This window comes from Ranitomeya imitator, chromosome 3 (assembly GCF_032444005.1).
Source record: "Ranitomeya imitator isolate aRanImi1 chromosome 3, aRanImi1.pri, whole genome shotgun sequence".
Lineage (NCBI taxonomy): Eukaryota > Metazoa > Chordata > Amphibia > Anura > Dendrobatidae > Ranitomeya > Ranitomeya imitator.
The window spans coordinates 835,426,164-835,570,342 of record NC_091284.1 but is presented as its reverse complement, the minus strand read 5'-3'; the positions used below and the strand labels follow the sequence as shown (position 1 = coordinate 835,570,342).

Here is a 144,179-nt window from a genome sequence, read left to right as displayed (position 1 = left end):
TTCCAGGTACTGCGTGCTAATTCCTTGTTCGTGAAGGGATCAAAGTGTCTCTTCGGTGTGCAGAAAGTTTCATTTTTGGGGTTCATCTTTTCCCCTTCTACTATCGAGATGGATCCGGTTAAGGTTCAGGCCATCCAGGATTGGACTCAGCCGACATCTCTAAAAAGTCTGCAGAAATTCCTGGGCTTTGCTAATTTTTATCGTCGCTTCATCTGTAATTTTTCTAGCATTGCCAGACCATTGACCGATTTGACCAAGAAGGGTGCTGATTTGGTTAATTGGTCTTCTGCTGCCGTGGAAGCTTTTCAGGAGGTGAAGCGTCGTTTTTGCTGTGCCCCTGTGTTGTGTCAACCTGATGTTTCTCTTCCGTTCCAGGTCGAGGTTGATGCTTCTGAGATTGGTGCAGGGGCGGTTTTGTCACAGAGAGGTTCTGGTTGCTCAGTGTTCAAACCATGTGCTTTCTTTTCCAGAAAATTTTCTGCTGCTGAGCGTAATTATGATGTGGGCAACCGAGAGTTGCTGGCCATGAAGTGGGCATTCGAGGAGTGGCGTCATTGGCTTGAGGGTGCTAAGCATCGCGTGGTGGTTTTGACTGATCATAAGAACCTTACTTATCTTGAGTCTGCCAAGCGCTTGAATCCTAGACAGGCCCGTTGGTCGTTATTTTTTGCTCGTTTTGATTTTGTGATTTCATACCTTCCGGGCTCTAAAAATGTGAAGGCGGATGCTCTGTCTAGGAGTTTTGTGCCCGACTCTCCGGGGTTATCTGAGCCGGCGAGTATCCTCAAGGAAGGAGTCATTGTGTCTGCCATCTCCCCTGATTTGCGGAGAGTGTTGCAGAAATTTCAGGCTAATAAACCTGATCGTTGTCCGGCCGAGAAACTGTTCGTCCCTGATAGGTGGACTAGTAAAGTTATCTCTGAACTTCATTGTTCGGTGCTGGCCGGTCATCCAGGAATCTTTGGTACCAGGGAGTTGGTTGCTAGATCCTTCTGGTGGCCATCTCTGTCGCGGGATGTGCGTGCTTTTGTGCAGTCCTGTGGAATTTGTGCTAGGGCTAAGCCCTGCTGTTCACGTGCCAGTGGGTTGCTTTTGCCCTTGCCGGTCCCGAAGAGGCCTTGGACACATATTTCGATGGATTTCATTTCTGACCTTCCCGTTTCTCAAAAAATGTCGGTCATTTGGGTGGTCTGTGATCGCTTTTCTAAAATGGTCCATCTGGTGCCCTTGGTTAAATTGCCTTCCTCCTCTGATTTGGTGCCTTTGTTCTTCCAGCATGTGGTTCGTTTACATGGCATTCCTGAGAATAATGTTTCTGACAGAGGTTCCCAGTTTGTCTCGAGGTTCTGGCGAGCCTTTTGTGGTAGGATGGGCATTGACCTATCTTTCTCCTCGGCCTTCCATCCTCAGACTAATGGCCAGACCGAACGAACCAATCAGACCTTGGAAACATATCTGAGATGTTTTGTTTCCGCTGACCAGGATGATTGGGTGTCATTTTTGCCGTTGGCTGAGTTCGCCCTTAATAATCGGGCCAGCTCGGCTACCTTGGTCTCTCCATTTTTCTGCAATTCTGGGTTCCATCCTCGTTTCTCTTCAGGACAGGTTGAGTCTTCGGACTGTCCTGGTGTGGATTCTGTGGTGGACAGGTTGCAGCAGATCTGGACTCAGGTAGTGGACAATTTGACCTTGTCCCAGGAGAAGGATCAGCTTTTCGCTAATCGCAGACGCCGTGTGGGACCCCGACTTCGTGTTGGGGATCTGGTTTGGTTATCTTCTCGTCATATTCCTATGAAGGTTTCCTCTCCTAAATTTAAACCTCGTTTTATTGGTCCGTATAGGATTTCTGAGATTCTCAATCCGGTGTCTTTTCGTCTGATCCTCCCAGACTCCTTTTCCATACATAATGTATTCCATAGGTCGTTGTTGAGGAGATACGTGGCACCTATGGTTCCATCTGTGGAGCCTCCTGCCCCTGTTTTGGTGGAGGGGGAATTGGAGTATATTGTGGAGAAGATTTTGGATTCTCGTGTCTCTAGACGGAAACTCCAGTATCTGGTCAAATGGAAGGGTTATGCTCAGGAAGATAATTCCTGGGTTTTTGCCTCTGATGTTCATGCCCCAGATCTTGTTCGTGCCTTTCATGTGGCTCATCCTGGTCGGCCTGGGGGTTCTGGTGAGGGTTCGGTGACCCCTCCTCAAGGGGGGGTACTGTTGTGAATTCTGTGGCTGAATTCACTTCTGTGGTCACAAGTGGTATTGCAGTCTCTGGGCTTCCTCCCTCAGGTGTTTTGGTGAGCTCGTTGGCTGCCTTGCTATTTAGCTCCACCTGAGTCTGTCTTCCTTGCTCCTTGTCAATGTTCCAGTGTTGGATCTGAGCTACTGCATCTTTCCTTGGGCCTGCTGCTCTGCTAGATAAGTGCTTCTAGTTTGTTTTCTGTTTTTTCTGTCCAGCTTGCTATTAACTTTTGCTGGAAGCTCTGAGAAGCAAAGGGGTGCACCGCTGTGCTGTTAGTTCGGCACGGTGGGTCTTTTTGCCCCTTTGCGTGGTTTTCGTTTTAGGGTTTTTTGTAGACTGCATAGTTCTCTTTGCTATCCTCGCTCTGTCTAGAATATCGGGCCTCACTTTGCTGAATCTATTTCATTCCTACGTTTGTCTTTTCATCTTGCTAACAGTCATTATATGTGGGGGGCTGCCTATTCCTTTGGGGTATTTCTCTGAGGTAAGTCAGGCTTGTATTTCTATCTTCAGGCTAGTCAGCTCCTCAGGCAGTGTCGAGTTGCATAGGTAGTGATAGGCGCAATCCACTGCTGCTTATAGTTGTGTGAGGATAGATCAGGTACTGCAGTCTACAGAGATTCCACGTCTCAGAGCTCGTCCTATTGTTTTTGGTTATTGCCAGATCTCTGTATGTGCGCTGATTACTGCACGCTGTGTTGCCTGATTGCCAGCCATAACAGGACTGACTAAGATATCCTGCCCAGGCAAGTTGGTGATCCCTGTGAGGCAGTTTTCCCGGAGGAGTGAACTGACAAGGAGTCAGCAGGTGGAGCAGGAGCTCCCATCAGGTACCTATACAGACTGTTGGTGCTTGTAATGTTCTATGAACTGTGTGGTCTCCCACGGTGACTGAACGGAGTGAGGTTCGGCGTATTTAGAGACCGTGACCCAGTGTCATATGCAAGAAGAAAAAAAGAAAACAAACCGAACTCAAGCCCAAATCAAGTTAATAGATGTTTATTAAAGGGTAGAGTACACCATATAGTAGGGGGGGGAAAGAGACCAAAAGAAAAGCACTAAAACCAGGAGACGAAAAAATGTATTCAAATGGCAGCACAAAATGAGCATGGCCAAAAAATAAAGAAAAAATAAAGAAAAAAAGAAAAAATAGTGGAATATTGCTACATGTGTGTAAAAATAAATAAATAACTATACATACAACGAATGTGTACACGCAGTATGAAAATTATATGTATATAAATCATATATGTACAAGTTGTCTCATGAATAAAAGTGCATGTGCATGAGTAATGTATACTATATTGAGAGATATTTAGGAGACCACTTTATACAATAAAGTGCATATAGTGCATGCGTGTTTTAAACATGTGCATATGCGTGGTACAAAAGAGAGATGGGCGGCCACTAGAGCAAAAAGTAACCAGATCCAGGTGAATGCGCTAAGGTATCGGTAAGTATAGGAAGAAAATACATTCAAAAATATTCCAGTAATATGGATACTAATACAATGACCAGAGCTGCAAATACCTGAATGAGTGAGAAATCGTCTCCTGGATGTGCCTATCCCCGACGCGCGTTTCGGCATCAGCCTTCGTCAGGGGGTCCCAGTGTCATATGCGCTGTATGTGACTTGGGACATTGGTGAAGTGTACGGCGTACAGACACCCATGGTAACTGGGCGAAGTGAGAGGTCCAGCATGTTTAGTGTCCGTGAAACAAAGCCGTAAATTAAGTGTTTAAGACAAAGCTGCAAGTCAAAATCACCAGTTGGTGCCTATTGTGTTTGATGAAATGTATAATGTGAACTGTGCACAACCCGGTTTAGGACACTTTAATAAACCGTATAGACTGTGTTTAAGCGAAAAATCGTGCCTGACTATGTTAATCCCGTGCCAAGCGAGTGTCCCCCAATACACTTAGTGAGAGCAATCTTACAATATATATGTCTGCGTAGGTCCCAGTGTACTGCGCAGGCATCGGACACAATTTCTTGGTTATATAGAGCTTATTCACACATATTCTTGGCAATGATGTGTCAGATTCCGGCGTTCCCACACAGCGATCAGTCTGCCGCCATATAATGTCCATACAGAGAAATAGGAGCGCAGGTAATAGAGAGCCCCCGATCTGTGCACAGATACATAGGGGGCTGTCAGTCCGCCGAGGGCACACGGCCATCTTATACAGATAGGTAAATTAGACAAATGTGTACAGAGAGAAAGATAGCAGTCTGCACAGTGTGAACAAGGAATCAATCCGAGTGACGTCCATCACTGAACAGTGCCCACCATCCTGTATACCAGAGGCCCCCTCACAATAGTGGCAACCAAAGCCCCCAGTACAGGCATAATGGTAACCAAAGTTTTCCACAAAAATCACCCCAAAGCAGTATACAAAGATCCAGGAGTTCCCACCATGCCCCCATTCAGTATTCTCCTATAAAGCACCCCCAAGACACTGTCACATCCAGCTTCAAACACCTTCTCTGACAGGCATTGTCATCTTGTCTCCCCATTGTCAACATGTCTTTCCAATTTTGATGCTGGATTTTTAAATTTGTTGTTATCAATGAAACATTGGACTTTTTACTGAAATAGAGTTTCAAGCTAGAGATTTCTTTTCCTGCATCTTGTCTCCAGCGTACCATACTTAAATCATCTCAAAACCCCAAAGACCAGTATATGTGCATCCAGATCTGCTCTTCTGTGCAGGGCTGCTCACAAAGTTCACCATTTTCAGATGTGCTCTTCATACCTGTTTGCTAGAACTGGAGCTAATACACCAAGCTGGAAGATAGCCGCGAGCCACAATTCATGGGGCCACGAGCCACATGTGGCTCCCGAGCAACAGGTTGGGGACCCTTGCTCTATACAGTATACTGCTCATATACACGTGTCCATCCCTGATGAGTGAGGACACAGGTCTGTATGTGGGAATATCTCGTACCACCGATGGGTATGTATCAGCCATTTACGCATGGACACACGTGGGCAGCTCTGTCCCGCAGGTTATAGAGCTGTGGCTATGGGCAAATCAGTGACCAGCCTCTATACAGGAGGACACTGTGACGACTGGGTCAAGCTGATCCAAAATGGCCACTGCAGAGGTAAGCCTGGCCTGCTGGGTGTCCTAAGATTAACGCTGCAGAGGTAATCCTTGCCTACTGGGTGTCCCAAGGTGGTCACTGCAGAGGTAAACCTGGCCCGCTGGGTGTCCCAAGATGGCCGCTGTAGAGGTAAGCCTGGCCCGCTGGGTGTTGAAGAGTGAAAAAGTTAAGTTTCAGCTCACCCCCATCAGCAAATCCATGAGAGTCCACAGGAACATCCGAGCAAGGAAAACGCCACCGCCCAACGTCCTCTGCTGAGTAAGTAAGAAAAAAAATCCAGCTCCGGAGTAAAAGTCATCAATTTTATTTCCACATGTTTAAAATTCGGAAAAAGCTGCTTGTAAGTAACTGCACAACTATTCCAGAAAAGAAGCCATAAGTTAGCTGAACGCGTTTCGAGCACGCATGGTGCTCTTTGTCCACCCGCTGGGTGTTGCAAGATGACAGCTGCAAATGCAATCCTGGCCTACTGGGTGTCCCAAGATTGCTGCTGCAGAGGTAAACCTGGCCTGCTGGGTGTCCCAAGATGGCTGCTGTAAAGGTAAACCTGGCCTACTGAGTGTCCCAAGATGACCGCTTCAGAGGTAAGATGGCCGCTGCAGAGGCAAGCCTGGCCTGCTGAGTGCATATCGAATACCGAGCATATAATGCCATGTGTCAGATACCAGCAGGTATATAGAGCAGGTAATAGGAACCGAGGGAAGACCCTGACAACAAAAAAGCAACGCCAGTGTGTCAACCAAACAGCATGACCAATATACTGTATATACCACTACCAGGAGACGTCCGATGATGACACCAGCGTAATACAGCACGGTGTCATCCAATATGAGGGAATGTCCAATATGAGGAGACGTTTAATATGAGGGGTCGTCCAATATCAGGGGTGGTCCAATTTGAAGGGTTGTCCAATAATAGGAGTCGTCCAATATGAAGGGTCGTCAAATATGAGGAGTCTTCCAATATCAGTGGTCGTCCAATATGAAGGGTCGTCCACCATCAGGGGTCGTCCAGTATGAAGGGTCGTCCAATATGAAGGGTCGTCCAATATCAGGTGTCATTCAATATCAGGAGTCATCAAATATGAGGGGTCATCCAATATGAGAAGTCGTCCAATATGAGGGGTCGTCCGATATGAGGGGTCATCCAATATGAGGAGTCATCCAATATCAGGAGATGTCCAATATCAGGGGTTGTTTAATATCAGGAGTCGTCCAATATCAGGGGTCGTCCAATATGAGGAGTCGTCCAATATCAGGGGTGGTCCAATTTGAAGGGTTGTCCAATATGAAGGGTCGTCAAATATGAGGAGTCTTCCAATATCAGTGGTCGTCCAATATGAAGGGTCGTCCAATATCAGGTGTCGTTCAATATCAGGAGTCGCCCAATATGAGGGGTCGTCCAATAGGAGGGGTCGTCCACCATCAGGGGTCGTCCAATATGAAGGGTTGTCCAATATCAGTGGTCGTCCAATATCAGTGGTCGTCCAATATGAAGGGTCGTCCAATATGAAGGGTCATCCAATATGAAGGGTCGTCTAATATCAGGTGTCATTCAATATCAGGAGTCATCCAATATGAAGGGTCGTCCAATATGAAGCATTGTCCAATATGAAGAGTTGTCCAATATCAGGGGTCGTCCACTATCAGGGTCGTCCAATATGAGGAGTCGTCCACTATGTGGAGTCATCCAGTATGAGGGGTCGTCCAATATGAGAAATCGTCCAATATGAGGGGTCGTCCAATATGAGGAGTCATCCAGTATGAGGGGTCGTCCAATATGAGAAATCGTCCAATATGAGGGGTCGTCCAATATGAGGAGTCGTCCAATATGAGGGGTCGTCCAATATGTGGAATCATCCAGTATGAGGGGTCGTCCAATATGAGAAATCGTCCAATATGAGGGGTCGTCCAATATGAGGGGTCGTCCAATATGAGGAGTCGTCCAATATGAGGGGTCGTCCAATATCAGGAGTCGTCCAATATCGGGTCGTCCAATATGAGGAGTTGTCAATTATCAGGAGTTGTCCAATATCAGGGGTTGTTCAATATCAGGAGTCGTCCAATATCAGGGGTCGCCCAATATCAGAGGTCATCCAATATGAAGGGTTGTCCAATATGAAGAGTCGTCCAATATGAAAGGTCGTCCAATATGAAGGACTGCATGTGTTGCATATCCTGAGTGTTCGTATCTGCCTGCAACCCTGTGCACATTGCAGTCTGAGTGACAGATGAAGGTCATTGTAGGACTGAAACGTTTCTTTATTTTTGTAATGCCTGCACAAAATAAAATTATCTGCTTACAACATTTACCTGAGTGCCAAGTTTTCTATAAGATTTGCATGGGACAGGATCCTACTTGGGCACCATTCACAGCATTGCCGTAATTACCATTTTTTATACTATCAGGGGTCGTCCAATATGAGGGGTTGTCCAATATGAGGGGTCGTCCAATATGAGGGGTCGTCCAATATGAGGGGTCGTCCAATATGAAGGGTTGTCCAATATGAGGGGTCGTCCAATATGAGGGGTCGTCTAATATGAGGGGTCGTCCAATATGAAGGGTTGTCCAATATGAGGGGTCGTCCAATATGAAGGGTTGTCCAATATGAGGGGTCGTCCAATATGAAGGGTTGTCCAATATGAGGGGTCGTCCAATATGAGGGGTCGTCCAATATGAGGGGTCGTCCAATATGAGGGGTCATCCAAAATGAGGGGTTGTCCAATATGAGGGGTCGTCTGTTATGAAAGGCAATTCAGTACCACAATGGAAATAGCGGTCAGAGCACATACAGTGATCTGACAATAACCCAAAATCATAGAACGAGCTCTGAGACGTGGGAACTCTGCAGACCGCAATCCCTAATCCTCTCCAAACAACACTAGAGGCAGCCGTGGATTGCGCCTAACTCTGCCTATGCAACTCGGCACAGCCTGAGAAACTAACTAGCCTGAAGATAGAAAATAAGCCTACCTTGCCTCAGAGAAATACCCCAAAGGAAAAGGCAGCCCCCCACATATAATGACTGTGAGTTAAGATGAAACGACAAACGTAGGGATGAAACAGATTCAGCAAAGTGAGGCCCGACTTTCTTAACAGAGCGAGGATAGGAAAGATAACTTTGCGGTCTACACAAAACCCTAAAGAAAACCACGCAAAGGGGGCAAAAAGACCCTCCGTACCGAACTAACGGCACGGAGGTACACCCTTTGCGTCCCAGAGCTTCCAGCAAAACAATTAGACAAGCTGGACAGAAAAAATAGCAAACAAATAGCAAAGAAGAACTTAGCTATGCAGAGCAGCAGGCCACAGGAATGATCCAGGGAAAAACAAGTCCAACACTGGAACATTGACAGGAAGCCAGGATCAAAGCATTAGGTGGAGTTAAGTAGAGAAGCACCTAACGACCTCACCAGATCACCTGAGGGAGGAAACTCAGAAGCCGCAGTACCACTTTCCTCCACAAACGGAAGCTCCCAGAGAGAATCAGCCGAAGTACCACTTGTGACCACAGGAGGGAGCTCTGCCACAGAATTCACAACAGTCGTCCAATATGAAGGGTTGTCCAATATGGGGGGTCGTCCAATATGAGGGGTCGTCCAATATGAAGGGACGTCCAATATGAAGGGTCGTCCAATATGAAGGGTCGTCCAATATGAAGGGTTGTCCAATATGGGGGGTCGTCCAATATGAGGGGTCGTCCAATATGAAGGGTCGTCCAATATGAAGGGTCGTCTAATATGGGGGTACTGTCATGATCCCAATGGCAGGGGATCACAAAAGGACAAGCACAAAAACAAAACAAGCTCTAGGGTGATGGAACCTGAGCTGACCGCGATCCTGAACCTAAACACACAACTAGCAGTAGCCGGGGAACGTGCCTACGATGATTCCTAGACGTCTCGCGCCAGCCGAATGATTAACTTCCCCTATCAGAAGAAACACAGACCTCACTTGCCTCCAGAGAAACACCCCACAGAAATAGCAGCCCCCCACATGTAATAACGGTGAAATGAGAGGAAAGCACATACGTAGTTATGAAAACAGAATCAGCAAAAATGAGGCCCGCTAAAGCTAGATAGCAGAGGATACAAAAGTGAACTGCGCGGTCAGCTAAAAAACCCTTCAAAAAACCATCCTGAAATTACTTGAACTCATGTGCCAACTCATGGAACATGAGGAGTAATTTCAGCCCACTAGAGCAACCAGCAGCAAGGAATCACATATCTGCAAGCTGGACTAAGACAAAAATTAAGCAAAACGTGGAACAGGAAAATCAAAACTTAGCTTGTCCTGAAGATTGCAGACGCAGGTAGCAGAGGTAAAAAGAAACACTGATTACATTGATAGCCGGCGAGGAAATGACAAGAAAGCCGGGTTAAATAGGAAACTCCCATAACCTGATGGAACAGGTGGACACCAGAGACCGCAGAGAACAAAAGTCACCCAGTACCATCAGTAACCACCAGAGGGAGCCCCAAAAACAGAACTCACAACAGTACCCCCCCCTTGAGGAGGGGTCACCGAACCCTCACGAGAACCACCAGGGCGACCAGGATGAGCCCTATGAAATGCACGGACCAAATCGGCAGCATGAACATCAGAGGCAACCACCCAAGAATTATCCTCCTGACCATAACCTTTCCACTTGACCAAATACTGAAGTTTCCGTCTGGAAACACGAGAATCCAAGATCTTCTCCACAACATACTCCAATTCACCCTCCACCAGCACCGGAGCAGGAGGATCAAGCGAAGGAACAACAGGTACCTCATACTTCCGCAACAACGACCGATGGAACACATTATGAATAGCAAACGATGCCGGGAGATCCAAACGAAACGACACAGGGTTAAGAATTTCCAAGATCCTATAGGGACCGATGAACCGAGGCTTGAACTTAGGAGAAGAGACCTTCATAGGAACAAAACGAGAAGACAACCACACCAAGTCCCCAACAAGAAGTCGAGGACCCACGCGGCGACGGCGATTAGCAAACTGCTGAGCCCTCTCCTGGGACAACTTCAAATTGTCCACCACATGACTCCAAATCTGATGCAACCTATCCACCACCATGTCCACTCCAGGACAATCAGAAGGCTCCACCTGACCAGAGGAAAAACGAGGATGAAACCCCGAATTACAAAAGAAAGGAGAAACCAAGGTAGCAGAGCTAGCCCGATTATTAAGGGCAAACTCGGCAAGCGGCAAAAAGGTAACCCAGTCATCTTGATCAGCAGAAAAAAAACACCTTAAATAAGTTTCTAAAGTCTGATTAGTTCGTTCCGTCTGGCCATTCGTCTGGGGATGGAATGCAGACGAAAAGGACAAATCAATGCCCATCTTAGCACAGAACGTCCGCCAAAATCTAGACACAAACTGGGATCCCCTGTCAGAAACGATGTTCTCCGGAATGCCATGCAAACGGACCACGTTTTGAAAAAACAGAGGAACCAACTCAGAGGAGGAAGGTAACTTAGGCAAGGGTACCAGATGAACCATCTTAGAAAAGCGGTCACACACAACCCAGATGACGGACATTTTTTGAGAGACAGGGAGATCCGAAATAAAGCCCATGGAAATGTGCGTCCAAGGCCTCTTCGGGATAGGCAAAGGTGACAACAATCCACTGGCCCGAGAACAGCAAGGCTTAGCCCGAGCGCAAACTCCACAAGACTGCACGAAAGAACGCACATCCCTCGACAAGGAAGGCCACCAAAAAGACCTGGCCACCAAGTCTCTAGTACCAAATATTCCAGGATGACCTGCCAACACAGAAGAATGGAGCTCAGAGATGACTCTACTGGTCCAATTATCCGGAACAAACAGTCTTTCCGGCGGACAACGATCAGGTTTATCCGCCTGAAACTCCTGCAAAGCACGTCGCAAGTCTGGGGAGACAGCCGACAAAATCACCCCATCCCTAAGGATACCAGTGGGCTCAGAATTTCCAGGGGAGTCAGGCACAAAACTCCCAGAAAGAGCATCCGCCTTCACATTCTTTGAACCTGGCAGGTATGAAACCACAAAATTGAAACGGGAGAAAAACAGTGACCAACGAGCCTGTCTAGGATTCAGACGCTTGGCAGACTCAAGGTACATCAGATTTTTGTGATCAGTCAAGACCACCACACGATCTCTAGCACCCTCAAGCCAATGACGCCACTCCTCAAATGCCCACTTCATGGCCAAAAGCTCCCGATTACCAACATCATAATTCCGTTCAGCGGGCAAAAATTTTCTAGAAAAGAACGCACATGGCTTCATCACTGAGCCATCGGAGCTTCTCTGTGACAAAACCGCCCCCGCTCCGATCTCGGAAGCATCAACCTCAACCTGAAAAGGAAGCGACGTATCTGGCTGACGCAACACAGGAGCAGAAGAAAACCGGCGCTTAAGTTTCTGAAAGGCCTCCACAGCCGCAGGAGACCAATCAGCAACATCAGCACCCTTCTTAGTCAAATCCGTCAAAGGCTTAACAACACTAGAAAAATTAGTTATGAAGCGACGATAAAAATTAGCAAAGCCCAAGAACTTCTGTAGACTCTTAAGAGATGTAGGCTGCGTCCAGTCACAAATAGCCTGAACCTTGACGGGATCCATCTCAATAGTAGAAGAGGAAAAAATATACCCCAAAAAAGAAATCTTCTGGACTCCAAAGAGACATTTAGAACCTTTTACAAACAAAGAATTGGCCCGCAGGACCTGAAACACCTTCCTGACCTGCTGAACATGAGACTCCCAGTCATCAGAAAAAAACAAAACATCATCCAAATACACGATAATAAATTTATCCAGATATTCACGGAAAATATCGTGCATAAAAGACTGGAAGACAGAAGGAGCATTAGAAAGTCCAAAAGGCATCACCAAATACTCGAAATGGCCCTCAGGCGTATTAAATGCGGTTTTCCACTCATCACCCTGCCTTATCCGCACAAGATTATACGCACCCCGAAGATCAATCTTAGTGAACCATTTAGCCCTCTTAATGCGAGCGAACAAATCAGTCAACAATGGCAAAGGATACTGATATTTGACTGTAATCTTATTCAAAAGACGATAATCTATGCAAGGCCTCAAGGAACCATCTTTTTTGGCCACGAAAAAAAAACCTGCTCCCAAAGGGGACGAAGATGGACGGATATGTCCCTTTTCCAAGGACTCCTTAACATAATTCCGCATAGCAGTATGCTCTGGCACTGACAGATTGAACAAACGACCTTTAGGGAATTTACTGCCAGGAATCAAATCTATAGCACAATCGCAATCCCTGTGAGGAGGAAGCGAACTGAGCTTAGGCTCCTCAAAAACCTCCCGATAATCAGACAAAAATACCGGAACCTCAGAAGGAGTAGATGAAGCGATAGAAATCGGAGATGCATCATCATGAACCCCCTGACATCCCCAGCTTAACACAGACATTGTTTTCCAGTCCAGGACTGGGTTATGAGTTTGTAACCATGGCAGACCAAGCACTAAGACATCATGTAAATTATACAGTACCAGGAAGCGAATCACCTCCTGATGAACGGGAGTCATACGCATGGTCACTTGTGTCCAGTGCTGAGGTTTATTCATAGCCAAAGGTGTAGAGTCAATTCCTTTCAAAGGAATAGGAACTTCCAGAGGTTCCAGACTAAACCCACAGCGATTGGCAAATGACCAATCCATAAGACTCAGGGCAGCGCCTGAATCCACATAGGCATCGACGGAAATAGATGATAATGAACAAATCAGAGTCACAGACAGAATGAACTTAGACTGTAACGTACTAATGGCAACAGACTTATCAACCTTTTTTGTGCGTTTAGAGCATGCTGATATAACATGAGCTGAATCACCACAATAAAAACACAATCCATTTTTCCGCCTATAATTTTGCCGTTCACTTCTGGACTGAATTCTATCACATTGCATTATCTCAGGTGCCTGTTCAGAAGACACCGCCAAATGGTGCACAGGTTTGCGCTCCCGTAAACGCCGATCAATCTGAATAGCCATAGTCATGGACTCATTCAGACCTGTAGGCGCCGGGAACCCCACCATAACATCTTTAATGGCCTCAGAAAGGCCATCTCTGAATTTTGCAGCCAGAGCGCACTCATTCCACTGAGTAAGCACCGACCATTTCCGGAATTTCTGACAATATATTTCTGCTTCATCTTGCCCCTGAGAGAGAGCCAATAAAGCTTTTTCAGCCTGAATCTCTAGGTTAGGTTCCTCATAGAGCAAACCCAATGCCAGAAAAAACGCATCCACATTGAGCAACGCAGGATCCCCTGGTGCCAATGCAAATGCCCAATTCTGAGGGTCACCCCGCAGGAAAAATATAACAATCTTGACCTGCTGAGCAGGGTCTCCAGAGGAGCGAGATTTCAAGGAAAGAAACAACTTGCAATTGTTCCTAAAATTCAGAAAACTAGATCTATCTCCAGAAAAAAACTCTGGGATAGGAATTCTAGGTTCAGACATAGGAGTATGTACAACAAAATCTAGTATATTTTGAACCTTAGCAGCAAGATTATTCAGGCTGGAAGCCAAACTCTGGACGTCCATGATAAACAGCTGAGGTCAGAGCCATTCAAGGATTAAGAGGAGGAAAGAAGCAGCTAGGCTGCAATTAAGGCTAGGCAGCAAACACTGAGGAGGGGAAAAAAAAAAAAAAAAAAAAACTTCCTCAGACTACTTTTCCTCCTACTTCAGCCAAAACGATGACCAATTTTTTCAGGCCGGCTATACTGTCATGATCCCAATGGCAGGGGATCACAAAAGGACAAGCACAAAAACAAAACAAGCTCTAGGGTGATGGAACCTGAGCTGACCGCGATCCTGAACCTAAACACACAACTAGCAGTAGCCGGGGAACGTGCCTACGATGATTCCTAGACGTCTCGCGCCAGCCGAAGGATTAACTTCCCCTATCAGAAGAAACACAGACCTCACTTGCCTCCAGAGAAACACCCCACAGAAATAGCAGCCCCCCACATGTAATAACGGTGAAATGAGAGGAAAGCACATACGTAGTTATGAAAACAGAATCAGCAAAAATGAGGCCCGCTAAAGCTAGATAGCAGAGGATACAAAAGTGAACTGCGCGGTCAGCTAAAAAACCCTTCAAAAAACCATCCTGAAATTACTTGAACTCATGTGCCAACTCATGGAACATGAGGAGTAATTTCAGCCCACTAGAGCAACCAGCAGCAAGGAATCACATATCTGCAAGCTGGACTAAGACAAAAATTAAGCAAAACGTGGAACAGGAAAATCAAAACTTAGCTTGTCCTGAAGATTGCAGACGCAGGTAGCAGAGGTAAAAAGAAACACTGATTACATTGATAGCCGGCGAGGAAATGACAAGAAAGCCGGGTTAAATAGGAAACTCCCATAACGTGATGGAACAGGTGGACACCAGAGACCGCAGAGAACAAAAGTCACCCAATACCATCAGTAACCACCAGAGGGAGCCCCAAAAACAGAACTCACAACAGGGTTGTCCAATATGAAGGGTCATCCAATATGAGGGGTCATCCAATATGAGGGGTCATCCAATATGAGGGGTCGTCCAATATGAGGGGTCATCCAATATGAGGGGTCATCCACTATCAGAGGTCGTCCAATATGAGGGGTCATCCAATATGAGGGGTCATCCAATATGAGGGGTCATCCAATATGAGGGGTCGTCCACTATCAGGGGTCGTCTAATATGTGGGGTCGTTCAATATGAGGGGGTCATCTAATATGAGGGGTCATCCACTATCAGAGGTCGTCCAATATGAGGGGTCGTTGATTATGAGGGTCTGCTGTTGGAATAACAGGTTGTAGGATGCCACAGAAATCTAAACAAGGTGAATAAAGGCCAGAGACAGACGGATATACAGTGTTATTAGTGACACTAATACAGAGAACATAGGGAGAAATCAATAAAAAAAATTAAAGAAAGAAACCGGCGGTGCAATCACAGATTTATATGTAAAGATGGAGCCCGAGGCCGGCGATGTCAGCATGCATAGTTTCCTTACCGTCCTCAGGCTGCTCACAGGGTTAATGGCACTTCGTCTGTCCGGATAGACCAGATATATTTAATAAGCAAATTATTCATCCTACTCTCTACAAATATACTACCAAAGCGAGGGGAGACGGGATTGTTTTCTCCTATAATCCCAGATAGTTGAAAACTCGAGTACGGACTCCATGCCACTACACAAGACTGTCCTCCATATAGAGGGTCACTGGTGTCACCTGGATCATTTAAGGTCATCGAAGATGGCTGCTGATGAGGTAAACCCACCCTGCTGGCTGTCCCAAGATGGCCGCTGATGAGGTAAACCCATCCTGCTGCGTGTCCCAAGAAGCCCGCTGATGAGGTAAACCTGTCCTGCTGGGTGTCCCAAGATGGCCGCTGAGGAGGTAAACCTGTCCTGCAGGGTGTCCCACAATGGCCACTGATGAGGTAAACCCATCCTGCTGGGTGTCCCAAGATGGCCGCTGATTAGGTAAATGCATCCTGCTGGCTGTCCCAAGATGGCCACTGGTGAGGTAAACCCATCCTGCTGGGTGTCCCAAGAAGGCCGCTGATGAGGTAAACCCATCCTGCTGGATATCCCAAGATGGCCGCTGATGAGAGAAACCTGTCCTGCTGGCTGTCCCAAGATGGCCGCTGATGAGGTAAACCCACCCTGCTGGGTGTCCCAAGATGGCCGCTGATGAGGTAAACCCATCCTGCTGGGTGTCCCAAGAAGCCCGCTGATGAGGTAAACCTGTTCTGCTGGGTGTCCCAAGATGGCCGCTGATGAGAGAAACCTGTCCTGCTGGCTGTCCCAAGATGGCCGCTGATGAGGTAAACCCATCCTGCTGGGTGTCCCAAGAAGGCCGCTGATGAGGTAAACCCATCCTGCTGGGTGTCCCAAGAAGGCCGCTGATGAGGTAAACCCATCCTGCTGGGTATCCCAAGATGGCCGCTGATGAGAGAAACCTGTCCTGCTGGCTGTCCCAAGATGGCCGCTGATGAGGTAAACCCATCCTGCTGGGTGTCCCAAGATGGCCGCTGATGAGGTAAACCCATCCTGCTGGGTGTCCCAAGAAGCCCGCTGATGAGGTAAACCTGTCCTGCTGGGTGTCCCAAGATGGCCGCTGATGAGAGAAACCTGTCCTGCTGGCTGTCCCAAGATGGCCGCTGATGAGGTAAACCCATCCTGCTGGGTATCCCAAGATGGCCGCTGATGAGAGAAACCTGTCCTGCTGGCTGTCCCAAGATGGCCGCTGATGAGGGAAACCTGTCCTGCTGGGTGTTCCAAGATGGCGGCTGAGGTAACAGGTAACAGCCACAACAATAGAGAAGCAGGGCCTCATAAACGTAAGAACCAAAAAGACCCCTAAAAATTAACTTATTAATATAGTAAAAGCATGTAGGACTCATCATAGAATACATAGGGACATGTGGTCAGAGTTGGTCTCGTACTGCCAGTGATAGAGGTGGACCTGACACGTCCATAGTCGTCCCTTTTGCTCACCCTTCCTGGCAGTGGAGGTTTGCACCATATTATATTGTGGCATGGCGGCCCGCTCACTCCCTCTAGGTCCAATCCTAAGGGGACAAAACCTTCAGTCCTCAGCAGTTCTATATACAGCTTTATGCTGGCACTTTTCCTCTGTATATCAGAATCAGGGCTACAAGCCGCCCCCGCTGATCCTCCACCAATATGGCATCAATAGAAGATCATCACTTATCATTAGTCATCCTCAGGGATGTGACAGGTCCAGACGTATCTGGAAGAACGAGACTAACCCTGACCAGATGTCCCTAAACACCCTGCAAGTCTTTGTTCTTTAAATACCTATATGTATTCAATGATGAGTCCTACCTGATTTTAATATATTAATAAAAGTTGATTTTTAGAGGTCTATTGTCTTTTTGGTTCTTAAGGACGCTGATGAGGTATGCCTGGCCTGTTGGGTGTCCCAAGATGGCTGCTGCAGAGGTAATCCAGGCTTGCTGGGTGTCCAAAGATGGCTGCTGATTAGGTAAACCCAGCATGACGAATGTCCCAAGATCCAAGATGGCCGCTTCAGAGGTAAGCCCGCCTGCTGGGTGTCCCAATATGGCTGCTGCAGAGGTAAGCCCAGCCTGCTGGGTGTCCCAATATGGCTGCTGCAGAGGTAAGCCCAGCCTGCTGGATGACCCAATATGGCTGCTGCAGAGGTAAGCCCGGACTACTGGGTGTCCCAATATGGCTGCTGCAGAGGTAAGCCCAGCCTGCTGGGTGACCCAATATGGCTGCTGCAGAGGTAAGCCCAGCCTGCTGGGTGACCCAATATGGCTGCTGCAGAGGTAAGCCCAGCCTGCTGGGTGACCCAATATGGTTGCTGCAGAGGTAAGCCCGGCATGCTGGGTGTCCCAATATAGCTGCTGCAGAGGTAAGCCCGGCATGCTGGGTGTCCCAAGATGGCTGCTGCAGAGGTAAGTCTGGCCTGCTGGATGTCTCAAGATGGCCACTGCAGAGGCAAGTCTGGCCTGCTGGATGTCTCAAGATGGCTGCTGCATCGGTAATCCCAGCATGCTGGGTGTTCTAAGATGGCTGCTGATTAGGTAAACCCAGCATGCCGAGTGTCCCTAGATCGAAGATAGCCGCTGCAGAGGTAAGCCCGGAATGCTGGGTGTCCCAAGATGGCTGCTGCAGAGGTAAGCCCGGAATGCTGTGTCCCAAGATGGCTGCTGCAGAGGTAAGCCCAGCCTGCTGGGTATACCAAGATGGCCACCGCAGAGGTAAGTCTGGCCTGCTGGATGTCTCAAGATGGTTGCTGCAGAGGTAAGTCTGGCCTGCTAGATGTCTCAAAATGGTTGCTGCAGAGGTAAGTCTGGCCTACTGGGTGTGCCAAGATGGCTGCTACTGATGTATGCCATGCATGCTTGGTGTCCCAAGATGGCTGTTGCAGAGGTAATCCCAGCAAGCTTGGTGTCACAAGATGGTCACTGCACAGGTAATCCCAGTGTGTTGCGTATCTCAAGATGGCTGATGCAGAGGCAAGCCTGGTGTGTTGTGCGTCTCAAGATGATCGCTGGGCTGGTCATGTGTGACATATCAGATTTCCATGGGGTTTTCAGCATTTTAGCAGCCTAGTTACATCCAGGTCCTCATCTCTGTAAGCAGAGGCAAACATAGAAATCATCGGGCCCCAAAGCCATAGCTCCCAACCGTCCCTCATACTGTGGGACTGTCCCGATTTTGAGGCTGTGCCGTCCCGCATAGCCAGCAGAAGAAGCCGACATGTCCCCTTGATTAGACCACGCCCCCTCCGACTTCTCCGGTGGTTCAGAGAGGAAGAGAGGCTATTCTGAGGTACGTGTGTGCGTGGTAGAGCAATCCCCTGCAGCCCGTTAGTCATAGGCACTGTATGTGTATATATATATATATATATATATATATATATATATATATATATATAATCTCCTTTATATACTGCCGTGGTTATGGAGTGGAGCCAGTAGATAGTGGTGTTGTCTGAGTGCATGCAGAGCTGGGCTACATTGCAATGTGCAGGATCTGTGAGGCAGCAGTGTGGCCATTACACAGTATAGAGCATCATGTGTGGCCATTATACAGTATGGAGCATCATGTGTGGCCATTATACAGTATGGAGCATCATGTGTGGCCAATATACAGTATGGAGCATCATGTGTGGCCATTATACAGTATGGAGCACCATGTGTGGCCATTATACAGTATGGAGCATCATGTGTGGCCATTATACAGTATTGAGCATCATGTGTGGCCATTATACAGTATGGAGCATCATGTGTGGCCATTATACAGTATGGAGCACCATGTGTGGCCATTGTACAGTATGGAGCACCATGTGTGGCCATTGTACAGTATGGAGCACCATGTGTGGCCATTATGCAGTATGGAGCATCATGTGTGGCCATTATGCAGTATGGAGCACCATGTGTGGCCATTATACAGTATGGAGCACCATGTGTGGCCATTATACAGTATGGAGCACCATGTGTGGCCATTATACAGTATGGAGCACCATGTGTGGCCATTATACAGTATGGAGCACCATGTGTGGCCATTATACAGTATGGAGCACCATGTGTGGCCATTATACAGTATGGAGCACCATGTGTGGCCATTATACAGTATGGAGCACCATGTGTGGCCATTATACAGTATGGAGCATCATGTGGGGATTATGCAGTATGGAGCATCATGTGGCCATTATACAGTATGGAGCATCATGTGGCCATTATACAGTATGGAGCATCATGTGGCCATTATACAGTATGGAGCATCATGTGGCCATTATACAGTATGGAGCATCATGTGTGGCCATTATACAGTATGGAGCATCATGTGTGGCAATTATGCAGTATGGAGCATCATGTGTGGGGATTATACAGTATGGAGCATCGTGTGGGGCCACTATACAGTATGGAGCACTGTGTGGCCATATTTTTTGTTTATAATTATTGTTTAAGAAACAGTGTGATCAGCAGTGCTAAATGGCTGTGGTTGGGGCGTGGATATTGGTGTGACTAGTTGTGAAATGGGTGTGGTCAGAGGCGTGGCCTAAAATTTGCTTTGTCCCTCTTTGCCTTCTTCAAAAGTTGGGAGGCATGCCAAAGCAGAAGTTCTAATGGGGCCCCCTCCCAAAAAAATAGAATTAAGAAGAGCAGATCTCACAACTCTGCAGCCTTAACAAAACAATATTCCTGCTATTGAAGCCCATGGATTCCTCTTTAATTTTACCCATAGGGTATGATGCCTACAAAAGTGCCCCACAGGCACAGTATGATACCCCCACGGCATTATGAGGACCCCACCTCTAAAGCCCAGAAAAGAATAGTGACCCCAAAACAGTGTAATCCCCCAACTGTGAACAAAACACAGCCCTCCATGCAGTACTGTATAATGTGACTGCATACAGTATAATGTGCCTGCATAATGGCCCCACACCTCACCACACTGTATAATCTCTCCACACTGTATAATGGCCCCACACCTCACCACACTCTATAATGACCCCAACACTGTATAATGGCCCCACACCTCACCACACTGTATAACCTCTCCACACTGTATAAGGGCCCCCACACTGTATAATGACCCCACACCTCAAAACACTATAATCTCACACTATATAATGGCCCCCACACTGTATAATGACCCCACACCTCACCACACTGTATAATCTCACCACACTGTATAATGGCCCTCACACCTCACCACACTGTATAATCTCACCACACTGTATAATGGCCCTCACACCTCACCACACTGTATAATGGCCCTCACACTGTATAATCTCACCACAGTGTATAATGGTCCCCACACCTCACCACACTGTATAATGGCCCTCACACCTCACCACACTGTATAATCTCACCACACTGTATAATGGTCCCCACACCTCACCACACTGTATAATCTCACCACACTGTATAATGGTCCCCACACCTCACCACACTCTATAATGGCCCCACACCTCACCACACTGTGTAGTGGTGGAGAGAAAGTCCAAACACAATGTATGAAAGTCAGCCAGCCTAAGTAGAGGATGGCAGGTGGACAGGTGAGCGGAGTGGGTGTGTACGGAGGATTCCTGCAGACTGAAGCAAAATGCTTTCTTTTTTTGTCTTCATAGAATCCTAGAATATTAGAGTTGGAAGGGACCTCCAGGATCATCGTGTCCAACCCCCTGCTCAATGCAGGAGTCACTAAACCACCTCTGAACCATACTTCATAAGTGGCGATCTGACATTTCCCAGTAATTTATAGGTTCCAGGTCACTAAAAAGAAAAGAGCGTCTTCCCCACAGCCTGTGTCCTCTTATGTAACATCAGTTCTGACCACTCCGATGACGAAACTCCGGAGATTTATATATTAACAAGGGCAAAGTTCCTAAATTGATTAAAGTCGAGGACATGAGGCCATGACACAGCTTTCCTCCAATATGAGGGCAGATGAGGCCATCAGCCCGACTCCATGTCTAACCTCTCCTACGTGGTCATCAGCCTTTCGCTCAATTGGGGAATAGTCATCATCTGCATTTTCCCCCACTTCCACTAAATCCTCAGATATTAACAAAGATCAAAAATGACCAGGAGGAAGTCATTGCAGTTCTTTACTTCTGGCCGTGCAGGGCTTGGTGCCCTGGAGACTTCTCTGCTGCAAGGACCTTCTGTGTCTCCCCCACCCAACCCAGAGTATCTACATCTCGTGGCATGGAGACTGAGCAGCAAGTTCTTATGGATAAAGGAAGGTCTCTCCGAGGAGGTGATAGAAGTTTTCCTGGCCTCTATGTCTTATACTCTCAACGTCTATTCTCAAGTGTGGCACAGCTTTAACGAGTGGAACTCCTCAATCGAGATTAAGTTGTCACCACAGGTCTACAATTTCTTGAGGAAGTTGTCAAAAAGGTCTTCAGTCCAGTACACTGAAAGTAGACTAGACAGCCATTAATTCAAATGCAGGAGGAAGGTTCTCCATAATTTCTAGTTCCTTCTAGGTTCTTTACAGCTATAAGGAAATTGAGGCCTTCACTATATCATCCTCTGCCGTCCTGGGATCTGTCTCTGTTTGAACCCCTGGAAAATGTCAATCTAAAGCTTCTATCAATATAAAAAAACTATTTCTTATAGCTATGACATCTGTAAAGAGAGTTGGGTAACTACAAGCTCCATTCTACAAAGAACCATATCTGAGACACTTCCCCCAACTACTTGGTTCTACACACAATGCTAGGTTTCTACCTAAAGGTGCTCTCCTGCGCAAATCTGAGTCTAGAGATTTCTCTACCAGTTCTCCCTTCCGATTTAGGTAGCTTACACCTCCAGGATGTGAAGAGATGTCGACTACAATATCTTAATAGAACAAGGACCTTTACAGACTCAGAAGATCTTTTTCTACAATATTAAGGTCCTAATAATGGGGGAAAACACCAGTGAAGGCTCTCTGGCAGGTGGTTGAAGGAACTTTGGGACTGTTACCTTCTAGAAGGTCTGGACCTTGTTAGAATTTCTCTGACTGTGAAGACCTATGTTCCTTCACTTCAGCTACTTGGTCAATGGCGTCCACCTTTGTGAAACTCTACCGGCTTCGATGTCTTGGCCTCTGGGGATTCAGTCTTCGGCAGAGTTAATGGAGGCATCTAAACCAATAGTCGCCCACTTGTTTTCTTTGTGCTGCCTGAGGACGATGAGGAAGTGGAAAATTTACCTGTAATTTTTGTTTCTTGATTCCTCTGCAGCACATCTCGCCCATGATAGTCGCTGCTTCGCTTCAGACGTCACCCCCTCGCTTTTGTGGCATATTTGCAGAGAGTATGATTTTATATTTGGTTAATTCTAATTCAAAGTGTCATTAACCCTTTCGTGTGCTGCCAAAGGATGATCAGCAGGGAAGAGCGGACCCGACCCAAACTTTAGTCCAAACTTGAACCAGAACCCCACTGAAAACAATGGGGACCCAATCTCTGTACATTGCAATGGATTCAGAGAAGTCCGTGTTTAGCATTGGACTCTTTAACTGTCCGGTACAAATACAGAACTCAAGTTCAGGTTCGCTCATCGCGATGAGGAAACCCAAATTTCAGGTAAATTTTCCACATATTGATCATCTTGTCTTTCACTTCCCCTCCCCTGATGAAGCTACTTGACCAGTGAAACATGGTAGGTTTCGCCACTGCTGATCCCCCTGGCTGCTTTTGATCCCATATTGTTGGTTTGATACATTTAATACTATAAAAATCATTAATCGCCCCCTGTATATACATTACACAGCCGGTCACTTTGTCTGTGACCATTATACCAGATTTCTTTATGGGCCTTATACTGTGATTTATGCCTCAGTTTATTTCTGCATTGTTGTTTGTCTGCTCTTATTTATGTTGGTTTTTCACGTCATTAGCTGTAACGTCTGCACTTTAATAAGAGCGTACACCGGCTCCCAGTATCCGGCACATCCCTCATATACTCAGGGGGCTATTCTGGAATATATCGTCCCCCAATATCTGTGGATGGGATCCATTTACTTTCCTTGTGTGTATATGAATCTGTGTTGTGGATTTTCTTTTTATGTTTTTTTTCAATAATTCATATATTCCCTTGTGTGCGTCCACATTGTCCTGATCCTTCTTCGGCAGCGCTGGAGGCGTCAGGAGTTCACCTCGCCGCATCTCTAGATCTCATCCTCGCGGGTTCGGTCACGTGGAGTAAAGCCGCGCAGAAGCCGAGTCACGAGCATATATAACTTTATTTACAAAAATACAAATGACAACAGCGGGAATCTCAGATTACACCAGGACGGACAACAACCCCCCCATCATCCTCAGCACTACCGCCTGTACAGGAGCATGAGAAACTAACATGTAGAAAAATATCAAAGTCCTAAATCTTTCATCAGATTTCACATGGTCTGGAGGCCCCCCCGCTGCACCTTCATTGACGAGGGGTCATCACCATGGGCAAAAGGGGTACAAACTAAAGTGGACCCTGCAGTTCTGCAGGATGGGGGCGGGAGACCAAACGTGGGGCCCCCTTCAGCTCCTCTGTGCTGTCCGATTCAGACCAAGGTCCCAGCGGTCACTGATGTGCGGTGGTCCTTACTCTACCCAGCCAGCCCACATTACAGGATGTGGGGGACTCGTCTTAAAGGAACAGTAAACTTACAATGAATGGTAAAAGCAAATGGAAAATAGTGGTGCATGAACGTGCTCGGATATCGTGTTATCAGAGTATCTCGGGCGGGCTCGTGTATTATGTTCGAGCCCCTGTGGCTGCATGGTTCACCGCGGTAAGGAAATCCCTTATGTGTTGTGGCTGTCTAGGAAACGGGCAATCCTCGCGGGTGTTGTGGCTGTCTAACAAATGGGGAATCCTCGCGTGTTGTGGCTGTCTAGGAAACGGGCAATCCTCGCGGGTGTTGCGGCTGTCTAACAGACAGGCAATCCTCGCGGGTGTTGTGGCTGTCTAACAAACAGGCAATCCTCGCTGGTGTTGCGGCTATCTAACAAACGGGCAATCCTCACGGGTGTTGTGTCTAACAAACGGGCAATCCTCACGGGTGTTGTGGCTAACAAACGGGCAATCCTTGCGGGTGTGGTGTCTAACAAACGGGCAATCCTCGCGGGTGTTGCGGCTGTCTAACAGACGGGCAATCCTCACGGGTGTTGCGGCTGTCTAACAGACGGGCTATCCTCGCGGGTGTTGTGGCTGTCTAACAAACAGGCAATCCTCGCGGGTGTTGCGGCTGTCCAAAAGTTGTGAATCATACAGCCGCAGGGTCTCAAACATGTTACTCGAGCACGCCCAATATACTAGAGTAACACCCGGGCATGCTCAATATCCGAGGACACTCTCATCACTAAAGAAACTTTTCTTGGTCTGCGGCGGTCGGCCCGGCCACTCCTGCTATTATCAGAAATTGGGCAAACCTATGAGACCGGCGTAAACTCAGGACGCTCTGGGTTTTCTCTGCAACTTCCTCGCTGTGTGACTGACTTTTCTCAATCAGCGCCTGCTGCTTACGCCGGTGATGATCCGCTGATAGAGCTGCAGTGGACGAAGGAGGACGGGCGACATGACGACAAGCTCCACTTAGAGGGAGCGACAACACCCGGGCTGCTGCCTTGTAGGGAGGGGTGATCTGCGATGGTCCGGAATACTACCGTAGGGTCCCGGATGTGCAGATATCGTGAGGGGCACAAACATTTTTAATAAATAGAAAAAAAAATTAGCTAAATTACAGAAGCCACAGCAATAAGGCACTAAATGTTTTCTTCGTATCCACCGAGTAAAATAAAACTGCCGCACACCAGAGACGGGAGCACGAAATGCAAGCCTTATAGTCCAGGGATCGAGGCCGCCGGTCCCGCCGATGGAGAGGACTGCAGCGTGAGGGGGTCCGGGGGCACAAAGCAGAGAGCGTGCAGTGATCGGACACTACGAGACGGCCATTCTCCAACCCAGGAAAGAGTCGGTCCAGAGACATGGAGAGCTGCTCCGTCCACAGCCTCACTTGTTCTTTTTCTAGAGGAAAAAAATAATAATGTACCCACATATCAGCAGAGGACGGCGTCCCCCAGGCACAGAAGACGTATCATTACAATCAGGCAACGCTTGCGACTGCGACCTCCGCAACCCCCCCTCCCCCCCATATGATGGCAGCTGCTGCTATCTGGTGAGGACAGCTGTACCAAGGGGCTACAGTAGTGACCCTGAACCGTGCACCCCCATCCAGTGCTGACACCTCTCCCTCCACCGTTACCTGTGCATTAGTATCCGGAGACTCCTGTATGGGAGAAAACTGACATTACACCCTGAGATAGCAGGTAAATAGCAGAGAAAAGTGAGGGGTCCGACCCCACAGTCACAGCTGGACGGGTAGAGGCAGCATCGTATATGTGTGATGAATGCCTGACACCGATCATACATGCTGGGAGCAGTGCACATCTATAGATGCCGGGGTTTCACAATGTCCCCCCGGCTCTCACAAATCCCCCTCCTCCCCAGTATCACAGACACCCCCAAAGTCTCACAATCGCCCCCCTGGCATCAAAAAGCACTGACCTTTGTATTTTTCGGAGACTTCCCAGACCCCCGCGGGGACTTTCTGTTGGGAGACTTGCGGATGCCAAGGAGCGAGGCCTTGCTGCTGCCTCCACGTCCCTGAGGTGTAGACCTGGGGGTGGACATTTTGCTTAGACCCCTCTTCAGTAAGCTGCTCCCCAGTTTCTTGGGGGTATTAAGAATGTTGTAGGCCATGGTCTGACGACGGCTGGTATGTGACTAACGGAGAAGGGAAAGAAAACATCTTGAGAAGACGGCGCACCCAGGGGGAGGTATCGCATAGAGGGAGGCTGCGTGGGGTGGTAGTGTCTGGAGACATAGCGAAGGGTCATCACCGATGCACCAAGCCTTCTGCAGCTGCCCCTGCGTGACTGTAATAACCCTTAAGGGTGGTCCTCGCTGGGTTTGCAACAGATGTGGGGGGTTTCACCATCACATGTACCTAAACCCTCATATCCACCTGATCTATGGATACTATATGTGGCGAACGGGGCTCTGTCCACGGTAAATAGCGCGCAGTGTCCACGTGCACCGTACGTGGTGAATGGTGCACAATGTTCACGTGTGCCGTACGCGGTGAATGGTGCGCAGCGTCCACGTGTGCCGTACGTGGTGAATGGTGCGCAGCGTCCACGTGTGCCTTAAGAGGTGAATGGTGCGTACATGGCAGCTGCGCTCCTGCTGCCCCCACTGTCTGCCGTACACCGGCCGGGTCTCACCTGCTGCTGGCTCACGCCGGCTTTGCTTTCTGCGGCGGACGATCTTCGTGTCTCAGATTTTTCTTTTGGGGTCATTGGCCGTGGGAAGCAGCTGGCAGACTTCTTAGACTGAGGAGGAAATAGAAGTCGGGTCGTGTTGGATATAAATTATAAAAAGGAGGGAAAATAACCAAGGACCCCCAAACTTCCCCGTTACCTCCGGAGTGTCCGGCCCGTAATGAGACTCCTCGGACACGCGCTTCCTTTGCTGCCTCGTGGTGATGCTGCTGCCGGCCCACGAATGCTCAGTCCCGGTGGCTGCCAGGGTCATCCTCCTCGTGCTGCCCACAGACTCCTGGATTTGTGCAGGCAGCAGCGTGGCCCGTCGCAGCGTCTCCTGGGGGTCGCCGGTCTTCACCTCTTCATCAGTGATGGAGGAGGTCAGGAGAGTCGTCTGTGACACAGGCAGCTTTGTATGAGGGGAACGTGAGCACCTGACACCACCATCAACATACTAGAGACCACCACTCAGGAGACACCTACCCTGGACTCCAGGGGGTAGCTGGTCTTCAGGTGCGGGGGGCAGGCCCGGTTTCGCTGCTGCAGTTCGGCTATTCTGCTCCAGTCCTCCTGGGGGTCCGGCTCATCCTGGCACGTGTTCAGGTAGAAGCTGCTCCGACCGGAGGCTACATGACATGGTGAGAAGTGGCAATACTGAGGATTGTGTATGGCTCCAGAGCAGCAGATGGGTGGTCTCAGACCCCCAAATCCTCTGCATCACTAGGGAGGATGCTGAAACACGCGCAGTGCGGAGCTGCTGGCACTCACCTCCTGCCTGGGACAGGCGGGCAGAGCTGCGGGTGGTGGGCCGGTAGCCGGGCAGACTCATCAGCACAGAGTTGTTCAGGCTGTCGTCAGACGACGTGAGCTCGGGCTTCACCAGTGACTCCAGCGAGGGGAGGCTGGTGAGGGCAGGAGCGGATGTGGCAGGCTGCGGCTTCCCTCCGCGGCGGTGGCTGTCCTGCGGCTGGTGCAGGTTCTGGTGCGAGGGCGAGGAGCGCAGGCTGTAGAACGAGGTGTTGGGGCTTTCTGGTTCTCCTTCCTCCTTGGTTTTCTGTGGAGTAAGAGATGTATAATGGCTCCCAGCAGCACTACTACCACCAACAGATCCCTACGCTGGCACCGAGAACACGTGCACGCTCCCGGCTCCATGTGCGGCCTCCGCTCACCTTTGTCATTGTGATGTTGATGACCTGGGTGGTCCGCCTTCGGGCCGAGCGCGTCTTCTTGGAGGAGTCCAGGGACAGGTCGGGGATGGAGCCGATGCTGCTGTCCAGCTTGGAGCGCGTGCGGGTGGGGATGGGGGTGAAGTACAGGCTTTCCAGGGACTCCACTTTCCTAGGGAGCCGGTTGGACGCGGCGGCCGTGGGGCTGCTGGACTTGGCAGTGGATTTGGAAGGGAGCTGATGAGTGCGACCGTTCTTGCTATAAAGAGAACACGCACAAATGAGTCTACAGTCCACCAGCTTTCCACATAGTAACTGTCCCCCAATGTTCCCCGCATTGTACAGAAGGATGAAGTGATCTGCAGCTGTTGTAGAGCCGCTGCCCGGCTGTCACACGTACCTGGTGGAGTTCAGGGGGTCTTCCTCCTCATCGCTCATGTCCAGGCTGTCTACACTAACGTCTGCGTGGCTCCGGGTGACTCGTGGTGGGCGCAGGGTCTCCCGGCTCTTCATGGTCTCAGAGGGAGCTTGAGCCTTACTGAGCTCGCGGAGCTGACGATTGGCGTCCTCCACCTGTGGGAAGAAGACACATTCTCCTGATGGTGCACAATCGGCGAAACCACCCGCCATACAAGAAGCCGACACAGGCTGCAGAGTCAGGCCTCGTTCACATGAGCGTGCTGCACCCTCGTGGGTGCGTCCGATGGCTGCGACTATGACACTAACATGTTCTCGGCCGAAAAAAACAGTCCAGACGAGAGCATCCTGCGATTTGCACATGGACTCAGGAATGGGCGTCTATATGCCGCCTGTTATGTCACTATCCGAGTCCTGGGGGACTACAAGTGGAATAGTGCTGTAATACTCTATACGTCCTGCCCCGGAGCACAGCGGCCTCACCTGGGCCTCCAGGCTCCGCACTTGGTAGCTCAGGGTCTTGCTGGTTTTCTGGGCCTCCTTGTTCTGCAGCAGCGAGCGCTGTAGTTCCTTGCTCGCCCGCTCGGACTCTGCCTTGAGCTCTGCGTTCTCCTTGCGCAGCGCCTCCTGCTCCCGGGTGACGCTCTGCAGCTCCGCGCTCAGCTGCTGGCTCTGCTGCTTCTTCACATCATAGTGAACCTTCGCTTTCTCCATCTGCGGAGGAAGCAACAGACCTGGGTGAGAAGCGATGGAGACAAGACCAAGGAGAAGACGAGACACCGGAGGAGACGAGAAGAGACACCCGGAGAAGACGAGAAGAGACACCGGAGAAGACGAGAAGAGACACCCGGAGGAGACGAGAAGAGACACCCGGAGGAGACGAGAAGAGACACCCGGAGAAGACGAGAAGAGACACCGGAGGAGACGAGAAGAGACACCGGAGGAGACGAGACGAGACACCCGGAGGAGACGAGAAGAGACACCCGGAGGAGACGAGAAGAGACACCCGGAGAAGACGAGAAGAGACACCGGAGGAGACGAGACGAGACACCCGGAGGAGACGAGACGAGACACCCGGAGGAGACGAGAAGAGACACCCGGAGGAGACGAGAAGAGACACCCCGAGGAGACGAGAAGAGACACCCCGAGGAGACGAGAAGAGACACCCGGAGGAGACGAGAAGAGACACCCGGAGGAGACGAGAAGAGACACCCGGAGGAGACGAGAAGAGACACCCGGAGGAGACGAGAAGAGACACCCGGAGGAGACGAGAAGAGACACCGGAGGAGACGAGACGAGACACCCGGAGGAGACGAGACGAGACACCCGGAGGAGACGAGACGAGACACCCGGAGGAGACGAGAAGAGACACCCCGAGGAGACGAGAAGAGACACCCCGAGGAGACGAGAAGAGACACCCCGAGGAGACGAGAAGAGACACCCCGAGGAGACGAGAAGAGACACCCGGAGGAGACGAGACACCCGGAGGAGACGAGACGAGACACCCGGAGGAGACGAGACGAGACACCCGGAGGAGACGAGACGATACACCCGGAGGAGACGAGACGAGACACCCGGAGGAGACGAGAAGAGACACCCGGAGAAGACGAGACGAGACACCCGGAGAAGACGAGAAGAGACACCGGAGAAGACGAGAAGAGACACCGGAGAAGACGAGAAGAGACACCGGAGAAGACGAGAAGAGACACCGGAGAAGACGAGACGATACAACCGGAGGAGACGATACAACCGGAGGAGACGAAACAACCGGAGGAGACGAGACAACCGGAGGAGACGAGACGAGACGAGACCCCGGAGGAGTTTCATCTTCAGTTTACATTTATGGCACACAATTCAGCAGTTACTTCTTGAGATGACGGATCGTGCAGGGGGTGAATCTGCCTGAGACAGGGGTCCGGGGGGGCACACACCCTTCATCTCTCAGACACGTTGTTTATGTCTTAGGGTACGTTCAGACTAGCGTTGTGCTAGTGTGCGTCGGCGCCGCGTGACGCAGCGGCGACGCACGCGTCATGCGCCCCTATGTTTAACATGGGGGACGCATGCGTTTTTGCTTGTTGCGTTTTGCGACAAATGCGTCTTTTTTGCCGCAAGCGTCGGACCAAGAAAACGCAACAAGTTGCATTTTTCTTGCGTACGATTTTCGGCAAAAAACGACGCACGCGTCGCAAAACGCAGTGTTTTTGCGTGCGTTTTGCAGCGTTTTTCGGTGCGTTGTGCGTCGCCGACGCAGCGGCGCACAACGCTAGTCTGAACGTAGCCTTACAGGACTGCACCAGAGTCTGCCGAGAGGCCCCCAATTTGCTGCCGAGGACCCACCTGTGCCTTGTAGTGCTCCGCAGCCTGAGCCCCCTTCTCAATCTGTTTGTTCAGATCCCGGACCTGCAAAACCAAAAGTGGAGAAGACATCAGTGACTGGACCCGAGACATGGAAACGAATCACAACGTGGCGGCAGGTGCACTCGTGTCAGCGGCAGATCCACACTTCTAGGCCAGGAAGACTGACGTCTGCACAGCCACTATCCCAGCGGTGCCACACTGTGCTCCGCAGAACTACTACTGCCAGCATGCACTGGTCTTCACACGCTCCTCGACAGATCCAACATACCTCCCCAGCTGCTATCCTAGTGGTCTTCGGCCTGGTAACCTCCAGCTTTTGCAGAACGATCAACCCCCCCATGCAAAATTACAGTCTCCAACATATGCAGGAACTACACAGCTGGAGACCACCAGGCTGGGGACCACTGCACTGCCCCACCCCGTGTTACCATGCCACGATCCTACGCTGACAGGAGCGCACTGTGTCCGCAGCCATGAGATTAATGCTGCATGTTCCAGCAGCCCTGTGCCCACTCCCAGCATGCACTGCCGTCTCCCCCTCCCCCGCACTAACAGAGGGGCCATGCTGACGTCTTCATTGAAAACTGTTTGCAGGTTCGTGCACGATTCTGCGTCTTATGTAATGATCAAGTCCACACAAGGAGGAGCAGAGGGCAGGGGAGCGAAGGACTGGGGGGAGCAGAGGACTGGGGGGAGCAGAGGATGAGGGAGCGAAGGACTGGGGGGAGCAGAGGACAGGGGGAGCAGAGGACTGGGGAGCGGAGGACGGGGGAGCGGAGGACGGGGGGGGGGAGCAGAGGACTGGGGGGAGCAGAGGATGAGGGAGCGAAGGACTGGGGGGAGCAGAGGACTGGGGGAGCAGAGGACTGGGGAGCGGAGGACGGGGGAGCGGAGGACGGGGGGGGGGAGCGGAGGACTGGGGGGAGCAGAGGACTGGGGGGAGCGGAGGACTGGGGGGAGCGGAGGACTGGGGGGAGCGGAGGACTGGGGGGAGCGGAGGACGGGGGGGAGCGGAGGACTGGGGGAGCGGAGGACTGGGGGAGCGGAGGACTGGGGGGAGCAGAGGACTGGGGGGAGCAGAGGATGAGGGAGCGAAGGACTGGGGGGAGCAGAGGACAGGGGGAGCAGAGGACTGGGGAGCGGAGGACGGGGGAGCGGAGGACGGGGGGGGGGAGCAGAGGACTGGGGGGAGCAGAGGATGAGGGAGCGAAGGACTGGGGGGAGCAGAGGACTGGGGGAGCAGAGGACTGGGGAGCGGAGGACGGGGGAGCGGAGGACGGGGGGGGGGAGCGGAGGACTGGGGGGAGCAGAGGACTGGGGGGAGCAGAGGACTGGGGGGAGCAGAGGACTGGGGGGAGCGGAGGACTGGGGGGAGCGGAGGACGGGGGGGAGCGGAGGACTGGGGGAGCGGAGGACTGGGGGGAGCGGAGGACTGGGGGGAGCAGAGGACTGGGGGGAGCAGAGGACTGGGGGGAGCAGAGGACTGGGGGGAGCAGAGGACGGGGGGGAGCAGAGGACGGGGGGGAGCGGAGGACTGGGGGAGCGGAGGACTGGGGGGAGCGGAGGACTGGGGGGAGCAGAGGACTGGGGGGAGCAGAGGACTGGGGGGAGCAGAGGATGAGGGAGCGAAGGACTGGGGGGAGCAGAGGACAGGGGGAGCAGAGGACGGGGGAGCGGAGGACGGGGGAGCGGAGGACGGGGGGGGAGCAGAGGACTGGGGGGAGCAGAGGATGAGGGAGCGAAGGACTGGGGGGAGCAGAGGACTGGGGGAGCAGAGGACTGGGGGAGCAGAGGACTGGGGGGAGCAGAGGACTGGGGGAGCGGAGGACTGGGGGGAGCGGAGGACTGGGGGGAGCGGAGGACGGGGGAGCGGAGGACGGAGGAAGCAGAGGACTGGGGGGAGCAGAGGACGGGGGGGAGCAGAGGACGGAGGAAGCAGAGGACGGAGGAAGCAGAGGACGGAGGAAGCAGAGGACGGGGGGGAGCAGAGGACTGGGGGGAGCAGAGGACTGGGGGGAGCAGAGGACTGGGGGGAGCAGAGGACTGGGGGGAGCAGAGGACTGGGGGGAGCAGAGGATGAGGGAGCGAAGGACTGGGGGGAGCAGAGGACGGGGGAGCGGAGGACGGGGGGGGGGGGGGGGAGCAGAGGACTGGGGGGAGCAGAGGACTGGGGGGAGCAGAGGACTGGGGGGAGCAGAGGACTGGGGGGAGCAGAGGATGAGGGAGCGAAGGACTGGGGGGAGCGGAGGACGGGGGAGCGGAGGAAGCAGAGGACTGGGGGGAGCAGAGGACGGGGGGGAGCAGAGGACGGAGGAAGCAGAGGACGGAGGAAGCAGAGGACGGGGGAGCGGAGGACGGGGGGGAGCAGAGGACTGGGGGGAGCAGAGGACTGGGGGGAGCAGAGGACTGGGGGGAGCAGAGGACTGGGGGGAGCAGAGGATGAGGGAGCGAAGGACTGGGGGGAGCGGAGGACGGGGGAGCGGAGGACGGGGGAGCGGAGGACGGAGGAAGCAGAGGACTGGGGGGAGCAGAGGACGGGGGGGAGCAGAGGACGGGGGGGAGCAGAGGACGGAGGAAGCAGAGGACGGGGGAGCGGAGGACGGGGGGGAGCAGAGGACTGGGGGAGCAGAGGACTGGAGGGAGCAGAGGACTGGGGGGAGCAGAGGACTGGGGGGAGCAGAGGACTGGGGGGAGCAGAGGATGAGGGAGCGAAGGACTGGGGGGAGCAGAGGACAGGGGGAGCAGAGGACAGGGGGAGCAGAGGACGGGGGAGCGGAGGACGGGGGGGGGGGAGCGGAGGACGGGGGGGGGGGGAGCGGAGGACGGGGGAGCGGAGGACGGGGGAGCGGAGGACGGAGGAAGCAGAGGACTGGGGGGAGCAGAGGACGGGGGGGAGCAGAGGACGGGGGGGAGCAGAGGACGGAGGAAGCAGAGGACGGGGGAGCGGAGGACGGGGGGGAGCAGAGGACTGGAGGGAGCAGAGGACTGGGGGGAGCAGAGGACTGGGGGGAGCAGAGGACTGGGGGGAGCAGAGGATGAGGGAGCGAAGGACTGGGGGGAGCAGAGGACAGGGGGAGCAGAGGACGGGGGAGCAGAGGACGGGGGAGCGGAGGACGGGGGGGGGGGAGCGGAGGACGGGGGAGCGGAGGACGGGGGAGCGGAGGACGGGGGAGCGGAGGACGGGGGAGCGGAGGACGGGGGAGCGGAGGAGTGGAGGAGCAGAGGACTGGGGGGAGCAGAGGACTGGGGGAGCAGAGGACTGGGGGGAGCAGAGGACTGGGGGAGCAGAGGACTGGGGGGAGCAGAGGATGAGGGAGCGAAGGACTGGGGGGGAGCAGAGGACAGGGGGAGCAGAGGACGGGGGAGCGGAGGACGGGGGAGCGGAGGAGCGGAGGACGGGGGAGCGGAGGACGGGTGGGGGAGCGGAGGACGGGTGGGGGAGCAGAGGACGGGGGAGCGGAGGACGGGGGAGCGGAGGACGGGGGAGCGGAGGACGGGGGAGCGGAGGACGGGGGAGCGGAGGACGGAGGAGCAGAGGACGGAGGAAGCAGAGGACTGGGGGAGCAGAGGACGGGGGGGGAGCAGAGGACGGGGAAGCAGAGGACTGGGGGGAGCAGAGGACAGGGGGGGGAGCAGAGGACGGAGGAAGCAGAGGACGGGGGGGAGCAGAGGACGGGGGGGAACAGAGGACGGGGGGGAACAGAGGACGGGGGGGAACAGAGGACGGGGGGAGCAGAGGACGGGGGGGGGAGCAGAGGACGGGGGGGGGGGGAGCAGAGGACGGAAGGGGGGGGAGCAGAGGACGGAGGGGAGGGTTGGCAGAGGACGGGGGGGGTAGCAGGGGAGATGATCATTCCGACGTCACTTGGGGTATGGGGAGGGTCGGGCACAAAGCTTGTGAGCGGCTGCGGGCTCAGAATTACACGGAGGAATCATGGAGCAGGCATTGTATAACATGTACTAGATGCCGGCCAGCCGCACCGGCCAGCCTACAATTACAGGGAATCACAGGGAGGAGATTCACGGCTTGGAAGCAGAAGATGCCGAAGAAATGGAAGTTTTCTAACCTGCGTGAGATTTGGTCATTGGAGTTTTTTTCTCTCCACAGCAGAATTTATTCAACTACAAGAGCGGGAGGAACGGGCGCGGCACATTCAGCTCACGCCGCAACGGGGTCCCGTGTTCTGCTGTGGCCCCGGGGCAAACAGTTCGCAAGGAAAAACCGCTGCGGAGCGAGAGCCCAGAGATGGCGCAGAGCGGGGATGTTAGCGGCATGCACAGTCACCGTTTAAGGAGCTGGAGGCGAGAGGAGGTTACACCCGTTACCTGGTCAGACTGCTCCTTCTTCGCTGCCTCCAACTGCTCCACCTGCGACATGAAGGGAGAGGTGAAGATGAGCTCCGCCATAGTGACCCCACACTCACAGCTAAGGGGACCCCGAATCTACAACGTGGCATTGAAGCCCCCACACTCACAGCTAAGAGGACCCCGAATCTACAACGCGGCACTGAAGCCCCCACACTCACAGCTAAGGGGACCCCGAATCTACAACATGGCATTGAAGCCCCCACATTCACATCTAAGGGGACCCCGAATCTACAACGCGGCATTGATGCCCCCACACGCACAGCTAAGAGGACCCCGAATCTACAACGCGGCACTGAAGCCCCCACATTCACATCTAAAGGGACAGGAGTCCACCTGCCCCGGGACCCCCGAATCTACAACGCGGCATTGAAGCCCCCACATTCACATCTAAGAGGACCCCGAATCTACAACGCAGCATTGAAGCCCCCACACTCACATCTAAAGGGACAGGAGTCCACCTGCCCCGGGACCCCCGAATCTACAACGCGGCATTGAAGCCCCCACATTCACATCTAAGGGGACCCCGAATCTACAACGTGGCATTGAAGCCCCCACACTCACGGCTAAGAGGACCCCGAATCTACAACGCGGCATTGAAGCCCCCACATTCACATCTAAGGGGACCCCGAATCTACAACGTGGCATTGAAGCCCCCACACTCACGGCTAAGAGGACCCCGAATCTACAACGCGGCATTGAAGCCCCCACATTCACATCTAAGGGGACCCCAAATCTACAACGCAGCATTGAAGCCCCCACACTCACATCTAAAGGGACAGGAGTCCACCTGCCCCGGGACCCCCGAATCTACAACGCGGCATTGAAGCCCCCACATTCACATCTAAGGGGACCCCGAATCTACAACGTGGCATTGAAGCCCCCACACTCACAGCTAAGAGGACCCCGAATCTACAACGCGGCATTGAAGCCCCCACATTCACATCTAAGGGGACCCCAAATCTACAACGCAGCATTGAAGCCCCCACACTCACGGCTAAGGGGACCCCGAATCTACAACGTGGCATTGAAGCCCCCACACGCACAGCTAAGAGGACCCCGAATCTACAACGCGGCATTGAAGCCCCCACATTCACATCTAAAAGGGACAGGAGTCCACCTGCACCGGGACCCCCGAATCTACAACACGGCATTGAAGACCCCACGCTCACATCTAAAGCGACCCCTGAATCTACAATGCGACACTGAAGACCCCACATCACATCCAAGGGGACAGGAGTCCAGCTGCCCCAGGACCCCCGAATCTACAACATGGCATTGAAAACCCCACGCTCACGTCTAAGGAGACAGGTGTCCAGTTGCCCCCCCTGGGACCTCTAAATCCACAACATGGCATTGAAGACCCCACTCTCACGTCTAAACTCTAGGGGACGGGATTCCTGCTGCCACCGGGACCCCTGAATCCCCTCGCTCACATCTAAGCACTAGGGGATGAGAGACCTGCTGCCCCCAGGACCCCCGAATCCCCACGCTCACATCTAAGCACTAGGGGACGAGAGACCTGCTGCCCCTGGGACCCCCAAATCCCCACGCTCACATCTAAGCACTAGGGGACGAGAGACCTGCTGCCCCCTGGGACCCCCGAATCCCCACGCTCACATCTAAGCACTAGGGGATGAGAGACCTGCTGCCGTCGGGACCCTCGAATCCCCTCGCTCACATCTAAGCACTAGGGGGACGAGAGACCCCTGCTGCCCCAGGACCCCCGAATCTCCACGCTCACATCTAAGCACTAGGGGACAAGAGACCTGCTGCCCCCGGGACCCCTGAATCCCCACATCTGAGCACTAGAGAATGAGAGCCCTGCTGCCCCAGGAGCCCTGAATCCACAACGGAGCATTGAAGACCCCGCGCTCACATCTAAGGGTCCGGGCGTCCTGCTGCCCCCGAATTTACACTGTACACTGTGCAGAGCCATCACTACCACGGTCCTTCCTTTTGTCAGGAGCAGGGGGCTGTATTCAGAGGTGGGGGGCTGATCCCCTATGATCTGGGGGCCATTCATTATCTTTACATCAGACTATTTTGTTGTAGGTGGACGTCCCCCTTACACCGCTACGTTATGTTAGCCGTCAGTCAGACTGAACGGACGCCCAGAGCATTTTGGCTTTATATAGATCTCAGGGGCCCTGGAGCCGATTCTTAATGGAAAAAAAGATTGCTGCTTTAGTCCATAAACAGCGCCACCCCTGCACCCGTGTACACAGGTGGTATTGCAGCCTGTTCCAATTCGCTTTAATAAAGAAAAGCTTCAATATCAATCTCAGCCTGTGACGGGAATGAGAGGATAAAGAAGCCGCCATGTTTTTTCGAATCCTGGACAACCACTAACACCTGCAGAAGATGGGTGATAATGCTAGCAGTGGGGTTACTAGGAAACTACTGGGCCACGATGTAAAAACTAAAGCACCTCCCCCGCTCCCAAACCATCGCAGAAATAAAGGGGCTTCTCATATGGGCTGAAGGGACCTTATGGCCCCCAGATAACTACGACCCTTGCACCCACTAGTTTAGCCCCTGAAAGGCAGCCACATTGTCTGTCTGTAGCAGTGGTTCGTAGCCTGCGGCCCCCGTGCAGGGCATGCTGAGAGTTATGGTGGCCCTGGTGTGTGCGACACAGGGTGTGAGCGCAAGGACTCACAAGAAGGAGCAGGATACCTGAGTCAGCAGTTTCTGCTTCTCCTCCTGGAGCTTCTGCCGCTCATCCAGGATCTGGGCTTTGGCGTGCTCGTACTTGCGGCTGAGGTCCTGCAGCTGCCCCTCGCCTTCGGAGGCCTTCTTCTCATACTGCAGCCGCAGCGTCTCCAGTTCCTGCGTGTGCTTCTTGGCCATCTCGGACAGTTCTGTCTGCACCTTCTTCACCTCCTGCTCATAGGCCTGGGACAGGGTCTCATTCTCTCCTGTCTGGAGCTTGATCTCCTCCTGCAGCGAAGCGATCTGCTCCCGATGATCCTTCATCTCCTTCTGCAGAGTCTCCAACATCTTCTCCTTCTGCTCCAGGGCTCCTCTCAGGGATAATACGGATGCCGCCTCCACTTTGCTTTTCTCCAGCTCCCGCTGTAAACTCTCCGCCATAGTCTGGTTTTGCAGACGTTCCTCCTGGTGTTGGCTTTCCCGCCGACTCTGCTCGGCCTTCATTTCTTGGTAGAGGCTTTGAATGGACTCCAGTTCCTGGAGCTGGTGCTGGACGCCGGACATCTCTGCCTCCTTCTGGCTGAACTTCTCCTGCCAGGTCTTTATATCCTTCTCCAGATTTGCGGTACTTGTCTGGTAGGACAAGAGGGTCTTCTGAAGCTCCTCGACAGTTGACCTTTGCTTTCCGGCTTCATCTTGGTAGGATGACGCCTCTGCTGTAACACTTTGGATGGCAGCTTGCTTGTCAAGAAGTTCCTTGGAAGACGCTTCCAGCTTTTCCTGGACTGTCCTCAGCTGCTCTGCAAGCTCACTGCTCCGACTAGACTCTCTGACGAGAAGCTCCTTGGCTTCTCCGGAGCTGCGCTCACTGCTGGTCAGCTTGGTAGCCATGTCACTCAGCTCCTTCTGCAGACTTTTGATCTGCTCCATCTTGCTCTCCGCTTCATTCTGATGGTGGGCAGCTTGCTCCTTGGTTTCAGACAGCTCCTTCTCGTATTCCTGAGCTGCAGAGCGGGCACTAGACAGCTCTCGGCTCGATTCACTCGATGTTTTCTGGCTTTGCTCTAATTCTTGAACTTTATGGAACAGCTCTTTCTTCAAAGCTTCCAAAGAAGCTTCGGTCTCCGTTTGCAAAGCTCGAGACTCATCTAGCTGCTTCGAGAGCTCGAGGGTCCTCTGCCGCTCCTGCTGCACCTCCGCGGCCAGCGTCTGCATTCCCTTTTGATGCTGCTCAGATGCCGAAGCCTTTTCGGATGCATTGGTTTTTGCTTCGGCTGCTTCCTTACGAGCGGCATTTACTGCGTCTTCCAGCCCGCTGCATCTGCTCTCCAGCTCTGCAATCCTAGACTGAAGAGCTTGCACTTCGCCAACAGTCGCCTGGTACTGCTGCTGCACAGAAGCCACTTCTCTCACTTTACTCTGAACCTCTTGTTCCAAACGTGTAACCTGTCCGTGTATTCCAGGGAGCGCAGCTTTCATGCTGTTAGTCTCAGTCTCCGCGGCCTTCACCTTTTGGATATAGTGTTTGATCTCCTCGTCCTGAGAGTCGGAGCGTTTTTTTAAGACGTCGACCTCCTTTGTGAGGCCGTCTGCGTGGCGTTTTCCCTGCTGGATTTCTTCCTCCCTGGAGGCCACTTCCTTGGTCAGTCTCTCCAGCTCGCTCTCCTTAAGTGCGATCAGATCGAGAGAGCGCGACAGTTCGTTCTGTAGAGCGGAGAACTCGTTTTTGTGGCTGTCCATGTATTTTTGGAGCTGGGCCTCGGCCTCCTGCTTGGCCTCCTGCTCGGTCTTAAGCTCTCGTAGGACTTTATCACGCTCTCCTGCCAGGCAGCGATGCTCGTCCTCTCTCCGGAGAAGCTCCTGCTGATGCTTCTCGTTGGCCTCTCTGATGCACGCTTTCTTATCCTCCAAGTCTGCGGACAGTTCCCGGAGGGATTGTTCACTCTGCGTCCTTGCTTTTCTCATTGAACTTATTTTGGACTCCAAAGCCGCGATCTTCTCAGATTTCTGTTCTTCCAGACGCTTTAATTCGGCCTGTAAATCTGCCACTTTTTGCTTCTCAGCAGAAAACTCGTTGGAGAGGGCCTGAAGCTCCTGCACTTTGTTGCTGCAGGTCATTTCCAGCTGGGAGACGTGTTCTGCGTCCTCCTGCTGAGCTGAGCGCAGCTTCTCCTCGGTGGAGCGGATGGTATGAAGCAGCTTCTGCTCCTGCGCTTCCTTCTCTTCGAGCTGAGCCTTGGCTGCTGACAGCTCGGACTCCAGGCGACGCACCTGATCCAGCTGCGCGGAGTTGGCGGCTTCTATACTTGATACCTTCAACCTCTCGTTCGCCAGCTGCTGACAGACCTCGTCGTGCTCTTTTTTCAAGCTTTGGGCGCGCGCTTCCACCTGGCGGGAGCTGTCGGCTCGCTCTTTCCACGAGCACATTTCCTTTTTCAGTTTGTCGATTTGGTCCTCTCGCTGTCGGGTGGCAGCAGACGATTCGGACAGCTTCTCCTGCAGGCTCTCAGTTTTTGCTCTCAGTTCTTCTCCTAGTTGTGTGACCCGAGATTCGAGTTTTGCAACGGCAGATTTCTCCTTGTCGAGCGTAGCGATGGCCTGGTCTCGTCGTTCCCGTAAGCTTTTCACTTTTCCTTCCAGCTCAGCGCTTCTCTTCCGCTCGCTCTCTAGCGAAGCAGACGTTTCTCTCTCCTTTTCCAACATTTCCTTCAGGGACAGGAGTTGTTCTTTCATTTCTGCGTTTTCTTTGCCCACCAGCTCCATCCGGGACACTTTCTGCTGGTAGATTTTCATCTGCGCCTCTTTTTCGGAGATCTGCGTTTTCAGCGCCTCCAGAGAAGCCGCGTGAGACTTGTCCTGTGCGTCGTTCTCTGCGTCCAGGTTGTGACATTTGGCGAGCAGGTCCAGAATGGTGGCATCCAGCTCCTGCACTTTCAGGGCCAGCTCGGCTTTCTCCTTCTTCAGCTCTTCCACCGCTACCACACCGGCTTGGTGATCGCCTTGTAAGGCCTGGCACGTCTTCCCCAGGGCGGTCACTTCTTCCTCCTTGGCCTTCTTATACTCGTTGAGCATGGTGATGGTGGAGTCCCTCTCGTCAGCACATTTATCCCGCTCCTGCTGTAGACTGAGCATCTGTTGGGTGTTGAGTCCCAGCTGCTCATTTATCTCCAGCAGTTTTCCTTCCGTCTGCCTTAGCGTGCTGCCGAGATGTTCGACCTGATGGCTGAGTTCTGCGATGCTCTTTTTCGAGGACTCCTCTTGCTTCTGCAGGACGAGCTCCAGTTGTCCTCTCTGCCTCCTCTCCTCTTCCACTTCCGCCTGGAGACCAGAAAGCTCCTGTTCCTTCCGCGTCACGGACACCTTCAGCTTGGAGATTTCCAGCTTCAGGGTGGTGATCTGACAGGTGAGCATCTCCTCCTGGCGCCGGGCGTCCTGGTCCTGCTTCTCCTTCTGGAAGGTGATCTCCGACAAGGACGTCTGCAGGTTGGTGACAATGTCCTGGAGCTGTATCTTCTCAGATTCGAAGCGTGACCTCTGTGCCTCGGCGTCCGCCCTGGCCACCTTCTTCTCCTCTTCCAAGTTGGAGATCTGAGCTTCAAGCTCGGAAGATTTGGTGTTTAGAGAGACAACTTCTTGCTTTAAATTTTCCAGCTAAAAAAAAAAAAAAAAAAAAGAAAAAAAAAAAGAAGGTCAGCGAACAGCAATATCCCAGGATGAGGACATAAGTGTGCACCCAGCTTCACTCGTCCCACCACCCCTTCCATCATGCATGCAATAGGTCATACCTTGAGGACATCCCCCAATCTCTCCCCTTTCTCGATTTCTCCCATCTTCTTCAGTTGATCTTCCAACATTGAGATTTTTTCTTGAAGAATCTGGTTTCGTTCCTCCAGACTTTTCTGTAAAAGGGGGGGAGAAAAAAAAAAGCATAAAAGTACAAGACTGTGGAAATGACAAAAGGAGCCATTGCTTTGTACTGCTCTCTCTGGTCAGAGCGCCTGTATTCAGCCTGCAGCTGCGTAGATTCTTGGTGACGTGCCCAGGAAGCCATGACTGACACAGATGAGCTGTGAAGAAGCAGCTGGTATAGGTCACAGTCCCTCTGTGCCATAATGACATGAGACGTGGTCTCCATACACGAGCACGCAGCATTCGCCAGTACCGGGCTCGGCTCCGATAAGGAGGAGACTGTGGATGGAATCATATGCTGCAGATTTTCAATGTGGATTCACAATGAGAATCCCTGGCACAATTTAGCAATGGGGTTATAAAAACACCACCCACATGTACAAGAAAAGGAAATATTAATGTGACAACTCGGGCGACCACCTGTGAGCAGTATGAGTCACATCACAGTATTTTACCTTCTCGGTTATTGCCAAGTTCAGCTCGGACTCCAGACGATTCTGCTGCTTCTGCCACCCGGCCACCGACGCCTCGTGCTCCTCAGTGGTTTCATTCAGAGCCTCCTGCAGCTCAGCTAAGCGACCAGAAAAGTCCCGCACCTGGAGAGATCGCAAATGTCAGCGCAGTACAAGATGCCCCCCCCGACAGGAGGAGAGCGCGGCCCCCCGGACAGGACCCGCACTGCTCACTGCCTGGATCTAATCTAGGATTAAAGACAAAAGCTAATCATCTAAGGGGGATACTCCTACTACACGGTTACGTCGAGCCCCCCAGACCGTGTCATAACGTCATTGGGGTCTCGGTCCACTGAGGAGATCCGTTCAGCACAGAGCGCCAAGCAGGCGGAAAGCAAAACACTGCGACCCAACGCTCCCACTACAAGACTATCAATAATGTAGCCTGGCTGCTGGATGACTAATGGAGGAGCCCAGACAACGATTTCACAGCCCCCGCACGTAACGGAGGAACCCAGACAACGATCTCACAGCTCCGGCACGTAACGGAGGAGCCCAGACAACGATCTCACAGCTCCCGCACGTAACGGAGGAGCCCAGACAACGATCTCACAGCCCCCGCACGTAACGGAGGAGCCCAGACAACGATCTCACAGCCCCCGCACGTAACGGAGGAGCCCAGACAACGATCTCACAGCTACGGGACGTAACGGAGGAGCCCAGACAGCGATCTCACAGATCCGGCATGTAACGGAGGAGCCCAGACAACGATCTCACAGCCCCCGCACGTAACGGAGGAGCCCAGACAACGATCTCACAGCTCCGGCACGTAACGGAGGAGCCCAGACAACGATCTCACAGCTCCGGCACGTAACGGAGGAGCCCAAACAACGATCTCACAGCCCCCGCACGTAACGGAGGAGCCCAGACAACGATCTCACAGCTCCGGCACGTAACGGAGGAGCCCAGACAACGATCTCACAGCTCCGGCACGTAACGGAGGAGCCCAGACAACGATCTCACAGCTCCGGCACGTAACGGAGGAGCCCAGACAACGATCTCACAGCTCCCGCACGTAACGGAGGAGCCCAGACAACGATCTCACAGCCCCCGCACGTAACGGAGGAGCCCAGACAACGATCTCACAGCCCCCGCACGTAACGGAGGAGCCCAGACAACGATCTCACAGCTCCGGCACGTAACGGAGGAGCCCAAACAACGATCTCACAGCCCCCGCACGTAACGGAGGAGCCCAGACAACGATCTCACAGCTCCGGCACGTAACGGAGGAGCCCAAACAACGATCTCACAGCCCCCGCACGTAACGGAGGAGCCCAGACAACGATCTCACAGCTCCGGCACGTAACGGAGGAGCCCAGACAACGATCTCACAGCTCCGGCACGTAACGGAGGAGCCCACACAACGATCTCACAGCTACGGGACGTAACGGAGGAGCCCAGACAGCGATCTCACAGATCCGGCATGTAACGGAGGAGCCCAGACAACGATCTCACAGCTCCGGCACGTAACGGAGGAGCCCAAACAACGATCTCACAGCCCCCGCACGTAACGGAGGAGCCCAGACAACGATCTCACAGCTCCGGCACGTAACTGAGGAGCCCACACAACGATCTCACAGCTACGGGACGTAACGGAGGAGCCCAGACAGCGATCTCACAGCTCCGGCACGTAACGGAGGAGCCCAGACAACGATCTCACAGCTCCGGCACGTAACTGAGGAGCCCACACAACGATCTCACAGTACGGGACGTAACGGAGGAGCCCAGACAACGATCTCACAGCTCCGGCACGTAACTGAGGAGCCCACACAACGATCTCACAGCTACGGGACGTAACGGAGGAGCCCAGACAGCGATCTCACAGATCCGGCACGTAACGAAGGAGCCCAGACAACGATCTCACAGCTCTGGCACGTAACGGAGGAGCCCAGACAACGATCTCACAGCTCCGGCACGTAACGGAGGAGCCCAGACAACGATCTCACAGCTCTGGCACGTAACGGAGGAGCCAAGACAACGATCTCACAGCTCTGGCACGTAACGGAGGAGCCCAGACAACGATCCCCACAGCTCCAGCACGTAACGGAGGAGCCAAGACAACGATCTCACAGCTCCGTCAAATAACGGAGGAGCCCAGACAACGATCCCACAGCTCCGGCACGTAACGGAGGCGCCCACACAATGATCTCACAGCCCCGGCACGTAACGGAGGAGCCCAGACAACGATCCCACAGCTCCGGCACGTAACGGAGGAGCCCAGACAACGATCCCCACAGCTCTAGCACGTAACGGAGGAGCCAAGACAACGATCTCACAGCTCCGGCAAATAACGGAGGAGCCAAGACAACGATCCCACAGCTCCGGCACGTAACGGAGGAGCCCAGACAACGATCTCACAGCTCCGGCAAATAACGGAGGAGCCCAGACAACGATCCCACAGCTACGGGACGTAACGGAGGAGCCCAGACAGCGATCTCACAGATCCGGCATGTAACGGAGGAGCCCAGACAACGATCTCACAGCTCCGGCACGTAACGAAGGAGCCCAGACAACGATCTCACAGCTCCGGCACGTAACGGAGGAGCCCAGACAACGATCTCACAGCTCCGGCACGTAACGGAGGAGCCCAGACAACGATCCCCACAGCTCCAGCACGTAACGGAGGAGCCAAGACAACGATCTCACAGCTCCGGCAAATAACGGAGGAGCCCAGACAACGATCCTACAGCTCCGGCACGTAACGGAGGAGCCCAGACAACGATCCCCACAGCTCCAGCACGTAATGGAGGAGCCAAGACAACGATCTCACAGCTCCGGCAAATAACGGAGGAGCCCAGACAACGATCTCACAGCTCCGGCAAATAACGGAGGAGCCCAGACAACGATCTCACAGCTCCGGCACGTAACGGAGAAGCCCAGACAACGATCCCCACAGCTCCGGCACGTAACGGAGGAGCCCAGGCAAAGATCCCCACAGCTCCAGCACGTAACGGAGGAGCCAAGACAACGATCTCACAGCTCCGGCACGTAACGGAGGAGCCCACACAATGATCTCACAGCCCCGGCACGTAACGGAGGAGCCCAGACAACGATCCCACAGCTCCGGCACGTAACGGAGGAGCCCAGACAACGATCCCCACAGCTCCAGCAGGTAACGGAGGAGCCCAGACAACGATCCCACAGCTCCGGCAAATAACGGAGGAGCCCAGACAACGATCCCACAGCTCCGGCACGTAACGGAGGAGCCCAGACAACGATCTCACAGCTCCGGCACGTAACGGAGGAGCCCACACAACGATCTCACAGCTACGGGACGTAACGGAGGAGCCCACACAACGATCTCACAGCTACGGGACGTAACGGAGGAGCCCAGACAGCGATCTCACAGATCCGGCATGTAACAGAGGAGCCCAGACAACGATCTCACAGCTCCGGCACGTAACGGAGGAGCCCAGACAACGATCTCACAGCTCCGGCACGTAACGGAGGAGCCCAGACAACGATCCCCACAGCTCCAGCACGTAACGGAGGAGCCAAGACAACGATCTCACAGCTCCGGCAAATAACGGAGGAGCCCAGACAACGATCCCACAGCTCCGGCACGTAACGGAGGAGCCCAGACAACGATCTCACAGCTCCGGCAAATAACGGAGGAGCCCAGACAACGATCCCACAGCTACGGGACGTAACGGAGGAGCCCAGACAGCGATCTCACAGATCCGGCATGTAACGGAGGAGCCCAGACAACGATCTCACAGCTCCGGCACGTAACGAAGGAGCCCAGACAACGATCTCACAGCTCCGGCACGTAACGGAGGAGCCCAGACAACGATCTCACAGCTCCGGCACGTAACGGAGGAGCCCAGACAACGATCCCCACAGCTCCAGCACGTAACGGAGGAGCCAAGACAACGATCTCACAGCTCCGGCAAATAACGGAGGAGCCCAGACAACGATCCTACAGCTCCGGCACGTAACGGAGGAGCCCAGACAACGATCCCCACAGCTCCAGCACGTAATGGAGGAGCCAAGACAACGATCTCACAGCTCCGGCAAATAACGGAGGAGCCCAGACAACGATCTCACAGCTCCGGCAAATAACGGAGGAGCCCAGACAACGATCTCACAGCTCCGGCACGTAACGGAGAAGCCCAGACAACGATCCCCACAGCTCCGGCACGTAACGGAGGAGCCCAGGCAAAGATCCCCACAGCTCCAGCACGTAACGGAGGAGCCAAGACAACGATCTCACAGCTCCGGCACGTAACGGAGGAGCCCACACAATGATCTCACAGCCCCGGCACGTAACGGAGGAGCCCAGACAACGATCCCACAGCTCCGGCACGTAACGGAGGAGCCCAGACAACGATCCCCACAGCTCCAGCAGGTAACGGAGGAGCCCAGACAACGATCCCACAGCTCCGGCAAATAACGGAGGAGCCCAGACAACGATCCCACAGCTCCGGCACGTAACGGAGGAGCCCAGACAACGATCTCACAGCTCCGGCACGTAACGGAGGAGCCCACACAACGATCTCACAGCTACGGGACGTAACGGAGGAGCCCAGACAGCGATCTCACAGATCCGGCATGTAACAGAGGAGCCCAGACAACGATCTCACAGCTCCGGCACGTAACGGAGGAGCCCAGACAACGATCTCACAGCTCCGGCACGTAACGGAGGAGCCCAGACAACGATCCCCACAGCTCCAGCACGTAACGGAGGAGCCAAGACAACGATCTCACAGCTCCGGCAAATAACGGAGGAGCCCAGACAACGATCCCACAGCTCCGGCACGTAACGGAGGAGCCCAGACAACGATCTCACAGCTCCGGCACGTAACGGAGGAGCCCAGACAACGATCCCACAGCTCTGGCAAATAACGGAGGAGCCCAGACAGCGATCTCACAGCTCCAGCACGTAACGGAGGAGCCCAGACAACGATCTCACAGCTCCGGCACGTAACGGAGGAGCCCAGACAACGATCTCACAGCTCCGGCACGTAACGGAGAAGCCCACACAACGATCTCACAGCTCCGGCACGTAACGGAGGAGCTTAGACACCGATCTCACAGCCCCCGCACGTAACTGAGGAGCCCACACAACGATCTCACAGCTCCGGCACGTAACTGAGGAGCCCACACAACGATCTCACAGCTGCGGGACGTAACGGAGGAGCCCAGACAACGATCTCACAGCTCCGGCACGTAACTGAGGAGCCCACACAACGATCTCACAGCTACGGGACATAACGGAGGAGCCCAGACAGCGATCTCACAGATCCGGCACGTAACGGAGGAGCCCAGACAACGATCTCACAGCTCCGGCACGTAACGGAGGAGCCCAGACAACGATCTCACAGCTCCGGCACGTAACGAAGGAGCCCAGACAACGATCTCACAGCTCTGGCACGTAACGGAGGAGCAAAGTGATAGACCCTCATGTTAAAGAATAAGATGGTTGCAGATCAGTAACATTCCTTCTAGTGGGGGACGAGGAGCTCACCTTGTAGGAGAGGTCTCTGTGCTCCTCGGAGAGTTGGTCGTTCTTCCTCTCCAGCTGGATCCGGTCCGTCTTTAAGTCCTGACATTGCTTCAGGGTGTCCCGGAGGCGAATCATGAGGCTGATGGACAGAGACGTACAGTGAACACTATATACCTGGATCCCATGACATTAACCTATTAATGACCAGCGTTGCTTGGTCGTTAAGAACGTACTTTTTATTATTATTATTATTATTTGTTTCTGCATTTACGCAGCTCTGACATTTGTCATGGACCTCGCTCTATGAGGCCTGGTCTTACGAGACACACATATTAATACAAAAGGATGACAGTCGGCACGGTGGAGCTAATGGGTCAGGACCAGAGGCCATCGCCTCACCTCTCATTCTTCTCCCGCAGCTCCTCCATCTCGTGCGGCTCCTGCTGATCCTCTTGCTTCTCGTTCAGGAGCATCAGACGCTCAATTCGCTGCTGCATAAGGTAAATTTGCGCTTCTGGAAATGACAAAGGAACACGGGTGTCGGTATCTCACAGCCGATCATGGTAAGGAGGCAGCAATAAGTGATACAACATGGACACTGTGATCTTAAACTTCTCACATACAGGACATACAATGGCGCCCTCCTGAGGCTCCTCCATGATTTACCTTTTTCTGCCATCCGCTTTTTAGTCTCTGAGAGCTCGAGTTCCAGTTCATCCCGCAAGTCTCGTCCCTCGATGAGCTGCTTCCGGAGCCTCCGAATCTGGAACTGCGGCATGTGCAGCACCTCGCTCATAGGAGAGGACGGAGAGTCCAGGGGAAAACTGCAGAGGACAGGAGAGACGTAATTACAGGACAGGAGAGAACAAGGACCGAGCGAAACGTCATTACAGGACAGGAGAGACCAAGGGCAGATTGAGACCAAGGGCAGAGCAACACGCCATCAGAGGACAGGAGAGACCAAGGGCGGAGCGAGACGTCATTACAGGACAGGAGAGACCAAGGGCAGAGCGAGACGTCATTACAGGACAGGAGAGACCAAGGACCGAGCGAGACATCATCAGAGGACAGGAGAGACCAAGGGCCGAGCGAGACATCATCAGAGGACAGGAGAGACCAAGGGCCGAGCGAGACGTCATCAGAGGACAGGAGAGGCCAAGGGCCGAGCGAGACATCATTACAGGACAGGAGAGACCAAGGCCGAGTGAGACATCATTACAGGACAGGAGACCAAGGGCCGAGCGAGACATCATCAGAGGACAGGAGAGACCAAGGGCCGAGCGAGACATCATCAGAGGACAGGAGAGACCAAGGGCCGAGCGAGACGTCATCAGAGGACAGGAGAGACCAAGGGCCGAGCGAGACATCATTACAGGACAGGAGAGACCAAGGGCCGAGCGAGACGTCATTACAGGACAGGAGATCAAGGGCAGAGTGAGACGTCATCAGAGGACAGGAGAGACCAAGGGCTGAGCGACACGCCATCAGAGGACAGGAGAGACCAAGGGCAGAGCAAGATGTCATTACAGGACAGGAGAGACCAAGGGCAGAGCGAGACATCATCAGAGGACAGGAGAGACCAAGGGCCGAGCGAGACATCATTACAGGACAGGAGAGACCAAGGGCCGAGCGAGACGTCATCAGAGGACAGGAGAGACCAAGGGCCGAGCGAGACGTCATTACAAGACAGGAGAGACCAAGGGCCGAGCGAGACGACATTACAGGACATGAGAGACCAAGGGCCGAGCGAGACGTCATTACAGGACAGAAGAGACCAAGGGCCGAGCGAGACGTCATTACAGGACAGGAGACACCAAGGGCCGAGCGAGACATCATGATAGGGAACCGGTCATCAGATTCTTGCTGCCAGTACCGCAGGTTTCAGGGAATACTCAAGTGATCAAGTGGGTAGAGCAGTCAGGTGCCGGCCTTGGTGCCGGAGGAGACCCATCGTGCTCGGACAGCTTTTTAAGGCATGTTTTCTCTGAAATTCCCGCAAACATCCAGTTGCCATTACTCAGCCACCGCCTGATTTGTGCTGCTTGTAGTTTGACCAGGGCAAATCTGATGACAGGATCCCTTTAACTATACGGGCGAATATTAAACAGGGAATATTACCTTTTCATGGTGGACGATGAGGCAACGCGGTGCAGCTCCAGGAATCGCACCTGTGCCTTCCTAGCGGTCACATTGGGGGACATGGTCTCATCGGAGCTGGAGGCGCTGTCACCGGAGGAAAGGACCCGCTCTGCTCGGGGGAGAGAGGACAACACAAAGTCACAGACACGGAGGAACAGATAACAAGAGCAGCTACAGGGCAAAAAATAAAGAAATACTCTAAGACCCGAAGCATAGTTCTGCCACGTATCCTGGGAGTGCAGCAAGTGTGATAGATCAGGGTTAGCAGGACACCGTATGGGGGACGGGGCCGCGGCTGAAAATCGCAGGGGATAGACGGATATTTGGTAGGTCGGACTGTCAGGGACGCGGGGAGACAACGAATAGGTTTAACCTTTTACATTTCTTTAATGTTTTGTTGGCGAAAGCGGTGGAGTAACTTTTATATCTTCTTGTTTGAAGCTTTTTTACCTTTAGCCTACACTTTATTTTTGGGCCCGCCCAGGGGACATGAACCATCCCTTGTGCCACATACTGCAGTGCTTTATATCATTAAGGACGCCCCACGAGCCACTGGCAGACCCCCGGTAGTAATGGCCACACACACCGGCACCCTACCATCTCATCTCAGGCGGTTCAAAGGCATCTGGAAGATTACACAATGATGCCATTAAATGCCGTGATCAGAGATGGAAAGCTGCATGTACACGGCTAATCAGAAGTACTGACTGCACTACACAGCGTGCATGCTGTCAGGAAGGGGTTAAGCAACATGCAAGGTGCAGATAACCTTCCTCCAGGTATCATCAGCGGACACAGCAGAGGGCAGACCGCTCCGCCAGGACGTTGGCTTCACCACTCATCAATCTGGGGTTTACATGGGGCTGCAGATCACCTGACTGATATAATGGGGCTGCAGATCACCAGACTCCTATAATGGGGCTGCAGATCATATAATGGGGCTGCAGATCATATAATGGGGCTGCAGATCATATAATGGGGCTGCAGATCACCTGACTCACGAGCCCTGCGCTCATCTACCCTGCTCCATACAATGCCATACATGCCACCGCCCCCTCGTACCTTTTCTCTGCAGGAAGGTGATCAGTTTATCATCCAGGGACAGATCGTCTTCATTATCCAGCACAAATCTCAGGATGGAGGCGAGCGCAGTCTGTGGGAGAACACGGGCGTTAGCATCAGCTCGCACTCACCCCTCTGTACAGGGACAGCGACTCACCTGCGTCTTGTGATCGAACGTCTCCCACTCCTGAGCGTCCTTACTCTTCATATTGGAGACGTAGAAAAGAAGAACAATGACCTGCAGAGAAGGCGACAGTCAGTGCTACTCAGTCCGGAGCACAGCGCCACCTGGTGGTCCTGATACTATGTGGATACCTGCACACTATAGAGCACAGCGCCACCTGGTGGTCCTGATACTATGTGGTTATCTGCACACTATAGAGCACAGCGCCACCTGGTGGTCCTGATACTATGTGGATATCTGCACACTATAGAGCACAGCGCCACCTGGTGGTCCTGATACTATGTGGATATCTGCACACTATAGAGCACAGCGCCACCTGGTGGTCCTGATACTATGTGGATATCTGCACACTACAGAGCACAGCGCCACCTGGTGGTCCTGATACTATGTGGTTATCTGCACACTATAGAGCACAGCGCCACCTGGTGGTCCTGATACTATATGGTTATCTGCACACTATAGAGCACAGCGCCACCTGGTGGTCCTGATACTATATGGTTATCTGCACACTACAGAGCACAGCGCCACCTGGTGGTCCTGATACTATGTGGTTATCTGCACACTATAGAGCACAGCGCCACCTGGTGGTCCTGATACTATGTGGATATCTGCACACTATAGAGCACAGCGCCACCTGGTGGTCCTGATACTATGTGGTTATCTGCACACTATAGAGCACAGCGCCACCTGGTGGTCCTGATACTATGTGGATATCTGCACACTATAGAGCACAGCGCCACCTGGTGGTCCTGATACTATGTGGTTATCTGCACACTATAGAGCACAGCGCCTCCTGGTGGTCCTGATACTATGTGGTTATCTGCACACTATAGAGCACAGCGCCACCTGGTGGTCCTGATACTATGTGGTTATCTGCACACTATAGAGCACAGCGCCCCCTGGTGGTCCTGATACTATGTGGATATCTGCACACTATAGAGCACAGCGCCACCTGGTGGTCCTGATACTATGTGGATATCTACACACTATAGAGCACAGCGCCACCTGGTGGTCCTGATACTATGTGGATATCTGCACACTATAGAGCACAGCGCCACCTGGTGGTCCTGATACTATGTGGTTATCTGCTCACTATAGAGCACAGCGCCACCTGGTGGTCCTGATACTATGTGGATATCTGCACACTATAGAGCACAGCGTCACCTGGTGGTCCTGATACTATGTGGATATCTGCACACTATAGAGCACAGCGCCACCTGGTGGTCCTGATACTATGTGGATATCTGCACACTACAGAGCACAGCGCCACCTGGTGGTCCTGATACTATGTGGTTATCTGCACACTACAGAGCACAGCGCCACCTGGTGGTCCTGATACTATGTGGATATCTGCACACTATAGAGCACAGCGCCACCTGGTGGTCCTGATACTATGTGGATATCTGCACACTACAGAGCACAGCGCCACCTGGTGGTCCTGATACTATGTGGATATCTGCACACTACAGAGCACAGCGCCACCTGGTGGTCCTGATACTATGTGGATATCTGCACACTATAGAGCACAGCGCCCCCTGGTGGTCCTGATACTATGTGGATATCTGCACACTACAGAGCACAGCGCCACCTGGTGGTCCTGATACTATGTGGTTATCTGCACACTACAGAGCACAGCGCCACCTGGTGGTCCTGATACTATGTGGATATCTGCACACTATAGAGCACAGCGCCACCTGGTGGTCCTGATACTATGTGGATATCTGCACACTATAGAGCACAGCGTCACCTGGTGGTCCTGATACTATGTGGTTATCTGCACACTATAGAGCACAGCGCCACCTGGTGGTCCTGATACTATGTGGATATCTGCACACTACAGAGCACAGCGCCCCCTGGTGGTCCTGATACTATGTGGTTATCTGCACACTATAGAGCACAGCGCCACCTGGTGGTCCTGATACTATGTGGATATCTGCACACTATAGAGCACAGCGCCACCTGGTGGTCCTGATACTATGTGGTTATCTGCACACTATAGAGCACAGCGCCACCTGGTGGTCCTGATACTATGTGGTTATCTGCACACTATAGAGCACAGCGCCACCTGGTGGTCCTGATACTATGTGGATATCTGCACACTATAGAGCACAGCGCCACCTGGTGGTCCTGATACTATGTGGATATCTGCACACTATAGAGCACAGCGCCACCTGGTGGTCCTGATACTATGTGGATATCTGCACACTATAGAGCACAGCGCCACCTGGTGGTCCTGATACTATGTGGATATCTGCACACTACAGAGCACAGCGCCACCTGGTGGTCCTGATACTATGTGGTTATCTGCACACTATAGAGCACAGCGCCACCTGGTGGTCCTGATACTATATGGTTATCTGCACACTATAGAGCACAGCGCCACCTGGTGGTCCTGATACTATATGGTTATCTGCACACTACAGAGCACAGCGCCACCTGGTGGTCCTGATACTATGTGGATATCTGCACACTATAGAGCACAGCGCCACCTGGTGGTCCTGATACTATGTGGATATCTGCACACTATAGAGCACAGCGCCACCTGGTGGTCCTGATACTATGTGGTTATCTGCACACTATAGAGCACAGCGCCACCTGGTGGTCCTGATACTATGTGGATATCTGCACACTATAGAGCACAGCGCCACCTGGTGGTCCTGATACTATGTGGTTATCTGCACACTATAGAGCACAGCGCCTCCTGGTGGTCCTGATACTATGTGGTTATCTGCACACTATAGAGCACAGCGCCACCTGGTGGTCCTGATACTATGTGGTTATCTGCACACTATAGAGCACAGCGCCACCTGGTGGTCCTGATACTATGTGGTTATCTGCACACTATAGAGCACAGCGCCACCTGGTGGTCCTGATACTATGTGGTTATCTGCACACTATAGAGCACAGCGCCACCTGGTGGTCCTGATACTATGTGGTTATCTGCACACTATAGAGCACAGCGCCACCTGGTGGTCCTGATACTATGTGGTTATCTGCACACGATAGAGCACAGCGCCACCTGGTGGTCCTGATACTATGTGGTTATCTGCACACTATAGAGCACAGCGTCACCTGGTGGTCCTGATACTATGTGGTTATCTGCACACTATAGAGCACAGCGTCACCTGGTGGTCCTGATACTATGTGGATATCTGCACACTATAGAGCACAGCGCCACCTGGTGGTCCTGATACTATGTGGATATCTGCACACTATAGAGCACAGCGCCACCTGGTGGTCCTGATACTATGTGGTTATCTGCACACTAGAGAGCACAGCGCCACCTGGTGGTCCTGATACTATGTGGTTATCTGCACACTATAGAGCACAGCGCCACCTGGTGGTCCTGATACTATGTGGTTATCTGCACACTATAGAGCACAGCGCCACCTGGTGGTCCTGATACTATGTGGTTATCTGCACACTATAGAGCACAGCGCCACCTGGTGGTCCTGATACTATGTGGTTATCTGCACACTATAGAGCACAGCGCCACCTGGTGGTCCTGATACTATGTGGTTATCTGCACACTATAGAGCACAGCGCCACCTGGTGGTCCTGATACTATGTGGTTATCTGCACACTATAGAGCACAGCGCCACCTGGTGGTCCTGATACTATGTGGTTATCTGCACACGATAGAGCACAGCGCCACCTGGTGGTCCTGATACTATGTGGATATCTGCACACTATAGAGCACAGCGCTTCCTGGTGGTCCTGATACTATGTGGATATCTGCACACTATAGAGCACAGCGCCACCTGGTGGTCCTGATACTATGTGGATATCTGCACACTATAGAGCACAGCGCCACCTGGTGGTCCTGATACTATGTGGATATCTGCACACTACAGAGCACAGCGCCACCTGGTGGTCCTGATACTATGTGGATACCTGCACACTACAGAGCACAGCGCCACCTGGTGGTCGATACTATGTGGTTATCTGCACACTATAGAGCACAGCGCCTCCTGGTGGTCCTGATACTATGTGGATATCTGCACACTACAGAGCACAGCGCCCCCTGGTGGTCCTGATACTATGTGGATATCTGCACACTATAGAGCACAGCGCCTCCTGGTGGTCCTGATACTATGTGGATATCTGCACACTACAGAGCACAGCGCCTCCTGGTGGTCCTGATACTATGTGGATATCTGCACACTACAGAGCACAGCGCCCCCTGGTGGTCCTGATACTATGTGGATATCTGCACACTACAGAGCACAGCGCCACCTGGTGGTCCTGATACTATGTGGTTATCTGCACACTATAGAGCACAGCGCCACCTGGTGGTCCTGATACTATGTGGTTATCTGCACACTATAGAGCACAGCGCCACCTGGTGGTCCTGATACTATGTGGTTATCTGCACACTATAGAGCACAGCGCCACCTGGTGGTCCTGATACTATGTGGTTATCTGCACACTATAGAGCACAGCGCCACCTGGTGGTCCTGATACTATGTGGTTATCTGCACACGATAGAGCACAGCGCCACCTGGTGGTCCTGATACTATGTGGTTATCTGCACACTATAGAGCACAGCGCCACCTGGTGGTCCTGATACTATGTGGATATCTGCACACTATAGAGCACAGCGCCACCTGGTGGTCCTGATACTATGTGGTTATCTGCACACTAGAGAGCACAGCGCCACCTGGTGGTCCTGATACTATGTGGTTATCTGCACACTATAGAGCACAGCGCCACCTGGTGGTCCTGATACTATGTGGTTATCTGCACACTATAGAGCACAGCGCCACCTGGTGGTCCTGATACTATGTGGTTATCTGCACACTATAGAGCACAGCGCCACCTGGTGGTCCTGATACTATGTGGTTATCTGCACACTATAGAGCACAGCGCCACCTGGTGGTCCTGATACTATGTGGTTATCTGCACACTATAGAGCACAGCGCCACCTGGTGGTCCTGATACTATGTGGTTATCTGCACACTATAGAGCACAGCGCCACCTGGTGGTCCTGATACTATGTGGTTATCTGCACACGATAGAGCACAGCGCCACCTGGTGGTCCTGATACTATGTGGATATCTGCACACTATAGAGCACAGCGCTTCCTGGTGGTCCTGATACTATGTGGATATCTGCACACTATAGAGCACAGCGCCACCTGGTGGTCCTGATACTATGTGGATATCTGCACACTATAGAGCACAGCGCCACCTGGTGGTCCTGATACTATGTGGATATCTGCACACTACAGAGCACAGCGCCACCTGGTGGTCCTGATACTATGTGGATACCTGCACACTACAGAGCACAGCGCCACCTGGTGGTCGATACTATGTGGTTATCTGCACACTATAGAGCACAGCGCCTCCTGGTGGTCCTGATACTATGTGGATATCTGCACACTACAGAGCACAGCGCCCCCTGGTGGTCCTGATACTATGTGGATATCTGCACACTATAGAGCACAGCGCCTCCTGGTGGTCCTGATACTATGTGGATATCTGCACACTATAGAGCACAGCGCCTCCTGGTGGTCCTGATACTATGTGGATATCTGCACACTACAGAGCACAGCGCCCCCTGGTGGTCCTGATACTATGTGGATATCTGCACACTACAGAGCACAGCGCCACCTGGTGGTCCTGATACTATGTGGTTATCTGCACACTATAGAGCACAGCGCCACCTGGTGGTCCTGATACTATGTGGATATCTGCACACTATAGAGCACAGCGCCACCTGGTGGTCCTGATACTATGTGGTTATCTGCACACTATAGAGCACAGCGCCACCTGGTGGTCCTGATACTATGTGGATATCTGCACACTATAGAGCACAGCGCCACCTGGTGGTCCTGATACTATGTGGATATCTGCACACTAGAGAGCACAGCGCCACCTGGTGGTCCTGATACTATGTGGATATCTGCACACTATAGAGCACAGCGCCACCTGGTGGTCCTGATACTATGTGGATATCTGCACACTATAGAGCACAGCGCCACCTGGTGGTCCTGATACTATGTGGTTATCTGCACACTATAGAGCACAGCGCCACCTGGTGGTCCTGATACTATGTGGATATCTGCACACTATAGAGCACAGCGCCACCTGGTGGTCCTGATACTATGTGGATATCTGCACACTAGAGAGCACAGCGCCACCTGGTGGTCCTGATACTATGTGGATATCTGCACACTATAGAGCACAGCGCCACCTGGTGGTCCTGATACTATGTGGATATCTGCACACTATAGAGCACAGCGCCACCTGGTGGTCCTGATACTATGTGGATATCTGCACACTATAGAGCACAGCGCCACCTGGTGGTCCTGATACTATGTGGTTATCTGCACACTATAGAGCACAGCGCCACCTGGTGGTCCTGATACTATGTGGATATCTGCACACTATAGAGCACAGCGCCACCTGGTGGTCCTGATACTATGTGGATATCTCCAGGTCGCGGCACAGTCACATGATGCTCCCGTGAAGCCAGCGCTTATGTTGCTGCATGTGACCTGACATCAGCCACAAGCGGCGGCACTTTCCAGGCTCACGGTCCTGACCCCGTCCATTATTCTAGAGGCTTTACAGAACATTCCAGATGTGACATTAACCCTGCAGCAGCCGGAATCTCAGCGCTCACCTTACATATCTCCAGGTCACTGCTCTCTGCATGTAAGATCTTCTGCCACTGCACCAAATCCTCAGCTCTAGAGCCGCATCTGCAGTGTCCTGTGCGAGGAGCAAGAGGGAAACACGCTCAGCCCCCTAATATCAGCAGCCACAAAGCACGATGTCAGCAGACCTATAGTGTAACAACTGCAGCTCGGGATATACTCCAGAGCCGCAATCACAATTCTGCAGACAATAGATATGAAATAACCCAGGATTTACAACTCACTCTGCGGCTGCAGAACTTTCTGTGGCGATTTATCCACTGAGAATTGTAGTCTTTACATAACAGGAGACAGTGACTGCGCCAGCAGAATAGTGAGTGCAGCTCTGGGGTATAATACAGGATGTAACTCAGGATCAGTAATGTAATGTATGCACACAGTGACTGCGCCAGCAGAATAGTGAGTGCAGCTCTGGGGTATAATACAGAATGTAACTCAGGATCAGTAATGTAATGTATGTACACAGTGACTGCACCAGCAGAATAGTGAGTGCAGCTCTGGGGTATAATACAGGAGGTAACTCAGGATCAGTAATGTATGTACACAGTGACTGCACCAGCAGAATAGTGAGTGCAGCTCTGGAGTATAATACAGGAGGTAACTCAGGATCAGTAATGTAATGTATGTACACAGTGACTGCACCAGCAGAACAGTGAGTGCAGCTCTGGGGTATAATACAGGATCAGTAATGTAATATATGTACACAGTGACTGCACCAGCAGAATAGTGAGTGCAGCTCCGTGGTATAATACAGGAGGTAACCCAGGATCAGTAATGTAATGTATGTACACAGTGACTGCACCAGCAGAATAGTGAGTGCAGCTCTGGGGTATAATACAGGATCAGTAATGTAATATATGTACACAGTGACTGCACCAGCAGAATAGTGAGTGCAGCTCTGGAGTATAATACAGGATGTAACTCAGGATCAGTAATGTAATGTATGTACACAGTGACTGCACCAGCAGAATAGTGAGTGCAGCTCTGGGGTATAATACAGGAGGTAACTCAGGATCAGTAATGTAATGTATGTACACAGTGACTGCACCAGCAGAACAGTGAGTGCAGCTCTGGGGTATAATACAGGATCAGTAATGTAATATATGTACACAGTGACTGCACCAGCAGAATAGTGAGTGCAGCTCCGTGGTATAATACAGGATGTAACTCAGGATCAGTAATGTAATGTATGTACACAGTGACTGCACCAGCAGAATAGTGAGTGCAGCTCTGGAGTATAATACAGGATGTAACTCAGGATCAGTAATGTAATGTATGTACACAGTGACTGCACCAGCAGAATAGTGACTGCAGCTCTGGAGTATAATACAGGGGGTAACTCAGGATCAGTAATGTATGTACACAGTGACTGCACCAGCAGAATAGTGAGTGCAGCTCTGGGGTATAATACAGGATCAGTAATGTAATATATGTACACAGTGACTGCACCAGCAGAATAGTGAGTGCAGCTCTGGAGTATAATACAGGATGTAACTCAGGATCAGTAATGTAATGTATGTACACAGTGACTGCACCAGCAGAATAGTGAGTGCAGCTCTGGAGGATAATACAGGATGTAACTCAGGATCAGTAATGTAATGTATGTACACAGTGACTGCACCAGCAGAATAGTGAGTGCAGCTCTGGAGTATAATACAGGATGAAACTCAGGATCAGTAATGTAATGTATGTATGCAGTGACTGCACCAGCAGAATAGTGAGTGCAGCTCTGGAGTATAATACAGGATGTAACTCAGGATCAGTAATGTAATGTATGTACACAGTGACTGCACCAGCAGAATAGTGAGTGCAGCTCTGGGGTATAATACAGGATCAGTAATGTAATATATGTACACAGTGACTGCACCAGCAGAATAGTGAGTGCAGCTCCGGGGTATAATACAGGGGGTAACTCAGGATCAGTAATGTAATGTATGTACACAGTGACTGCACCAGCAGAATAGTGAGTGCAGCTCTGGGGTATAATACAGGATCAGTAATGTAATATATGTACACAGTGACTGCACCAGCAGAATAGTGAGTGCAGCCCTCGGGTATAATACAGAATGTAACTCAGGATCAGTAATGTATGTACATAGTGACTGCACCAGCAGAATAGTGAGTGCAGCTCTGGAGTATAATACAGGATGTAACTCAGGATCAGTAATGTAATGTATGTACACAGTGACAGCACCAGCAGAATAGTGAGCGCAGCTCTGGGGTATAATACAGGATGTAACTCAGGATCAGTAATGTATGTACATAGTGACTGCACCAGCAGAATAGTGAGTGCAGCTCTGGAGTATAATACAGGATGTAACTCAGGATCAGTAATGTACTGTATGTACCCAGTGACTGCACCAGCAGAATAGTGAGTGCAGCTCTGGGGTATAATACAGGATGTAACTCAGGATCAGTAATGTAATGTATGTACACAGTGACTGCACCAGCAGAATAGTGAGTGCAGCTCTGGGGTATAATACAGGAGGTAACTCAGGATCAGTAATGTAATGTATGTACACAGTGACTGCACCAGCAGAATAGTGAGTGCAGCTCTGGAGTATAATACAGGATGTAACTCAGGATCAGTAATGTAATGTGTGTACACAGTGACTGCACCAGCAGAATAGTGAGTGCAGCTCTGGGGTACAATACAGGAGGTAACTCAGGATCAGTAATGTAATGTATGTACACAGTGACTACACCAGCAGAATAGTGAGTGCAGCTCTGGGGTATAATACAGGATGTAACTCAGGATCAGTAATGTAATGTATGTACACAGTGACTGCACCAGCAGAACAGTGAGTGCAGCTCTGGGGTATAATACAGGATCAGCAATGTAATATATGTACACAGTGACTGCACCAGCAGAATAGTGAGTGCAGCTCCGTGGTATAATACAGGAGGTAACCCAGGATCAGTAATGTAATGTATGTACACAGTGACTGCACCAGCAGAATAGTGAGTGCAGCTCTGGGGTATAATACAGGATCAGTAATGTAATATATGTACACAGTGACTGCACCAGCAGAATAGTGAGTGCAGCTCTGGAGTATAATACAGGATGTAACTCAGGATCAGTAATGTAATGTATGTACACAGTGACTGCACCAGCAGAATAGTGAGTGCAGCTCTGGGGTATAATACAGGATGTAACTTAGGATCAGTAATGTAATGTATGTACACAGTGACTGCACCAGCAGAATAGTGACTGCAGCTCTGGAGTATAATACAGGGGGTAACTCAGGATCAGTAATGTATGTACACAGTGACTGCACCAGCAGAATAGTGAGTGCAGCTCTGGGGTATAATACAGGATCAGTAATGTAATATATGTACACAGTGACTGCACCAGCAGAATAGTGAGTGCAGCTCTGGAGTATAATACAGGATGTAACTCAGGATCAGTAATGTAATGTATGTACACAGTGACTGCACCAGCAGAATAGTGAGTGCAGCTCTGGAGGATAATACAGGATGAAACTCAGGATCAGTAATGTAATGTATGTATGCAGTGACTGCACCAGCAGAATAGTGAGTGCAGCTCTGGAGTATAATACAGGATGTAACTCAGGATCAGTAATGTAATGTATGTACACAGTGACTGCACCAGCAGAATAGTGAGTGCAGCTCTGGGGTATAATACAGGATCAGTAATGTAATATATGTACACAGTGACTGCACCAGCAGAATAGTGAGTGCAGCCCTCGGGTATAATACAGAATGTAACTCAGGATCAGTAATGTATGGACATAGTGACTGCACCAGCAGAATAGTGAGTGCAGCCCTCGGGTATAATACAGAATGTAACTCAGGATCAGTAATGTATGGACATAGTGACTGCACCAGCAGAATAGTGAGTGCAGCTCTGGAGTATAATACAGGATGTAACTCAGGATCAGTAATGTAATGTATGTACACAGTGACAGCACCAGCAGAATAGTGAGCGCAGCTCTGGGGTATAATACAGGATGTAACTCAGGATCAGTAATGTATGTACATAGTGACTGCACCAGCAGAATAGTGAGTGCAGCTCTGGAGTATAATACAGGATGTAACTCAGGATCAGTAATGTACTGTATGTACCCAGTGACTGCACCAGCAGAATAGTGAGTGCAGCTCTGGGGTATAATACAGGATGTAACTCAGGATCAGTAATGTAATGTATGTACACAGTGACTGCACCAGCAGAATAGTGAGTGCAGCTCTGGGGTATAATACAGGAGGTAACTCAGGATCAGTAATGTAATGTATGTACACAGTGACTGCACCAGCAGAATAGTGAGTGCAGCTCTGGAGTATAATACAGGATGTAACTCAGGATCAGTAATGTAATATATGTACACAGTGACTGCACCAGCAGAATAGTGAGTGCAGCTCTGGAGTATAATACAGGATGTAACCCAGGATCAGTAATGTAATGTATGTATACAGTGACTGCACCAGTAGAATAGTGAGTGCAGCTCTGGAGTATAATACAGGATGTAACTCAGGATCAGTAATGTAATGTATGTACACAGTGACTACACCAGCAGAATAGTGAGTGCAGCTCTGGGGTATAATACAGGATGTAACTCAGGATCAGTAATGTAATGTATGTACACAGTGACTACACCAGCAGAATAGTGAGTGCAGCTCTGGGGTATAATACAGGAGGTAACTCAGGATCAGTAATGTAATGTATGTACACAGTGACTGCACCAGCAGAATAGTGAGTGCAGCTCTGGGGTATAATACAGGATGTAACTCAGGATCAGTAATGTAATGTATGTACACAGTGACTACACCAGCAGAATAGTGAGTGCAGCTCTGGGGTATAATACAGGAGGTAACTCAGGATCAGTAATGTAATGTATGTACACAGTGACTGCACCAGCAGAATAGTGAGTGCAGCTCTGGAGTATAATACAGGAGGTAACTCAGGATCAGTAATGTAATGTATGTACACAGTGACTGCACCAGCAGAATAGTGAGTGCAGCTCTGGAGGATAATACAGGATGTAACTCAGGATCAGTAATGTAATGTATGTACACAGTGACTGCACCAGCAGAATAGTGAGTGCAGCTCTGGAGTATAATACAGGATGAAACTCAGGATCAGTAATGTAATGTATGTATGCAGTGACTGCACCAGCAGAATAGTGAGTGCAGCTCTGGAGTATAATACAGGATGTAACTCAGGATCAGTAATGTAATGTATGTACACAGTGACTGCACCAGCAGAATAGTGAGTGCAGCTCTGGGGTATAATACAGGATCAGTAATGTAATATATGTACACAGTGACTGCACCAGCAGAATAGTGAGTGCAGCTCCGGGGTATAATACAGGGGGTAACTCAGGATCAGTAATGTAATGTATGTACACAGTGACTGCACCAGCAGAATAGTGAGTGCAGCTCTGGGGTATAATACAGGATCAGTAATGTAATATATGTACACAGTGACTGCACCAGCAGAATAGTGAGTGCAGCCCTCGGGTATAATACAGAATGTAACTCAGGATCAGTAATGTATGTACATAGTGACTGCACCAGCAGAATAGTGAGTGCAGCTCTGGAGTATAATACAGGATGTAACTCAGGATCAGTAATGTAATGTATGTACACAGTGACAGCACCAGCAGAATAGTGAGCGCAGCTCTGGGGTATAATACAGGATGTAACTCAGGATCAGTAATGTATGTACATAGTGACTGCACCAGCAGAATAGTGAGTGCAGCTCTGGAGTATAATACAGGATGTAACTCAGGATCAGTAATGTACTGTATGTACCCAGTGACTGCACCAGCAGAATAGTGAGTGCAGCTCTGGGGTATAATACAGGATGTAACTCAGGATCAGTAATGTAATGTATGTACACAGTGACTGCACCAGCAGAATAGTGAGTGCAGCTCTGGGGTATAATACAGGAGGTAACTCAGGATCAGTAATGTAATGTATGTACACAGTGACTGCACCAGCAGAATAGTGAGTGCAGCTCTGGAGTATAATACAGGATGTAACTCAGGATCAGTAATGTAATGTGTGTACACAGTGACTGCACCAGCAGAATAGTGAGTGCAGCTCTGGGGTACAATACAGGAGGTAACTCAGGATCAGTAATGTAATGTATGTACACAGTGACTACACCAGCAGAATAGTGAGTGCAGCTCTGGGGTATAATACAGGATGTAACTCAGGATCAGTAATGTAATGTATGTACACAGTGACTGCACCAGCAGAACAGTGAGTGCAGCTCTGGGGTATAATACAGGATCAGCAATGTAATATATGTACACAGTGACTGCACCAGCAGAATAGTGAGTGCAGCTCCGTGGTATAATACAGGAGGTAACCCAGGATCAGTAATGTAATGTATGTACACAGTGACTGCACCAGCAGAATAGTGAGTGCAGCTCTGGGGTATAATACAGGATCAGTAATGTAATATATGTACACAGTGACTGCACCAGCAGAATAGTGAGTGCAGCTCTGGAGTATAATACAGGATGTAACTCAGGATCAGTAATGTAATGTATGTACACAGTGACTGCACCAGCAGAATAGTGAGTGCAGCTCTGGGGTATAATACAGGATGTAACTTAGGATCAGTAATGTAATGTATGTACACAGTGACTGCACCAGCAGAATAGTGACTGCAGCTCTGGAGTATAATACAGGGGGTAACTCAGGATCAGTAATGTATGTACACAGTGACTGCACCAGCAGAATAGTGAGTGCAGCTCTGGGGTATAATACAGGATCAGTAATGTAATATATGTACACAGTGACTGCACCAGCAGAATAGTGAGTGCAGCTCTGGAGTATAATACAGGATGTAACTCAGGATCAGTAATGTAATGTATGTACACAGTGACTGCACCAGCAGAATAGTGAGTGCAGCTCTGGAGGATAATACAGGATGAAACTCAGGATCAGTAATGTAATGTATGTATGCAGTGACTGCACCAGCAGAATAGTGAGTGCAGCTCTGGAGTATAATACAGGATGTAACTCAGGATCAGTAATGTAATGTATGTACACAGTGACTGCACCAGCAGAATAGTGAGTGCAGCTCTGGGGTATAATACAGGATCAGTAATGTAATATATGTACACAGTGACTGCACCAGCAGAATAGTGAGTGCAGCCCTCGGGTATAATACAGAATGTAACTCAGGATCAGTAATGTATGGACATAGTGACTGCACCAGCAGAATAGTGAGTGCAGCCCTCGGGTATAATACAGAATGTAACTCAGGATCAGTAATGTATGGACATAGTGACTGCACCAGCAGAATAGTGAGTGCAGCTCTGGAGTATAATACAGGATGTAACTCAGGATCAGTAATGTAATGTATGTACACAGTGACAGCACCAGCAGAATAGTGAGCGCAGCTCTGGGGTATAATACAGGATGTAACTCAGGATCAGTAATGTATGTACATAGTGACTGCACCAGCAGAATAGTGAGTGCAGCTCTGGAGTATAATACAGGATGTAACTCAGGATCAGTAATGTACTGTATGTACCCAGTGACTGCACCAGCAGAATAGTGAGTGCAGCTCTGGGGTATAATACAGGATGTAACTCAGGATCAGTAATGTAATGTATGTACACAGTGACTGCACCAGCAGAATAGTGAGTGCAGCTCTGGGGTATAATACAGGAGGTAACTCAGGATCAGTAATGTAATGTATGTACACAGTGACTGCACCAGCAGAATAGTGAGTGCAGCTCTGGAGTATAATACAGGATGTAACTCAGGATCAGTAATGTAATATATGTACACAGTGACTGCACCAGCAGAATAGTGAGTGCAGCTCTGGAGTATAATACAGGATGTAACCCAGGATCAGTAATGTAATGTATGTATACAGTGACTGCACCAGTAGAATAGTGAGTGCAGCTCTGGAGTATAATACAGGATGTAACTCAGGATCAGTAATGTAATGTATGTACACAGTGACTACACCAGCAGAATAGTGAGTGCAGCTCTGGGGTATAATACAGGATGTAACTCAGGATCAGTAATGTAATGTATGTACACAGTGACTACACCAGCAGAATAGTGAGTGCAGCTCTGGGGTATAATACAGGAGGTAACTCAGGATCAGTAATGTAATGTATGTACACAGTGACTGCACCAGCAGAATAGTGAGTGCAGCTCTGGGGTATAATACAGGATGTAACTCAGGATCAGTAATGTAATGTATGTACACAGTGACTACACCAGCAGAATAGTGAGTGCAGCTCTGGGGTATAATACAGGAGGTAACTCAGGATCAGTAATGTAATGTATGTACACAGTGACTGCACCAGCAGAATAGTGAGTGCAGCTCTGGAGTATAATACAGGAGGTAACTCAGGATCAGTAATGTAATGTATGTACACAGTGACTGCACCAGCAGAATAGCGAGTGCAGCTCTGGAGTATAATACAGGATGTAACTCAGGATAAGTAATGTAATGTATGTACACAGTGACTGCACCAGCAGAATAGTGAGTGCAGCTCTGGGGTATAATACAGGATGTAACTCAGGATAAGTAATGTAATGTATGTACACAGTGACTGCACCAGCAGAATAGTGAGTGCAGCTCTGGGGTATAATACAGGATGTAACTCAGGATCAGTAATGTAATGTATGTACACAGTGACTGCACCAGCAGAATAGTGAGTGCAGCTCTGGAGTATAATACAGGATGTAACTCAGGATCAGTAATGTAATGTATGTACACAGTGACTGCACCAGCAGAATAGTGAGTGCAGCTCTGGGGTATAATACAGGATGTAACTCAGGATAAGTAATGTAATGTATGTACACAGTGACTGCACCAGCAGAATAGTGAGTGCAGCTCTGGAGTATAATACAGGATGTAACTCAGGATCAGTAATGTAATGTATGTACACAGTGACTGCACCAGCAGAATAGTGAGTGCAGCTCTGGGGTATAATACAGGAGGTAACTCAGGATCAGTAATGTAATGTATGTACACAGTGACTGCACCAGCAGAACAGTGAGTGCAGCTCTGGAGTATAATACAGGAGGTAACTCAGGATCAGTAATGTAATGTATGTACACAGTGACTACACCAGCAGAATAGTGAGTGCAGCTCTGGGGTATAATACAGGAGGTAACTCAGGATCAGTAATGTAATGTATGTGCACAGTGACTGCACCAGCAGAATAGTGAGTGCAGCTCTGGGGTATAATACAGGATGTAACTCAGGATCAGTAATGTAATGTATGTACACAGTGACTGCACCAGCAGAATAGTGAGTGCAGCTCCGGGGTATAATACAGGATGTAACTCAGGATCAGTAATGTAATGTATGTACACAGTGACTGCACCAGCAGAATAGTGAGTGCAGCTCTGGGGTATAATACAGGATGTAACTCAGGATCAGTAATATAATGTATGTACACAGTGACTGCACCAGCAGAATACTGAGTGCAGCTCTGGGGTATAATACAGGATGTAACTCAGGATCAGTAATGTAATGTATGTACACAGTGACTGCACCAGCAGAATAGTGAGTGCAGCTCTGGAGTATAATACAGGATGTAACTCAGGATCAGTAATGTAATGTATGTACACAGTGATTGCACCAGCAGAATAGTGAGTGCAGCTCTGGGGTAGAATACAGGATGTAACTCAGGATCAGTAATGTAATGTATGTACACAGTGACTGCACCAGCAGAATAGTGAGTGCAGCTCTGGAGTATAATACAGGATGTAACTCAGGATAAGTAATGTAATGTATGTACACAGTGACTGCACCAGCAGAATAGCGAGTGCAGCTCTGGGGTAGAATACAGGATGTAACTCAGGATAAGTAATGTAATGTATGTACACAGTGACTGCACCAGCAGAATACTGAGTGCAGCTCTGGGGTATAATACAGGATGTAACTCAGGATCAGTAGTGCAATGTTTGTACACAGTGACTGCAGATTACCCCGCTATATACACTATTTGTACACATTACCCCTTCTACATCACTGTCACTAATCATCCATTGATCTTACTCTGTAAGAACTTCAGTCTTTCCTCCGCCGGCTGCTTCAGGATCCGGGCCGCCTCCTCCACGTTCCCGTTCCTGTAACACATGTACACGGTTGATCGGCACAGATCTCATACACCGGGTCTCCAGCTCTGCTTCATCTCATGTGTGACCATCATTTATAGAGGCCCCGATGATCGCGCCGTGTCCAGGGTATCATGATCGGATTACTTTCTATTGGGGGAACCAGTCTGTTGGAACGTCTATGGGACAGGAGCCAAGACGTTACCCACAGCGTTGTGCAGCCGCGGCTGAGAACATGCAGAGGACTACAACTCCCAGCGCACATGATGGGTAATAGGAGAAAAATCGACACAAAACCCACAACAAAAGGTTCCAATAGCACAGCGCCCCCTAGAGGGGGAGTGGGGACGACTTACAGTTTCGTGATGATTTTGATGAAGATGCTCAGATCCTGCATCTGGGACAGACGCTCGATGGGCTCATCCACCTTCAAGCTGTTCACCTGGAGGAAATATGGACAGTTTAGGAGGTGGACACGTCCCCGCTATATCAGGACCCCAAATATCCATGACAGGATGACGTGAGGCACCGGCGCCCATCATACAGTGATTGTAGGGGAAGGTGGGGACAAGGGGGGCCGCCGCTGGCCTTCATTCTCCAGGTAGAAGTCCTCACTGGAGACGACGCGTTCTCTCTGGTGGTCCCGAGCCTTCTGTCTGGTGACAACTCACTATCAATGGGGTCTGAACACTGTGACATGCGCTGATCTAAAGATCGGAGGTCTTTTATGGCTAATACTATGAGGCAGCAGAACGCACGGCCGACCGCGGCCCCACTCCCTCCCCACAGGGCAGAACTCACGGCCCCACTCCCTCCCCACGGGGCAGAACGCACGGCCGACCGCGGCCCCACTCCCTCTCCACGGGGCAGCAGAACGCACGGCCGACTGCAGCTCCACTCCCTCCCCACGGGGCAGAACTCACGGCTAACCACTCCCTCCCCACGGGGAAGAACGCACAGTCGACCGCGGCCCCACTCAGCCCCCACGGGGAAGAACTCATGGCCGACAGCGGCTCCACTCACTACCCACGGGGCAGAACGCACGGCCGACCGCAGCTCCACTCAGCCCCACGGGGCAGAACACGCAGCCAACAGTGGCTCCACTCACTTCCCACGGGGCAGGACGCACGGCCGACCACGGCTCCACTCATTCCCCACGGGACAGAACACACGGCCGACCGCGGCTCAACTCCCTCCCCACGGGGCAGCAGAACACACGGCCGACCGCGGCCCCACTCACTCCCCACGGGGCAGAACGCACGGCCGACTGCAGCTCCACGGGGAAGAACTCACGGCCGACCACAGCTCCACTCATTCCCCACGGGACAGAACACACGGCCGACCGCGGCTCCACTCCCTCCCCACGGGGCAGCAGAACACACGGCCGACCGCGGCCCCACTCACTCCCCACGGGGCAGAACGCACGGCCGACTGCAGCTCCACGGGGAAGAACTCACGGCCGACCACGGCTCCACTCATTCCCCACGGGACAGAACACACGGCCGACCGCGGCTCCATTCCCTCCCCACGGGGCAGCAGAACACACGGCCGACCGCGGCCCCACTCACTCCCCACGGGGCAGAACGCACGGCCGACTGCAGCTCCACGGGGAAGAACTCACGGCCGACCACGGCTCCACTCAGTCCCCATGGGGCAGAACACACGGCCGACCGCGGCCCCACTCCCTCCCCACGGGGCAGCAGAACACACGGCCGACCGCGGCCCCACTCACTCCCCACGGGGCAGAACGCACGGCCGACTGCAGCTCCACGGGGAAGAACTCACGGCCGACCACGGCTCCAGTCAGTCCCCATGGGGCAGAACACACGGCCGACCACGGCTCCACTCACTCCCCACGGGGCAGAACGCATGGCCGGACGCGGCCCCACTCACTCCCCACGGAGCAGAACGCATGGCCGGACGCGGCACTCAGCCCCATAGGGAACAAACGGAGAGTGGTCGGGCGTCAGATCGGCCACTTCACTGTGAAACGCAGTAAGGACTCCCTGTTCCGACAGCTGATCAATCGGACCAAGTGCACCGGGACCCTCGCTGCTCTCCACCGCTGGGAACAGACACTGTAGTTTGTGAAGTCACCGTTGCAGCTTCTCAAAATCTCCAGGGCCCGACGACACAAGCGATAGGAAGTCATCACACAACACCGGAGAATACGGAGACGACTCCAGCCAAACACAAGGTGCTCAAGCGGGATTGTAGGAGGCATGGACCGGCAGACAGCTGCCAAGCCCCAGCAGACGGATCACAGCTGAGTCACGTTCCGGGTCAGGTGGAGCAGCCTGCGGTGTAACATCTATACCGGCAGGTCAGACAATCCTGATCACAGGTGACGCAGGTATCGGGCTCAGGTGGAGCAGCCTGCGGTGTAACGTCTATACCGGCAGGTCAGACAATCCTGATCACAGGTGACGCAGGTACCGGGCTCAGGTGGAGCAGCCTGCAGTGTAACGTCTATACCGGCAGGTCAGACAATCCTGATCACAGCTGACGCAGGTACAGGGCTCAGGTGGAGCAGCCTGCGGTGTAACGTCTATACCGGCAGGTCAGACAATCCTGATCACAGGTGACGCAGGTACAGGGCTCAGGTGGAGCAGCCTGCGGTGTAACATCTATACCGGCAGGTCAGACAATCCTGATCACAGCTGACGCAGGTACCGGGCTCAGGTGGAGCAGCCTGCGGTGTAACATCTATACCGGCAGGTCAGACAATCCTGATCACAGGTGATGCAGGTACAGGCTCAGGTGGAGCAGCCTGCGGTGTAACGTCTATACCGGCAGGTCAGACAATCCTGATCACAGGTGACGCAGGTACCGGGCTCAGGTGGAGCAGCCTGCGGTGTAACATCTATACCGGCAGGTCAGACAATCCTGATCACAGCTGACGCAGGTACCGGGCTCAGGTGGAGCAGCATGCGGTGTAACGTCTATACCGGCAGGTCAGACAATCCTGATCACAGATGACGCAGGTACAGGGCTCAGGTGGAGCAGCCTGCGGTGTAACATAAATACCGGCAGGTCAGACAATCCTGATCACAGCTGACGCAGGTACAGGGCTCAGGTGGAGCAGCCTGCGGTGTAACGTCTATACCGGCAGGTCAGACAATCCTGATCACAGATGACGCAGGTACAGGGCTCAGGTGGAGCAGCCTGCGGTGTAACGTCTATACCGGCAGGTCAGACAATCCTGATCACAGGTGACGCAGGTACCGGCTCAGGTGGAGCAGCCTGCGGTGTAACATCTATACCGGCAGGTCAGACAATCCTGATCACAGGTGACGCAGGTACCGGCTCAGGTGGAGCAGCCTGCGGTGTAACGTCTATACCGGCAGGTCAGACAATCCTGATCACAGGTGACGCAGGTACAGGGCTCAGGTGGAGCAGCATGCGGTGTAACGTCTATACCGGCAGGTCAGACAATCCTGATCACAGGTGACGCAGGTACCGGGTCAGGTGGAGCAGCCTGCGGTGTAACATCTATACCGGCAGGTCAGACAATCCTGATCACAGGTGACGCAGGTACAGGGCTCAGGTGGAGCAGCCTGCGGTGTAACGTCTATACCGGCAGGTCAGACAATCCTGATCACAGGTGACGCAGGTACAGGGCTCAGGTGGAGCAGCCTGCGGTGTAACGTCTATACCGGCAGGTCAGACAATCCTGATCACAGGTGACGCAGGTACCGGGCTCAGGTGGAGCAGCCTGCGGTGTAACATCTATACCGGCAGGTCAGACAATCCTGATCACAGGTGACGCAGGTACAGGGCTCAGGTGGAGCAGCCTGCGGTGTAACATCTATACCGGCAGGTCAGACAATCCTGATCACAGGTGACGCAGGTACCGGGTCAGGTGGAGCAGCCTGCGGTGTAACATCTATACCGGCAGGTCAGACAATCCTGATCACAGGTGACGCAGGTACCGGGTCAGGTGGAGCAGCCTGCTGTGTAACGTCTATACCGGCAGGTCAGACAATCCTGATCACAGGTGACGCAGGTACCGGGTCAGGTGGAGCAGCCTGCGGTGTAACATCTATACCGGCAGGTCAGACAATCCTGATCACAGGTGACGCAGGTACCGGGTCAGGTGGAGCAGCCTGCTGTGTAACGTCTATACCGGCAGGTCAGACAATCCTGATCACAGGTGACGCAGGTACCGGGCTCAGGTGGAGCAGCCTGCGGTGTAACATCTATACCGGCAGGTCAGACAATCCTGATCACAGCTGACGCAGGTACAGGGCTCAGGTGGAGCAGCCTGCGGTGTAACATCTATACCGGCAGGTCAGACAATCCTGATCACAGATGACGCAGGTACCGGGTCAGGTGGAGCAGCCTGCGGTGTAACATCTATACCGGCAGGTCAGACAATCCTGATCACAGGTGACGCAGGTACCGGGCTCAGGTGGAGCAGCCTGCGGTGTAACATCTATACCGGCAGGTCAGACAATCCTGATCACAGCTGACGCAGGTACCGGGCTCAGGTGGAGCAGCCTGCGGTGTAACGTCTATACCGGCAGGTCAGACAATCCTGATCACAGATGACGCAGGTACCGGGTCAGGTGGAGCAGCCTGCAGTGTAACGTCTATACCGGCAGGTCAGACAATCCTGATCACAGCTGACGCAGGTACCGGGTCAGGTGGAGCAGCCTGCGGTGTAACATCTATACCGGCAGGTCAGACAATCCTGATCACAGGTGACGCAGGTACCGGGCTCAGGTGGAGCAGCCTGCGGTGTAACGTCTATACCGGCAGGTCAGACAATCCTGATCACAGGTGACGCAGGTACCGGGCTCAGGTGGAGCAGCCTGCGGTGTAACATCTATACCGGCAGGTCAGACAATCCTGATCACAGCTGACGCAGGTACCGGGCTCAGGTGGAGCAGCCTGCGGTGTAACATCTATACCGGCAGGTCAGACAATCCTGATCACAGCTGACGCAGGTACCGGGCTCAGGTGGAGCAGCCTGCGGTGTAACATCTATACCGGCAGACAATCCTGATCACAGGTGACGCAGGTACCGGGCTCAGGTGGAGCAGCATGCGGTGTAACGTCTATACAGGCAGGTCAGACAATCCTGATCACAGGTGACGCAGGTACCGGGTCAGGTGGAGCAGCCTGCGGTGTAACGTCTATACCGGCAGGTCAGACAATCCTGATCACAGGTGACGCAGGTACCGGGCTCAGGTGGAGCAGCATGCGGTGTAACGTCTATACCGGCAGGTCAGACAATCCTGATCACAGGTGACGCAGGTACCGGGTCAGGTGGAGCAGCCTGCGGTGTAACATCTATACAGGCAGGTCAGACAATCCTGATCACAGGTGACGCAGGTACCGGGTCAGGTGGAGCAGCCTGCGGTGTAACGTCTATACCGGCAGGTCAGACAATCCTGATCACAGGTGACGCAGGTACAGGGCTCAGGTGGAGCAGCCTGCGGTGTAACGTCTATACCGGCAGGTCAGACAATCCTGATCACAGCTGACGCAGGTACAGGGCTCAGGTGGAGCAGCCTGCGGTGTAACGTCTATACCGGCAGGTCAGACAATCCTGATCACAGGTGACGCAGGTACCGGGTCAGGTGGAGCAGCCTGCGGTGTAACATCTATACCGGCAGGTCAGACAATCCTGATCACAGGTGACGCAGGTACAGGGCTCAGGTGGAGCAGCCTGCGGTGTAACGTCTATACCGGCAGGTCAGACAATCCTGATCACAGGTGACGCAGGTACAGGGCTCAGGTGGAGCAGCCTGCGGTGTAACGTCTATACCGGCAGGTCAGACAATCCTGATCACAGGTGACGCAGGTACCGGGCTCAGGTGGAGCAGCCTGCGGTGTAACATCTATACCGGCAGGTCAGACAATCCTGACCACAGGTGACGCAGGTACCGGGCTCAGGTGGAGCAGCCTGCGGTGTAACGTCTATACCGGCAGGTCAGACAATCCTGACCACAGGTGACGCAGGTACCGGGCTCAGGTGGAGCAGCCTGCGGTGTAACGTCTATACCGGCAGGTCAGACAATCCTGATCACAGCTGACGCAGGTACAGGGCTCAGGTGGAGCAGCCTGCGGTGTAACGTCTATACCGCGGGTCCGACAATCCTGATCATGGTGCAGTCATTGCCGGGGCAGGTGTGGGGTGTTGTGACCATCAGGACTTACCCATGTGAGCAGAGACTCCATCAAGGTCCCGTGCAGCGACATCTTCACAAGCTCTGGGAGTTCGGGAATCTGTGATCTCCTGCGGGGAGAGAAGTGGCCGTCAGATTACGTAGATCTTACCAGTCAGATCATTGCACCAACAACAGTCTGGGACGGCTCCTGAAATCCTCAGTGCTGCTGGGAGGCTGGCCTGCACATGTGGCGCTCAGCTGCTGTTCCCATTGCTGGTTCTGGCAGCCCACGAAGGAGCGCGCTCTCCATTTATACAAAGTCCACCCAGTAATGTGATAACAGCAGTAACCCCTTCACCGCTGCACCTACAGGATCAGGCACTATACACCATCCCCAAGAGCTCTGCTTGCTGCCAGTGACTGGAGACCTCTGCACTGTGAAGCTTGTGGAGGCCGTGCAGAGCGCTCCCACTCATGGACACTAATCAGATACGGAAAAAAAGGAAACGTTGCTGAACTTTCCACTGCAGTGATGCAGCTTGGTGTACACAGCGCCCCCTGCTGCCTCGGAGGCCGCACTCACCATCACATCGTTACACAATTCAGTTGGGTCAAAGTTGCACAATTTTCATTATTCAGGAATTTCTGATTAAACAAACAAAAAAAAACTGCAGGAAACTCTGAATGGAGGAATCTGATTGGTCATTAGTGGCGGATCAGCGAGAAGACGGCTGCGGTCACAACGCAGGTTTCACAAGAATTCTGATTTACTTGAGGTTTGTGAAATATCAAGAGAAAGGGAGCAGGACGACCACGGAGCGGACGGACGGACGTCCCTGGTCATACACAGACTGCGGGGGACGACCATCACTAGAGATCACCGGGAACTAAACCTCATGGACGGACATAAGGAAAGGTCATCTCCCTGCAACCGCCCCCGGTATCTGCACCACTAATGATTGGCCGAGACACGGCCCCCGGTATCTCCACCTGTACCCCCCATGATTGGCAGCACCCTGTTACTCCCATATAACGCTCAGCCCCAATCATTGTTAGCACCCTGTCCCCCCCCCAGTAGTGATTGTCAGCACCCTGCCCCCCCCCCAGTAGTGATTGTCAGCACCCTGCCCCCCCCCCCAGTAGTGATTGTCAGCACCCTGCCCCCCCCCCAGTAGTGATTGTCAGCACCCTGCCCCCCCCCCCAGTAGTGATTGTCAGCACCCTGACCCCCCCCCAGTAGTGATTGTCAGCACCCTGCCCCCCCCAGTAGTGATTGTCAGCACCCTGCCCCCCCAGTAGTGATTGTCAGCACCCTGTCCCCCCCCCAGTAGTGATTGTCAGCACCCTGTCCCCCCCCAGTAGTGATTGTCAGCACCCTGCCCCCCCCAGTAGTGATTGTCAGCACCCTGCCCCCCCAGTAGTGATTGTCAGCACCCTGCCCCCCAGTAATGATTGTCAGCACCCTGCCCCCCAGTAATGATTGTCAGCACCCTGCCCCCCAGTAATGATTGTCAGCACCCTGCCCCCCAGTAATGATTGTCAGCACCCTGCCCCCCAGTAATGATTGTCAGCACCCTGCCCCCCAGTAATGATTGTCAGCACCCTGCCCCCCAGTAATGATTGTCAGCACCCTGTCCCCCCAGTAATGATTGTCAGCACCCTGCCCCCCAGTAATGATTGTCAGCACCCTGCCCCCCAGTAATGAGCACCCTGCCCCCCAGTAATGATTGTCAGCACCCTGCCCCCCAGTAATGATTGTCAGCACCCTGTCCCCCCAGTAATGATTGTCAGCACCCTGCCCCCCAGTAATGATTGTCAGCACCCTGCCCCCCAGTAATGATTGTCAGCACCCTGTCCCCCCAGTAATGATTGTCAGCACCCTGCCCCCCAGTAATGAGCACCCTGCCCCCCAGTAATGATTGTCAGCACCCTGCCCCCCAGTAATGATTGTCAGCACCCTGCCCCCCAGTAATGATTGTCAGCACCCTGCCCCCCAGTAATGATTGTCAGCACCCTGTCCCCCCAGTAATGATTGTCAGCACCCTGTCCCCCCCAGTAATGATTGTCAGCACCCTGCCCCCCAGTAATGATTGTCAGCACCCTGCCCCCCCAGTAATGATTGTCAGCACCCTGCCCGCAGTCTCGCACAGTGCACACACCTCAACACGGAGACTTTGCAGCATTAACCCCTTTTTCTCCAGCACATCAGGGGCAGAGAATGGCGGCAGGCAGTCACCGTGCGGCTGTGGCCGGGGAGGCGGGAGGGTCGCGGTCACTTCACGGCGCCGAGTCCGCCTCACAGCGCAGCGCGGCCGCCCGGGGCCAGCGGGACCCCCGGAGCAGCCTCCATGGACGATCAGCTTGTATTTGCATGCCAGGTCCCAGCATGCTCCGGGGCAGTGACGCAGCGGGGACGTGGTGGATTGTGGGAGGATGGAGAATCCCTGACTGGCGGAAACTACCCGGACTACAGCTCCCAGCATGCCCCGCGCCGTGCAGGGCGGCGCACACCATAGCGGTCTGCAGGCGGAGGGGCGGCACCGCAGCCGGGGCATGCTGGGAGTTGTAGTGCCGCAGAGAAGGGCAGACCCCCGAGGTCAGGGCTCACAGGCAGACGCCGGCCCCCAGAGCCGACATGCGCGGACTGGTGACTACAAACACCGGACACAGCCAGGACCGGACCTGGCGGGTGTACTCACTAGGACTGACAGCTGCCCGGATTACCGACCCCTGAGGCCGGACATGCGCAGTCTGCCCACACACACTGCATTAACCCCTTAACCCCCATTTGTTTTTCGCTCCCCTCTTTCCCGGAGCCATCACTTTTTTATTTTCCGTCATTACCGCCGTGTCAGGGCTAGTTTTTTGCGGGACGAGTTGTACTTTTCAATGATGATTGGTTTCACCGTGTCGTGTCCTGGAAAACGAGAATTATAACAGTCCAAGTGCGGTGAAATTGCAAAAAGAGCGCGATCCCACGCGAGGTCACGAAACGCTGAACCTGAGCCGATATTACGATTCTCCCGGTCAGTACGAGCTCAGACACCGAACAGGTCTGGGTCCTGTCTCATCCGAGTGGTGAAAAAAAGTCCAAACTTTGTAAAAAAAAACAATGGCGCCATTCTCCGATCCCCGTGGCGTCTCTTCTTGCGCCATTCTCCGATCCCCGTGGCGTCTCTCCTTGCGCCATTCTCCGATCCCCGTGGTGTCTCTCCTTGCGCCATTCTCCGATCCCCGTGGCGTCTCTCCTTGCGCCATTCTCCGATCCCCGTGGCGTCTCCTTGCGCCATTCTCCGAGCCCCGTGGCGTCTCTCCTTGCGCCATTTTCCGATCCCCGTGGTGTCTCTCCTTGCGCCATTCTCCGATCCCCGTGGCGTCTCTCCTTGCGCCATTCTCCGATCCCCGTGGCGTCTCTTCTTGCGCCATTTTCCGATCCCCGTGGTGTCTCTCCTTGCGCCATTCTCCGATCCCCGTGGTGTCTCTCCTTGTGCCATTTTCCGATCCCCGTGGTGTCTCTCCTTGCGCCATTCTCCGATCCCCGTGGCGTCTCTTCTTGCGCCATTCTCCGATCCCCGTGGTGTCTCTCCTTGCGCCATTCTCCGATCCCCGTGGCGTCTCTTCTTGCGCCATTCTCCGAGCCCCGTGGCGTCTCTCCTTGCGCCATTTTCCGATCCCCGTGGCGTCTCTCCTTGCGCCATTCTCCGATCCCCGTGGCGTCTCTCCTTGCGCCATTTTCCGATCCCCGTGGCGTCTCTTCTTGCGCCATTTTCCGATCCCCGTGGTGTCTCTCCTTGCGCCATTCTCCGATCCCCGTGGTGTCTCTCCTTGTGCCATTTTCCGATCCCCGTGGTGTCTCTCCTTGCGCCATTCTCCGATCCCCGTGGCGTCTCTTCTTGCGCCATTCTCCGATCCCCGTGGTGTCTCTCCTTGCGCCATTCTCCGATCCCCGTGGCGTCTCCTTGCGCCATTTTCCGATCCCCGTGGTGTCTCTCCTTGCGCCATTCTCCGATCCCCGTGGCGTCTCTCCTTGCGCCATTCTCCGATCCCCGTGGCGTCTCCTTGCGCCATTCTCCGATCCCCGTGGTGTCTCTCCTTGCGCCATTCTCCGATCCCCGTGGCGTCTCTCCTTGCGCCATTTTCCGATCCCCGTGGCGTCTCTCCTTGCGCCATTCTCCGATCCCCGTGGCGTCTCTCCTTGCGCCATTCTCCGATCCCCGTGGCGTCTCTTCTTGCGCCATTCTCCGATCCCCGTGGCGTCTCTCCTTGCGCCATTCTCCGATCCCCGTGGCGTCTCTCCTTGCGCCATTCTCCGATCCCCGTGGCGTCTCTCCTTGCGCCATTCTCCGATCCCCGTGGCGTCTCTCCTTGCGCCATTCTCCGATCCCCGTGGCGTCTCTCCTTGCGCCATTCTCCGATCCCCGTGGCGTCTCCTTGCCCCATTCTCCGATCCCCGTGGCGTCTCCTTGCCCCATTCTCCGATCCCCGTGGCGTCTCCATTTTTCGTGATCTCGGGTCGGGGCGTTTTTTCCGCGCTGAGCGGACGTTTTTATACCATTTTGGTGCAGATCTTTTATTGAAATGTTACGGCGACAAAAACAAAAACGTAATTCTGCAGTTTTGATTTTTTTCTCGTTCCGCCGTTCACCGATTGGATTAATCCTTTTCACGTATTGATCGATCGGGCGATTCTGAACTCCGCGATACCAAATGTGTTTGATTTTTTATTGTTTTATTTTGAATGGGGCAAAAGGGGCGAGTTGAACTTTTATATTTTTCAAACTTTTTTTTTTTTTTTACCTGCTTCACTAATCTCCATGAGACCAGAAGCTGGCATCCTCCGATCACTTGTGCTGCAGCCCTATGTAGCAGACATGCTCACTAGCTATCCGGCTATGACAACCATGGGGGTCTTCTGCAGACCCCGAGCTGACATGCCGACCTGCGGTCATGTGACACGGGCACTGTGTGCCTCCGTCAGAGTTTGACATTGGCATTTAAGATGTTAACAGCTGTGGGTGGATCGTGATTCCACCCGCAGCTGTTAGGGGCACATGACAGCTCATCAGATCAGCTGTCATGTGGCAGAAAAGGTGTAGGCTCATCGCAGGGGCCCGCACCAAACGGGGGGAGGCGTCCGATGTCGGATGTTACAGGATTAATGCCGAGTTCACAGTTATCCTGCTCGCTGCAGTGAGCGCTCCCCGCCGGGTGTACAGTCATAAACACGGTGTGCACCTCTGAAAAGATGGAGACCGCTGAACGGAGGCAAAACAGAGGCCGGGGACAGCTCGTAGTGAGTGATCTATCTGGAACATTTATTTCAGAAACTTGGATGGACTACACGGGACCGGAGGCCACTACACTCTGTAGGGAGCCAATATACCATGTAGGGGGTCATTATACTGTGGGGGGCACTATACTGTGTAGGAGGTCAGTATACTGGGGGGGACTACTAGGGCCGGCTCCAGGTTTTTGAGTCTCAGTGGGTTCCCCCTTTAACACATACCACGATTCATGATCGCATATAACACAGCCCACGTAGTATATAACACAGCCACGTAGCATAAAACAGCCCATATAGTATAAAGCACAGCCATATATTATTTAACACAGCCCATGTAGTATATAGCACAGCCCACGTAGCATAAAGCACAGCCCACGTAGCATGTAACACTGCCCACGTAGTATATAGAACAGCAATGTATTATATAACAGCCCACGTAGTATACAACACAGCCCATATAGTATATAGCACAGCCCACGTAGTATATAGCACAGACATGTAGTATACAGCACAACCTCCCTCCCCCCAAGAATGGCCCCATAGTCCAGTACTCACTGTTATAGTTACAAAAAACAAACAAACAAAAAAAAAAAAAAACACTCCTCACCTCCCCTCGTGCCTGCGCTGCTCCCTGCTCCGGTCTTGGCGGCTGCCGCTGCACTGCCTGACACAAAGCGAGTGCGCGATGACATCATCGTGCACCCGCAGCGGCAGTGTCAAAGTGGGGAATGATGGGAGAGGGAGCGTCAGGTGACGCTCTCTCCTCCATCATTTGCTTTGAACTTTACCAGCAGACGCCGGTATAGTTCAATGCGGCGGCGGGGGAGTTGGCGCTGGCGAGCCCCCCTGCCTCACAGAGGCCCCATAGCGGCTGCGTGATGTGCCGCTGAGGGCCCCTGGGGGAGCAGGGGCCCTAGGCAGCTGCCTGCCCTTAACGCCAGCCCTGAATGGCCCCCCGTCTCGCCAGGGCCCCGGCATTTGCCCGGGTACACCGGGTGCTGACGCCGACCCTGGGTACTACACCATGCGGGGGGCACTACACTCAGCAGGGAGCCACTATACCGAGTAGGGTGTCATTATACTGAGGGGGGGCACTATACTGTGTAGGGGGCCACTACACCATGTGGGGAGTCACTATACCGTGTAGGGGGCCACTACACCATGCGGGGAGCCACTATACTGTGTAGGGGGCCACTACACCATGCGGGGAGCCACTATACCATGTAGGGGGCCACTACACCATGCGGGGAGCCACTATACCATGTAGGGGGCCACTACACCATGCGGGGAGCCACTATACTATGTAGGGGGCCACTACACCATGTGGGGAGTCACTATACCGTGTAGGGGGCCACTACATCATGCGGGGAGCCACTATACCATGTAGGGGGCCACTACACCATGCGGGGAGCCACTATACCATGTAGGGGGCCACTACACCATGCGGGGAGCCACTATACTATGTAGGGGGCCACTACACCATGTGGGGAGTCACTATACCGTGTAGGGGGCCACTACATCATGCGGGGAGCCACTATACCGTGTAGGGGGCCACTATACCATGCGGGGAGCCACTATACCTTGTAGGGGGCCACTACATCATGCGGGGAGTCACTATACAGTGTGGGGGGCCACTACACCATGTAGGGGGCCACTACACCATGCGGGGAGCCACTACACAGTGTGGGGGGCCACTACCTCATGCGGGGGGTCACTATACCGTGTAGGGGGCCACTACCCCATGCGGGGAGCCACTACACCATGCGGGGAGTCACTATACCGTGTAGGGGGCCACTACACCATGCGGGGAGTCACTATACCGTGTAGGGGGCCACTACACCATGCGGGGAGTCACTATACAGTGTGGGGGGTCACTACACCATGCGGGGAGCCACTATACCATGTAGGGAGCCACTATACAGTGTGGGGGGCCACTACATCATGCGGGGGGGTCACTATACCGTGTAGGGGGCCACTACACCATGCGGGGAGCCACTATACAGTGTGGGGGGCCACTACATCATCACTACATCATGCGGGGAGTCACTATACCGTGTAGGGGGCCACTACACCATGCGGGGAGCCACTATACAGTGTGGGGGGCCACTACATCATCACTACATCATGCGGGGAGTCACTATACCGTGTACGGGGCCACTACACCATGCGGGGAGTCACTATACAGTGTGGGGGGCCACTATACCGTGTAGGGGGCCACTACACCATGCGGGGAGCCACTACACCATGTAGGGGGCCACTACATCATGCGGGGAGTCACTATACTATGTAGGGGGCCACTACACCATGCGGGGAGCCACTACACCATGTAGGGGGCCACTACATCATGCGGGGAGTCACTATACTATGTAGGGGGCCACTACACCATGCGGGGAGCCACTACACCATGTAGGGGGCCACTACATCATGCGGGGAGCCACTACACCATGTAGGGGGCCACTACATCATGCGGGGAGTCACTATACTATGTAGGGGGCCACTACACCATGCGGGGAGCCACTATACAGTGTGGGGGGCCACTACATCATCACTACATCATGCGGGGAGTCACTATACCGTGTACGGGGCCACTACACCATGCGGGGAGTCACTATACCGTGTAGGGGGGCCAGTATACCGTGTAGGGGGGCACTACACCGTGTAGGGGGTCACTACACCGTGGGGGGACCACTACAGTGACATATTTGCAATTTCCACTCTGCGATATCCATTATTTATGTCCAGAGCTCGACCAAACCGTGCCCCTTCCTTTTATCAACCCGACTTTAACCACTAAAAGCACAACATGTCATGAAAAACAAAATGTCACGATCTGTGGGATGTGTAGAAAGGCCGCAGGTAATGCCATATAATCGGACGTCAGATCTGAAGTGGGGGCTCTCCAGGAAGGCGCGGACCCCCACTGTAGGGCTGGCTCACATTGGTTATCCCACCTGTCTGACACTGATTGACCGCTCTCCCCGCATGCAGTGTCAGTCGCGGAGGGGCCAGTGATAGTTAAGACCGTGATCAGACAGGGCAGCGTAATCCTGGCGACTGGGAGATGCAGCCTGCAGTGTAAAGAATAGAAGATTCCGGGCTGTCAGACACTGATGTAGGAATATGGGAAGGTAAACCTTCAGTCTGACAGATCTGCACAGAAGGCGGCTCTGACCAAACCCTGCAGACCACGAGTTACACACGGGGTGAGCGGGAGAGCTGCCAACTACAATACAGAAAGCACAGGTCACACCGAGAGCAGCAGCACAGGGAGATCAACCAGCGAGGGCGCCACCTGCAGCACAAAGCCGGTAATGCAGCCGCTAGTCAAGATAGAGCTGCAAATAAACAACAAAAGCGTCCAAAGCATGGAGGCTCCATCATCAGCTGAGGACATAGAGAAGAGCACAACTGAGAGGAGTGACAGCCGGCGGGGGCACGGGGCGATGGGTAAACAGGCTGACGATCACCCGATTATTTCGCATCGTCCAGTGTAACAAGTCTGACGGCGGTCGGTGTGAATGCGCCCGCAGCAGAGCAGTGATCCGGGGTCTGCTGGGGCCGTGAAGCCTCCATGTAGTGACGGACAGAAGGGCTGAATATGAGGGAAGAGTCAGGCGGCCGCATACAAATACACAGACTGAAGAGCCAGTGGCCGGTCCAAGCCCTGCAATCCCCCCGAGCTCCACGGCCGGCTCTCCCCGTACACCGGGATTAATCACAGACCTAAACCTGCTCAGCTTCAATGTCCCAGATTTTATCTGTGGCGCTTACATTGACGTCTCTGTATTATGACCTACAGTCGTGGCCGAAAGTGCTGGCACCCTTGAAATTGTTCCAGAAAATGAAGTCTTTCTCCCAGAACATTATTACAATTACACATATTGTGTTATACACACTTACTTCATTTATGTCAATTGGAACAACACAAAAAAATAAAAAAGAGAAAACTAAAAAAAAAAAAAAAAAAAGCAAATGACCAGAATCGCGATCCGCCAGCACCCATTAACTAGTTGAATTCCGCTGTCAAACTCTGACAGCGGCATTTAACAAGAGCTGCCGGCCAGAAGTACGCGCACCGCTGACCCCCATTACGTGAGGGGGTCATCGGTGTGTGGCCATCACAACCGGAGGTCTCCTGAAGACCTCCATGGTTGTTGATGACGGATTGCCTTGAGCGCCACCCTGTGGTCGGCGCCCATAGCAATGCTGTAATTCAGCTACATAGAGGTGATCTGAGCATCGCTCCTATGTAGCTGAGCCGATCAGGTTATCGCACACTTCTAGTCTCCCACAGAAACTATTGAAGTAAGCCAAAATTAAAAAAAAAAAGTGTTTAAAAATATTAAAAAAAAATATAAAAGTTCAAATCACCCCCCTTTCGCCCCAATCAAAATAAAATAAAAAAATCAAACGTTCACATATTTGGTATTGCCGCATTCAGAATCGCCCCATCTATCAATAAAAAAAAAAAAGGATTAACCTGATCGCTAAATGGTGTAGCGAAAAAAAAAGTCAAAACGCCAAAATTACGTTTTTTTGGTCGCCACAACATTGCATTAAAATGCAATAACGGGCGATAAAAAGATCGTATCTTTACAAAAGTGGTATAATTAGAAACGTCAGCTCGGCACGCAAAAAAATAAGCCCTCACCCGACCCCAAAACATGGAGATGCTACCGGTATCAGAAAATTGTGCAATTTTTTTTAAGCAAAGTTTGGAATTTCTTTTTACCATTTAGAAGAGAACCTAGACATGTTTGGTGTCTATGAACTCGAAATGACCTGGAGAAACATAATGGCAGGTCACTTTTAGCATTCAGTGAACCTAGCAAAAAAGCCAAACAACATGTATGGGATTGCACTTTCTTTGCAATTTCATTGCACTTGGAATTTTTTTCCCGTTTTCTGTTACACGACATGCTAAAACCAATGGTGTCATTCAAAAGTATAACTCGTCCCACAAAAAATAAGCCCTCACTTGGCCACATTGATGGAAAAATAAAAAAAGTTATGGCTCTGGAAAGAAGGGGAGCGAAAAACAAAAAGCTCCGGGGGTTAAGGGGTTAAGCCTCCACCATATCTGACTGTAGGAACTGTGTTATTTTCTTTGTAGGTCTCATTCCATTTTTGGTGAACAGTAGAATGTGCTTTACCCAAAAGCTCTATTTTGGTCTCATCTGCACACAACACGCTTTCCCAGAAGGATTTTGGCAAACTGCAATCTAGGTTTTTATGTCCCTGTGTCAGCAGTGGGGTCTTCCCGGGTCTCCTGCCATAGTTTTATTTCGTTCATAGAATCCTAAAATATTAGAGTTGGAAGGGACCCCCAGGGTCATCGTGTCCAAACCCCTGCTCAATGAAGGAGTCACTAAAAATCTCAGATGTCTGTCCAGCCTCTGTGTGAAGACTTCAATTGAAGGAGAACTCACCACCTCTCGTGGCCGCCTGTTCCACACATTGATCGCCCTCACTGTCAAAAAGTGTTTTCTAATATCTAATCTGTGCCTCCTCCCATTCAGTTTCGCAAAAAAGGGGAAGCACCAAGCGCACTACTATGGCATAAAGTTATATCCTACGGGGTCCAAAACAGAGGTGAGAACCGAATCCTATCATTTGAAAAACGCGCCTCTGTAATGATGCACACCACGCAATATGTACAAAATACAAAAAAGAGGTTTTATTAGTACACCACACACGTTAAAATATAACTAAAATGCAACAACAGCAAAGAACCTAGTCCATTAAAGATGATATCCACATAACAATCCGTACATAGTCTAATACCCAAACAACAGCCTATACCTCTACTGGCTCATGGGACTGCTAATAGACTAAATAACCAGTCAAAAAAAATGACCCCACAGAAAATATCCTAAAAAGGATATATAGGGCACAGCTTTTCCAAGGACACTTAAGCCCTTAACCGGGAAACATACATAGAGTAACAAGAAGGCCCATGAAGCAGACACCAAAGAGTTCAACAAAATATAGATTACTCGTTGTAGATATTGGCAGGGGAAGGTATGCTCATGCACCGAGTGGATGGACCAAGGAACAAGGCCCTATATTCTGTTGAACTATATCTACCGCATTTCCCTGATCCACCCAGTCAGTGATTCCATCATAGAGAGACAGAGGAGTCTGGCATGTCTTGTTCAATCATTTATTCAGAGATCTTTTCTGGTATAGAAGTAAGGTTCACTGGCCTGTAATTTATGGTCCCCGTCTTCTTTCCCTTTTGAAGATCGGGACAACATTTGCCCTTCTCCATTCTGGGACTTCTCTGATTCTCCATGATTTTTCAAAGATTCTGGCTAGTAGTTCTGCAATTTCCTCTGTCAACTCTTTCAGTCCCCTAGGATGTAATTCATCTGGACCAGGAGATGTAAATTCATGTACATTAGCTAAGTGTTCCCTCATCATCTCACCGTTTATGGATAGTGTGGATTCTTTTATTCCTTCGATGGTACTATGAAGATCCGTTCATGTTACAATTGCTTTCTTAGAGAAAACAGATGCAAAATAGGAATTTAAAAGTTCGACTTTCTCATCATTTCTGATCACTTCACCCTTTTCATCCTGTAAAAATCCCATAGCATCTTTGACATTTATTTTGCTTTTCACATCCCTGGCTTTAGCTCTTCTAACTCTTGCCCTGCAGACAGCATTGTATTCTTCTTTAGATATGACTCCATTTGATATACATTTCTTTTTTCCTTTTTAACAAGTGATTAAGTTCTGTGATCATAAATCCTGGTCTCTTTAAATGCTTCCAATTCTTTTTCGGGATTGTTACCAATTGTGCGGTGAGAATTTAATTTAGTAAAATCTCCCATCCTTTTTGGACATTTCTGTCCTTTAGAACATTCGGCCATTGGACCTTTCCTACCCTCTTGCAGAGTCAATTAAAATTTGCCTTTCTGAAGTCCAACCTTAAAGTCTGAGTCCTCACTGGTCTTCCATCTCTTCTAATCCAAAATTCGAGGATAGCGTGATCGCTGCCTCCTAAATTCCCAGCCAACTTTACTTCCTCAACCATTTCCTCCCTCTTGGTAAAAATTAGGTCCAAGATTGCAGATCAGAGAATAAAGTAATCACTGCACTCGTATATTGAAAGTTTGCTTATTCCAAGAGGAATAAGCAAACTTTCAATATACGAGTGCAGTGATTACTTTTCTATGGTTTATGGGACTTCTCGCTCCCGTTCACTGGCACCGTGATTCACAGTGGTCGAGTGCTGGCTTTCCATGTTTTCTACAAGATTGCAGATCCTCATGTTCTCTCTTCTACATTTTGAAAGATAAAGTTGTCAGCAAGAGAAGATGAGAATTTTCTGGACCTAGTACATTAGCTTTTAAGAGATTCACAACTAATATCTGGATAGTTAAAATCTCCCATGATCATTATGTCGTACGTTTTTGTGAACAGAGACATTGATCTAAAAACAGTTCATCCATATCTTCTGTCTATCCAGGTGGCCTATAGTAAACATCTACAACAGTGTCCTTTCTGTTCTTTGCTCCTTGAATTTTTAACAAAACAGTTCTACAGAGCTACCAGTCTCTGAAGCTTGGATCTCTGTGGAGATATGTTTTCCTTACATACAATGAAACACCTACTCTCTTCTTCTTCATCCGGTTTCTAATAAATACGTTTTAGCCTTCAAGCCTCATACTCCAAGCATGTGTGTCATCCCATGAAGTTTTAATGATGCCTATGACATCATATTGCTCTTCCTGTGTTAGCAGCTGCAATTCTCCTTGTTTGCTTTCCAAGCTCTGTGCAATTGTATAGACACATTTTAGTTTGTAGTCTGTTTCTCCTGCTCCTCTATTTTCATTCAGCATTTGTTTTTTTGTTCTTTATTTCCACTTCTAATAGGGTTCTCAAAAGAATTCATTGGCTGCATACTTTTTCCTGGACATATATTTCACATCCCATATTGCTCTAGTTTAAAGCTCTCCTGATGAGTGTAGCAAGGCGTCCAACAAATATGTGTTTTCCTCTTTTTTTTGAGATGCAACCCATCTCTATCAACGAGTCCACCATACAGATAATTCACTAAATGGTCAAGACAGACAGTTGTTCACCAGTAGAATCCTGTTCAATCTCCTTGGTCCCCGTCCATCTACTGGGAGGATGGATGAGAAGAAGATCTGCGCTCCCAGTTGATTCACTTTCCGGCCAAGATCTTCAAATTCTCTGCCTACAGTTTCCAGGTCCTTTCTTGCGGTGTCATTTGTTCCTGCATGTATTAGTAGACATGGGTGGTCGTCTTAATTACTGAAGAGTCCTGATACCCTATAAGACACCTTTGATTTGGGCACCAGTAATGTCTGGTCGCAGAAAGCGGCTTTTGCTCCTCTCAGAAGGGAATCCCCCCATGACCACCACTCTCCTTTTCTTCTTCACCACAGTGCTTCTTTTTCTCCCTTCAAGAGGCTTCCGATTTCTTACTGAGGTGTTCTTTGCGGGTAAAGCACTTTTTTTGATGAACATCTTCTCCGCTGTCCTGCGTGATAGCCTGGTAGCGGTTCTTCAGCGGTATGGGTGATAGCCTGGTAGCGGTTCTTCAGCGGTATGGGTGCTGACGGCCTCCTCACCCTCCTGCCTCTTTGGGTCACATGCTTCCATTTCTCTTATGCAGGTACAATGAAAGCTGCTTTTCTTCCAAAATTCTGAACAGTTATTTCTACTCTGTCATTATCTTCTGCAGGATCACTGAGAAGTTCTTCTCTTGGAACATTCTGAAGAGATTCTTCTGCTCTGTGAAGGAAATCCTCATCTTCTTCGATGAGCTTCAGTGTAGATATTCGTCTCCTGAAAACTTTGCACCTTTTCCTCTACTAAGAGTCACAAGCTTGTATTTCTGGCATGTAAGGTTTGTGTTTTCCTCTGGCAAGTCTGTAAACATATAGCGCACATTGCAGCACCATGTGGGTGATCTGCTTCTCCATGCTGAACACAACAAATTTGTGCCAAATCGCCGTAAAGATTATTATTATGCAAATTATCTTCCTCGAGCTTCATTCCTTGCTTGATGATTTCCTCCAAGCAGCTCGATCCAGCTACACCCAAAGATCCTCAGACTCACGGCGAGTCTTCACTCTTCCCGAATTGCACCAGGAATATGCAAAGTGGACATTAGACGCTGACACTGATGCCCCCTGAGCCGGCAGGACAGCTTGGATTTCTTAGGAGCCTGATCGGGGCTTATCCTCCATCCAGATTATCCTGCGTTCAACATTTCATCAATTATTCTCTGCGGTCCACATCCAGGGAGATTAGCCACAGTGCCATGGGTTGTAAACCTCTTGATTATGTTGCGCATCATGGACAAAGAAACATCAAGATATCTGGAGATGGACTTGTAATCTTGAGATCGTTGATATTTTTCAACAAATTTGGTTCTGAATTCCTCAGACAGTTCTCTACTCCTCCTTCTGTTCTCTATGCTGAGTGCTGCACACACAGACACACAATGCAAAGATTGAGTCAACTTTCTCCCCTTATTATCTGGTTTCAGTGTGATTTTCATATTTGCCAACACCTGTTGCTTGCCACAGACGAGTTTGAACAAGCATCACATACATGCTTCTAACAAAGTTGTTTACCCACAATTTTGTCTGGCCCATTTTGGGTTTTGGAAGATATGTCCAATTTGCCTTTTTCTCAGATTTTTTGTGTTGCTCCAATACAAAGGAAATAAACGTGTATAACAAAAACGTGTGTAATTGTACTAATTTTCTAGGGTTCTAGGAGAAATACTTCATTTTCTGGAACAATTTCAAGGGTGCCAACACTTTTGACAGCAGGTCTGTCATTCTGCGTCCCAATGCATTAGTGTTCTCCAGCTGATGCCTTATCGTGGGTCTGTAGATTACTCCTGCCTTGTATTCCTGTGTCGTGGGCACCACATATCGGGATGCACAGGAGAAGCCGTCCAACCTTGTGCAGTCTTGTGATGGTGAGAGGTGGGTGCAGCTGGGGCATTTTTCCTTTGCCCGGCTCCTATGGTGAAGACGGGACACTTCTGGTGAGGAGAGTCTCTGTTAGGTGGCTGGGAAGGGGTGAATCTGGGAATATTTCCTCCCGCCTGTGGAACATGGGCAGAAGCTCAGCACTAATCTTCCTTAGGATGCTGATGTGGGGGTTGTATGTGACCACAGGAGACGGCCCCTCGGAGACGTACCTCTGACTGTAGATTTTGTGGGTGTCTTGGATGGAGGTGGCTCCATCTCACATACAGGAACTTGCTGACAGTCTGCCACTTGATTTTTGGAGGTTACTTGCAATCCGCTGCCGAATTTCATGCACAACTTCTTTCATCCTGAATGATGGAGGCCAATGTGATGCAATTTCTGAACACAACATTGAGCTGGGAACTCGCCGCCTCTCGCATTTACATAATTGACCCAGTGTCACTCTCTGCTGCCCCGGGGAGATCACCATCTTAGAAGGACTTGACACAAAGGCAAAATAAATCCAGGACGCTTCACACGGGGGCGACACCAGACCGAGCAACCACCTCCTCCAAACAGCGAGCCTCCAGTATTGGGGCCGGCTACTGCTCCGTGGGCCACAAACGAGGCCGAATCTACAGACACCCAGTATGGAGTGAGCTGGAAGCCTCCGCCCGCACCCGGACGCAGGAGGAAAGATCTATAGATCCAAGTACTGAAAGGTAAGAATGACAGAGAGAAATCTGGGACTTGTAGTGGACATTCAGGTCTGTGACAGAAGAGCTGAGGGTAACAGAGGGAGCCGTCACTACGTGGACACAAAAACCTGCAAACACATTATCAGCCACAACAATTCTGTAATTTGTATCATGTGAACATTCCTCACGGTAATTTCTGCACAGCTATTTGTTACAAGCTTATATAGCGCCATCATATGCCGTAGTGCTGCACAGACCATCACTGGGGCTGATCTACAACCCCCCCCCCCCCTTCATTCTCACTAGATCATGTCTTCACTTTATTTTTTGTTTTGTTTCATTTGGAGGGGGGTCTCACACGGGGCGTCAAAGGAAGACGGGGCTGCACTCCCCGCAGCTTCTATCACCCCCGGTAACAGGACGTCCTCGGGGGGCCCTCCGGTCACTCACCACAGCTTCTGCCACCAAACTGACATCATTAGGGGGCAGTGATAGAAGCAGGCGAGTGACAGCAGCGCCGCCCCGAGGACGATCTGTTTCAGTAGTATGGTGACTGACCGCAGTGCTGGCCCTGGAGGATGTCCCATTTCTTGCAGGGTGATGAGTGCAGCCCCAGATTCCTGTGACGTCACCTGAGACACCAACAAATGGACGCGCGCTAAGAAAACTCATCTTTGGGTGCAAAAGTAACGGGGTTTGCCCCCACTTCACACATACCGGTGTATCAGGGTCTCCTATCCCCCTCACACACACCTGGGGTCTCCTCTCCCCCCCCCCACACACACCAGGGGTCTCCTCTCTCCCCCCCCCCCCACATACCGGGGGTCTCCTCTCTCCCCCCCCCCCCCCACACACACACACACAGGGCACATCCTCCCCTCCTCACACACCCCGGGGGTCTCCTCTCTCCCCTCACACACCCCGGAGGTCTCCTCTTTCCCCTCACACACCCCGGGGGTCTCCTCTCTCTCCTCACACACCCCGGGGGTCTCCTCTCTCCCCTCACACACCCCGGGGGTCTCCTCTCTCTCCTCACACACACCGGAGGTCTCCTCTCTCCCCTCACACACACCCCGGGGGTCTCCTCTCTCTCCTCACACACACCGGAGGTCTCCTCTCTCCCCTCACACACCCCGGGGGTCTCCTCTCTCCCCTCACACACACCCCGGGGGTCTCCTCTCTCCCCTCACACACACCCCGGGGGTCTCCTCTCTCCCCTCACACACCCCGGGGGTCTCCTCTCTCCCCTCACACACACCCCGGGGGTCTCCTCTCTCCCCTCACACACACCCCGGGGGTCTCCTCTCTCCCCTCACACACCCCGGGGGTCTCCTCTCTCCCCTCACACACACCCCGGGGGTCTCCTCTCTCCCCTCACACACACCCCGGGGGTCTCCTCTCTCCCCTCACACACACCCCGGGGGTCTCCTCTCTCCCCTCACACACACCCCGGGGGTCTCCTCTCTCCCCTCACACACACCCCGGGGGTCTCCTCTCTCCCCTCACACACACCCCGGGGGTCTCCTCTCTCCCCTCACACACCCCGGGGGTCTCCTCTCTCCCCTCACACACACCCCGGGGGTCTCCTCTCTCCCCTCACACACACCCCGGGGGTCTCCTCTCTCCCCTCACACACACCCCGGGGGTCTCCTCTCTCCCCTCACACACCCCGGGGGTCTCCTCTCTCCCCTCACACACCCCGGGGGTCTCCTCTCTCCCCTCACACACCCCGGGGGTCTCCTCTCTCCCCTCACACACCCCGGGGGTCTCCTCTCTCCCCTCACACACCCCGGGGTCTCCTCTCTCCCCTCACACACCCCGGGGGTCTCCTCTCTCCCCTCACACACCCCGGGGGTCTCCTTTCTCCCCTCACACACCCCGGGGGTCTCCTCTCTCCCCTCACACACCCCGGGGGTCTCCTCTCCCCTCACACACCCCGGGGGTCTCCTCTCTCCCCTCACACACCCCGGGGGTCTCCTCTACCCCCTCACACACCCCGGGGGTCTCCTCTCTCCCCTCACACACCCCGGGGGTCTCCTCTCCCCTCACACACCCCGGGGGTCTCCTCTCTCCCCTCACACACCCCGGGGTCTCCTCTCTCCCCTCACACACCCCGGGGGTCTCCTCTCTCCCCTCACACACCCCGGGGGTCTCCTCTCTCCCCTCACACACCCCGGGGGTCTCCTCTCTCCCCTCACACACCCCGGGGGTCTCCTTTCTCCCCTCACACACCCCGGGGGTCTCCTCTCTCCCCTCACACACCCCGGGGGTCTCCTCTCTCCCCTCACACACCCCGGGGGTCTCCTCTCTCCCCTCACACACCCCGGGGGTCTCCTCTCTCCCCTCACACACCCCGGGGGTCTCCTCTCTCCCCTCACACACCTCGGGGGTCTCCTCTCTCCCCTCACACACCTCGGGGGTCTCCTCTCTCCCCTCACACACCCCGGGGGTCTCCTCTCTCCCCTCACACACCCCGGGGGTCTCCTCTCTCCCCTCACACACCCCGGGGTCTCCTCTCTCCCCTCACACACCCCGGGGGTCTCCTCTCTCCCCTCACACACCCCGGGGGTCTCCTCTCTCCCCTCACACACCCCGGGGGTCTCCTCTCTCCCCTCACACACCCCGGGGGTCTCCTCTCTCCCCTCACACACCCCGGGGGTCTCCTCTCTCCCCTCACACACCCCGGGGGTCTCCTCCCCTCCTGTATCTCCCGCTTTTCTCTCTCGGTGATGACGCAGATACAGGCTCGGGCCCTCTTGGCGCCTTTACACGACGTCAGACCGCACCGGGCGCCGCCTCCGCTCACCTGCACCGGTAATCCCCGCTCTTGGCCGTCCGCAGTCCCCTTACAGTCTCGGCCCGAATATTATTCAAACCATGAGACGCCGGCGGGCCCGGCCGCCATTGGCTGCACTCCGTCCGCTCGCGCCTACACGTGACGTCACCAACATCGCCCCGCCCCCTGAAAGACGCCTCAAAACAACACGCCCCTCACTGAGGACACGCCCCCTGTCGCAAAGCAAATCAGCGCTCGACGGAGCGGAGCCGCAGAGACCAGAGAACGGGGCGGAGCCACAGAGACCCGAGAGGGGCGGAGCCACAGAGAACGAAGTGGAGCCACAGATCACGGGGCGGAGCCACAGAGACCAGAGAACGGGGCGGAGCCACAGAGACCAGAGAACGGGGCGGAGCCACACAGAACGGAGCCAGAGACCAGAGAACGGGGCGGAGCCACAGAGAGCCGAGAATGGGGCGGAGCCACAGAGACCCGAGAATGTAGCGGACCCACAGAGGACGGGGCGGAGCCACAGAGGACTGGGTGGAGCCACGAAGCCCGGAGAAGGCTATAGGGCATGCACAATTGAGCTGGGGATACAGATCTATTTACAGCATTATATTACAGGGAACACTCACCATATTTGCTATTAAACTGATCTCACATTATCTCCTAACTAGCCTCCATACAGTATAATGCACCCCCCATAGGCAGACTCTATATAGTATAACGCACCCCCCATAGGCAGACTCTATATAGTATAACGCACCCCCCCATAGGCAGACTCTATATAGTATAACGCACCCCCCATAGGCAGACTCTATATAGTATAACGCACCCCCCATAGGCAGACTCTATATAGTATAACGCACCCCCCATAGGCAGACTCTATATAGTATAACGCACCCCCCATAGGCAGACTCTATATAGTATAACGCACCCCCCCCCATAGGCAGACTCTATATAGTATAACGCACCCCCCATAGGCAGACTCTATATAGTATAACGCACCCCCCATAGGCAGACTCTATATAGTATAACGCACCCCCCATAGGCAGACTCTATATAGTATAACGCACCCCCCATAGGCAGACTCTATATAGTATAACGCACCCCCCATAGGCAGACTCTATATAGTATAACGCACCCCCCATAGGCAGACTCTATATAGTATAACGCACCCCCCATAGGCAGACTCTATATAGTATAACGCACCCCCCCCATAGGCAGACTCTATATAGTATAACGCACCCCCCATAGGCAGACTCTATATAGTATAACGCACTCCCCATAGGCAGACTCTATATGGTATAACGCACTCCCCATAGGCAGACTCTATATAGTATAACGCACCCCCCATAGGCAGACTCTATATAGTATAACGCACTCCCCATAGGCAGACTCTATATAGTATAATGCACTCCCCCATAGGCAGACTCTATATAGTATAATGCACTCCCCATAGGCAGACTCTATATAGTATAATGCACTCCCCCATAGGCAGACTCTATATAGTATAACTCACCCCCCATAGGCAGACTCTATATAGTATAACGCACTCCCCATAGGCAGACTCTATATAGTATAATGCACTCCCCCATAGGCAGACTCTATATAGTATAATGCACTCCCCATAGGCAGACTCTATATAGTATAACACCCCCCCATAAGCAGACTCTATATAGTATAACGCACTCCCCATAGGCAGACTCTATATAGTATAATGCACTCCCCATAGGCAGACTCTATATAGTATAACGCACCCCCCATAGGCAGACTCTATATAGTATAATGCACTCCCCATAGGCAGACTCTATATAGTATAATGCACTCCCCATAGGCAGACTCTATATAGTATAATGCACTCCCCCATAGGCAGACTCTATATAGTATAATGCACTCCCCATAGGCAGACTCTATATAGTATAATGCACTCCCCATAGGCAGACTCTATATAGTATAATGCACTCCCCCATAGGCAGACTCTATATAGTATAATGCACTCCCCATAGGCAGACTCTATATAGTATAACGCACCCCCCATAGGCAGACTCTATATAGTATAACGCACCCACCATAGGCAGACTCTATATAGTATAACGCACCCCCCATAGGCAGACTCTATATAGTACAATGCACCCCCCATAGGCAGACTCTATATGGTATAATGCACTCCCCATAGGCAGACTCTATATAGTATAACGCACCCCCCATAGGCACACTCTATGGAGAATAATGTACTCCCCATAGGCAGACTCTATATGGTATAATGCACTTCCCATAGGCAGACTCTATATAGTATAATGCACTCCCCATAGGCAGACTCTATATAGTATAATGCACTCCCCATAGGCAGACTCTATATGGTATAATGCACTCCCCATAGGCAGACTCTATATGGTATAATGCACTCCCCATAGGCAGACTCTATATAGTATAACGCACCCCCCATAGGCAGACTCTATATAGTATAATGCACTCCCCGTAGGCAGACTCTATATGGTATAACGCACCCCCCACAGGCAGACTCTATATAGTATAACGCACCCCCCACAGGCAGACTCTATATAGTATAACGCACCCCCATAGGCAGACTCTATATAGTATAATGCACCCCCCATAGGCAGACTCTATATGGTATAATGCACTCCCCATATGCAGACTATATAGTATAACACAACCCATAGGCAGACTTTATATAGTATAATGCACCCCCCATAGGCAGACTCTATATGGTATAATGCACCCCCCATAGGCAGACTCTATATAGTATAATGCACTCCCCATAGGCAGACTCTATATGGTATAATACACCCCCCATAAGCAGACTCTATATAGTATAACACACTCCCCATAGGCAGACTCTATATGGTATAATGCACCCCCCATAGGCAGACTCTATATAGTATAATGCACTCCCCATAGGCAGACTCTATATAGTATAATGCACTCCCCATAGGCAGACTCTATATGCTATAACGCACCCCCCATAGGCAGACTCTATGTAGTATAATGCACTCCCCATAGGCAGACTCTACATAGTATAATGCACCCCCCCATAGGCAGACTCTATATAGTATAATGCACCCCCATAGGCAGACTCTATGTAGTATAATGCACTCCCCATAGGCAGACTCTACATAGTATAATGCACCCCCCATAGGCAGACTCTATATAGTATAATGCACCCCCAATAGGTAGACTCTATATAGTATAATGCACCCCCATAGGTAGACTCTATATAGTATAATGCACTCCCCATAGTCCTTCTTACAGAATAATACACTCCCCCATAGGCAGACTCTATATAGTATAACACCCCCCCATAAGCAGACTCTATATAGTATAACACACACCCCATAGGCAGACTCTATGTAGTATAATGTACTCCCCATAGGCAGACTCTATATAGTATATGGCACTCCCCATAAGCAGACTCTATATAGTATAACGCACCCCCATAGGCAGACTCTATATGGTATATTCACCCCCCATAGGCAGACTCTATATGGTATAATGCACCCCCCATAGGCAGAATCTTTATAGTATAATGCACTCCCCATAGGCAGACTCTATATGGCATAATACACCGCCCATAAGCAGACTCTATATAGTATAACACACTTCCCATAGGCAGACTCTATATGGTATAATGCACCCCCCATAGGCAGACTCTATATAGTATAGCACACTCCCATAGGCAGACTCTATATAGTATAATGCACTCCCCATAGGCAGACTCTATATAGTATAATGCACCCCCATAGGCAGACTCTATGAAGTATAATGCACCCCCCATAGGCAGACTCTATATAGTATAATGCACCCCCATAGGTAGACTATATATAGTATAATGCACTCCCCATAGTCCTTCTTACAGAATACACTCCCCCATAGGCAGGCTCTATATAGTATAACACACCCACCATAGGCAGATTCTATATAGTATAACACACACCCCATAGGCAGACTCTATGTAGTATAATGTACTCCCCATAGGCAGACTCTATATAGTATAATGCACCCCCCCATAGGCAGACTCTATATAGTATAATTCACCCCCCATAGGCAGACTCTATATAGTATATTGCACTCCCCATAGACAGACTCTATATAGTATAACGCACCCCCCATAGGCAGACTTTATATAGTAAAACACACACCCCATAGGCAGACTCTATATAGTATATGGCACTTCCCATAGGCAGACTCTATATAGTATAACGCACCCCCATAGGCAGACTCTATATGGTATAATGCACTCCCCATAGGCCGACTCTATATAGTATAATGCACTCCCCATAGGCAGACTCTATATGGTATAATGCACCCACCATAGGCAGACTCTATATAGTATGATGCACTCCCCATAGGCAGACTCTATATGGTATAATGCACTCCCCATAGGCCTCCATATAGTATATGGCACTCCGCATATGCAGACTATATGGTATAATGCACCCCCCATAGGAAGACTCTATATAGTATAATGCACTCCCCATAGGAAGACTCTATATGGTATAATGCACCCCCCATAGGCAGACTCTATATGGTATAATGCACCCCCCATAGGCAGAATCTTTATAGTATAATGCACTCCCCATAGGCAGACTCTATATGGTATAATACACCGCCCATAAGCAGACTCTATATAGTATAACACACTTCCCATAGGCAGACTCTATATGGTATAATGCACCCCCCATAGGCAGACTCTATATAGTATAACACACTCCCCATAGGCAGACTCTATATAGTATAATGCACTCCCCATAGGCAGACTCTATATAGTATAATGCACCCCCATAGGCAGACTCTATGTAGTATAATGCACCCCCCATAGGCACACTCTATATAGTATAATGCACCCCAATAGGTAGACTCTATATAGTATAATGCACCCCCATAGGTAGACTATATATAGTATAATGCACTCCCCATAGTCCTTCTTACAGAATAATACGCTCCCCCATAGGCAGGCTCTATATAGTATAACACACCCACAATAGGCAGATTCTATATAGTATAACACACCCCCCATAGGCAGACTCTATATAGTATAACACACACCCCATAGGCAGACTCTATGTAGTATAATGTACTCCCCATAGGCAGACTCTATATAGTATAATGCACCCCCCATAGGCAGACTCTATATAGTATAATTCACCCCCCATAGGCAGACTCTATATAGTATAATGCACTCCCCATAGACAGACTCTATATAGTATAACGCACCCCCCATAGGCAGACTTTATATAGTAAAACACACACCCCATAGGCAGACTCTATATAGTATATGGCACTTCCCATAGGCAGACTCTATATAGTATAACGCACCCCCATAGGCAGACTCTATATGGTATAATGCACTCCCCATAGGCCGACTCTATATAGTATAATGCACTCCCCATAGGCAGACTCTATATGGTATAATGCACCCACCATAGGCAGACTCTATATAGTATGATGCACTCCCCATAGGCAGACTCTATATGGTATAATGCACTCCCCATAGGCCTCCATATAGTATATGGCACTCCGCATATGCAGACTATATGGTATAATGCACCCCCCATAGGAAGACTCTATATAGTATAATGCACTCCCCATAGGAAGACTATATAGTATAATGCACTCCCCATAGGCAAACTCTATATAGTATAATGCACTCCCCATAGGCAGACTCTATATTGTATAATGCACTCCCCATAGGCAGACTCTAAATAGTATAACGCACCCCCCATAGGCAGACTCTATATAGTATAATGCACCCCCCATAGGCAGACTCTACATAGTATAATGCACTCCCCATAGGCAGACTCTATATAGTATAATGCACTCCCCACAGGCAGACTCTATATGGTATAATGCACTCCCCATAGGCAGACTCTATACGGTATAATGCACTCCCCATAGCCAGACTCTATATGGTGTAATGCACCCCCATAGACAGACTCTATATAGTATAATGCACCCCCCCCATAGGCAGACTCTATATAGTATAATGCACTCACAATAGTCCTTCTTACAGTATAATACACTCCCCCATAGGCAGACTCTGTATAGTATAACACACCCACCATAGGCAGACTCTATATAGTATAACGCACCCCCATAGGCAGACTATATATAGTATAACGCGCCCCCCATAGGCACTCTATACAATATAATGCACTCCCCATAGGCAGACTCTATATGGTATAATGCACTCCCCATAGGCAGACTCTATATAGTATAATGCACTCCCCATAGGCAGACTCTATATGGTATAATGCAGCCCCCATAGGCATAATCTATATAGTATAATGCACTCCCCATAGGCAGACTCTATATGGTATAATGCACCCCCATAGGCAGACTCTATATAGTATAACACACTCCCTATAGGCACTCTATATAGTATAATGCACTCCCCATAGGCAGACTCTATATGGTATAATGCACTCCCCAGAGGCAGACTCTATATAGTATAATGCACTCCCCATAGGCAGACTCTATATGGTATAATGCAGCCCCCATAGGCAGACTCTATATAGTATAATGCACTCCCCATAGGCAGCCTCTATTTAGTATAATGCACTCCCCATAGGCAGACTCTATATGGTATAATGCACCTCCATAGGCAGACTTTATATAGTATAACGCACACCCCATAGGCAGACTCTATCTAGTATAATGCACTCCCCATAGGCAGACTCTATATAGTATAACGCACCCCCATAGGCAGACTCTATATATAACGCACCCCCCGTAGGCAGACTATATAGTATAATGCACTCCCCATAGGCAGATTCTATATAGTATAATGCACTCCCCATAGGTAGACTCTATATTGTATAATGCTCTCCCCATAGGCAGACTCTATATAGTATAATGCACTCCCCATAGGCAGACTGTATATATTGTATAATGCACCCCGCATAGGCAGACTCTATATAGTATAATGCACCCTCTCCCCATAGGCAGACTCTATATAGTATAATGCACCCACCATAGGCAAACTCTATATAGTATAATAAACCCTCTCCCATAGTCAGACTCTATATAATATAATGCACTCCCCATAGGCACAATGTATATATTGTATAATGCACCCTCTCCCCATAGGCAGACTCTATATAGTATAATGCACCCACTCCCCATAGGCAGACTCTATATAGTATAATGCACTCCCCATAGGCAGACTCTATATGGTATAATGCACCCCCATAGGCAGACTCTATATAGTATAACGCACTCCCTATAGGCACTCTATATAGTATAATGCACTCCCCATAGGCAGACTCTATATGGTATAATGCACTCCCCAGAGGCAGACTCTATATAGTATAATGCACTCCCCATAGGCAGACTCTATATGGTATAATGCAGCCCCCATAGGCAGACTCTATATAGTATAATGCACTCCCCATAGGCAGACTCTATTTAGTATAATGCACTCCCCATAGGCAGACTCTATATGGTATAATGCACCCCCATAGGCAGACTTTATATAGTATAATGCACTCCCCATAGGCAGACTCTATCTAGTATAATGCACTCCCCATAGACAGACTCTATATAGTATAACGCACCCCCATAGGCAGACTCTATATATAACGCACCCCCCCGTAGGCAGACTATATAGTATAATGCACTCCCCATAGGCAGATTCTATATAGTATAATGCACTCCCCATAGGTAGACTCTATATTGTATAATGCTCTCCCCATAGGCAGACTCTATATAGTATAATGCACTCCCCATAGGCAGACTGTATATATTGTATAATGCACCCCGCATAGGCAGACTCTATATAGTATAATGCACCCTCTCCCCATAGGCAGACTCTATATAGTATAATGCACCCACCATAGGCAGACTCTATATAGTATAATAAACCCTCTCCCATAGTCAGACTCTATATAATATAATGCACTCCCCATAGGCAGAATGTATATATTGTATAATGCACCCTCTCCCCATAGGCAGACTCTATATAGTATAATGCACCCACTCCCCATAGGCAGACTCTATATAGTATAATGCACTCCCCATAGGCAGACTCTATATGGTATAATGCACCCCCATAGGCAGACTTTATATAGTATAACGCACTCCCCATAGGCAGACTCTATCTAGTATAATGCACTCCCCATAGGCAGACTTTATATAGTATAACGCACCCCCATAGGCAGACTCTATATATAACGCACCCCCCGTAGGCAGACTATATAGTATAATGCACCCTCTCCCCATAGGCAGACTCTATATAGTATAATGCACCCACCATAGGCAGACTCTATATAGTATAATAAACCCTCTCCCATAGTCAGACTCTATACAGTATAATGCACTCCCCATAGGCAGAATGTATATATTGTATAATGCACCCTCTCCCCATAGGCAGACTCTATATAGTATAATGAACCCTCTCCCCATAAGCAGACTCTATCTAGTATAATGCACCCTCTCCCCATAAGCAGACTCTATATAGTATAATGCACCCCCCCCATAGGCAGACTCTATATAGTATGGTAAAAAAAAACATATACATTACTCACCTCTCCTACTCGTTACCCCACTGCTCTGAGCACCCGCACATCTCAGTACAGCAGGCACCTGCTGTCAGTGTCTGCCTCATGGACGTCAGACGCTGAGAGGGGGATGATCTTAAAAGCAGCGTAACGCTCCCACTTCCATCAATGGGGTCAGATGTATCAGCATTTAGCAGATACAGTTGAACCTGCGATGACGGCGGCACGGCAGATCGATTCTCTGTGCTCTGCCGCAGAGTAACTGTATGGGCACGCTGTGCACGCCGATACACTTACAGTAGCGTGGTTCCGGGTGGGCCACCTCAGAAAGGTTTCATTGAAGGATTTTTTTTTTTTCGTGGATTTCTCGGCTCTGCTGATATTCAGTCTCTGCTTCATTATGATCCTTAGGGCTTCTACCATATTAATCAGCTGCTTCTGATCCAGCAGGACAGAGTCACAGGAGAGTGCCATCATCTGGAGGGGCAGCGCCATTCTGGGCCCCAGGCATAAAACTACAAAGGAGAATAAAATTAATCAGCAAAAGACCCCGAACCACGAGGGTTAAATAATATCGAACAAAAGACTACCAGAAAGTATGCAGGCAAGAAAATAATTAAAATGTGCCTTTATTTATAAAGCTGGCAATAGGTTACATACATTAAAAGAAGACAAAAGTGCGCAAGAGCAGCACTAAATAAAGTATAATATAATTATTCACTGCAACCCCAGAATACCTCAAATAAAAGGATTATTATATATTGCTCAGCTGTGCATATAGTGCAAAGGGATATTAAAACATAATATGAAATGTGCAAAAAAAATCAATCAATCAAAAGAAATAAAAAAACAATAAAATTGCCACAACAAACTGCTGGTATGCATAAAAAAAAACTAAGCCAAAAATACTATGTGTACCAAGAATTCAATCCATAATTGATCATAAAATAGATAAATAAAGTGCTAGAGTGCAAAGACCATCGTCAGGGAACAAGCATAGTGCAAGATAAACAGCACACAAGTGCGGAACTATTGTAGAAAAATGTGGGATAGCACAGCAATATATATACTATATACATGGGGGTAAGCTGGATCTCATGCCTGCGCACACCCGACGCGCGTTTCGGAAAACTTTCCTTCGTCAGGCACGGGACGATTGCCTTGCGCAGGCGTGTACTACGGAGGACAGAGAATGAACTTCAATCCAATATTGCAGCCAGCATGCAGCCAGCGGGTAAGGAAAGGGTGAATCAAACACCCAAAAACTCCGCCCATATGACCGAAAAGCGGTCCCGCCAAATTCAGGTGACAGGTTCCCTTTAATATTACTTATATTTATTATATCTTGTGGATGGTTTTGGGTGTTCTGTGTCTCTAAATAGAGGGTTAAATAAGAAGAGCGCCCCCTCTCTGCCCAGAACAGAATTCTCTACAGTAACAGCAGTGGCCTCTTAGGGCTCCTGCGCCATCTGTACATGGAGATTTATCCAGCCGGATCACTACTTCTGAATTTCTCCCATTTTAGGGCAGATTGCGTCACATTGGTGTCTGGGGTCCACACCGGGTCCCCCGGACTAACAATATTGCGTCTGTGTAGGTTTTCAGCTTTACGACATAAAGAGAATACACCGGCAGCAAGTAGAGATTGTACAGAATAATAAAGTAAAACCCTGCTCCATCGCGGAATAATCACAGAGGAGGAGGTCCCACTCACCGCCGCCGCATAGATCAGGGGAAGATCCTGGCTGTAGAGACGCCGGCACATTGGTCCACATCGCTCCCTATGACGTCACAGAGATGGATTCCTCAGGGGTCTGTGCAAAGATTCCCTGATCTGAATGATGGACAGAACCAAATGTGCTGCCTAATTCACAGGCAGCACGTATCAGACACGTGCCCGTATGCAGAGACCCGTCACTCCGGGGCAGCACGTATCAGACACGTGCCCGTATGCAGAGACCCGTCACTCCGGGGCAGCACGTATCAGACACGTGCCCGTATGCAGAGACCCGTCACTCCTGGGCAGCACGTATCAGACACGTGTCCGTATGCAGAGACCCGTCACTCCGGGGCAGCACGTATCAGACACGTGTCCATATGCAGAGACCCGTCACTCCGGGGCAGCACGTATCAGACACGTGTCCGTATGCAGAGACCCGTCACTCCGGGGCAGCACGTATCAGACACGTGCCCGTATGCAGAGACCCGTCACTCCGGGGCAGCACGTATCAGACACGTGTCCGTATGCAGAGACCCGTCACTCCGGGGCAGCACGTATCAGACACGTGCCCGTATGCAGAGACCCGTCACTCCGGGGCAGCACGTATCAGACACGTGCCCGTATGCAGAGACCCGTCACTCCGGGGCAGCACGTATCAGACACGTGCCCGTATGCAGAAACCTGTCACTCCTGGGCAGCACGTATCAGACACGTGCCCGTATGCAGAAACCTGTCACTCCTGGGCAGCACGTATCAGACACGTGCCCGTATGCAGAGACCCATCACTCTGGGGCAGCACGTATCAGACACGTGTCCGTATGCAGAGACCCGTCACTCCGGGGCAGCACGTATCAGACACGTGTCCGTATGCAGAGACCCGTCACTCCGGGGCAGCACGTATCAGACACGTGCCCGTATGCAGAGACCCGTCACTCCGGGGCAGCACGTATCAGACACGTGCCCGTATGCAGAGACCCGTCACTCTGGGGCAGCACGTATCAGACACGTGCCCGTATGCAGAGACCCGTCACTCCGGGGCAGCACGTATCAGACACGTGCCCGTATGCAGAGACCCGTCACTCCGGGGCAGCACGTATCAGACACGTGCCCGTATGCAGAAACCTGTCACTCCTGGGCAGCACGTATCAGACACGTGCCCGTATGCAGAAACCTGTCACTCCTGGGCAGCACGTATCAGACACGTGCCCGTATGCAGAGACCCATCACTCTGGGGCAGCACGTATCAGACACGTGTCCGTATGCAGAGACCCGTCACTCCGGGGCAGCACGTATCAGACACGTGCCCGTATGCAGAGACCCGTCACTCCGGGGCAGCACGTATCAGACACGTGCCCGTAAGCAGAGACCCGTCACTCCGGGGCAGCACGTATCAGACACGTGCCCGTATGCAGAAACCTGTCACTCCTGGGCAGCACGTATCAGACACGTGTCCGTATGCAGAGACCCGTCACTCTGGGGCAGCACGTATCAGACACGTGCCCGTATGCAGAGACCCGTCACTCTGGGGCAGCACGTATCAGACACGTGCCCGTATGCAGAGACCCGTCACTCTGGGGCAGCACGTATCAGACACGTGCCCGTATGCAGAGACCCGTCACTCCGGGGCAGCACGTATCAGACACGTGCCCGTATGCAGAGACCCGTCACTCCGGGGCAGCACGTATCAGACACGTGTCCGTATGCAGAGACCCGTCACTCCGGGGCAGCACGTATCAGACACGTGCCCGTATGCAGAGACCCGTCACTCCGGGGCAGCACGTATCAGACACGTGCCCGTATGCAGAGACCCGTCACTCCGGGGCAGCACGTATCAGACACGTGCCCGTATGCAGAGACCCGTCACTCCGGGGCAGCACGTATCAGACACGTGTCCGTATGCAGAGACCCGTCACTCCTGGGCAGCACGTATCAGACACGTGCCCGTATGCAGAGACCCGTCACTCCTGGGCAGCACGTATCAGACACGTGCCCGTATGCAGAGACCCGTCACTCCTGGGCAGCACGTATCAGACACGTGCCCGTATGCAGAGACCCGTCACTCCTGGGCAGCACGTCTCAGACACGTGCCCGTATGCAGAGACCCGTCACTCCTGGGCAGCACGTATCAGACACGTGCCCGTATGCAGAGACCCGTCACTCCTGGGCAGCACGTATCAGACACGTGCCCGTATGCAGAGACCCGTCACTCCGGGGCAGCACGTATCAGACACGTGCCCGTATGCAGAGACCCGTCACTCCGGGGCAGCACGTATCAGACACGTGCCCGTAAGCAGAGACCCGTCACTCCGGGGCAGCACGTATCAGACACGTGCCCGTATGCAGAAACCTGTCACTCCTGGGCAGCACGTATCAGACACGTGTCCGTATGCAGAGACCCGTCACTCTGGGGCAGCACGTATCAGACACGTGCCCGTATGCAGAGACCCGTCACTCCGGGGCAGCACGTATCAGACACGTGCCCGTATGCAGAGACCCGTCACTCCGGGGCAGCACGTATCAGACACGTGTCCGTATGCAGAGACCCGTCACTCCGGGGCAGCACGTATCAGACACGTGCCCGTATGCAGAGACCCGTCACTCCGGGGCAGCACGTATCAGACACGTGCCCGTATGCAGAGACCCGTCACTCCGGGGCAGCACGTATCAGACACGTGCCCGTATGCAGAGACCCGTCACTCCGGGGCAGCACGTATCAGACACGTGTCCGTATGCAGAGACCCGTCACTCCTGGGCAGCACGTATCAGACACGTGCCCGTATGCAGAGACCCGTCACTCCTGGGCAGCACGTATCAGACACGTGCCCGTATGCAGAGACCCGTCACTCCTGGGCAGCACGTATCAGACACGTGCCCGTATGCAGAGACCCGTCACTCCTGGGCAGCACGTCTCAGACACGTGCCCGTATGCAGAGACCCGTCACTCCTGGGCAGCACGTATCAGACACGTGCCCGTATGCAGAGACCCATCACTCCGGGGCAGCACGTATTAGACACGTGTCCATATGCAGAGACCCGTCACTCCGGGGCAGCACGTATCAGACACGTGCCCGTAAGCAGAGACCCGTCACTCCGGGGCAGCACGTATCAGACACGTGCCCGTATGCAGAGACCCGTCACTCTGGGGCAGCACGTATCAGACACGTGCCCGTATGCAGAGACCCGTCACTCTGGGGCAGCACGTATCAGACACGTGTCCGTATGCAGAGACCCGTCACTCCTGGGCAGCACGTATCAGACACGTGCCCGTATGCAGAGACCCGTCACTCCGGGGCAGCACGTATCAGACACGTGTCCATATGCAGAGACCCGTCACTCTGGGGCAGCACGTATCAGACACGTGCCCGTATGCAGAGACCCGTCACTCCTGGGCAGCACGTATCAGACACGTGCCCGTATGCAGAGACCCGTCACTCCTGGGCAGCACGTATCAGACACGTGCCCGTATGCAGAGACCCGTCACTCCGGGGCAGCACGCATCAGACACGTGTCCGTATGCAGAGACCCGTCACTCTGGGGCAGCACGTATCAGACACGTGTCCGTATGCAGAGACCCGTCACTCCTGGGCAGCACGTATCAGACACGTGCCCGTATGCAGAGACCCGTCACTCCTGGGCAGCACGTATCAGACACGTGCCCGTATGCAGAGACCCGTCACTCCGGGGCAGCACGTATCAGACACGTGTCCGTATGCAGAGACCCGTCACTCTGGGGCAGCACGTATCAGACACGTGTCCGTATGCAGAGACCCGTCACTCCTGGGCAGCACGTATCAGACACGTGCCCGTATGCAGAGACCCGTCACTCCGGGGCAGCACGTATCAGACACGTGTCCGTATGCAGAGACCCGTCACTCCGGGGCAGCACGTATCAGACACGTGCCCGTATGCAGAGACCCGTCACTCCTGGGCAGCACGTATCAGACACGTGCCCGTATGCAGAGACCCGTCACTCCGGGGCAGCACGTATCAGACACGTGCCCGTATGCAGAGACCCGTCACTCCGGGGCAGCACGTATCAGACACGTGCCCGTATGCAGAGACCCGTCACTCCGGGGCAGCACGTATCAGACACGTGCCCGTAAGCAGAGACCCGTCACTCCGGGGCAGCACGTATCAGACACGTGTCCGTATGCAGAGATCCGTCACTCCGGGGCAGCACGTATCAGACACGTGTCCGTATGCAGAGACCCGTCACTCCGGGGCAGCACGTATCAGACACGTGTCCGTATGCAGAGACCGTCACTCCTGGGCAGCACGTATCAGACACGTGCCCGTATGCAGAGACCCGTCACTCTGGGGCAGCACGTCTCAGACACGTGCCCGTAAGCAGAGACCCGTCACTCTGGGGCAGCACGTATCAGACACGTGTCCGTATGCAGAGACCCGTCACTCCGGGGCAGCACGTATCAGACACGTGCCCGTAAGCAGAGACCCGTCACTCCGGGGCAGCACGTATCAGACACGTGCCCGTATGCAGAGACCCGTCACTCCGGGGCAGCACGTATCAGACACGTGCCCGTAAGCAGAGACCCGTCACTCCGGGGCAGCACGTATCAGACACGTGTCCGTATGCAGAGACCCGTCACTCTGGGGCAGCACGTATCAGACACGTGCCCGTAAGCAGAGACCCGTCACTCCTGGGGCAGCACGTATCAGACACGTGCCCGTATGCAGAGACCCGTCACTCCGGGGCAGCACGTATCAGACACGTGCCCGTATGCAGAGACCCGTCACTCCTGGGCAGCACGTATCAGACACGTGCCCGTATGCAGAGACCCGTCACTCCGGGGCAGCACGTATCAGACACGTGTCCGTATGCAGAGACCCGTCACTCCTGGGCAGCACGTAGCAGACATGTGCCCGTATGCAGAGACCCGTCACTCCGGGGCAGCACGTATCAGACACGTGCCCGTATGCAGAGACCCGTCACTCCGGGGCAGCACGTATCAGACACGTGCCCGTATGCAGAGACCCGTCACTCCGGGGCAGCACGTAGCAGACACGTGCCCGTATGCAGAGACCCGTCACTCCGGGGCAGCACGTATCAGACACGTGCCCGTATGCAGAGACCCGTCACTCCGGGGCAGCACGTATCAGACACGTGCCCGTATGCAGAGACCCGTCACTCCGGGGCAGCACGTAGCAGACACGTGCCCGTAAGCAGAGACCCGTCACTCCTGGGCAGCACGTAGCAGACACGTGCCCGTAAGCAGAGACCCGTCACTCCTGGGCAGCACGTATCAGACACGTGCCCGTATGCAGAGACCCGTCACTCCGGGGCAGCACGTATCAGACACGTGTCCGTATGCAGAGACCCGTCACTCTGGGGCAGCACGTATCAGACACGTGCCCGTAAGCAGAGACCCGTCACTCCTGGGCAGCACGTATCAGACACGTGTCCGTATGCAGAGACCCGTCACTCTGGGGCAGCACGTATCAGACACGTGCCCGTAAGCAGAGACCCGTCACTCCTGGGCAGCACGTATCAGACACGTGTCCGTATGCAGAGACCCGTCACTCTGGGGCAGCACGTATCAGACACGTGCCCGTAAGCAGAGACCCGTCACTCCTGGGCAGCACGTATCAGACACGTGCCCGTATGCAGAGACCCGTCACTCCGGGGCAGCACGTATCAGACACGTGTCCGTATGCAGAGACCCGTCACTCCGGGGCAGCACGTCTCAGACACGTGCCCGTAAGCAGAGACCCGTCACTCCGGGGCAGCACGTATCAGACACGTGCCCGTATGCAGAGACCCGTCACTCCGGGGCAGCACGTATCAGACACGTGTCCGTATGCAGAGACCCGTCACTCCGGGGCAGCACGTATCAGACACGTGCCCGTATGCAGAGACCCGTCACTCCTGGGCAGCACGTATCAGACACGTGTCCGTATGCAGAGACCCGTCACTCTGGGGCAGCACGTATCAGACACGTGCCCGTATGCAGAGACCCGTCACTCTGGGGCAGCACGTATCAGACACGTGTCCGTATGCAGAGACCCGTCACTCCGGGGCAGCACGTATCAGACACGTGCCCGTATGCAGAGACCCGTCACTCCTGGGCAGCACGTATCAGACACGTGCCCGTATGCAGAGACCCGTCACTCTGGGGCAGCACGTATCAGACACGTGCCCGTAAGCAGAGACCCGTCACTCCTGGGCAGCACGTATCAGACACGTGTCCGTATGCAGAGACCCGTCACTCTGGGGCAGCACGTATCAGACACGTGCCCGTAAGCAGAGACCCGTCACTCCTGGGCAGCACGTATCAGACACGTGTCCGTATGCAGAGACCCGTCACTCTGGGGCAGCACGTATCAGACACGTGCCCGTAAGCAGAGACCCGTCACTCCTGGGCAGCACGTATCAGACACGTGCCCGTATGCAGAGACCCGTCACTCCGGGGCAGCACGTATCAGACACGTGTCCGTATGCAGAGACCCGTCACTCCGGGGCAGCACGTCTCAGACACGTGCCCGTAAGCAGAGACCCGTCACTCCGGGGCAGCACGTATCAGACACGTGCCCGTATGCAGAGACCCGTCACTCCGGGGCAGCACGTATCAGACACGTGTCCGTATGCAGAGACCCGTCACTCCGGGGCAGCACGTATCAGACACGTGCCCGTATGCAGAGACCCGTCACTCCTGGGCAGCACGTATCAGACACGTGCCCGTATGCAGAGACCCGTCACTCTGGGGCAGCACGTATCAGACACGTGCCCGTATGCAGAGACCCGTCACTCTGGGGCAGCACGTATCAGACACGTGTCCGTATGCAGAGACCCGTCACTCCGGGGCAGCACGTATCAGACACGTGCCCGTATGCAGAGACCCGTCACTCCTGGGCAGCACGTATCAGACACGTGTCCGTATGCAGAGACCCGTCACTCCGGGGCAGCACGTATCAGACACGTGCCCGTATGCAGAGACCCGTCACTCCGGGGCAGCACGTATCAGACACGTGCCCGTATGCAGAGACCCGTCACTCCGGGGCAGCACGTATCAGACACGTGCCCGTATGCAGAGACCCGTCACTCCTGGGCAGCACGTATCAGACACGTGTCCGTATGCAGAGACCCGTCACTCCTGGGCAGCACGTATCAGACACGTGTCCGTATGCAGAGACCCGTCACTCCGGGGCAGCACGTATCAGACACGTGCCCGTATGCAGAGACCCGTCACTCCTGGGCAGCACGTCTCAGACACGTGCCCGTATGCAGAGACCCGTCACTACGGGGCAGCACGTATCAGACACGTGCCCGTAAGCAGAGACCCGTCACTCCGGGGCAGCACGTATCAGACACGTGCCCGTAAGCAGAGACCCGTCACTCCTGGGCAGCACGTCTCAGACACGTGCCCGTATGCAGAGACCCGTCACTACGGGGCAGCACGTATCAGACACGTGTCCGTATGCAGAGACCCGTCACTCCGGGGCAGCACGTATCAGACACGTGCCCGTATGCAGAGACCCGTCACTCCTGGGCAGCACGTCTCAGACACGTGCCCGTATGCAGAGACCCGTCACTCCGGGGCAGCACGTATCAGACACGTGCCCGTATGCAGAGACCCGTCACTCCTGGGCAGCACGTATCAGACACGTGTCCGTATGCAGAGACCCGTCACTCCGGGGCAGCACGTATCAGACACGTGCCCGTATGCAGAGACCCGTCACTCCTGGGCAGCACGTCTCAGACACGTGCCCGTATGCAGAGACCCGTCACTACGGGGCAGCACGTCTCAGACACGTGCCCGTATGCAGAGACCCATCACTCTGGGGCAGCACGTATCAGACACGTGCCCGTATGCAGAGACCCGTCACTCCGGGGCAGCACGTAGCAGACACGTGCCCGTATGCAGAGACCCGTCACTCTGGGGCAGCACGTATCAGACACGTGCCCGTATGCAGAGACCCGTCACTCCGGGGCAGCACGTATCAGACACGTGCCCGTATGCAGAGACCCGTCACTCCTGGGCAGCACGTATCAGACACGTGTCCGTATGCAGAGACCCGTCACTCTGGGGCAGCACGTATCAGACACGTGCCCGTAAGCAGAGACCCGTCACTCTGGGGCAGCACGTATCAGACACGTGCCCGTAAGCAGAGACCCGTCACTCCGGGGCAGCACGTATCAGACACGTGCCCGTATGCAGAGACCCGTCACTCCTGGGCAGCACGTATCAGACACGTGCCCGTATGCAGAGACCCGTCACTCCTGGGCAGCACGTAGCAGACACGTGCCCGTATGCAGAGACCCATCACTCCTGGGCAGCACGTATCAGACACGTGCCCGTATGCAGAGACCCGTCACTCTGGGGCAGCACGTCTCAGACACGTGCCCGTAAGCAGAGACCCGTCACTCCTGGGCAGCACGTATCAGACACGTGTCCGTATGCAGAGACCCGTCACTCCTGGGCAGCACGTATCAGACACGTGCCCGTAAGCAGAGACCCGTCACTCCTGGGCAGCACGTATCAGACACGTGCCCGTATGCAGAGACCCGTCACTCCTGGGCAGCACGTCTCAGACACGTGCCCGTATGCAGAGACCCGTCACTCCGGGGCAGCACGTCTCAGACACGTGCCCGTATGCAGAGACCCATCACTCTGGGGCAGCACGTATCAGACACGTGCCCGTATGCAGAGACCCGTCACTCCTGGGCAGCACGTATCAGACACGTGCCCGTAAGCAGAGACCCGTCACTCTGGGGCAGCACGTATCAGACACGTGCCCGTAAGCAGAGACCCGTCACTCCGGGGCAGCACGTATCAGACACGTGCCCGTAAGCAGAGACCCGTCACTCTGGGGCAGCACGTATCAGACACATGCCCGTAAGCAGAGACCCGTCACTCCGGGGCAGCACGTATCAGACACGTGCCCGTAAGCAGAGACCCGTCACTCTGGGGCAGCACGTATCAGACACGTGCCCGTATGCAGAGACCCGTCACTCCTGGGCAGCACGTATCAGACACAAGTCCGTAAGCAGAGACCCATCACTCCTGGGCAGCACGTATCAGACACGTGCCCGTATGCAGAGACCCGTCACTCCTGGGCAGCACGTAGCAGACACGTGCCCGTATGCAGAGACCCATCACTCCTGGGCAGCACGTATCAGACACGTGCCCGTATGCAGAGACCCGTCACTCCTGGGCAGCACGTAGCAGACACGTGCCCGTATGCAGAGACCCGTCACTCCTGGGCAACACGTCTCAGACACGTGCCCGTATGCAGAAACCCGTCACTCCTGGGCAGCACGTATCAGACACGTGCCCGTATGCAGAGACCCGTCACTCCTGGGCAGCACGTATCAGACACGTGCCCGTATGCAGAGACCCGTCACTCCTGGGCAGCACGTATCAGACACGTGCCCGTATGCAGAGACCCGTCACTCCTGGGCAGCACGTCTCAGACACGTGCCCGTATGCAGAGACCCGTCACTCCTGGGCAGCACGTAGCAGACACGTGCCCGTATGCAGAGACCCGTCACTCCTGGGCAGCACGTATCAGACACGTGTCCGTATGCAGAGACCCGTCACTCCTGGGCAGCACGTATCAGACACGTGTCCGTATGCAGAGACCCGTCACTCCTGGGCAGCACGTATCAGACACGTGCCCGTATGCAGAGACCCATCACTCTGGGGCAGCACGTATCAGACACGTGCCCGTATGCAGAGACCCGTCACTCCTGGGCAGCACGTATCAGACATGTGCCCGTATGCAGAGACCCGTCACTCCGGGGCAGCACGTATCAGACACATGCCCGTAAGCAGAGACCCGTCACTCCGGGGCAGCACGTATCAGACACGTGTCCGTATGCAGAGACCCGTCACTCCTGGGCAGCACGTATCAGACACGTGCCCGTATGCAGAGACCCGTCACTCCTGGGCAGCACGTATCAGACACGTGCCCGTATGCAGAGACCCGTCACTCCTGGGCAGCACGTATCAGACACGTGCCCGTATGCAGAGACCCGTCACTCCGGGGCAGCACGTATCAGACACGTGCCCGTATGCAGAGACCCGTCACTCCGGTGCAGCACGTATCAGACACGTGCCCGTATGCAGAGACCCGTCACTCCGGGGCAGCACGTATCAGACACGTGCCCGTATGCAGAGACCCGTCACTCCGGGGCAGCACGTATCAGACACGTGCCCGTATGCAGAGACCCGTCACTCCGGGGCAGCACGTATCAGACACGTGCCCGTATGCAGAGACCCGTCACTCCTGGGCAGCACGTATCAGACACGTGCCCGTATGCAGAGACCCGTCACTCCGGTGCAGCACGTATCAGACACGTGCCCGTATGCAGAGACCCGTCACTCCGGGGCAGCACGTATCAGACACGTGCCCGTATGCAGAGACCCGTCACTCCGGGGCAGCACGTATCAGACACGTGCCCGTATGCAGAGACCCGTCACTCCGGGGCAGCACGTATCAGACACGTGCCCGTATGCAGAGACCCGTCACTCCGGGGCAGCACGTATCAGACACGTGCCCGTATGCAGAGACCCGTCACTCCGGGGCAGCACGTATCAGACACGTGTCCGTATGCAGAAACCCGTCACTCTGGGGCAGCACGTATCAGACACGTGCCCGTATGCAGAGACCCGTCACTCCTGGGCAGCACGTATCAGACACGTGTCCATATGCAGAGACCCGTCACTCCTGGGCAGCACGTATCAGACACGTGCCCGTATGCAGAGACCCGTCACTCCTGGGCAGCACGTATCAGACACGTGCCCGTATGCAGAGACCCGTCACTCCGGGGCAGCACGTATCAGACACGTGCCCGTATGCAGAGACCCGTCACTCCTGGGCAGCACGTATCAGACACGTGCCCGTATGCAGAGACCCGTCACTCCGGTGCAGCACGTATCAGACACGTGCCCGTATGCAGAGACCCGTCACTCCGGGGCAGCACGTATCAGACACGTGCCCGTATGCAGAAACCCGTCACTCCGGGGCAGCACGTATCAGACACGTGCCCGTATGCAGAGACCCGTCACTCCGGGGCAGCACGTATCAGACACGTGCCCGTATGCAGAGACCCGTCACTCCGGGGCAGCACGTATCAGACACGTGCCCGTATGCAGAGACCGTCACTCCGGGGCAGCACGTATCAGACACGTGCCCGTATGCAGAGATCCGTCACTCTGGGGCAGCACGTATCAGACACGTGCCCGTATGCAGAGACCCGTCACTCCTGGGCAGCACGTATCAGACACGTGCCCGTATGCAGAGACCGTCACTCCGGGGCAGCACGTATCAGACACGTGCCCGTATGCAGAGACCCGTCACTCCGGGGCAGCACGTATCAGACACGTGCCCGTATGCAGAGACCCGTCACTCCGGGGCAGCACGTATCAGACACGTGCCCGTATGCAGAGACCGTCACTCCGGGGCAGCACGTATCAGACACGTGCCCGTATGCAGAGACCCGTCACTCTGGGGCAGCACGTATCAGACACGTGCCCGTATGCAGAGACCCGTCACTCCGGGGCAGCACGTATCAGACACGTGCCCGTATGCAGAGACCGTCACTCCGGGGCAGCACGTATCAGACACGTGCCCGTATGCAGAGACCGTCACTCCGGGGCAGCACGTATCAGACACGTGTCCATATGCAGAGACCCGTCACTCCTGGGCAGCACGTATCAGACACGTGCCCGTATGCAGAGACCCGTCACTCCGGGGCAGCACGTATCAGACACGTGCCCGTATGCAGAGACCCGTCACTCCGGGGCAGCACGTATCAGACACGTGTCCGTATGCAGAGACCCGTCACTCCGGGGCAGCACGTATCAGACACGTGCCCGTATGCAGAGACCCGTCACTACGGGGCAGCACGTATCAGACACGTGCCCGTATGCAGAGACCCGTCACTCAGTGATGCCAGCAAAGTGAAGGAGAATGCTGAAGTCTCACGCACGCGATTGTGTCCTGCAGATTTACATCTACAATTTATCAATTTGTTCAGTGTTTTTGCAGCAGAACTAAGGAGTGGGAAAAATCTGCACCAAAACAACTGCAAAAACGTGCATTTTGTTGCCGTGTTTGTTTTTTGCCAATCGATGCAGAAATGTGGCACATTTTCTGCACCAAATACTGAACACGCACAATGCGCCTCCCTTGGATGAGCAGCTTCTGCTGGTTTCTTCCTATGGGTGTTTTTTTTTCAGCCCTCTCTATACAGTAAATCCGCTGTGTTCGGGCACCAGGATCTGTCCGCGCTGTAAATGTTGGACGGATGTTGCACCCTGCAGCTCTCCAGCTTTCTCCTGGTGTGTCGGATGTCCCGCTTCTTGTCCTTTTTGCACTGGATACAATGCTCCGCGTGGTGGGAATCACAAGCGTCTCTGATGCGATCTCCTCCCGGCAGTTGATGGAACACGGATTTTCGTTGCAATGATCTCTGTAACATAAAAATCATGATCTTTGTGCTCGCCCTGTGATAACAGAAGGGTCACGAGAAAGTCTCCTCTATGTGCAGTTACTGTCCAGAGTGTGATCTGCGTCCACATCGACCGTCTCTCTGTACGGCGCGGCCACCATGCCGAACAAGCATGTCACTTGTAGTTCACTGGCACCAAACTCAGGGCTTTAACATTACAGAAAAGCCATAATCCTCAGTCACTGCCACCAGAGCACCGGCAGGACGTAGCAGCCCTATGATAAAGGCGGGGGCAGCAGAGGTGCAAAATACTGACGGAACAGCCCCTCACACCCCGACCAGTGCACGGAGGGAGGGCGGCTGCCTGGTATAGGTCGCCAGTCACACAGGGACGCGTGGTGGCGTCAGGCTTACATTGATGACTCCTGTACTATATAAGTGCACCCCATAAGGACAGATGCCCCAAATCACCCCACAATGATAACACAGGGCCCGGCTGCATCCTGCAGAAACAAATGTGCAATAAAAAGGAGGTATAAAATACACAAGGACCTGACAGATATTGCGGCGCACTTAGAGCCAGCAACGCGTCGCTTTTCTCTATACTTTTAACCAATCTAAATGTTGATTTTTCTCATGTAACATCTTACTCCAGAACAGTCGGATGGATTTCGGCAGTTTTCTCATCATCTAGACATTTGATGCCGACGCAGTTCGTCACCTGGATCCGAGCTCTTTCCAGAGACCCCTGAGGAAGCATACTGGAGCGAAACGAAACCATCTGCCGCCATCGCTCCATCCAGACCTATGGGGTGAGTAGGACGCTGCCCCGCTGTGGGGTCTGATCTGGGATTGGATGACGTTCCCCCTATGTACAGGGTCGTCCGCTGCTCTTATATAGACGGCCTCCATGGAGGGAGCGACACCCATCACCGCTGTCACTCATCTTATTCCTGGGGTCGTCTGCTGCTCTTATATAGATGGCCTCCATGGGGGGTGCGACACCCATCACCGCTGTCACTCATCTTATTCCTGGGGTCGTCCGGTGCTCTTATATAGACGGCCTCCATGGGGGGTGCGACACCCATCACCGCTGTCACTCATCTTATTCCTGGGGTCGTCCGCTGCTCTTATATAGACGGCCTCCATGGAGGGTGCGACACCCATCACTGCTGTCACTCATCTAATTCCTGGGGTCGTCCGGTGCTCTTATATAGACGGCCTCCATGGGGGGTGCGACACCCATCACCGCTGTCACTCATCTTATTCCTGGGGTCGTCTGGTGCTCTTATATAGACGGCCTCCATGGGGGGTGCGACACCCATCACTGCTGTCACTCATCTTATTTCTGGGGTCGTCCGGTGCTCTTATATAGACGGCCTCCATGGGGGGTGCGACACCCATCACTGCTGTCACTCATCTTATTCCTGGGATCGTCCGCTGCTCTTATATAGACGGCCTCCATGGGGGGTGCAACACCCATCACCGCTGTCACTCATCTTATTCCTGGGGTCGTCCGCTGCTCTTATATAGACGGCCTCCATGGGGGGTGCAACACCCATCACCGCTGTCACTCATCTTATTCCTGGGGTCGTCCGGTGCTCTTATATAGACGGCCTCCATGGGGGGTGCGACACCCATCACCGCTGTCAGTCATCTTATTCCTGGGGTCGTCCGGTACTCTTATATAGACGGCCTCCATGGGGGGTGCGACACCCATCACCGCTGTCACTCATCTTATTCCTGGGGTCGTCCGGTGCTCTTATATAGACGGCCTCCATGGGGGGAGCGACACCCATCACCGCTGTCACTCATCTTATTCCTGGGGTCGTCCGCTGCTCTTATATAGACGGCCTCCATGGGGGGTGCAACACCCATCACCGCTGTCACTCATCTTATTCCTGGGGTCGTCCGGTGCTCTTATATAGACGGCCTCCATGGAGGGTGCGACACCCATCACTGCTGTCACTCATCTTATTCCTGGGGTCGTCCGCTGCTCTTATATAGACGGCCTCCATGGAGGGTGTGACACCCATCACTGCTGTCACTCATCTTATTCCTGGGGTCGTCCGGTGCTCTTATATAGACGGCCTCCATGGGGGGTGCGACACCCATCACTGCTGTCACTCATCTTATTCCTGGGGTCATCCGGTGCTCTTATATAGACGGCCTCCATGGGGGGTGCGACACCCATCACCGCTGTCACTCATCTTATTGCTGGGGTCGTCCGGTGCTCTTATATAGACGGCCTCCATGGGGGGTGCGACACCCATCACTGCTGTCACTCATCTTATTCCTGGGGTCGTCCGCTGCTCTTATACAGACGGCCTCCATGGGGGGTGCGACACCCATCACTGCTGTCACTCATCTTATTCCTGGGGTCGTCCGCTGCTCTTATATAGACGGCCTCCATGGGGGGTGCGACACCCATCACCGCTGTCACTCATCTTATTTCTGGGGTCGTCCGGTGCTCTTATATAGACGGCCTCCATGGGGGGTGCGACACCCATCACTGCTGTCACTCATCTTATTCCTGGGGTCGTCCGGTGCTCTTATATAGACGGCCTCCATGGGGGGTGCGACACCCATCACCGCTGTCACTCATCTTATTTCTGGGGTCGTCCGGTGCTCTTATATAGACGGCCTCCATGGAGGGAGCGACACCCATCACCGCTGTCACTCATCTTATTTCTGGGGTCGTCCGGTGCTCTTATATAGACGGCCTCCATGGGGGGTGCGACACCCATCACTGCTGTCACTCATCTTATTCCTGGGGTCGTCCGCTGCTCTTATACAGACGGCCTCCATGGGGGGTGCGACACCCATCACTGCTGTCACTCATCTTATTCCTGGGGTCGTCCGCTGCTCTTATATAGACGGCCTCCATGGGGGTGCGACACCCATCACTGCTGTCACTCATCTTATTCCTGGGGTCGTCCGCTGCTCTTATATAGACGGCCTCCATGGGGGGTGCGACACCCATCACTGCTGTCACTCATCTTATTCCTGGGGTCGTCCGATGCTCTTATATAGACGGCCTCCATGGTGGGTGCGACACCCATCACCGCTGTCACTCATCTTATTCCTGGGGTCGTCCGGTGCTCTTATATAGACGGCCTCCATGGGGGGTGCGACACCCATCACCGCTGTCACTCATCTTATTCCTGGGGTCGTCCGCTGCTCTTATACAGACGGCCTCCATGGGGGGTGCGACACCCATCACTGCTGTCACTCATCTTATTCCTGGGGTCGTCCGCTGCTCTTATATAGACGGCCTCCATGGGGGGGTGCGACACCCATCACTGCTGTCACTCATCTTATTCCTGGGGTCGTCCGGTGCTCTTATATAGACGGCCTCCATGGGGAGTGCGACACCCATCACCGCTGTCACTCATCTTATTCCTGGGGTCGTCCGGTGCTCTTATATAGACGGCCTCCATGGGGGGTGCGACACCCATCACTGCTGTCACTCATCTTATTCCTGGGGTCGTCCGGTGCTCTTATATAGACGGCCTCCATGGGGGGTGCGACACCCATCACCGCTGTCACTCATCTTATTCCTGGGGTCGTCCGATGCTCTTATATAGACGGCCTCCATGGGGGGTGCGACACCCATCACCGCTGTCACTCATCTTATTCCTGGGGTCGTCCGGTGCTCTTATATAGACGGCCTCCATGGAGGGTGCGACACCCATCACTGCTGTCACTCATCTTATTCCTGGGGTCGTCCGGTGCTCTTATATAGACGGCCTCCATGGGGGGTGCGACACCCATCACTGCTGTCACTCATCTTATTCCTGGGGTCGTCCGGTGCTCTTATATAGACGGCCTCCATGGGGGGTGCGACACCCATCACTGCTGTCACTCATCTTATTCCTGGGGTCGTCCGGTACTCTTATATAGACGGCCTCCATGGGGGGTGCGACACTCATCACTGCTGTCACTCATCTTATTTCTGGGGTCGTCCGGTGTTCTTATATAGACGGCCTCCATGGGGGGTGCGACACCCATCACTGCTGTCACTCATCTTATTCCTGGGGTCGTCCGATGCTCTTATATAGACGGCCTCCATGGTGGGTGCGACACCCATCACCGCTGTCACTCATCTTATTCCTGGGGTCGTCCGGTGCTCTTATATAGACGGCCTCCATGGGGGGTGCGACACCCATCACCGCTGTCACTCATCTTATTCCTGGGGTCGTCCGCTGCTCTTATACAGACGGCCTCCATGGGGGGTGCGACACCCATCACTGCTGTCACTCATCTTATTCCTGGGGTCGTCCGCTGCTCTTATATAGACGACCTCCATGGGGGGGTGCGACACCCATCACTGCTGTCACTCATCTTATTCCTGGGGTCGTCCGGTGCTCTTATATAGACGGCCTCCATGGGGGGTGCGACACCCATCACCGCTGTCACTCATCTTATTCCTGGGGTCGTCCGGTGCTCTTATATAGACGGCCTCCATGGGGAGTGCGACACCCATCACCGCTGTCACTCATCTTATTCCTGGGGTCGTCCGGTGCTCTTATATAGACGGCCTCCATGGGGGGTGCGACACCCATCACTGCTGTCACTCATCTTATTCCTGGGGTCGTCCGGTGCTCTTATATAGACGGCCTCCATGGGGGGTGCGACACCCATCACCGCTGTCACTCATCTTATTCCTGGGGTCGTCCGATGCTCTTATATAGACGGCCTCCATGGGGGGTGCGACACCCATCACCGCTGTCACTCATCTTATTCCTGGGGTCGTCCGGTGCTCTTATATAGACGGCCTCCATGGAGGGTGCGACACCCATCACTGCTGTCACTCATCTTATTCCTGGGGTCGTCCGGTGCTCTTATATAGACGGCCTCCATGGGGGGTGCGACACCCATCACTGCTGTCACTCATCTTATTCCTGGGGTCGTCCGGTGCTCTTATATAGACGGCCTCCATGGGGGGTGCGACACCCATCACTGCTGTCACTCATCTTATTCCTGGGGTCGTCCGGTACTCTTATATAGACGGCCTCCATGGGGGGTGCGACACTCATCACTGCTGTCACTCATCTTATTTCTGGGGTCGTCCGGTGTTCTTATATAGACGGCCTCCATGGGGGGTGCGACACCCATCACCGCTGTCACTCATCTTATTCCTGGGGTCGTCCGCTGCTCTTATATAGACGGCCTCCATGGGGGGTGCGACACCCATCACTGCTGTCACTCATCTTATTCCTGGGGTCGTCTGGTGCTCTTATATAGACGGCCTCCATGGGAGGTGCGACACCCATCACCGCTGTCACTCATCTTATTCCTGGGGTCGTCCGGTGCTCTTATATAGACGGCCTCCATGGGGGGTGCGACACCCATCACTGCTGTCACTCATCTTATTCCTGGGGTCGTCCGGTGCTCTTATATAGACGGCCTCCATGGGGGGTGCGACACCCATCACCGCTGTCACTCATCTTATTCCTGGGGTCGTCCGGTGCTCTTATATAGACGGCCTCCATGGGGGGTGCGACACCCATCACCGCTGTCACTCATCTTATTCCTGGGGTCGTCCGGTGCTCTTTTATAGACGGCCTCCATGGGGGGTGCGACACCCATCACCGCTGTCACTCATCTTATTCCTGGGGTCGTCCGGTGCTCTTATATAGACGGCCTCCATGGGGGGTGCGACACCCATCACTGCTGTCACTCATCTTATTCCCGGGGTCGTCCGGTGCTCTTATATAGACGGCCTCCATGGTGGGTGCGACACCCATCACTGCTGTCACTCATCTTATTCCTGGGGTCGTCCAGTGCTCTTTTATAGACGGCCTCCATGGAGGGTGCGACACCCATCACGGCTGTCACTCATCTTATTCCTGGGGTCGTCCGGTGCTCTTATATAGACGGCCTCCATGGGGGGAGCGACACCCATCACTGCTGTCACTCATCTTATTCCTGGGGTCGTCCGGTGCTCTTATATAGACGGCATCCATGGGGGGTGCGACACCCATCACTGCTGTCACTCATCTTATTCCTGGGGTCGTCCGATGCTCTTATATAGACGGCCTCCATGGGGGGTGCGACACCCATCACTGCTGTCACTCATCTTATTCCTGGGGTCGTCCGGTGCTCTTATATAGACGGCCTCCATGGGGGGTGCGACACCCATCACTGCTGTCACTCATCTTATTCCTGGGGTCGTCCGGTGCTCTTATATAGACGGCCTCCATGGGGGGTGCGACACCCATCACCGCTGTCACTCATCTTATTCCTGAGGTCGTCCGGTGCTCTTATATAGACGGCCTCCATGGAGGGTGCGACACCCATCACCGCTGTCACTCATCTTATTCCTGGGGTCGTCCGGTGCTCTTATATAGACGGCCTCCATGGGGGGTGCGACACCCATCACCGCTGTCACTCATCTTATTCCTGGGGTCGTCCGGTGCTCTTATATAGACGGCCTCCATGGGGGGTGCGACACCCATCACTGCTGTCACTCATCTTATTCCTGGGGTCGTCCGGTGCTCTTATATAGACGGCCTCCATGGAGGGTGCGACACCCATCACTGCTGTCACTCATCTTATTCCTGGGGTCGTCCGGTGCTCTTATATAGACGGCCTCCATGGGGGGTGCGACACCCATCACTGCTGTCACTCATCTTATTCCTGGGGTCGTCCGGTGCTCTTATATAGACGGCCTCCATGGGGGGTGCGACACCCATCACTGCTGTCACTCATCTTATTCCTGGGGTCGTCCGGTGCTCTTATATAGACGGCCTCCATGGGGGGTGCGACACCCATCACTGCTGTCACTCATCTTATTCCTGGGGTCGTCCGGTGCTCTTATATAGACGGCCTCCATGGGGAGTGCGACACCCATCACTGCTGTCACTCATCTTATTCCTGGGGTCGTCCGGTGCTCTTATATAGACGGACTCCATGGGGGGTGCGACACCCATCACTGCTGTCACTCATCTTATTCCTGGGGTCGTCCGGTGCTCTTATACAGACGGCCTCCATGGGGGGTGCGACACCCATCACTGCTGTCACTCATCTTATTCCTGGGGTCGTCCGGTGCTCTTATATAGACGGCCTCCATGGGGGGTGCGACACCCATCACCGCTGTCACTCATCTTATTCCTGGGGTCGTCCGGTGCTCTTATATAGACGGCCTCCATGGGGGGTGCGACACCCATCACTGCTGTCACTCATCTTATTCCTGGGGTCGTCCGGTGCTCTTATATAGACGGCCTCCATGGGGGGTGCGACACCCATCACTGCTGTCACTCATCTTATTCCTGGGGTCGTCCGGTGCTCTTATATAGACGGCCTCCATGGAGGGTGTGACACCCATCACTGCTGTCACTCATCTTATTCCTGGGGTCGTCCGCTGCTCTTATATAGACGGCCTCCATGGGGGGTGCGACACCCATCACCGCTGTCACTCATCTTATTCCTGGGGTCGTCCGCTGCTCTTATATAGACGGCCTCCATGGGGGGTGCGACACCCATCACCGCTGTCACTCATCTTATTCCTGGGGTCGTCCGCTGCTCTTATATAGACGGCCTCCATGGGGGAGCGACACTCATCACTGCTGTCACTCATCTTATTCCTGGGGTCGTCCGGTGCTCTTATATAGACGGCCTCCATGGGGGGTGCGACACCCATCACCGCTGTCACTCATCTTATTCCTGGGGTCGTCCGGTGCTCTTATATAGACGGCCTCCATGGGGGGTGCGACACCCATCACCGCTGTCACTCATCTTATTCCTGGGGTCGTCCGGTGCTCTTATATAGACGGCCTCCATGGGGGAGCGACACCCATCACTGCTGTCACTCATCTTATTCCTGGGGTCGTCCGATGCTCTTATATAGACGGCCTCCATGGGGGGTGCGACACCCATCACTGCTGTCACTCATCTTATTCCTGGGGTCGTCCGGTGCTCTTATATAGACGGCCTCCATGGGGGGTGCGACACCCATCACCGCTGTCACTCATCTTATTCCTGGGGTCGTCCGGTGCTCTTATATAGACGGCCTCCATGGGGGGTGCGACACCCATCACCGCTGTCACTCATCTTATTCCTGGGGTCGTCCGGTGCTCTTATATAGACGGCCTCCATGGGGGGTGCGACACCCATCACCGCTGTCACTCATCTTATTCCTGGGGTCGTCCGGTGCTCTTATATAGACGGCCTCCATGGGGGGTGCGACACCCATCACCGCTGTCACTCATCTTATTCCTGGGGTCGTCCGCTGCTCTTATATAGACGGCCTCCATGGGGGGTGCGACACCCATCACTGCCGTCACTCATCTTATTCCTGGGGTCGTCCGGTGCTCTTATATAGACGGCCTCCATGGGGGGTGCGACACCCATCACCGCTGTCACTCATCTTATTCCTGGGGTCGTCCACTGCTCTTATATAGACGGCCTCCATGGGGGGAGCGACACCCATCACCGCTGTCACTCATCTTATTCCTGGGGTCGTCCGCTGCTCTTATATAGACGGCCTCCATGGGGGGTGCGACACCCATCACCGCTGTCACTCATCTTATTCCTGGGGTCGTCCGGTGCTCTTATATAGACGGCCTCCATGGGGGGTGCGACACCCATCACTGCTGTCACTCATCTTATTCCTGGGGTCGTCCGATGCTCTTATATAGACGGCCTCCATGGGGGGTGCGACACCCATCACTGCTGTCACTCATCTTATTCCTGGGGTCGTCCGATGCTCTTATATAGACGGCCTCCATGGGGGGTGCGACACCCATCACTGCTGTCACTCATCTTATTCCTGGGGTCGTCCGGTGCTCTTATATAGACGGCCTCCATGGGGGGTGCGACACCCATCACTGCTGTCACTCATCTTATTCCTGGGGTCGTCCGGTGCTCTTATATAGACGGCCTCCATGGGGGGTGCGACACACATCACTGCTGTCACTCATCTTATTCCTGGGGTCGTCCGATGCTCTTATATAGACGGCCTCCATGGGGGTGCGACACCCATCACTGCTGTCACTCATCTTATTCCTGGGGTCGTCCGGTGCTCTTATATAGACGGCCTCCATGGGGGGGGGCGACACCCATCACTGCTGTCACTCATCTTATTCCTGGGGTCGTCCGCTGCTCTTATATAGACGGCCTCCATGGGGGAGCGACACCCATCACTGCTGTCACTCATCTTATTCCTGGGGTCGTCCGCTGCTCTTATATAGACGGCCTCCATGGGGGGTGCGACACCCATCACTGCTGTCACTCATCTTATTCCTGGGGTCGTCCGGTGCTCTTATATAGACGGCCTCCATGGGGGAGCGACACCCATCACTGCTGTCACTCATCTTATTCCTGGGGTCGTCCGATGCTCTTATATAGACGGCCTCCATGGGGGGTGCGACACCCATCACCGCTGTCACTCATCTTATTCCTGGGGTCGTCCGGTGCTCTTATATAGACGGCCTCCATGGGGGGTGCGACACCCATCACCGCTGTCACTCATCTTATTCCTGGGGTCGTCCGATGCTCTTATACAGACGGCCTCCATGTGGGGTGCGACACCCATCACCGCTGTCACTCATCTTATTCCTGGGGTCGTCCGCTGCTCTTATATAGACGGCCTCCATGGGGGGTGCGACACCCATCACCGTTGTCACTCATCTTATTCCTGGGGTCGTCCGATGCTCTTATATAGACGGCCTCCATGGAGGGTGCGACACCCATCACTGCTGTCACTCATCTTATTCCTGGGGTCGTCCGCTGCTCTTATATAGACGGCCTCCATGGGGGGTGCGACACCCATCACCGTTGTCACTCATCTTATTCCTGGGGTCGTCCGATGCTCTTATATAGACGGCCTCCATGGGGGGTGCGACACTCATCACTGCTGTCACTCATCTTATTCCTGGGGTCGTCCGGTGCTCTTATATAGACGGCCTCCATGGGGGTGCGACACTCATCACCGCTGTCACTCATCTTATTCCTGGGGTCGTCCGGTGCTCTTATATAGACGGCCTCCATGGAGGGTGCGACACCCATCACTGCTGTCACTCATCTTATTCCTGGGGTCGTCCGGTGTTCTTATATAGACGGCCTCCATGGGGGTGCGACACTCATCACCGCTGTCACTCATCTTATTCCTGGGGTCGTCCGGTGCTCTTATATAGACGGCCTCCATGGAGGGTGCGACACTCATCACTGCTGTCACTCATCTTATTCCTGGGGTCGTCCGGTGCTCTTATACAGACGGCCTCCATGGGGGGTGCGACACCCATCACTGCTGTCACTCATCTTATTCCTGGGGTCGTCCGGTGCTCTTACATAGACGGCCTCCATGGGGGGTGCGACACCCATCACTGCTGTCACTCATCTTATTCCTGGGGTCGTCCGGTGCTCTTATATAGACGGCCTCCATGGGGGGTGCGACACCCATCACTGCTGTCACTCATCTTATTCCTGGGGTCGTCCGGTGCTCTTATATAGACGGCCTCCATGGGGGGTGCGACACCCATCACTGCTGTCACTCATCTTATTCCTGGGGTCGTCCGGTGCTCTTATATAGACGGCCTCCATGGGGGGTGCGACACCCATCACCGCTGTCACTCATCTTATTCCTGGGGTCGTCCGGTGCTCTTATATAGTCGGCCTCCATGGGGGGTGCGACACCCATCACTGCTGTCACTCATCTTATTCCCGGGGTCGTCCGGTGCTCTTATATAGACGGCCTCCATGGGGGGTGCGACACCCATCACTGCTGTCACTCATCTTATTCCTGGGGTCGTCCGCTGCTCTTATATAGACGGCCTCCATGGGGGGTGCGACACCCATCACCGCTGTCACTCATCTTATTCCTGGGGTCGTCCGGTGCTCTTATATAGACAGCCTCCATGGGGGGTGCGACACCCATCACTGCTGTCAGTCATCTTATTCCTGGGGTCGTCCGCTGCTCTTATATAGACGGCCTCCATGGGGGGTGCGACACCCATCACCGCTGTCACTCATCTTATTCCTGGGGTCGTCCGGTGCTCTTATATAGACAGCCTCCATGGGGGGTGCGACACCCATCACTGCTGTCACTCATCTTATTCCTGGGGTCGTCCGGTGCTCTTATATAGACGGCCTCCATGGGGGAGTGCGACACCCATCACCGCTGTCACTCATCTTATTTCTGGGGTCGTCCGGTGCTCTTATATAGACGGCCTCCATGGGGGAGCGACACCCATCACGGCTGTCACTCATCTTATTCCTGGGGTCGTCCGGTGCTCTTATATAGACGGCCTCCATGGGGGGTGCGACACCCATCACCGCTGTCACTCATCTTATTCCTGGGGTCGTCCGCTGCTCTTATATAGACGGCCTCCATGGGGGGTGCGACACCCATCACTGCTGTCACTCATCTTATTCCTGGGGTCGTCCGGTGCTCTTATATAGACGGCCTCCATGGGGGGTGCGACACCCATCACTGCTGTCACTCATCTTATTCCTGGGGTCGTCCGGTGCTCTTATATAGACGGCCTCCATGGGGGGTGCGACACCCATCACTGCTGTCACTCATCTTATTCCTGGGGTCGTCCGGTGCTCTTATATAGACGGCCTCCATGGGGGGTGCGACACCCATCACTGCTGTCACTCATCTTATTCCTGGGGTCGTCCGCTGCTCTTATATAGACGGCCTCCATGGGGGGTGCGACACCCATCACTGCTGTCACTCATCTTATTCCTGGGGTCGTCCGCTGCTTTTATATAGACGGCCTCCATGGGGGGTGCGACACCCATCACCGCTGTCACTCATCTTATTCCTGGGGTCGTCCGCTGCTCTTATATAGACGGCCTCCATGGAGGGTGTGACACCCATCACTGCTGTCACTCATCTTATTCCTGGGGTCGTCCGATGCTCTTATATAGATGGCCTCCATGGGGGGTGCGACACCCATCACCGCTGTCACTCATCTTATTCCTGGGGTCGTCCGGTGCTCTTATATAGACGGCCTCCATGGGGGGTGCGACACCCATCACTGCTGTCACTCATCTTATTCCTGGGGTGGTCCGGTGCTCTTATATAGACGGCCTCCATGGGGGGTGCGACACCCATCACTGCTGTCACTCATCTTATTCCTGGGGTCGTCCAGTGCTCTTATATAGACGGCCTCCATGGGGGGTGCGACACCCATCACTGCTGTCACTCATCTTATTCCTGGGGTCGTCCGCTGCTCTTATATAGACGGCCTCCATGGGGGGTGCGACACCCATCACTGCTGTCACTCATCTTATTCCTGGGGTCGTCCGCTGCTCTTATATAGACGGCCTCCATGGGGGGTGCGACACCCATCACCGCTGTCACTCATCTTATTCCTGGGGTCGTCCGGTGCTCTTATATAGATTGCCTCCATGGGGGGTGCGACACCCATCACCGCTGTCGCTCATCTTATTCCTGGGGTCGTCCACTGCTCTTATATAGACGGCCTCCATGGGGGGTGCGACACCCATCACTGCTGTCACTCATCTTATTCCTGGGGTCGTCCGGTGCTCTTATATAGACGGCCTCCATGGGGGGTGCGACACCCATCACCGCTGTCACTCATCTTATTCCTGGGGTCGTCCGGTGCTCTTATATAGACGGCCTCCATGGGGGGTGCGACACCCATCACCGCTGTCACTCATCTTATTCCTGGGGTCGTCCGGTGCTCTTATATAGACGGCCTCCATGGGGGGTGCGACACCCATCACCGCTGTCACTCATCTTATTCCTGGGGTCGTCCGGTGTTCTTATATAGACGGCCTCCATGGGGGGTGCGACACCCATCACCGCTGTCACTCATCTTATTCCTGGGGTCGTCCGCTGCTCTTATATAGACGGCCTCCATGGGGGGTGCGACACCCATCACCGCTGTCACTCATCTTATTCCTGGGGTCGTCCGGTGCTCTTATATAGACGGCCTCCATGGGGGGTGCGACACCCATCACCGCTGTCACTCATCTTATTCCTGGGGTCGTCCGGTGTTCTTATATAGACGGCCTCCATGGGGGGTGCGACACCCATCACCGCTGTCACTCATCTTATTCCTGGGGTCGTCCGGTGTTCTTATATAGACGGCCTCCATGGGGGGTGCGACACCCATCACTGCTGTCACTCATCTTATTCCTGGGGTCGTCCGGTGCTCTTATATAGACGGCCTCCATGGGGGGTGCGACACCCATCACTGCTGTCACTCATCTTATTCCTGGGTTCGTCCGGTGCTCTTATATAGACGGCCTCCATGGGGGAGCGACACCCATCACCGCTGTCACTCATCTTATTCCTGGGGTCGTCCGGTGCTCTTATATAGACGGCCTCCATGGGGGGTGCGACACCCATCACTGCTGTCACTCATCTTATTCCTGGGGTCGTCCGGTATTCTTATATAGACGGCCTCCATGGGGAGTGCGACACCCATCACCGCTGTCACTCATCTTATTCCTGGGGTCGTCCGGTGCTCTTATATAGATGGCCTCCATGGGGGGTGCGACACCCATCACTGCTGTCACTCATCTTATTCCTGGGGTCGTCCGGTGCTCTAATATAGACGGCCTCCATGGGGGGTGCGACACTCATCACCGCTGTCACTCATCTTATTCCTGGGGTCGTCCGCTGCTCTTATATAGATGGCCTCCATGGGGGGTGTGACACCCATCACGGCTGTCACTCATCTTATTCCTGGGGTCGTCCGGTGCTCTTATATAGACGGCCTCCATGGGGGAGCGACACCCATCACTGCTGTCACTCATCTTATTCCTGGGGTCGTCCGCTGCTCTTATATAGACGGCCTCCATGGGGGGTGCGACACCCATCACTGCTGTCACTCATCTTATTCCTGGGGTCGTCCGGTGCTCTTATATAGACGGCCTCCATGGGGGGTGCGACACCCATCACTGCTGTCACTCATCTTATTCCTGGGGTCGTCCGGTGCTCTTATATAGACGGCCTCCATGGGGGGTGCGACACCCATCACTGCTGTCACTCATCTTATTCCTGGGGTCGTCCGGTGTTCTTATATAGACGGCCTCCATGGGGGGTGCGACACCCATCACCGCTGTCACTCATCTTATTCCTGGGGTCGTCCGGTGCTCTTATATAGACGGCCTCCATGGGGGGTGCGACACCCATCACTGCTGTCACTCATCTTATTCCTGGGGTCGTCCGGTGCTCTTATATAGACGGCCTCCATGGGGGGTGCGACACCCATCACCGCTGTCACTCATCTTATTCCTGGGGTCGTCCACTGCTCTTATATAGACGGCATCCATGGGGGGTGCGACACCCATCACCGCTGTCACTCATCTTATTCCTGGGGTCGTCCGGTGCTCTTATATAGACGGCCTCCATGGGGGGTGCGACACCCATCACGGCTGTCACTCATCTTATTCCTGGGGTCGTCCGGTGCTCTTATATAGACGGCCTCCATGGGGGTGCGACACCCATCACTGCTGTCACTAATCTTATTCCTGGGGTCGTCCGGTGCTCTTATATAGACGGCCTCCATGGGGGTGCGACACCCATCACCGCTGTCACTCATCTTATTCCTGGGGTCGTCCGGTGCTCTTATATAGACGGCCTCCATGGGGGGTGCGACACCCATCACTGCTATCACTCATCTTATTCCTGGGGTCGTCCGATGCTCTTATATAGACGGCCTCCATGGGGGGTGCGACACCCATCACTGCTGTCACTCATCTTATTCCTGGGGTCGTCCGGTGCTCTTATATAGACAACCTCCATGGGGGGTGCGACACCCATCACCGCTGTCAGTCATCTTATTCCTGGGGTCGTCCGGTGCTCTTATATAGACGGCCTCCATGGGGGGTGCGACACCCATCACTGCTGTCACTCATCTTATTCCTGGGGTCGTCCGATGCTCTTATATAGACGGCCTCCATGGGGGGTGCGACACCCATCACCGCTGTCACTCATCTTATTCCTGGGGTCGTCCGCTGCTCTTATATAGACGGCCTCCATGGGGGGTGCGACACCCATCACCGCTGTCACTCATCTTATTCCTGGGGTCGTCTGGTGCTCTTATATAGACGGCCTCCATGTGGGGTGCGACACCCATCACCGCTGTCACTCATCTTATTCCTGGGGTCGTCCGGTGCTCTTATATAGACGGCCTCCATGGGGGGTGCGACACTCATCACTGCTGTCACTCATCTTATTCCTGGGTAGTCCGGTGCTCTTATATAGACGGCCTCCATGGGGAGTGCGACACCCATCACCGCTGTCACTCATCTTATTCCTGGGGTCGTCCGATGCTCTTATATAGACGGCCTCCATGGGGGAGCGACACCCATCACTGCTGTCACTCATCTTATTCCTGGGGTCGTCCGCTGCTCTTATATAGACGGCCTCCATGGGGGGTGCGACACCCATCACTGCTGTCACTCATCTTATTCCTGGGGTCGTCCGGTGCTCTTATATAGACGGCCTCCATGGGGGTGCGACACCCATCACTGCTGTCACTCATCTTATTCCTGGGGTCGTCCGGTGCTCTTATATAGACGACCTCCATGGGGGAGCGACACCCATCACTGCTGTCACTCATCTTATTCCTGGGGTCGTCCGGTGCTCTTATATAGACGGCCTCCATGGAGGGTGCGACACCCATCACTGCTGTCACTCATCTTATTCCTGGGGTCGTCCGGTGCTCTTATATAGACGGCCTCCATGGGGGGTGCGACACCCATCACTGCTGTCACTCATCTTATTCCTGGGGTCGTCCGGTGCTCTTATATAGACGGCCTCCATGGGGGGAGCGACACCCATCACCGCTGTCACTCATCTTATTCCTGGGGTCGTCCGGTGCTCTTATATAGACGGCCTCCATGGGGGGTGCGACACCCATCACCGCTGTCACTCATCTTATTCCTGGGGTCGTCTGATGCTCTTATATAGACGGCCTCCATGGGGGAGCGACACCCATCACTGCTGTCACTCATCTTATTCCTGGGGTCGTCCGGTGCTCTTATATAGACGGCCTCCATGGGGGGTGCGACACCCATCACTTCTGTCACTCATCTTATTCCTGGGGTCATCAGGTGCTCTTATATAGACGGCCTCCATGGGGGGTGCGACACTCATCACTGTTGTCACTCATCTTATTCCTGGGGTCGTCCGGTGCTCTTATATAGACGGCCTCCATGGGGGGTGCGACACCCATCACTGCTGTCACTCATCTTATTCCTGGGGTCATCAGGTGCTCTTATATAGACGGCCTCCATGGGGGGTGCGACACCCATCACTGCTGTCACTCATCTTATTCCTGGGGTCGTCCGGTGCTCTTATATAGTCGGCCTCCATGGGGGGTGCGACACCCATCACTCCTGTCACTCATCTTATTCCTGGGGTCATCAGGTGCTCTTATATAGACGGCCTCCATGGGGGGTGCGACACCCATCACTGCTGTCACTCATCTTATTCTTGGGGTCGTCCGGTGCTCTTATATAGTCGGCCTCCATGGGGGGTGCGACACCCATCACTCCTGTCACTCATCTTATTCCTGGGGTCGTCCGGTGCTCTTATATAGACGGCCTCCATGGAGGGTGCGACACCCATCACCGCTGTCACTCATCTTTTTCCCGGGGTCGTCCGGTGCTCTTATATAGACGGCCTCCATGGGGGGTGCGACACCCATCACCGCTGTCACTCATCTTATTCCTGGGGTCGTCCGGTGCTCTTATATATACGGCCTCCATGGAGGGTGCGACACCCATCACTGCTGTCACTCATCTTATTCCTGGGGTTGTCCGGTGCTCTTATATAGACGGCCTCCATGGGGGTGCGACACTCATCACTGCTGTCACTCATCTTATTCCTGGGGTCGTCCGGTGCTCTTATACAGACGGCCTCCATGGGGGAGCGACACCCATCACCGCTGTCACTCATCTTATTCCTGGGGTCGTCCGGTGCTCTTATATAGACGGCCTCCATGGGGGAGCGACACCCATCACCGCTGTCACTCATCTTATTCCTGGGGTCGTCCGGTGCTCTTATATAGACGGCCTCCATGGAGGGTGCGACACCCATCACTGCTGTCACTCATCTTTTTCCCGGGGTCGTCCGGTGCTCTTATATAGACGGCCTCCATGGGGGTGCGACACTCATCACTGCTGTCACTCATCTTATTCCTGGGGTCGTCCGGTGCTCTTATATAGACGGCCTCCATGGGGGTGCGACACTCATCACTGCTGTCACTCATCTTATTCCTGGGGTCGTCCGGTGCTCTTATATAGACGGCCTCCATGGGGGGTGCGACACCCATCACTGCTGTCACTCATCTTATTCCTGGGGTCGTCCGGTGCTCTTATATAGACGGCCTCCATGGGGGAGCGACACCCATCACTGCTGTCACTCATCTTATTCCTGGGGTCGTCCGGTGCTCTTATATAGACGGCCTCCATGGGGGAGCGACACCCATCACCGCTGTCACTCATCTTATTCCTGGGGTCGTCCGCTGCTCTTATACAGACGGCCTCCATGGGGGGTGCGACACCCATCACTGCTGTCACTCATCTTATTCCTGGGGTCGTCCGGTGCTCTTATATAGACGGCCTCCATGGGGGGTGCGACACCCATCACTGCTGTCACTCATCTTATTCCTGGGGTCGTCCGGTGCTCTTATATAGACGGCCTCCATGTGGGGTGCGACACTCATCACTGCTGTCACTCATCTTATTCCTGGGGTCGTCCGGTACTCTTATATAGACGGCCTCCATGGGGGGTGCGACACCCATCACTGCTGTCACTCATCTTATTCCTGGGGTCGTCCCGTGCTCTTATATAGTCGGCCTCCATGGGGGGTGCGACACCCATCACTGCTGTCACTCATCTTATTCCTGGGGTCGTCCGCTGCTCTTATATAGACAGCCTCCATGGGGGGTGCGACACCCATCACAGCTGTCACTCATCTTATTCCTGGGGTCGTCCGGTGCTCTTATATAGACGGCCTCCCTGGGGGGTGCGACACCCATCACCGCTGTCACTCATCTTATTCCTGGGGTCATCCGGTGCTCTTATATAGACGGCCTCCATGGGGGGTGCGACACCCATCACAGCTGTCACTCATCTTATTCCTGGGGTCGTCCGGTGCTCTTATATAGACGGCCTCCATGGGGGGTGCGACACCCATCACTGCTGTCACTCATCTTATTCCTGGGGTCGTCCGGTGCTCTTATATAGATGGCCTCCATGGGGGGTGCGACACCCATCACTGCTGTCACTCATCTTATTCCTGGGGTCATCCGGTGCTCTTATATAGACGGCCTCCATGGGGGGTGCGACACCCATCACAGCTGTCACTCATCTTATTCCTGGGGTCGTCCGGTGCTCTTATATAGACGGCCTCCATGGGGGGTGCGACACCCATCACTGCTGTCACTCATCTTATTCCTGGGGTCGTCCGGTGCTCTTATATAGACGGCCTCCATGGGGGTGCGACACCCATCACCGCTGTCACTCATCTTATTCCTGGGGTCGTCCGGTGCTCTTATATAGACGGCCTCCATGGGGGGTGCGACACCCATCACAGCTGTCACTCATCTTATTCCTGGGGTCGTCCGGTGCTCTTATATAGACGGCCTCCATGGGGGTGCGACACCCATCACTGCTGTCACTAATCTTATTCCTGGGGTCGTCCGGTGCTCTTATATAGACGGCCTCCATGGGGGGTGCGACACTCATCACCGCTGTCACTCATCTTATTCCTGGGGTCGTCCGGTGTTCTTATATAGACAACCTCCATGGGGGGTGCGACACCCATCACCGCTGTCAGTCATCTTATTCCTGGGGTCGTCCGGTGCTCTTATATAGACGGCCTCCATGGGGGGTGCGACACCCATCACTGCTGTCACTCATCTTATTCCTGGGGTCGTCCGATGCTCTTATATAGACGGCCTCCATGGGGGGTGCGACACCCATCACCGCTGTCACTCATCTTATTCCTGGGGTCGTCCGCTGCTCTTATATAGACGGCCTCCATGGGGGGTGCGACACCCATCACCGCTGTCACTCATCTTATTCCTGGGGTCGTCTGGTGCTCTTATATAGACGGCCTCCATGTGGGGTGCGACACCCATCACCGCTGTCACTCATCTTATTCCTGGGGTCGTCCGGTGCTCTTATATAGACGGCCTCCATGGGGGGTGCGACACTCATCACTGCTGTCACTCATCTTATTCCTGGGTAGTCCGGTGCTCTTATATAGACGGCCTCCATGGGGAGTGCGACACCCATCACCGCTGTCACTCATCTTATTCCTGGGGTCGTCCGATGCTCTTATATAGACGGCCTCCATGGGGGAGCGACACCCATCACTGCTGTCACTCATCTTATTCCTGGGGTCGTCCGCTGCTCTTATATAGACGGCCTCCATGGGGGGTGCGACACCCATCACTGCTGTCACTCATCTTATTCCTGGGGTCGTCCGGTGCTCTTATATAGACGGCCTCCATGGGGGTGCGACACCCATCACTGCTGTCACTCATCTTATTCCTGGGGTCGTCCGGTGCTCTTATATAGACGGCCTCCATGGGGGAGCGACACCCATCACTGCTGTCACTCATCTTATTCCTGGGGTCGTCCGGTGCTCTTATATAGACGGCCTCCATGGAGGGTGCGACACCCATCACTGCTGTCACTCATCTTATTCCTGGGGTCGTCCGGTGCTCTTATATAGACGGCCTCCATGGGGGGTGCGACACCCATCACTGCTGTCACTCATCTTATTCCTGGGGTCGTCCGGTGCTCTTATATAGACGGCCTCCATGGGGGGAGCGACACCCATCACCGCTGTCACTCATCTTATTCCTGGGGTCGTCCGGTGCTCTTATATAGACGGCCTCCATGGGGGGTGCGACACTCATCACTGCTGTCAGTCATCTTATTCCTGGGGTCGTCCGATGCTCTTATATAGACGGCCTCCATGGGGGGTGCGACACCCATCACTGCTGTCACTCATCTTATTCCTGGGGTCGTCCGGTGCTCTTATATAGACGGCCTCCATGGGGGGTGCGACACCCATCACTGCTGTCACTCATCTTATTCCAGGGGTCGTCCGGTGCTCTTATATAGACGGCCTCCATGGGGGGTGCGACACCCATCACCGCTGTCACTCATCTTATTCCTGGGGTCGTCTGATGCTCTTATATAGACGGCCTCCATGGGGGAGCGACACCCATCACTGCTGTCACTCATCTTATTCCTGGGGTCGTCCGGTGCTCTTATATAGACGGCCTCCATGGGGGGTGCGACACCCATCACTTCTGTCACTCATCTTATTCCTGGGGTCATCAGGTGCTCTTATATAGACGGCCTCCATGGGGGGTGCGACACTCATCACTGTTGTCACTCATCTTATTCCTGGGGTCGTCCGGTGCTCTTATATAGACGGCCTCCATGGGGGGTGCGACACCCATCACTGCTGTCACTCATCTTATTCCTGGGGTCATCAGGTGCTCTTATATAGACGGCCTCCATGGGGGGTGCGACACCCATCACTGCTGTCACTCATCTTATTCCTGGGGTCGTCCGGTGCTCTTATATAGTCGGCCTCCATGGGGGGTGCGACACCCATCACTCCTGTCACTCATCTTATTCCTGGGGTCATCAGGTGCTCTTATATAGACGGCCTCCATGGGGGGTGCGACACCCATCACTGCTGTCACTCATCTTATTCTTGGGGTCGTCCGGTGCTCTTATATAGTCGGCCTCCATGGGGGGTGCGACACCCATCACTCCTGTCACTCATCTTATTCCTGGGGTCGTCCGGTGCTCTTATATAGACGGCCTCCATGGAGGGTGCGACACCCATCACCGCTGTCACTCATCTTATTCCTGGGGTCGTCCGGTGCTCTTATATAGACGGCCTCCATGGGGGGTGCGACACCCATCACCGCTGTCACTCATCTTATTCCTGGGGTCGTCCGGTGCTCTTATATAGACGGCCTCCATGGAGGGTGCGACACCCATCACCGCTGTCACTCATCTTATTCCTGGGGTCGTCCGGTGCTCTTATATAGACGGCCTCCATGGAGGGTGCGACACCCATCACCGCTGTCACTCATCTTATTCCTGGGGTCGTCCGGTGCTCTTATATAGACGGCCTCCATGGAGGGTGCGACACCCATCACCGCTGTCACTCATCTTTTTCCCGGGGTCGTCCGGTGCTCTTATATAGACGGCCTCCATGGGGGTGCGACACTCATCACTGCTGTCACTCATCTTATTCCTGGGGTCGTCCGGTGCTCTTATACAGACGGCCTCCATGGGGGAGCGACACCCATCACCGCTGTCACTCATCTTATTCCTGGGGTCGTCCGGTGCTCTTATATAGACGGCCTCCATGGGGGAGCGACACCCATCACCGCTGTCACTCATCTTATTCCTGGGGTCGTCCGGTGCTCTTATATAGACGGCCTCCATGGAGGGTGCGACACCCATCACTGCTGTCACTCATCTTTTTCCCGGGGTCGTCCGGTGCTCTTATATAGACGGCCTCCATGGGGGTGCGACACTCATCACTGCTGTCACTCATCTTATTCCTGGGGTCGTCCGGTGCTCTTATATAGACGGCCTCCATGGGGGGTGCGACACCCATCACCGCTGTCAGTCATCTTATTCCTGGGGTCGTCCGGTGTTCTTATATAGACGGCCTCCATGGGGGGTGCGACACTCATCACTGCTGTCACTCATCTTATTCCTGGGGTCGTCCGGTGCTCTTATATAGACGGCCTCCATGGGGGGTGCGACACCCATCACTGCTGTCACTCATCTTATTCCTGGGGTCGTCCGGTGCTCTTATATAGACGGCCTCCATGGGGGAGCGACACCCATCACTGTTGTCACTCATCTTATTCCTGGGGTCGTCCGGTGCTCTTATATAGACGGCCTCCATGGGGGAGCGACACCCATCACCGCTGTCACTCATCTTATTCCTGGGGTCGTCCGCTGCTCTTATACAGACGGCCTCCATGGGGGGTGCGACACCCATCACTGCTGTCACTCATCTTATTCCTGGGGTCGTCCGGTGCTCTTATATAGACGGCCTCCATGGGGGGTGCGACACCCATCACTGCTGTCACTCATCTTATTCCTGGGGTCGTCCGGTGCTCTTATATAGACGGCCTCCATGTGGGGTGCGACACCCATCACTGCTGTCAGTCATCTTATTCCTGGGGTCGTCCGGTGCTCTTATATAGACGGCCTCCATGGGGGGTGCGACACCCATCACTGCTGTCACTCATCTTATTCCTGGGGTCGTCCCGTGCTCTTATATAGTCGGCCTCCATGGGGGGTGCGACACCCATCACTGCTGTCACTCATCTTATTCCTGGGGTCGTCCGCTGCTCTTATATAGACAGCCTCCATGGGGGGTGCGACACCCATCACAGCTGTCACTCATCTTATTCCTGGGGTCGTCCGGTGCTCTTATATAGACGGCCTCCATGGGGGGTGCGACACCCATCACCGCTGTCACTCATCTTATTCCTGGGGTCATCCGGTGCTCTTATATAGACGGCCTCCATGGGGGGTGCGAAACCCATCACCGCTGTCACTCATCTTATTCCTGGGGTCGTCCGGTGTTCTTATATAGACGGCCTCCATGGGGGGTGCGACACCCATCACTGCTGTCACTCATCTTATTCCTGGGGTCGTCCGGTGCTCTTATATAGACGGCCTCCATGGGGGGTGCGACACCCATCACTGCTGTCAGTCATCTTATTCCTGGGGTCGTCCGGTGCTCTTATATAGACGGCCTCCATGGGGGGTGCGACACCCATCACTGCTGTCACTCATCTTATTCCTGGGGTCGTCCGGTGCTCTTATATAGACGGCCTCCATGGGGGGTGCGACACCCATCACAGCTGTCACTCATCTTATTCCTGGGGTCGTCCGGTGCTCTTATATAGACGGCCTCCATGGGGGGTGCGACACCCATCACTGCTGTCACTCATCTTATTCCTGGGGTCGTCCGGTGCTCTTATATAGATGGCCTCCATGGGGGGTGCGACACCCATCACTGCTGTCACTCATCTTATTCCTGGGGTCATCCGGTGCTCTTATATAGACGGCCTCCATGGGGGGTGCGACACCCATCACAGCTGTCACTCATCTTATTCCTGGGGTCGTCCGGTGCTCTTATATAGACGGCCTCCATGGAGGGTGCGACACCCATCACTGCTGTCACTCATCTTATTCCTGGGGTCGTCCGGTGCTCTTATATAGACGACCTCCATGGGGGGTGCGACACCCATCACGGCTGTCACTCATCTTATTCCTGGGGTCGTCCGGTGTTCTTATATAGACGGCCTCCATGGGGGGTGCGACACCCATCACAGCTGTCACTCATCTTATTCCTGGGGTCGTCCGGTGCTCTTATATAGACGGCCTCCATGGGGGGTGCAACACCCATCACCGCTGTCACTCAGCTTATTCCTGGGGTCGTCCGGTGTTCTTATATAGACGGCCTCCATGGGGGTGCGACACCCATCACCGCTGTCACTCATCTTATTCCTGGGGTCGTCCGCTGCTCTTATATAGACGGCCTCCATGGGGGGTGCGACACCCATCACTGCTGTCACTCATCTTATTCCTGGGGTCGTCCGGTGCTCTTATATAGACGGCCTCCATGGGGGGTGCAACACCCATCACTGCTGTCACTCATCTTATTCCTGGGGTCGTCCGGTGCTCTTATATAGACTGCCTCCATGGGGGGTGCGACACTCATCACTGCTGTCACTCATCTTATTCCTGGGGTCGTCCGGTGCTCTTATATAGACGGCCTCCATGGGGGGTGCGACACCCATCACCGCTGTCACTCATCTTATTTCTGGGGTCGTCCGGTGTTCTTATATAGACGGCCTCCATGGGGGGTGCGACACCCATCACTGCTGTCACTCATCTTATTCCTGGGGTGGTCCGGTGCTCTTATATAGACGGCCTCCATGGGGGGTGCGACACCCATCACCGCTGTCACTCATCTTATTCCTGGGGTCGTCCGATGCTCTTATATAGACGGCCTCCATGGGGGGTGCGACACCCATCACCGCTGTCACTCATCTTATTCCTGGGGTCGTCCGATGCTCTTATATAGACGGCCTCCATGGGGGGTGCGACACCCATCACCGCTGTCACTCATCTTATTCCTGGGGTCGTCCGGTGCTCTTATATAGACTGCCTCCATGGGGGGTGCGACACCCATCACCGCTGTCACTCATCTTATTCCTGGGGTCGTCCGGTGCTCTTATATAGACGGCCTCCATGGGGGGTGCGACACCCATCACTGCTGTCACTCATCTTATTCCTGGGGTCGTCCGGTGTTCTTATATAGACGGCCTCCATGGGGGGTGCGACACCCATCACTGCTGTCACTCATCTTATTCCTGGGGTCGTCCGGTGTTCTTATATAGACGGCCTCCATGGGGGGTGCGACACCCATCACTGCTGTCACTCATCTTATTCCTGGGGTCGTCCGGTGCTCTTATATAGACGGCCTCCATGGGGGGTGCGACACCCATCACCGCTGTCACTCATCTTATTCCTGGGGTCGTCCGGTGTTCTTATATAGACGGCCTCCATGGGGGGTGCGACACCCATCACTGCTGTCACTCATCTTATTCCTGGGGTCGTCCGGTGCTCTTATATAGACGGCCTCCATGGGGGGTGCGACACTCATCACTGTTGTCACTCATCTTATTCCTGGGGTCATGAGGTGCTCTTATATAGACGGCCTCCATGGGGGGTGCGACACCCATCACCGCTGTCACTCATCTTATTCCTGGGGTCGTCCGGTGCTCTTATATAGATGGCCTCCATGGGGGGTGCGACACCCATCACCGCTGTCACTCATCTTATTCCTGGGATCGTCCGGTGCTCTTATATAGACGGCCTCCATGGGGGGTGCGACACCCATCACTGCTGTCACTCATCTTATTCCTGGGGTCGTCCGGTGCTCTTATATAGACGGCCTCCATGGGGGGTGCGACACCCATCACTGCTGTCACTCATCTTATTCCTGGGGTCGTCCGGTGCTCTTATATAGACGGCCTCCATGGGGGGTGCGACACCCATCACCGCTGTCACTCATCTTATTCCTGGGGTCGTCAGGTGCTCTTATATAGACGGCCTCCATGGGGGGTGCGACACCCATCACCGCTGTCACTCATCTTATTCCTGGGGTCGTCCGCTGCTCTTATATAGACGGCCTCCATGGAGGGTGCGACACCCATCACCGCTGTCACTCATCTTATTCCTGGGGTCGTCCAGTGCTCTTATATAGACGGCCTCCATGGGGGGTGCGACACCCATCACCGCTGTCACTCATCTTATTCCTGGGGTCGTCCGGTGCTCTTATATAGACGGCCTCCATGGGGGGTGCGACACCCATCACTGCTGTCACTCATCTTATTCCTGGGGTCGTCCGGTGCTCTTATATAGACGGCCTCCATGGGGGGTGCGACACCCATCACTGCTGTCACTCATCTTATTCCTGGGGTCGTCCGGTGCTCTTATATAGACGGCCTCCATGGGGGGTGCGACACCCATCACTGCTGTCACTCATCTTATTCCTTCGGTCGTCCGATGCTCTTATATAGACAGCCTCCATGGGGGGTGCGACACCCATCACTGCTGTCACTCATCTTATTCCTGGGGTCGTCCGGTGCTCTTATATAGACGGCCTCCATGGGGGGTGCGACACCCATCACTGCTGTCACTCATCTTATTCCTGGGGTCGTCCGGTGCTCTTATATAGACGGCCTCCATGGGGGGTGCGAGACCCATCACTGCTGTCACTCATCTTATTCCTGGGGTCGTCCGGTGCTCTTATATAGACGGCCTCCATGGGGGGTGCGACACCCATCACTGCTGTCACTCATCTTATTCCTGGGGTCGTCCGGTGCTCTTATATAGACGGCCTCCATGGAGGGTGCGACACCCATCACTGCTGTCACTCATCTTATTCCTGGGGTCGTCCGGTGTTCTTATATAGACGGCCTCCATGGGGGGTGCGACACCCATCACCGCTGTCACTCATCTTATTCCTGGGGTCGTCCGGTGCTCTTATATAGACGGCCTCCATGGGGGGTGCGACACCCATCACCGCTGTCACTCATCTTATTCCTGGGGTCGTCCGGTGTTCTTATATAGACGGCCTCCATGGGGGGTGCGACACCCATCACTGCTGTCACTCATCTTATTCCTGGGGTCGTCCGGTGCTCTTATATAGACGGCCTCCATGGAGGGTGCGACACCCATCACCGCTGTCACTCATCTTATTCCTGGGGTCGTCCGGTGCTCTTATATAGACGGCCTCCATGGTGGGTGCGACACCCATCACTGCTGTCAGTCATCTTATTCCTGGGGTCGTCCGGTGCTCTTATATAGACGGCCTCCATGGGGGGTGCGACACCCATCACTGCTGTCAGTCATCTTATTCCTGGGGTCGTCCGGTGTTCTTATATAGACGGCCTCCATGGAGGGTGCGACACCCATCACTGCTGTCACTCATCTTATTCCTGGGGTCGTCCGGTGCTCTTATATAGACGGCCTCCATGGAGGGTGTGACACCCATCACTGCTGTCACTCATCTTATTCCTGGGGTCGTCCGATGCTCTTATATAGACGGCCTCCATGGGGGGTGCGACACCCATCACTGCTGTCACTCATCTTATTCCTGGGGTCGTCCGGTGCTCTTATATAGACGGCCTCCATGGGGGGTGCGACACCCATCACTGCTGTCACTCATCTTATTCCTGGGGTCGTCCGGTGCTCTTATATAGACGGCCTCCATGGGGGGTGCGACACCCATCACCGCTGTCACTCATCTTATTCCTGGGGTCGTCCGGTGTTCTTATATAGACGGCCTCCATGGGGGGTGCGACACCCATCACCGCTGTCACTCATCTTATTCCTGGGGTCGTCCGGTGCTCTTATATAGACGGCCTCCATGGGGGTGCGACACCCATCACTGCTGTCACTCATCTTATTCCTGGGGTCGTCCGGTGCTCTTATATAGACGGCCTCCATGGGGGGTGCGACACCCATCACTGCTGTCACTCATCTTATTCCTGGGGTCGTCCGGTGCTCTTATATAGACGGCCTCCATGGGGGGTGCGACACCCATCACCGCTGTCACTCATCTTATTCCTGGGGTCGTCCGGTGCTCTTATATAGACGGCCTCCATGGGAGGTGCGACACCCATCACCGCTGTCACTCATCTTATTCCTGGGGTCGTCCGGTGCTCTTATATAGACGGCCTCCATGGAGGGTGCGACACCCATCACTGCTGTCACTCATCTTATTCCTGGGGTCGTCCGATGCTCTTATATAGACGGCCTCCATGGGGGGTGCGACACCCATCACTGCTGTCACTCATCTTATTCCTGGGGTCGTCCGGTGTTCTTATATAGACGGCCTCCATGGGGGGTGCGACACCCATCACCGCTGTCACTCATCTTATTCCTGGGGTCGTCCGGTGCTCTTATATAGACGGCCTCCATGGGAGGTGCGACACCCATCACCGCTGTCACTCATCTTATTCCTGGGGTCGTCCGGTGCTCTTATATAGACGGCCTCCATGGGGGGTGCGACACCCATCACTGCTGTCACTCATCTTATTCCTGGGGTCGTCCGGTGCTCTTATATAGACGGCCTCCATGGGGGGTGCGACACCCATCACTGCTGTCACTCATCTTATTCCTGGGGTCGTCCGGTGCTCTTATATAGACGGCCTCCATGGAGGGTGCGACACCCATCACTGCTGTCACTCATCTTATTCCTGGGGTCGTCCGGTGCTCTTATATAGACGGCCTCCATGGAGGGTGCGACACCCATCACTGCTGTCACTCATCTTATTCCTGGGGTCGTCCGATGCTCTTATATAGACGGCCTCCATGGGGGGTGCGACACCCATCACCGCTGTCACTCATCTTATTCCTGGGGTCGTCCGATGCTCTTATATAGACGGCCTCCATGGGGGGTGCGACACCCATCACTGCTGTCACTCATCTTATTCCTGGGGTCGTCCGGTGTTCTTATATAGACAGCCTCCATGGGGGGTGCGACACCCATCACTGCTGTCACTCATCTTATTCCTGGGGTCGTCCGGTGTTCTTATATAGACAGCCTCCATGGGGGGTGCGACACCCATCACCGCTGTCACTCATCTTATTCCTGGGGTCGTCCGGTGCTCTTATACAGACGGCCTCCATGGAGGTGCGACACCCATCACTGCTGTAAGTCATCTTATTCCTGGGGTCGTCCGGTGCTCTTATATAGACGGCCTCCATAGGGGGTGCGACACCCATCACCGCTGTCACTCATCTTATTCCTGGGGTCGTCCTGTGCTCTTATACAGACGGCCTCCATGGGGGGTGCGACACCCATCACCGCTGTCACTCATCTTATTCCTGGGGTCGTCCGGTGCTCTTATATAGACGGCCTCCATGGGGGGTGCGACACCCATCACCGCTGTCACTCATCTTATTCCTGGGGTCGTCCGGTGCTCTTATATAGACGGCCTCCATGGGGGGTGCGACACCCATCACCGCTGTCACTCATCTTATTCCTGGGGTCGTCCGGTGCTCTTATACAGACGGCCTCCATGGAGGTGCGACACCCATCACTGCTGTCACTCATCTTATTCCTGGGGTCGTCCGGTGCTCTTATATAGACGGCCTCCATGGGGGGTGCGACACCTATCACTGCTGTCACTCATCTTATTCCTGGGGTCGTCCGGTGCTCTTATATAGACGGCCTCCATGGGGGGTGCGACACCCATCACTGCTGTCACTCATCTTATTCCTGGGGTCGTCCGGTGTTCTTATATAGACGGCCTCCATGGGGGGTGCGACACCCATCACTGCTGTCACTCATCTTATTCCTGGGGTCGTCCGGTGTTCTTATATAGACAGCCTCCATGGGGGGTGTGACACCCATCACTGCTGTCAGTCATCTTATTCCTGGGGTCGTCCGGTGCTCTTATATAGACGGCCTCCATGGGGGAGCGACACCCATCACCGCTGTCACTCATCTTATTCCTGGGGTCGTCCGGTGCTCTTATATAGACGGCCT

General features: G+C 53.2%; 1 protein-coding gene across 2 annotated transcripts; it reads right to left on the bottom strand.

The window, feature by feature from the left end:
• Nucleotides 1–23,586: 23,586 nt before the first annotated feature.
• On the bottom strand, nt 23,587–92,636 carry NUMA1 (nuclear mitotic apparatus protein 1). 2 transcript variants are annotated; one of them, XM_069759517.1, is made up of 25 exons: nt 92,487–92,636; nt 73,786–73,864; nt 67,977–68,062; nt 67,562–67,632; nt 57,522–57,610; nt 50,868–50,948; nt 50,711–50,801; nt 49,628–49,757; nt 48,176–48,333; nt 47,909–48,023; nt 47,531–47,648; nt 42,007–42,147; nt 41,428–41,541; nt 37,667–41,293; nt 34,949–34,990; nt 30,602–30,664; nt 28,745–28,975; nt 28,245–28,417; nt 27,848–28,103; nt 27,447–27,732; nt 27,162–27,304; nt 26,836–27,072; nt 26,640–26,747; nt 25,921–26,139; nt 23,587–25,380 (listed from the first exon to the last, which is right to left on the bottom strand). In XM_069759517.1, exons 2-25 carry the CDS (start codon nt 73,825–73,827, stop codon nt 25,366–25,368), a joined length of 6,636 nt encoding a protein of 2,211 aa, XP_069615618.1. In that variant the 5' UTR covers nt 73,828–73,864; nt 92,487–92,636; the 3' UTR covers nt 23,587–25,365. The 2 variants fall into 2 exon arrangements, with proteins under 2 accessions (XP_069615618.1, XP_069615619.1); XM_069759518.1 differs by lacking the exon at nt 92,487–92,636 and adding an exon at nt 75,896–76,137.
• Between the last annotated feature and the right edge of the window lie 51,543 nt (nt 92,637–144,179).

Excerpts from the sequence above, each read along its gene's own strand:
- NUMA1 (XM_069759517.1), bottom strand. The coding sequence starts at position 73,827 with ATGTCGCTGCACGGGACCTTGATGGAGTCTCTGCTCACATGG. Across the intron at positions 30,665-34,948 it reads AGAAGGAGCAGTCTGACCAG|GTCCGGGATCTGAACAAACA; the intron begins GTAACGGGTGTA and ends TTGGTTTTGCAG. Across the intron at positions 26,140-26,639 it reads CCGGCGTGAGCCAGCAGCAG|TCACATACCAGCCGTCGTCA; the intron begins GTGAGACCCGGC and ends CTTCTCCGTTAG.